Source organism: Staurois parvus, unplaced genomic scaffold (genome assembly GCF_062004578.1).
Source record: "Staurois parvus isolate SC_StPar_1 unplaced genomic scaffold, SC_StPar_1.0 ptg002229l, whole genome shotgun sequence".
NCBI lineage: Eukaryota > Metazoa > Chordata > Amphibia > Anura > Ranidae > Staurois > Staurois parvus.
This window is the reverse complement of record NW_028320025.1, coordinates 22,992-155,916: the sequence shown is the minus strand read 5'-3', so window position 1 is coordinate 155,916 and position 132,925 is coordinate 22,992. Positions and strand designations below refer to the sequence as shown.

Genomic DNA, 132,925 nt, shown 5'->3' with positions numbered 1-132,925 from the left:
TAGGAAGGTCTGGGAGGTGTTTTAATGGATGGTGCTCCAGGGCCTCAGCAGATACCCATAGACTGGTGTCGGTGCTAGAATTCTTACAGGCGGGGGCCGATAAGGGGCTAGCAATCAGCACACTTAGGGGCCAGATATCGGCTTTAAGTGTGTTTCTGGAATCCCCGCTAGCAAAGGAGGCATTGGTCATTAGGTTCTTTAGGGCTCTGACAAGACAGAGACTGGCTGGTAGTAGACCTTTTCCAAAATGGGACTTGGCAAAAGTACTTAAGATGTTAATGGAGCCACCGTTTGAGCCCCTAGGTTCCTGCTCCCTTAGGGCCCTCATGTTTAAAACGGTATTTTTGGTGGCAATCACCAGTGAGAAGGGTGCCATATTTTACAAATTTTTTTGGATAGGGTGGTATTCAGGACTGATCCATCCTTTGTTCCCAAAGTGGCTTTAGATTTTCATAGAGGACAAGATATTGTTTTACCTTCGTTTTACTCTAATCCCTCGGGTGAAAGAGAAGAAAAATTTCACTCGTTAGATGTAAGAAGGGCTGTACTCCTTTACCTAAATAGGACTAAGGAATTTTGCAGTACAGATTCATTTTTTATTTCTTTTGCGGGGGCCAGGAAAGGGCAAAAAGCCTCCAGGCGCACAGTAGCTAGATGGCTGAGCTAGCAATAGAGCAGGCATATCGAGCCAAGGGTCTAGAGGTCCCAGAGGGAATCAGGGCTCATTCTACGCAGGCCATGGCAGCCACACAAGCGGAACAGGCAGGGGCCTCCCCAGGACAGATCTGTAGGGCCACAACTTGGTCCAGTTATGGGACGTTTGTTAGGCATTACAGACTTGACCTGGTCTCGGTGCAAGAGCAGGCCTTCAAAATGTAAGGTGCTACAAGCAGTGGGCCCGCCCTAGGGGTGAATACTTGCTTATCCTCTCAAGGTGCTATCCTGAAACACGAAAGGGGAAAATCAAAGTTACACTTACGGTAACGCCTTTTCCAGTAGTCTTTCAGGACAGCACCGGTTACCCATCCTCTGTTGTATTATTATGAGAGATGTCTTATGGTATTTTTTGGTGTCTCATATTATGTCTCCCCAGGTGACCAGAGGTACTATTCCAAGAACTGAGATCGGAGGGGAGTGACAGTATTTTTATTTAGGGTGGAGGGGTTTCCTCAGGTGGGGAGGAACCGAGGTCTCTCAAGGTGCTGTCCTGAAAGACTACTGGAAAAGGCGTTACCGTAAGTGTAACTTTGGTTTTTCTACAGCTGGCCATAATTGGATCAAATATCGACAGGTTTAGTAAGGACCAGCCGAGATCTGACCCATCTATGGGCAGGCTGGTTGTACTGAAGTTGATCCGTCAATCACATTCAGTACAACCATCCTCTGGGACTTTTTGCATTCGATCACTGCTGGAGGTCTATAGCAGCTAACAGTGATCAGTGTTCTGCTGGCAGGGAAGGCTTCCTGTTGGCAGAACACAGTTGTGCGGCAGGAGTGATTCCCCCATCCATTCTGAGTGTGTTGATGGGGGGGATTGAGCAATTGTCTTTCTTTCCACCCGTAGTGGAAGGAAAGAATATTGTATAGTCTGTAGCTTACTTAAAGCTCCCCACACAGTACAGTCTGATCTTACAATCTTCTTTACCTCCATTGCCTAATTGGATACAAACTGACTGGATACATTGGGTAGGTCCTCATATGATTTAAAGTTGTACAAACAGCATAATATCAGATGGTAACATGGTGACCCTATAGACTATAAAATGTAACCATTAAAGTGTTACTAAACCCACAACAGTACAATCAGTCTGTAGATGCAGTAAAGCATGCTTGTTATACACACTGTGGAACCTAAGGGGTTAATCCTCTGCATTGTGTAAAAAGGCCGATTGATCCTTTCTGCTCCGTTCCTCCCCTTTTTCAAGTAACCACCTCTTATCTTCTGATAAGACAGACTGAACCATAGGCATTTTGCACATGCTCAGTTTAGTGTGTATTGCTAGAGATGTTTTTTTTTTCCTTGGGAGGGTACATGTGATCAACACAGCGCCAATCAGCACTGTCCAGACAGATTAGGGATTCTGCATCCTCCTAGAGCAGAAAGAAAACTCCTCCTACAGGCATTAACCAGTGCTCGGCTGGACACTGATAGAAGTCAAAAGACTGCTATATACTGCTGATGAAAAAAGGTATTTAGCAGTTTATATTTACTAAAAAAAAAAAAAAAAAAAAATCACATTTCCATGTTGTGTGTACAGTGGGAGACCAGATATAGTGAATGCAGGGTCCGGGGAGAATGGATATAGTGAATGCAGGGTCCGGGGAGACCAGATATAGTGAATGCAGGGTCCGGGGAGACCAGATATAGTGAATGCCGGGTCTGGGGAGAGCGGATATAGTGAATGCCGGGTCTGGGGAGAATGGATATAGTGAATGCAGGGTCCGGGGAGACCAGATATAGTGAATGCAGGGTCCGGGGAGAATGGATATAGTGAATGCAGGGTCCGGGGAGAATGGATATAGTGAATGCAGGGTCCGGGGAGAATGGATATAGTGAATGCAGGGTCCGGGGAGACCAGATATAGTGAATGCAGGGTCCGGGGAGAATGGATATAGTGAATGCAGGGTCCGGGGAGACCAGATATAGTGAATGCAGGGTCCGGGGAGACCAGATATAGTGAATGCAGGGTCCGGGGAGACCAGATATAGTGAATGCCGGGTCTGGGGAGAGCGGATATAGTGAATGCAGGGTCCGGGGAGAGTGGATATAGTGAATGCAGGGTCCGGGGAGAGTGGATATAATGAATGCAGGGTCCGGGGTTTAGTAACACTACATTTAGTTTGGTATCTGTATAAATAGATGACATTAAAGATGCTCATACATGGGAGAATCTGATCTTAATGCAATGAGTGATCAGAGCATCAAACAAATTATTTTCATCTGGCGTGCTATTCAGTTCTGGAAGATCTCCCTGTGACGATCATGGAGTCAGACCCCTGCCCTTCTCACCAAACTTGTGACCAAAGGACTAGCCAATCTAAACCACGATGTCACGTGTGTAACAATGCCATGTCCAGCTGCACCTTGCATAATGATTTTTCAGCTCACTGGACCACAAATCGATGTACCAGCAGCCTCAGTGCGATTGTTACTCGGTCAGGTTAATTACGCAATTGACCCTTCACACTGCCACCACCTCCTTTTTTTGCAGAGAAAGAGGAAACTCGTCAATATCAGCAATAACACTAGGATGATTGAAATAATCGTCTGTATACCACTGTCACCGCAGACAGGTTATACAGAGGGTTAAACACACATAGTAGCGCTCTTCAGCAGCAGGAATTCGTAAGTTGCATTAAAGACCTTTAGAAACAGTTCAACACTTTCAGAAAGTAAGATTTATTACTAAAATGTCAAAAGGGTGCAATAAAAATATTTACAGAAAAAAAAGATGTAACCAATATATAAATATACAGAGAACAATAGCACAGCAAATAGATAACAGGAAGGAATTTAGAGGGTTAAAGTACTTGCCAGTCCGCCTTGGTTTAAGCAGCTTCAAGTGTCACAAGTCAAAAGGATTTCTTGTCTCTACTGCTAGTTTCGATGTTAAACGCAGGAGACTCTGCTTTCTCTCAAACACACAACTCCAAGCATAACAGCCTTTTTCTAGCAAATCCCAGCAGGGTGTCTCTTTGGAGTAGTAACCAATGGTCTCCTTTTGGGAAGTGTAGGTGGAGACTTAAGTTACAACCAGAATCTCTCATAGCTGCTATTAAGATTCATAACTTTTCCTAGGTACATGTAATATTCCACCCGCGGGTAGATTAATATGCAGACGCATCTGCGGAATGGTTAGATATGAAACATGTCACATGCACTTGAATGGTTTAGGAGATGTAATATTCTGCTTTTCTATATATTCCAGCCAAGGAGTGTGACATATCAAACTGTTTGTCTTAATGTGACCAATCTGAAGGTATGCCTGGTTTTTATGTAATTCTCTCATATTTCAAGATATGAGACATAGGAGGAAAATGGATTTTGAATGTGGTATCTAGTTTATTACTCCTCTGGAATGTCTTTGAACTCAGGGAAAGGCTTTGGTTATACTTTTACGATATGCCAGATTGCACAGTTTCTTAGACAGCCAGGCACCCAGCTCCCTGGGGGTTTTATAGCTCGGAGCTCCCTGCTGTGCTTTGGCTGCCTATGACCTCTGCCAACACACCGACCACATGTCACTGTGGATGAACAGAGAGGGAGGAGGGAATGATGGGACAACATGGAGAATTCTTAACAATGGAGGGCTGAGTCTGGCTCTGTGTGCACGATTGCTACACTCCCCATTACTGAACATTTGTTACCTAGCGCCATGACTTCCTATGAGTACAGAGCTCTGATCAGCAGAGATAAATAGAATATCAGATAACAATCCTCCCGTCCAATCACTAGCAATGCTGATTTCGGCCTCACACTGTCTGCTGATCCCATTCATGCTCCATACACAAGGAGATGATAGCACAATACGAGTCATGTCAGTGGTATTCTGTGCTCATCCTGTGTATGGAGATATCACCGTCTCTACACATGGAGGACAATATTGTGGGGGTCTACTCCATTATAACATTTGTCTTATAAAATTCTATTTTCTGGAGATTTATAAAGTGATCGAATATAAATGATTCCAATAAAGAGAAATGAGTTCCATCCATGTAGAGAATAGTTCCATTCATTCCTTAGGGGGGGGGGGGGATTCATTTTCTTCTGGTAACATTCTTCTCTTCTTCTACAGATTGGTTGGTAATCACCTGACAGACAGTTCCTGCCCCCACCTGGCAACTGGAATAAGAAATAACTCGACACTGAGGACACTGAACCTGTCTGGGAACAATCTGGAGGGTCCTCATTTCAGGGATCTGATGGCGGCTCTGACAACAAGCCGGATAGAGGAATTACAGTGAGTATAACAGGACTGACTGAGACAATCATATTCTGGGAGAGTTTCCATTGAAATCTTCCTGAGACCTCTATGCCTGGCCTGAACAGAGCAGAGACAATCACTGCAGACATTTTTCCATCAGATAACTGAACTCACCAAACACTGCAATCATGAATATTTTTCTTGTATGCAGGACGTTCCGGCAAACTATACAATGTGGAAGAATTCGGTATATATAGTGATATAGAGTAAAATTTCCTTCCTCATTTCAGTGCCTGTCTTGAAGGATAGCAGGAAATTACAATGAAACAGAAAAAAATGACATCATACAGATACAGGGGAGGATACAGAAAAAATGAGTGCATTTAAAACAGTGACCATAGACAATAGACAATGCATGAAAAAAACTGAGCTGCATGGTCGAGTTGCCAGAAAGAAGTCTTTACTGCACCAATGCCACAAAAAAGCCCGGTTACAATATGCCTGACAACACCTTGACGCCTCACCAGGGTTTTTTGTAGCATTGGTGCAGTTAAGGCTTCTTTCTGGCAACTTGACCATGCAGCTCTTTTTTGTACAAGTATTTTCCCATTGTGCTTCTTACAAAAAAAAACACTCCATCTTTTTACACAGCAGCCTGTATGACTCAAGTTTATATGGGGTTTTTTTTTTGTTTTCCAAATAATTATTCTGGCAGTTGTGGCTGCTGTTACTTGCTCTACCTGACCTTGGCCTGGCATTCCCTGAATTTTCCACTCCTTAATAAGTGATTGAACAGTACTGACTGGCATATTCAAGACCTTCCACATCTCTTTATATGCTTTTCCGTCTTTATAAAGATCCATTACCTTATTACGCAGGTCCTTTGACAGTTCTTTCTGATCCCCATGGCTCAGTATTAAGCCCGCTCAGTGCTTCCATGTGAGAGCTAACAAACTCATTATACTATTTATACACAGATACTGATTGTAATTTAAAAAGCCACAGATGTGGGAAATGAACGTTTATTTGCCATTGTAACCTGTGTGTCCCCTTGTGTGTCTGTACCAAGGCCGAACATTCCAGGGGAGGGAAACTTTTGCTCAGATCTATTCGGGTGATTTCTGTTATCATTAGGATTAAAAATGAGCCGAACAACTCTGTGATAATAGATGGCTCCTCCATGTCTTTGTGGACCTTGCTTTGTGCACTGGTGTACAGACATGTTGGAACAGGAAGAGGCCATCCCCAAACTATTCCCACAAATTTGGGAGCATGAAATTGTCCAATATGTTCCTTAAGAGTTCCCTTCACTGGAACTAGGGGGCCAAGCCCAACCCCTTAAAAACAATCCTACACCATAATCCCCCCTCCACCAAACTTTACACTTGGCACAGTGTAGTCAGGCAAGTACTGTTCTTCTGGAAACCGCCAAACCCAGACACGACCATTGGATTGCCAGACAGAGAAGCGTGATTGGTCATTCCAAAGAACATGTCTCCACTGCTCTAGAGTCCAGTGGCAGCGTGCTTTACACCACGGCATCTGACGCTTTGCATTGCACTTGGTGATGTAAGGCTTGGATGCAGTTGCTAGGCCATGGAAACCCATTCTATGAAGCTCTCTACGCACCAAGGCCACATTTTCGGGTTTATTTATATATTTTTAATTACATTTTTTCATTTGAGCAGAAAATCGCACAAAACCGCGTGAAAGCGCGCAAAAACGCACCAGTCACACGTTTCTATTCTCTTCTATGGGAGTAAAAACGCACCAAAAGACATGCACATCTTCCCAATCTGAGCTACAAAGTAGCTCCAAAGCTTTTTTGATCTTCAGCCGTTCTGCCTCAGGCGACTTGGAGTGGAGATGTGAACCATCTCCATAGAGGAATATTGATTTTTTTTTCATCCTGAGCATTTTTGAGTTTCAAATTTCGCGCTGCAAAACGTTTAAGTGTGAACGGGGCCTTACAGACTGGTAAGCTGCAATATGTCACAGTTCTGCTCTTGGATATAGATATAATTTAACTCCTTCCCTGCTGCGGGGACCCCAAAACAACCTACAAAAGCTGACGACCTGTAGAATATAAACATGGTAGTTACACATTTTTGTTACATTATATTACGTTAACTGATTTTCAAAGCTATATTTTCAGTAAAAAAAAAATACATTCAAATTACTTTTACTGCATCTTAACAAAGTGTGCCCATCAGAGTGCCATTTACCATGAAATGTGCCCATCGGCGGGCCTCTGAGATTCTTTTTTGAAGTAGAAACACACCCTACCTTGAGGGCAGACAAGGAGTGGGAGCCGGAAGAGGTAGCGAGCTGCAAGAGGCGGAGAACCTTGCTGAGGGTGGAGAGGCGCCCGCATGACGTCACATCGTACCCTGCGGGCAAAAAAAGCAGGAGAGATGCCGAGCCACAGGGGGCACACATGACATCATTGGTTGCTGGTATGTCTACGGTCCCAGCAACCAATGACTGCTGAGCGGCGGGGATATGACACTTTAGTCTGGTGGGCTGACGGTCCGGACAGGAGCATCACTTGGTCGGTGTCCGGACCGCAGTCCGCCATTTAATGATGGCTGCTTTATATCCTCTCTTCTAGGATCTGGAACATTTCTTTGTCAGATGAAGCTGAAAGGGAACTGAAAAAGCTGGAATCCCTCCGACCAGAACTGAAGGTTTATACATGACGAATCCAGCGGAAGAACCTCTGCTACAGCTGTGAATTGGACATTGCTCGGGATGACAAGGAGAATAAGATTTCGATACAAATAACCTGACCCAAGAGGGGAATGAAACATCAACTAATACACCCAGGAAAGGATGGGGGAGGGCTTTGTAACTGTTTTGTTCCCAATACTACTGAACATGAAGGGGTGACACTCCAGTCAGCCATGAACATTTTCCCCATAAAGTGACTTGGGAGACACGGAGACACGAATAAATCTGTGAAAAGTGTGGCGACATTTGTATTCGGAGTCAATACTTTGTAGGACCCCCTTTGGCTGCAATTCCAGCTGCAAGTCTTTTTGGGGATGTCTCTTTGCACATCTAGAGAGGGACATTTCTGCCCATTCTTCTTTGCAGAATCCCTCAAGCTCTGTCAGGTTGGATGGAGAGCATCTGGGAACAACAATTTTCAGGTCTGGCCACAGATTGTCCATTAGATTTAGGTCTGGACTGTGACTGGGCCATTCTAACACATGAAGATGCTTTGATCTGAACCATTCCATTGTAGCTCTGGCCGAATGTTTCGGGTCGTTGTCCTGCTGGAAGGTAAACCTCCGCCCCCGTCTCAAGTCTTTTGCAGACTCCTAATATTGCTCTGTATTTGGCTCTATCCACCTCCCCATGAACTCTGACCAACTTCCATGTCCCTGCTGAAGAAAAGCATCCCCACAACATGATGCTGCCACCACCATGTGGTGTGTTCAGGGTGATGTATATTGTTAGTTTTGCTTTTAGGCCAAAAAGTAGAATTTTGGTCTCCTCTGACCAGAGCCCCTTCTTCCACATATTTGCTGTGTCCCCCCACATGGCTTCTCACAAACTGCAAACGGGACTTCTTATGGCTTTCTTCCAACAATGACTTTCTTCTTGCCACTCTTCCATAAAGGCCAGATTTGTGGAGTGCACGACTAATAGTTGTCCTGTGGACCGATTCTCCCACCTGAGCTGTGGATATCTGCAGCTCCTCCAGAGTTCCCATGGGCCTCTTGGCTGCTTCTCTGATGAATGCTCTCCTTGGCTGGCCAGTCAGTTTAGGTGGACGGCCATGTCTTGGTAGGTTTGCAGTTGTGCCGTACTCTTTCCATTTTCGGGTGATAGCTTGAACAGTGCTCCATGAGATGGTCAAAGCTTGAGATATCTTTTTATAACCTAACCCTGCTTTACACTTCACTACCACTTTATCCCTGACCTGTCTGGTGCGTTCCTTGGCCTTCATGATGCTCTTTGTTCTCTAATGTTCTCTAACAAACCTCTGAGGGCTTCACAAGACATACTGAGATCACATGACACAGAGGAACTCTATTTACTAACTAGGTGGCTTCTGAAGGCGATTGGTTCCACTAGATTTTAGTTAGGGCTATCAGAGTAAAGGGGGCTGAATACAAATGCATGCCATACTTTTCAGATATTTATTTGTAAAACATTTTGTAAATCATTTATCACTTTCCTGCCACTTCACAATTATGTGCTACTTTGTGTCGGTCTATCACAGAAAATCCCAATAAAACACATCGACGGTTTTGGTTGGAACATGACATGTGGAACATTTCAAGGGGTATGAATACTTTTTCAAGGCACTGTATATTCACAGCACTGTAGTAAACAAGACATTTGAGACTTTGATTAGTCTGCCAGAGTGGGAAAAATGAGAAACATTTCTAATCATATATTTAGATGTAATAGTTCTGATTTACTTGTCATAAGAGAAGCAGAAACATCTTCAGATCGGAATGTTGTCTTCATTTGAATATAATACATAAATAAAGCAAATATTTGTACAAGCGCCTTACTTTTTCTTTCATTTCATCTTATTTAAAGTATCCAAGGAAGAGAAAGCTGATTTAGGGCCGAATCATAGCAGTGCAGGAAATGCAAATTTGTGTGTGTGTTTTCCACACCGCAGAGGAATACGCTGCCTTTGCTGGACACATGCAGATGACAATAAATGTTAATGCATCTAGAAAATGTGTACATTTTGCAGCCTACAAAATCGCATAGTACTGCAGTATTATACAATTTGGTGCAGCACATTTTTTAATGTAGCACCCTCCTTGTCAGCTAGGGGGAGCTCTAGCTCCAATTGTTAGTGAGTAGGGCTGAGTAGCAGCCTGGGTGATAGTCAGAGGGAGGTCAACTTTTGCTCAGGGCTGAGAGGCTCTGAAGACCAGCTTTTTGAAACTTCCCCCTGCACTATAACTTTGGAGGAAGATCTAGAAGCAGTGGGTGGAGGTGAGGAGTGGCTGGTCTGTAGTCTTAGAGGATCTTGGCCAATCCCCGACAGGAGGCATGGCAAGGGGTCAGGACATCCTTTAAGAGTAACTGAGCCTGCTCAGCAGCAGGGGAGTTCGGCTGGAAGATGGAGACGTGAGATTGGAGAGGAGGAGCCTGGGAGGGGGCTCAGATGGGGAAGGGCTATCCTACAGGCAGAGGAGCTTGGAGGAAGCAAAGCTTGGGACTTCACCAGCCCCCAGAAAGAGGACCACCTATGCAACAGGAAAGGAGCGGCCCAACTAGAAGGCCTGGTAGCAGCCAGTAACCCACCAGCGGCACAGGAGAAGGACTGAGTGAGTAAACTTGCACCCTTGGGCCAGTGAGGGGAAAGCTGCACTCTGCTGGGAAACTAGATTAGCTTTTCACCTGGGACTGTTTCACACTGCAGTGGCATCGCAGGCACTGGAACCTGCCCAGGGATTCACCCAGTACAGCTGGATGAGGAGAGGATTCATCTGGGGTCTGGGGTGGTACAACAGGATATGCTGGCTACAGGACATGCTGGCTAGCACTCCAGAAGAAAATGTTGTTGTAAAGGTTTGTACATAAATTATAAATAAATAAGTGATGTAGCGCTGCTAAATAATAGCTACAAAAATAATAGAGTGACATAACTGAATATAACGTCCATAATGAGTCCATAGATGTAAAATCAATTTGTAATAAAGATTCTTCCATAATTCATGTGCTGATATCCCCAAACACCATCCAGTAGAATAGTGCCCATAACATACAGTGCCACCTCAGTGCTCACAGAACTCTCACCTCAGAGCACATGGAAATGCGCTTTATAATATCCAATAGGAAAACGGATTCTTCACTTTTTCAATCCACAGCCATGTGATAGAAATCAAACACCTTTCAGCTTTCCATAGACTGTCAAACCAGAGCCAAGGATCGGTCCCTTTACGGGTGATGGAGGTCACACATTCCTATCCTTTAAAGGGAACAAAGGAGGCTCCCATGGTGCAGGATGTACGAATATAAAATGTATTAAGAAGCACTAATACACTCACATGTAGGAAATGAATGAAATGCCATCAAATCATCAGATGCCGGCTTCACTTGTTGTCAGCTGAACTCACTATTCATGTCTGCCCAGAGCCAAGTGTCTACACAGAAATGATTTTGGGATTGAAGATCGACTTATTCCTTAAATTGGTGTGTAAATACCGACACTCGTCCTGCTTCTCATTAGATCCTGTTTTATCTGGGGCGAATTTCAATCCTCATTCTAAAACGTTCAGTTGGTCCTCAGTGACCTCCACATCACTCAGGTTACACATGCCAACTTCAACCTCTCTTTTCCTCTTCCCCCCTCTACACCCCCTCCTTCTCTTTCTCCATTTCTCATATAGGGGCCTGTTGCTGACATCTGGGGATCTGATCTCCAACCCCCTCTTCCTCTCCCTGGTTGGAAAAATGGGGCTCCCCTCCCCCTGAAGTAAGGACCCCCTCCACGGTGTACCCCCATACTCTCTGCTCTGAAAATCCCCCGCATTAGGGTGGGGGTAGGGTCTGGATGGTGACTGCCTCCATCCATTTAGAGGTTCAAATCTATTGTGCAGCGGTACCCTATAGAAAGGGGTTCGTTCACCTTTATGACTCCCCTCATTCTGTCTGCTGAGGGTTTCCTTTTGTTATTATAGTTTTGTGAACCTCTACTTTTCTGTGGTGAAGGAGGGCGGGTACTATCATTAGGACAATCTCTCTCCTAACTGGACGTCCTTGAACCCACATTATCTTTAGCTCCATCTTCTGGCCATTTATAGACTGCATTCTGTTTCTAGTCTTGTGTGTCTCTATAATACTTCATCTTTTTGTTTTGCGTTTCCTCCTCCACTTTATTACTCTCCTCCTGCAATGATTTCATTCTCTCTGTAAAGTCGGTGTTGTTCTCAAACGGTATTATTTTTTCTTTTAAAGTGTGATTTTTTTTCTTCTAAATCTCCCGAGTTTCTTTTTCCTCCTCAGGATAATCAGTTCTAAAAGTTTTCTCTCTACATGATTGAAGAATGAAAACCGTTCCTCCTCCGATTCTTTCCCTACTAAACCGTCATTAGGGGCCCCTCCCACCTCACCCTCCTGGGTGTCATCCCCTCTGTAACAGATTTCTCCAAAGCAGCAACATCCCCCCGAGCTCTGATCTGTTTATCTGGAGCATTTTTAGGGGTCTGAAGTATTTTGTTAAATCTGTGTATTCAGCTGAGTGTGAAAAAATATCATCAACATTCATTTTTTTGTGTTGAACAAAATCAAAAACATCCATGGCTGCTGAGTGCAAACAAACAAACCACACAAAATATATAGAAAACTTGTGCCAAAGAAATAAACAATAAATGATAATAAATGCTGCTGTTCAGAAATTGACTAAACATCAAAATATACTCATAGAAGTGATACGGCGCAAATCATACAAATAATACAAATGTGAAAAATTATATATTAAAGTCCAACAAAAGTCCCAAATTTAAGTCCAATGTGCCAAAAATTTGTGAAAAAAATTAAATAGAACTGTAACTCAAACTTCATACATTTTCCAGCATGCTCACATCTTCAGTGAAAAAAAAATCCCATTTGATCCAAACTCAGCAAATACTGTGAATTCTGGAGCTAATAAAGCTTTAAGAGACAACAAGACACACCTGCAGGTGGGTGTGGTATCCTCAGAAGTTGTAATACTCTTTCAGCGATTTCTCACCAACTCTCCTTCCCAGATATTTCCACATATTGCCAATCACTTCAAAAACAAGATTGACACAATTCGCAAGGACATCGCCGCAATTCACACTCCCTCTCAAGCCATCCCCTTCTCACACAGCTGCCCCCACATCCCCCCTCTCCCTCGACATAACCCGCAGGGACTTTGTCGCTGCTCAAACTCCCTTCAACCCCGTTCACCCTCACTCAGCTACCCCCTCATCACCCCTCTCCCACGGCCCCACCACTGCTCTGACCTCCACTTCCACCCCACCCTTCATTCCTCATACTGAAGCCCCCTCAACACTCCGCACCTTTGACCTTACTACCATCGAGGAAGTCTCCAAGGTCCTCTCTGATGCCCGCCTCACCACCTGCCCCCTTGACCCTATCCCCTCACAACTCCTACAACCTCCTTCCCCCTCCATCCTACGCTCCTTCACCCACATCTTTAATCTCTCCCTCTCCTCCGGCACTTTCCCCTCCCCTCTGAAGCACGCACACATCACCCCCACACTTAAAAAGCCCTCCCTGGACCCCAATGACCCAAACAACCTCAGACCCATCTTCCTGCTCCCATTTACATCCAAACTCTTCGAGCGCCTAGTCTACACCCGCCTAAGCTCTCACCTCAACGACAACAACCTCCTCGATCCCCTAAAGTCCGGCTTCCGTCCCCTACACTCCACCGAAACTGCCTTACTCAAACTCTCCAACGACCTGCTAACCGCCAAAGCTAATGGCCACTATTCAGTGCTCCTACTCCTTGACCTCTCTGCGGCCTTCGACACAGTCGACCACCCCCCCCCCTCCTCAAACAACTACACTCCCTCGGCCTCAGAGATTCTGCTCTCTCCTGGCTCTCATCCTACCTGTCACAACGCTCTTTCAGCGTTACCTGTAATGCTACCACCTCCCCCTCACTCCCCCTCTCTGTTGGGGTCCCTCAAGGCTCCGTCCTCGGGCCCCTTCTCTTCTCCATCTACACCTCCTCCCTTGGCCAACTCACACACTCTCACGGCTTCAACTACCACCTATATGCCGACGACACACAAATCTATCTCTCAACCCCCCACCTCACCCCCTCAGTCTCCGCCCGAATCACACACCTACTGAATGACATATCAGACTGGATGTCGCTCCACTTCCTTAAACTGAACCTCTCCAAAACCGAGTTTCTTGTCTTCCCCCCAGCCCGGACCCCACCCCCTATTGACTTCTCCATCATGTCCAACAACACCACCATCAAACTCGCCCCGCAGGCCAGAGTACTTGGAGGTGGAAGGATAGGTTGGAGTCCAGAATGACACCAAGTCCAATCTTTAACTAACTCGTGCAGACTCCACCTCCGCAACATCGCCAAAATACGCACGTTCCTAACCCCAGAAACCACTAAACAGCTCATCCACTCCCTCATCATATCACGACTCTGCCAATCCCTCCACTGGCTTCCGATTGCGCAACGGATCAAATTCAAAATCCTAACACTGACCTACAAAGCTGTCCACCATACTGCCCCGAACTACATCACTGACCTAATATCCAAATACCGCCCAGCACACACACTCCGCTCCTCACAAGACCTCCTTCGTTCTAGTTCCCTGGTCTCCTCCCATGCCTGCCTCCAGGACTTCTCCAGGGTGTCACCCATCCTCTGGAACTCCCTGCCCCAACCCATCAGATTATCACCTACTCTCCTCTCCTTTAGGCGCATCCTGAAAACCCACCTCTTCAGGGAAGCCTACCTCACCCCCTGCTAACTTGTCGACCTCCTCCGCTCTTCCTACCACTCCATCCCCCACAGCTATCTCCTCCTGTGCCACCATCCCCTCCCTCCTAGATTGTAAGCTTGAAAGAGCAGGGCCCTCAAACCCCTCGTGTATCACATTGTATTGTTATTGTTCTGTCACATGTTCTGTCCCCCTTTGTAATGTACAGCGCTGAGCGAACTATTGGCGCTTTATAAATACTGTATAATAATAATATAGCAATAGAAAACATAAAAGAAAAGATGCCAATGGTATTTTATTATATAACCAGAAAAATATATAGAAAGTGCCAAAAAACACCTTTCCTTGCATCACCCCTTCTGAAGAAATATTATTATATGAAAAGCATTAAGGAGGAGCCCCACTACCAAGAGACACCAAGCCACCGGATCACGGAGGTCCGGCGGCCATTACAACTTTGGGACTGGTCAGTAACATTGCCAGCACAGGCTATTTTCATTTGCGCTTATGCAATCACTATATATGTATGTACTTTTTTGATTCAATTTTAACCACTTAATAAATCAAGATCATACTACACTATGAGACCCCCCCCTTCTTTTGGCTCCACTATGAGCACTTAACCCCCAGGATCTAGATTCCATCCAATCTGGAGGATGGAATACACTGTGTGACCAGACCTATTCATCAGACCCCGGAGAGGGACCTCTGATTGACAGCACCCTTAATTACCTACACGATCAGAGGTGGACTACCTCCAGACTAGACCAGGTTCCAGTGGATGGGAGTCCTCTAAGCCGGATCACATCAGTATATGCGCATTACATTAGCACTTCTGGTGAGTTTGCAATCTCGCTATATTATCGCACACCACCGGATTGTGTATATCTTTATGGCTAATTATCCACTCCCAGATTAATTACTTTCTGGAACCTCATTTATATGAAAAGACTATTGCATACCATTTATCCATCAATTTTTTTATAATTTCAAGATTGTTGCGGTTTCACATGATATCATTTCTGTGATCTTCCTATATTCATGTGCTGCACTACAGTTATATATATTTTTAGTGTTAAATGTATTCGCAGATTTAGAACCGCTATCACATTGAAGCCGAACTCCTCCAGCTCACACTTTATAGTCATTTACAGCAAACAATGTTCGGGATGATAAAGGTTTGGCATGAATAAATAAAAGCTGATCATAGTAATCACCGCTGCCAGTGGTAAATGGTTTGTCTCATCCATGTAAACTGATACAATCTTCTGGAGAGCTTGTGCTTCAGAAAAGACTTGCTGGCTGGTTCACCAGATGAAAATAGACAAGGAAACTTATTCCAGCCATCACATCTAAGATTTGGCAGCTGCAATACAGTAAATGTTTGCTTTAAACTTTTCTCAGCAGAGTAAAGACATCCACCGCCTGAGGACACCAGCAGAACACTGAGGCATGCTGGGAGTAGGCGGGATTATCCCGGCCTGGCCCCCAGTTTTTTAGAATGCCATTGTTTTCCTCTAGGTCAGCGGTTCTCAACCTGGGGGTCGCGACCCCTTTGGGGGTCGAACGACCATTTCCCAGGGGTCGCCTAAGACCATCGGAAAACACATATTTCCGATGGTCTTAGGAACCGAGACACCGCTCCTCCGTCTCAGGCGATGTGTGGGCGGGATGATACGCTGCTCCTGTCACCTGGCCACACCTCCGGGATCGCTCAGCAGCTCCGCCTCCTCGCCGCTGATTGGCCACCGGAACTGTAGCTCAGGAGAGGCACACAGGCGGCCAATCACCGGCGAGGAGGTGGAGCTTGGAGAGGAGGAGCCGAGCGGCAGCGCGCGTACATCAAAGAAGATCGAGGGAGCTGCCGGAGCGAGTGAAGAGGAGAGCGGCCAGAGAAGGAAGACAGCTGACAGGTAAGTGAGAGAGCGAGCCCAGGCTGGAGCAGGGGTCAGCAAAGTAAGTATCATTGGTGTCAGTGGGAGGAATAGTGCCCCATCATTTGTGTCACTAATACCAACGATGGGGCACTATTCCTCCCCCCACTGACACCAACGATGGGGCACTATTCCTCCCCCCACTGACACCAACGATGGGGCACTATTCCTCCCCCCACTGACACCAACGATGGGGCACTATTCCTCCCCCCACTGACACCAACGATGGGGCACTATTCCACCCCCCACTGACACCAACGATGGGGCACTATTCCTCCCCCCACTGACACCAACGATGGGGCACTATTTCTCCCCCCACTGACACCAACGATGGGGCACTATTTCCCCCCCCCCTGACCCCAATGATGGGGCACTATTCTCCCCTCCACCACACTGACATCAATGATGGGGCACTATTCCTCCCACTGACACCAATGATGGGGCACTATTCCTCCCCCCACTGACACCAACGATGGGACACTATTTCCCCCCCCCCCCTGACCCCAATGATGGGGCACTATTTTCCCCTCCACCACACTGACATCAATGATGGGGCACTATTCCTCCCACTGACACCAATGATGTGGCACTATTCCTCCCACTGACACCAGTGATGGGGCACTACTCCCACTGACACCAGTGATGGGGCACTATTCCTCCCACTGACACCAATGATGGGGCACTACTCCCCCCACTGACACCAATGATGGGGCACTACTCCCCCCACTGACACCAATGATGTTGCACTATTCCTCCCACTGACACCAGTGATGGAGCACTACTCCTCCCACTGACACCAGTGATGGGGCACTACTCCCCCCACTGACACCAGTGATGGAGCACTACTCCCCCCACTGACACCAATGATGGGGCACTATTCCTCCCACTGACACCAATGATGGGGCACTATTCCTCCCACTGACACCAATGATGGGGCACTATTCCTCCCACTGACTCCAACGATGGGGCACTATTCCTCCCACTGACACCAACGATGGGGCACTATTCCTCCCACTGACACCAACGATGGGGCACTAGTCCTCCCACTGATACCAACAATGGGGCACTATTCCTCCCACTGACACCAACGATGGGGCACTAGTCCTCCCACTGATACCAACGATGGGGCACTATTCCTCCCACTGACACCAACGATGGGGCACTATTCCTCCCACTGATACCAACGATGGGGCACTATTCCTCCCACTGACACCAACGATGGGGCACTATTCCTCCCACTGACTCCAACGATGGGGCACTATTCCTCCCACTGACACCAACGATGGGGCACTATTCCTCCCACTGATACCAACGATGGGGCACTATTCCTCCCACTGACACCAGTGATGGGGCACTATTCCTCCCACTGACACCAGTGATGGGGCACTATTCCTCCCACTGACACCAGTGATGGGGCACTATTCCTCCCACTGATACCAACGATGGGGCACTATTCCTCCCACTGACACCAGTGATGGGGCACTATTCCTCCCACTGACACCAGTGATGGGGCACTATTCCTCCCACTGACACCAATGATGGGGCACTATTCCTCCCACTGATACCAACGATGGGGCACTATTCCTCCCACTGACACCAACAATGGGGCACTACTCCTCCCACTGCAAAATTACAGTTATGAAGTAGCAACGAAAATAATTTTATGGTTGGGGGTCACCACAACATGAGGAACTGTATTAAGGGGTCGCGGCATTAGAAAGGTTGAGAACCACTGCTCTAGGTGGTAATATATTCCCAAAAGTGATGGGCTACATGATGGAGTTGAACCGAAGGTTGACTGGAACATGGGTCATGCGTGTGTTCGACGAACATATGAATGGTACGGGTGCTCGACGGGCTATTCGCACGCTGTGCCCCGCAATGGACTGCACCCTGACAGTGCACTGTGATTGGTGAACGCAATGCTCCTGACTATAGGTCAGGTGCAATACTTTGGCCAATCACAGCATAGGATGATGTCACAAGGGGGTGGGGTTCACTACTTGTGACATCATGACAGTATTTAAGAACGGTCATCGGGGGGCGCAGCTGTCAGAAGGCAGGAGCCAGCATCGCGATTTTTCCTTTTTCAGGTAGCGGCGGGTATCATGACTGACGATGGATTTATTTCGGGGGACATTTTTTAAGTCTTTATTTTTAATAAAGGATTTGTCAGAGATTTGTCAGGGTCTGGTATGGATTTGGGGGGGGGGGGGGGGGGGGGAGACCCCCACGCTATTTTTTTTTTAAATTTTGGCATGGGAGTTCCCCTCAAAATTCACACCAGACCTGAAGGGCTTGGTATGGATGGGAGGGGGGACCCCAGGCTGTTTGTTTTTTTTTTTTTATGTAATTGTTGGGCAAGGCGGACAATTGTTTTGACATCTGGCTGTCGGCAGGGAACCCCACTGACAGCAGAAACATGAATGAATGTCTCACGACTAAAATACCAAATGACGTCATCATGGAACTCCGGCCAGATTGTAGTAACGGCCGATATCTCACCTCATACTCAGATGCTGGAAGATATCGCTCACTATATTGTTCGTATTCGGAGTTTGCGGTCGAAAAATTCTGTAGGTTTGGATGTTCGACCGCGAACCGAACGCGGGGTGTTCGGCCCATCGCTATTACCGAACTTACCTGGACCGCTGTGTCCCTCAATGGAGGAGAAAGAGAGACGTGTGAATGTGATTGGTGGGATCGGGACATCACAGAGCAGATCCTACAGGAGAATCGACCAATGAGGAGGAATATTTCCTGTTGTATAGTCTGATATCTCCCATCAGCCTCCATAGTGCAGTTACTAAAGTCCTACAAGAAGGTGACAGGATGGTGTCAGGTCCATCACACACAGTACAACCTTACCGTACAATCTCTGTACAATCAACTTCTACAATCTACCTAAACGATGTAATATGAGGACCCACCTAAACTATCCAATCAGATTCTATACAATCATACAGAACCAGGGGCGGATTGACAACTCAAGGGGCCACCGGGCAATAGGGGATCATGTGGCCCCTGTGTCCTTGCCCACACTCAAAGCCCACCCAAAAAAGTCTATAAAAAAGATACCAGGGGCATTTCATGGGGCCCCCTACTGACCCCAGGCCCTCGGGCAGTGCCCGAGTGCTCGAATGGTCAGTCCACCCCTGGACAGAACCTTACTCTGCAGACTTGTTGAAAGATCTAACAGAGATTGTACAATCAGATTGTAATATGTGTGGTGTTTATAAGATATCCTGGAGGATGCTGGGAAATGGTGTGAGAACATTCTGCTGAGATCTGATGACTGTTTATATCGTCTCTTCTAGGATTGGGAACAACTCCTTGTCAGAGCAAGCAAGCAGAGAACTAGAAACGCCAGGAACACTCCGACCCAGAACTGAAGATATATACATGAGGTGACCCCGGAGGGAGGAGACTCGACTACAGCTGTGAATGGAGCCGGGACATCGCTCTGGATGAGATAGAGAGAAGAGCAATCCTGACCCCAGAGGAGAACGGATCATCACAGATGAACGAATACACCAGGACAGGACGGGGAGGGATTCGGTTTTGTAATGAAGAAGGAGATAAAAACTCCACTAAAAATATGAACATTTCATAGAATCCATATTGTGGGCAGCAAAGTGGCTGAGGGGTTAGCACTTCCATCTATCAGCACTAGGGATGTGGGTTCAAATCCCAACCATGGCATGTGTGTGTTTCCTCCGGGTACTCCGGTTTCCTCCCACACTCCAAAGACATGCTGGGAGGTGAATTGGCCCCGGGATGTGTATGTATGAATGTGAGTTAGGGACCTCAGATTGTATGCCCCTCGAGGGTCAGGGACTGATGGGAATGTACAATATACACTATATTGCCAAAAGTATTGGCCCAATCATGTGATCAGGGGCGGACTGACAACTCATGGGGCCCTCGGGCAATAGGGGATCATGGGACCCGTGTCCTTGCCCACACTCAAAAAAGCCTATAAAAAAAAAAAAGGTACCAGGGGCATTTCATGGGGCCCCCTACTGACCCCGGGCCCTCAGGCAGTGCCGGAGAGCTCAAATGGTCAGTCCGCCCCTGCATGTGATTCAGGTGTTCCAATCCCCTCCATGGTCACAGGTGTATACAATCAAGCCCCTAGGCTGTGGTAGCCCCAGATGTTAACCCCTTCCTGCCCAGCGCCATTAGTACAGTATCAGGGATTTTTATTAGCACTGATCACTGTATTGGTGTCACCGGGGATGTCAGTGACACCAAGTCAGTTCCCCCCCCCAGTGTCAGAATGCCTGTCGCAGTTCCGCTATAAGTCGTTGATCTCCGCCATTACTAGGAAAGAAAAAAATTCCGGTGTATATACCGCCATTTGTAAACGCTATAATTTTCACATAAAACAATTAATTTACACGTATTGGGATTGTTTTTCAGCAAAGACACGGAGCAGAATACATTTTGGCCTAAATTTGATTTTTAACATTTTTTTTGGACGTTTAATAGCAAAAAGTCAAAAATACTTTTTTTTTTCTCAAAATTGTCGGTTTCTTGTTTATAGCGCAAAAAATAAAAACCGCACAGGCGGTCAGATACCACCGAAGCTCAAATCATGGAGAAATGAAGGACGTAAATGTCATTTTGGTGCGGCGTTGCATGACCGCGCAATTGTCAGTTAAAGTAACACAGCACCGTAACACAAAAGATGTCCTGGGCAGGAAGGGGAGGGGGATCCTCTGGAGGGGGAGGAGTTAAGGTCACATTGGTTGCTGTGATACGGCGAATGTTTGGCGTTTATGGTAGATGTGTGTAAAGTGGGCCCGGCTCAGGCGGGATCTATAGTTCAGGGATCAGCAGCACACTTCTATTACATGACATTACAGCAAACATGGATTCCCCCCCCCCCCCCCGCCGGGGGTCTTCTCCAACACACAATAACCAACAATGCTACCCCACCTGGCTACACTGCAGCAGCTCCGCCTCATGTAGATGTAACACCCGGAGATCTCAGAGAGGACTTCACACCCCACAGCGGCCATTCTCCTCCCTCAGCCTGGAAAAGGCGGGAACACAGAGCAGGTCTGAGGGAAAGCTGGAAGGGACAGGACAGCCAATCACAGAAGAGGAGCTGAGAGGCGGGAACACCTGAGGAAACTGCTGGTAACTGTGAGGTGACAGGACAGTCAATCACAGGTGAGGAGCTGAGAGGCGGGCACACATGAGAAAACAGCAGGAACTGTGAGGTGACAGGACAGCCAATCACAGGAAAGGAGCTGAGAGGCGGGCACACATGAGAGAGCTGATGGGAACTGTGAGGTGACAGGACAGCCAATCACAGAGGAGGAGCTGAGAGGCGGGCACATATGAGCATATGAGGGAACTGCTGTGAGGTGAGTGGCAGGACTGTTCAACCAATCATATGAGAGGAGAGGCGGGAACTGCTGTGAACTGTGAGGGGAGTTGCAGGACTGCTCAATCAATCACAGAAGAGGAGCTGATAGGTGAGAACACTTGAGGGAACTGCTGGGAACCGTGAGGGGAGGGACATGATGGCTCAGCCAATCACAGGACAGAAGTTGAGAATAGGGCACACATGCACTGAACTACTGGGAATTGAGTTGAGTGACAGCACTGTTCAGCCAGTCACAGGAGAGGAGAGGCGGGAACTGCTGGAAACCGTGAGGAGAGGGACAAGGACTGCTCCGCTAATCACAGGACATGAGCTGAGAAGAGGGAACACATGTTGGGAACTGTGAGGTGAGCGACAGTACTGCTCAGCCAAGCAGAGGAGAGGAACTGAGAGGTACATGAGAGAACTACTGTGAGGAGAGTGACACGACGACTGAGCCAATCACAGAAGAGGAGCTGAGAAGAAGGAACACTTGAGGGAATTGCTGTGAACTGTGAGGGGAGTTGCAGGACTGTTCAACCAATGACAGGAGAGGAGCTGAGATGCGGGAACACTTAAAGGAACAGCTGTGAGGTGAGTGACAGGCTTCCCTCAGCCAATTACCACAGAGCAGTTGGGAGGGGAAACAATTGAGGTTATAACTATAAGAGGGTGATGGAGAGTATCTGGGAACACAGCTGTGAGGGGACAAGCTCAGCCAATCACAGGAGAGTATCTGGGAGGTGGGAACACAGCTGTGAGGGCACAAGCTCTCAGCCAATTACAGGAGAATAGGTGTGAGGCAGGGCAGCTCCAAAGGGAGTGACAGGTCTCCTCAGCCAATCATAGGAGAGAATCTGGGAGGCGGGAACACCTGAGGTAACTGCTGTGAGGTGAGTGACAAGCTCTCCCAGCCAATTACCGGAGAGTAGATGGGAGTTGTGATGGCTGTGAGGTGAGTTACAGGTTTCCTCAGCCAATCGCAGGAGAGGAACTAGGAGACTGGAACACCTGTGAGGTAAATGACACACTCCTTTCAGCCAATCAGAGGAGAGTATTTGGGAGGTGGGAACACCTGAGGTAACAGGTGACAATCTCTCTCAGCCAATCACAGGAGAGTATTTGGGAGGCGGGAACACCTGAGGTAACAGGTGACAATCTCAGCCAATCACAGGAGAGTATTTGGGAGGCGGGAACACCTGAGGTAACAGGTGACAATCTCAGCTAATCACAGGAGAGTATTTGGGAGGAGGGAACACCTGAGGTAACAGGTGACAAGCTCTCTCAGCTAATTACTGGAGGCGGGCAGCTCTGAAGGAAATGGTGAGTCTCCACTCAGCCAATCACAGGAGAAGAAATGGAAGGTGCAAAACGCCTGTGAGATGATTGACAAACTGTCTCAGCCAATAACAAGAGAGGAGCTGGGAGGCAGGACAGCTGTGATGGGAGTGACAGGTCTCCTCAGCCAATCAAAGGGGAGAAGCTGGAAGACTTAAGTAACAGCTGTGAGTTACATAGTTAGTCTGGCTGAAAAAAAACAAAAGTCCATCCAGTTCAACCAAAAAAAAAAGTTATAATCCCACACCCTCAGCTGATCCAGAGGAAGGCAAAAAACCCAGCAAAGCACGATCCAATGTGGTCCTGTAGATTACAGAGAATGGAGATAACATTTCTTTTCCTCCAGACGTAAAGAGCGCCCCCTTGTCCTCTGTGATGACCTCAGGGGGAATAACTACACCGAGTTCACTATATGAACCACTGATGTATTTATACATGGAGATCATATCCCCCCTTATGTATTATACATGGAGATCATATCCCCCTTATGTATTATACATGGTGATCATATCCCCCCTTATGTATTATACATGGAGATCATATCCCCCCTTATGTATTATACATGGAGATCATATCCCCCCTTATGTATTATACATGGAGATCATATCCCCCCTTATGTATTATACATGGAGATCATATCCCCCCTTATGTATTATACATGGAGATCATATCCCCCCCTTATGTATTATACATGGAGATCATATCCCCCCTTATGTATTATACATGGAGATCATATCCCCCTTATGTATTATACATGGAGATCATATCCCCTCTTATGTAATATACATGGAGATCATATCCCTCCTTATGTAATATACATGGAGATCATATCCCTCCTTATGTAATATACATGGTGATCATATCCCCCCTTATGTATTATACATGGAGATCATATCCCCCTTATGTATTATACATGGAGATCATATCCCCCTTATGTATTATACATGGTGATCATATCCCCCCTTATGTATTATACATGGAGATCATATCCCCCCTTATGTATTATACATGGTGATCATATCCCTCCTTATGTATTATACATGGAGATCATATCCCCCCCTTATGTATTATACATGGAGATCATATCCCCCCTTATGTATTATACATGGTGATCATATCCCTCCTTATGTATTATACATGGAGATCATATCCCCCCTTATGTATTATACATGGAGATCATATCCCCCCTTATGTATTATACATGGTGATCATATCCCTCCTTATGTATTATACATGGTGATCATATCCCCCCTTATGTATTATACATGGAGATCATATCCCCCCTTATGTATTATACATGGAGATCATATCCCCCCTTATGTATTATACATGGTGATCATATCCCTCCTTATGTATTATACATGGAGATCATATCCCCCCCTTATGTATTATACATGGAGATCATATCCCCCTTATGTATTATACATGGAGATCATATCCCCCCCTTATGTATTATACATGGAGATCATATCCCCTCTTATGTATTATACATGGAGATCATATCCCCTCTTATGTATTATACATGGAGATCATATCCCCCCTTATGTATTATACATGGTGATCATATCCCCCCTTATGTATTATACATGGAGATCATATCCCCCCTTATGTATTATACATGGAGATCATATCCCCCCTTAATCTCCTCTTCTCAGTAGAGAATACATTCAGTTCCTCTAATCTTTCCTCATAGCTGAGCTCCTCCATACCTCTTATCAGTTTGGTTGCCCTTCTCTGTACTTTCTCCAGTTCCCCAATGTTCTTTTTGTGAATTGGAGCCCAAAACTGAACTGCACATTCCAGATGAGGTCTTACTAATGATTTTTCCGGGGGGGGGGGGGGATGATATCTCTCTCTGGAGTCTATACCGCTCCTAATACAAGAGAGGATTTTGCTCACTTTAGAACCCGCAGCTTGGCATTGCTACCATTATTAAGCTTGTGATCTTCCAGAATCCCCAGATCCTTCTCCACCATTGACTCCCCCCAGTTGTACCCCCCCTAGTATGTATGATGCATGCATATTCTTAGTCCCCAAGTGCAGAACCTTATATTTATCAACATTAAACCTCATTGGCCACATAGTCCCCCAATTACACAGAGCATTGAGGTTGGCTTGTAAGTTGGAGACATCCTGTAAGGACTTTATTCCACGGCACAGCTTGGTGTCATCTACAAAGACTGAAATCCCCAACCACATATAATTTATAAATATATTAAAAAGTATGGGTCCCAACACTGAACCCTGGGGTACACCACTAATATCACTGAACCTTGGGGTACCCCACTAATTACACTGAACCCTGAGGTACCCCACTAATAACACTGAACCCTGGGGTACCCCACTAATATCACTGAACCTTGGGGTACACCACTAATAACATTGAACCTTGGGGTACCCCACTAATAACACTGAACCTAGGGTACCCCACTAATATCACTGAACCTTGGGGTACCCCACTAATAACACTGAACCTTGGGGTACCCCACTAATATCACTGAACCTTGGGGTACCCCACTAATAACACTGAACCTTGGGGTACACCACTGATGACCCCAGACCATTCAGAGTATGAATCATTAACCACTACTCTCTGAATACCATCTTTTAGTCCATTTACATACAGATTTTTCCAACCTGTAGACTTTACCTTACACATTAGCCGTGCGTGGGGGAGCTGTGTCAAACACTTTTGCAAAATTCAAGTATACCACGTGCACCGCCACCCCTCTGTCCAAGTATACCACGTCCACCGCCACCCCTCTGTCCAAGTATACCACGTCCACAGCCACCCCTCTGTCCAAGTATACCACATCCACAGCCACCCCTCTGTCCAAGTATACCACGTCCACCGCCACCCCTCTGTCCAAGTATGCCACGTCCACCGCCACCCCTCTGTCCAAGTATACCACATCCACCGCCACCCCTCTGTCCAAGTATAACACGTCCACCGCCACCCCTCTGTCCAGGTATACCACGTCCACCGCCACCCCTCTGTCCAGGTATGCCACGTCCATCGCCACCCCTCTGTCCAGGTATACCACGCCCACCACTACATCTCTGTCCAAGTAAAGCACGTCCACCGCCACCCATCTGTCCAAGTAAACCACGTCCACCACCACCCCTTTGTCCAAGTATACCACGTCCACCGTCACACCTCTGTCCAAGTATACCACGTCCACCACCACCCCTCTGTCCAAGTAAACCAAGTCCACCGTCACACCTCTGTCCAAGTATGCCACATCAACCACCACCCCTCTGTCCAAGTATACCACGTCCACTGCCACCCCTCTGTCCCAGTATACCACGTCCACAGCCACCCCTCTGTCCAAGTATACATTATCCACCGCCACCCCTCTGTCCAAGTATACCACGTCCACCGCCACCCCTCTGTCCAAGTATACCACATCCACCGCCACCCCTCTGTCCAAGTATACCACGTCCACCGCCACCCCTCTGTCCAGGTATACCACGTCCACCGCCACCCCTCTGTCCAGGTATACCACGTCCACCACCACCCCTCTGTCCAGGTATGCCACGTCCATCGCCACCCCTCTGTCCAGGTATACCACGCCCACCACTACCTCTCTGTCCAAGTAAAGCACGTCCACGTCCACCCATCTGTCCAAGTAAATCACGTCCACCACCACCCCTCTGTCCAAGTAAACCACGTCCACCGTCACACCTCTGTCCAAGTATACCACGTCCACCACCACCCCTCTGTCCAAGTAAACCAAGTCCACCGTCACACCTCTGTCCAAGCATGCCACATCAACCACCACCCCTCTGTCCAAGTATACCACGTCCACTGCCACCCCTCTGTCCAAGTATACTACGTCCACCGCCACTCCTCTGTCTAAGGTTTTGCTCACCTCCTCACAAAAAGAAATCGGATTTGTTTGACAACTTCTGTCTTTCATGAATCCATGCTGTCTGTTGCTTAAAATGTTTTTTTCCAGGAAGAATATTTCAACTGGTAATTGCGCGGTCGTGCAATGCTGCACCCAAACAAAATTTATGTCCTTTTTTTCACACAAATAGAGCTTTCTTTTGGTGGTGTTTGATCGCCTCTGTGGTTTTTAATTTTTGCACTATAAACAAAAAAAACCCACAAATTTTGAAAAAAACAATATTTTTCACTTTTGGTTATAAGAAAATATCCAATAAACTCAAAGTTAGTCATAAATTTAGGCTAAAATGTATTCTGCTCCATATCTTTGGTAACAATAAATCTCAATACGGGTATATTAACTGGTTTGTGTGAAAGGTATAGCATCTACACACTGTGGTATATATATTGGAATTTACACAGCTTTTACTTTCTGACTGCCTATCACATTTCTTGAGGTGCTAAAATGCCACTCAGTACAACCCCCCCCCCCCCCAAATGACCCCTTCTTTGGAAAGTAGACACCCCAAGGATTTTGCAGAGAGGCATGTTGCATCCATGGAACATTTTATTTTTTGCCACAAGTTTTTTGAATATGACAATGTTTTTTTTCTTACACATAGTTGTCACTTTAATGATATATTGCTCATGCATGCCAGGGGTAGATGTGGAATTACACCCCGAAACACATTCTCCTACTTCTCCCGAGTATGGGGGCACCACATGTGAGAGACTTATTGGCAGCCTAGCTACATACAAGCCCACCAAATCCAATGGCCCCCTCCAGGCTTTCAAAGGGCATATTTCCTCATATCACTTCCCCACTACCTATCAGAGATTCGGAGGCTCTAAAATGCCAGGATAGTACAACCCCCCCAAATGACCTCTTTTTGAAAAGTAGACACCCCAAGGAATTTGATAAGAGGCATGTTGAGTATTTTACAGATAACATTTTTGTCACAGGGTTTTGAAAACAGAAAATAAAAAATAAATTTTTTGTTTTCTTTCTTCATTTTCCAAAAACGTGGCAACAAAAGAGATCTGCAATATACTCACCATGCCTCTTTGTAAATACCTTGGGGTGTCCATTTTCAAAAAAAGGGGTCCTTTGGAAGGGGGAGGGGTTGCTTCTACTATCTGGGCATTTCAGGGCCAACATTAGAAACTTATGCCACACATCACACAATCTTGAAGACCAAGCCTTTTCTGACACTTTTTGTTCACATGAAAAAAACTGTTTTTTTGCTAGAAAATTACTTTGAACCCCCAAACATTATATATTTTTTAAAGCAGAGGCCCTAGAGAATAAAATGGTGGGTGTTGAAATTTTTTACGTCGCACAGTATTTGCGCAACGATTTTTCAAACGCAAATCTTTTGGGAATAATACACTTTTTAGAATTTTAATGCACAAAAACACAATAGATTGCCCAATTGTTTGATACAATATAAAAGATGATGTGACGCTGAGTAAATAGATACCCAACATGACGTGCTTTAAAATTGCGCATGCCCGAGCAATCGCAACAAAGTACATACATTTTTATTATTGATAGGCGACTCTTTAAAAGCCTTTACAGGTCACCAATTTATATTTACACAGGAGGTCTGGTGGTGGAGGAGTGCTGTGGATGTTCTGAAGTCCGTTACCAGCGTATAGAGGTATCAAGATCACACAGACGGCCAACTTACTGCAGGACATCGCTGCAACACCCAATGCGCTATTTGACCTACCATTCAAGATGGTCATGGTAAATGATGTGGTGAGTGGGGTAAATTATGGTGGTAAATGATGTGGTGAGTGGGGTAAATTATGGTGGTAAATGATGTGGTGAGTGGGGTAAATTATGGTGGTAAATGATGTGGTGAGTGGGGTAAATTATGGTGGTAAATTATGTGGTGAGTGGGGCTCTGGAGGGGGAGCTCTTATTGGAGCACTTCGCACAGAGGATTGCTATGGATAAGAAGATTAACTATTGTATCACCGGGTATTCACATTGGATGGGGATTTTTTTCCACATTGGAATTTTTATATGTTTGCACATTGATTGGTACTTTAATATACATACATATTGCCTTTTACATACAAGTTCACTGCAGATATATTTTGTTGGTATTGTATATTTACTATTATTTATTTTATAGCACAATTGTTGTTTGAGCACGCTGAGTATATATATTGGTTCCCTATTTATGATTTACTGTAGTCACTGGGCAGGAAGGATATATTTGTCAGCACATAGGGCATTGTAGTATGTGCACATTTGTGGGGACCCTATATGTAGTAGGGTATTTAGTTTATTTATTATTTACTGTACTTATGGCACTGGGCAGGAAGGGGTTAACATCTGGGGCGATCAAAGGGTTAACTGTGTGCTGTTTGTGTTTTACTATGGGGCTGTGTATGTGCTTTCTATTGTAAGCACTCTGTATGGCTGTGCTATGCAGAGCCATACAAAGCAGTGTGGTGGAGCCGACAGGGGAGAGATCTGTATTGTATACTTACAGTTCTCTCCCCCTGTCATTATTACTCTGCGATCACTGGGTGTTGGCGAGTAATCACTGCCTGGGACCTGGTGATTGACAGCCGAGGCCACGCACCCCCTACCTGGAAATGCAAAATAACGCATATATACACATAATTTTGCGCACCCCTGCCGCCCTGTAGCAGTATTTTTGCTATAGGGCAGCGGGAAAGCGGTTAATTTTAGTCGATTTTAGTCGTCTACCATTGTTTTAGTTTCAGTTATATTTTAGTCATCTGCAAAAGTTTTAGTTTTAGTCATATTTTAGTCATCTGCCTCAGTGTGTGGATTATAAGAATCACCTCTTTTTATCAACTCTCCTCTCTCCGCTCCCCTCCCTCTCTCTCCTCTCATTGACAATAGAGGTAAATATCACACTAAGACTCCCCTAGGGGCAGGATCCCGATGTAAGGATGCCCTATAAAACACACTATCTTGTCTGTAAAAATTAAGACCGCACTGGACTGACTGGATCAGTCATTGGTTGTAGGTGGGTAGTTGTGTGGGTGGGTAGGGTGATGTCTCTCCAGTCGGTTGTGCCCAATGGTGGATACTGGTGGTGAACCCTTTTAGGGTTTGGGCTCCTGCCTTTCTGGTATGGCCTTAAGGTCGTTTCCACACATAGAGTTGGAATAATAGGAAAGAAGGAGCGCCCGATGTCCAGCAGAATGCACTTTTGCTGGTAGATTAAGAGGCATTTATTGAGATTATCAACAAGTACATCAAACCAATGCGTTTCAGGAGAAAAGACTCTTCCTTCTTCAGGGTTGTTGCTACACACTATTAAATGGAAAAGATGACCCCACCGGTTATACATTTTCCAGGTTTTGGAAGAAAATTGACAGAGTGACGGCTGTTATCGCTGCCCCTGGAACGACAGCTGCCACTCTCCATTTTCTTCCAAAACGCTGGACAGGCATTGCATAGGGCAGCCTTATGCTGGGGTGTGTGGTGTCCTGTCAGTGCACCACAGGACACCAGCAGACACCTCAGCAAAAAGGCAGAGAAGGCATCTCTATGGAGGACGCTTAGACACGTGCCTACTCTGCCTAAATCCGACCCTGCACATAGGTTTAGGAAGTCCTGTCAATAGCAGTAAATACTATTCACTGCTATTGTGTCAGGAATGGCGCACAGATGTGCACCGTCTCGGGGCTCCGGTCGGCTCCGTTCGCGGCCGGCCAGCGGGTGCACGGTTGCGTGCTTGGCAGCATTTTGGTGCAGTGCGGGCTATTTAAACTTCGATGAGACTCTGCCACATGGTCTCTATTCTGTGCTCCAGTATACTCTGCTATTTGTTTTGCATTGCTGATCCTGACCTGTCACTTGACCTCGCTAGAATGCTGCCTGCCTTGACCTCTAACTGACCACCAACTATTCTTCTGCCTGCCAATTTTGCCTGACCTTGCCCGCTTGTTGCTGGACTGGACCGCCTAACTTTGCCTACTCTGATCCTGCCTCCTACCAGCTACCATGCAAGTATCCTGCACCTCTGCCAGTGTGCCTTCCTCCAGCCGCTCCTGCATTTCCAGACGCACATCCGTCCCCAGATTCCTACCAGGCACTCGTGATCCGGTGCTCCCTGTCGCCTTACCAGGGCCCCGAGTCAGAGCCGCATGGGAGGCCCTCCTCAACATTTCAGGTTCCACCATCAGGTACGTGACAGTACCAAATGGCCATGTCGGAACCTGAAAGAGGGGGCCCCGAGTCAGAGCCGCATGGGAGGCCCTCCTCAACATTTCAGGTTCCACCATCAGGTACGTGACAGTACCAAATGGCCATGTCGGAACCTGAAAGAGGGGGCACCCCGCTGGAGGAAATCTGCCAAGATATCACTGCACTGGCCCAAGCTATCAAAAGTCTTCAGGAAGGTTATACGCAGCTCGGAAGTCTCTTCCAGGCTCTGCCAGCACCCACGAACCCGAATACTGCATCCTCCGCCAGTACTACCTCAGCTCCTTCTACTTCCCAGGCCACTGCTCCAGCCACTTCCACTATTATGATGCCGAACCGAGAGTGCCCAGACCGGAGAGATTCTGCGGGGATCGGACTAGGTTTTGTGCGTTCCGCAACGCATGTCAGCTATTTTTTGCTTTACAACCCCGCACATTTTCATTAGAGGCCACCAAGGTGGGATTCGTCATCTCTTTGCTACAAGGAGAACCCAGACCTGGGCTCATCTCCTGGAAAAAGAAGATGCCCAATTCCACTCTTAAGGTTTTTTTTTGATACCATTGCACAACTCTATTATGACCCTCAACATTCAGCCTCGGCAGAGGTGGCCCTTTACACACTCCAGAAAGGCCGCAGGGCTGTTGAGGAATATGTGACTGAATTCAGACGCTGGAGTGCTGACACAGACTGGACCGATGCAGCCCTGTGTTATCAATTTTGCATGGGACTCTCGGAACCCCTAAACGATGAATTAGCCAGAGTGGGGGTACCCAGTTCATTAGAAGGACTGATCGATCTCTCCCTCCCGTGGCTTTCAGCTGCTTCATTGAAAGCCATACAGGAGATCGCTGCTTGTCACCACAACCACCGCCACCCCTCCCACACACACCTAGCCCCAGCGCTGCTCGCCGCCTCCATCGCTGCACAGCACAGTTTTATTTCTGCTCCCCCCCCCTTCCACCACCGCTGTGTGCCCGCCGCTGTGTTTTTCTCACTATCCAACCCAAATTTCGAGGGCCTGTAGCCAGGGACGGTTGTCAACTCTTCTCTGGGGGGGTTCAGACCCCCTTATCTACGCCCCTGGTGTCAATGGCTCATGGAAAGACATCTCCAGAGCTGCGGTTTGGTCCAATAATCATACATTTCTCAAACACTACCGCGTGGAGCGTCTTTCTAGCCAGGATTTGGCGGTGGTCCCTCCGTAAGGTAGTAGTATTACTTGTTTATCCTCTCCATGTTAGCTGTCCTGGAAGACTCTTTGGGAAAACCACAGTTATTCTTACTATTAACCGTCTTTCCAGGAGTCTTCCAGGACAGCGTCCTTTTTTCCCACGCGGCTTTGAGTATTTCATTTTTGATGGAATTTATGTTTGCATGTTTTATCTCCCCTTGTGCACACTGGTGGCGGTCTTCTTTGTCTAACAACTAAGGACAAGGGGGAGGGAGGGGCTTTTTAAACCATCTCTGTATTGTGTTTCCTGTAGAGGGCGGAGCCAGTATCTCTCCATATTAGCCATCCTGGAAAGACTATTAACGGTAGCCCTAACTATGGTTTTTGCTATTTGGCACTGCGCTACTTTAACTGGTAATGGCGCGGTCATGCAACACTGTACACAAACAAAATTTATATCATTTTCTTCACACTAATAGAGCTTTCTTTTGGTGGTGTTTGATCACCACTGTTTTTTTTTATTTTTTTTGCGGTATAAACAAACAAACAAAAAAAAGACCACAAATGTACAAAAAAAAAAAACTTTTTACTTTCTGCTACAAAACATCCAAATAAAAAAAATAACAAAAACCAAATTTCTTCAGCATTTTGCAAAATGTATCCTGCTACATGTCTTTGATAGAAAAAAAAATCCCAATAAGTGTATATTGATTGGTTTGAGTGAAAGTTATAGCATCTACAAACTATGGTGTATATATACTGGAATTATTTATTTATTTTAATACTACTCATGGCGGCGATTTACAACTTATAATGGGACTGCGATAGTGCAGTGGGCAAGCTGACACTAACTGTAGCTGGGGAGGAACTGGCTAACTGCCACTGACATCACCAGTGACAGTGCAGTGTCAATATATAGTATTATCACTGTTCACTGTAATAATGTCACTGGTGATGTCATTGGCAGTTAGCTACTTCCTCCCCCAGTGTCAGTTAGGGGTTTATTTACTAAAGCTGGAGAGTCCAAAATCAGACTCCCTTCTGCATAGAAACCAATCAGCTTCTAACCTCAGCTTGTTCAATGAAGCTTTGGCAATGAAACCTGGAAGCTTATTGGTTTCTATGCAGAAGGGAGTCTGATTTTGGACTCTCCAGCTTTAGTAAATAAACTCCTTAGTGTCAGATTGCCCACCACAATATCACAGTCCTATTATAAGCTGTATAATGGGAAGGGGTTAACATCTAGGGTGATCAAGGGGTTAAATGTGTGCCTAACAATGTGTAATGTGTGCTGCTTTTACTAACTGATCTCTAAGTTTCTCATCCCTGCTTTGTAGGGATGAGAAACCACAGAGCTTGTTCCCTGTGTATAGAGCTCTGGGCTGTGATTGGACACAGCCGATCAGCATGTCTGGGCCATGAATAATTGGCTGTGACTTGCTGACAGGCTTCCGCTGTGTACAATCACAAAGTAGGAAGAAAGTAGGCAGTGATGTACGGGTACATTGTTGGCGGATGGGCGGGCCCCAAGTGGTTAATGCAGGGAATACATAAAGGGAACAAATGTTTTGGCTTTAGAACCACTTTAATTATTGTAAAATTCACATTATAAATATATGTATCCTAGAAAAAAAAATGTCCAAGCACCAGTAGCTTTACTACGATCAAAACACAACAGAGAGTAGCTATATTAAGATTGTCCACTTATTTCCCATCAAAGGGTTTGTTCTGACTCCTGATTGGCTAATGCTGGTACTAACCAAACAGAATTCATTATAGCAAAGACCAAACCTCTTCCAGAAAAACAAGGGACCATAACGATAGGTGACACTCTGCTCCTCACTGCTGATAATCAGCAATAACAATAAGCCATCTTTTGTTTGACTCACTGGGGGGGGGATTTACTAAAACTGATGAACACAAAATCTGGTGCAGCTGTACATGGTAACCAATCTGCTTCTAACGTCAGCTTGTTCAATTAAGCATTGACAATAAGCTGTACCAGATTCTGTGGGCACCAGTTTTAGTAAATCTCTACCAGGGAGTGCAGTGCTGGTGGTGGGGGGGGTTGTGGGTATCTGGGACAGGTTCCATGACCTAGCAATGTCAGTGTATGGAGGTGAGACCTTATGAGCCATACAATGTATATACCACAGATCCATGTTGTCTCTTCATCATTTGCCCGTTATTAACTGTAAGATGAATGGGATTAAGTTAGAAACAATCAGTCAAACAGCTGTCATGTTATGGGGAAAATGTTCATGCTTGAATGACGTGTACCTTTAACCCCTTCAATCTCTTAAGTACTGAAGACTTAACAATATTAAAAGTCCTCCCTATCTAGTCCTGTCCTGGTGTATTAGTACATCTACACTATATTGCCAAAAGTATTTGACTTGCCCTCCCAATCATGTGATTCAGGTGATCCAATCCCCTCCATGGCCAAAGGTGTATAAAATCAAGCCCCCAGGCATGCAGACTGCTTCTACAAACATTGGTGAAAGAATGGGTCGTTCTCAGGAGCTCAGTGACTCCAAGCGTGGTCCCGTGATAGGTGGCCACCTGTGCAATAAGTCCATCCGTGACATTTCCTGGCTACTAAATATTCCACGCTCAACTGTTAGTGGGATTATAACAAAGTGGAAGCAACTGGGAACAACAGCAACACAGCCATCAAGTGGTAGGCCACGTCACATGATAGAGCGGGGTCAGCACATGCTGAAGCGCACAGTGCGCAGAAGTCGCCAACTGTCTGCAGAGTCAATAGCTAAAGACCTCCAAACTTGGTGTGGCCTTCAGATGAGCACAACAACAGTGCGTAGAGAGCTTCATGGAATGGATTTCCATGGCTGAGCAGCTGCATCCAAGCCTTACATCACCAAGTGCAATGCAAAGTGTCAGCTGCTGTGGTGTAAAGCATGCCGCCACTGGACTCTAGAGCAGTGGAGACAATTTCTCTGGAGTGACAAATCACGCTTCTCTGTCTGGCAAGCCAATGGACATGTCTGGGTTTGGCAGTTGCCAGGAGAACGGTACTTGCCCGACTGCATTGTGCCAAGTGTAAAGTTTGGTGGAAGGGGGATTATGGTGTGGAGTTGTTTTTCAGGGGCTGGGCTTGGCCCCCTAGTTCCAGTGAAGGGAACTCTTAAGGCAACATTTTGGACAATTTCATATTCCCAACTTTGTGGTAAGAGTTTGGGGATGGCCCCTTCCTGTTCCAACATCACTACACACCAGTGCACAAAGCAAGGTCCATAAAGACATGGAGGAGCCAGTTTGGGGTGGAGGAACTTGACTGTCCTGACCTCAACCCCATAGAACACCTTTGGGATGAATTAGAGCGGAGACTGCAAGCCAGGCCTCCTCCCCCGACATCAGTGCCTGACCTGACAAATGTGCTTCTGGAAAATCTTTGTATTTTAATAAAGGTGTTTTATTTACAATACTACACTATGAGGAGTATCTTTTTCATATGTATGGAGTGGAGTTGGAGGAGATAGTAAGCTGACGGTGGAAGAGCAGTTACATCTATATACCTACCTGGTCAAAAGGGAAAAGCGCAGCTAGACCTGGGATACAGGTCAGACATTAAGGTGAGCACAATAGTGTGTCGGGGGTGTGTGGACACTGAAGAGGGACACTATTGCACTTCGGTTGGATTTGAATATCACATGAAGCACGGCAGTATTAAAGGCACAATTCACTATAAAAACTGTTTAATAGCTTATGGTGAAATTCAAACACAATGTACAGCAAGTTCACCACGTGGATGTATGAGTGATTTATGATGAATTTGAAACTTACCGTATTTTTCGCTCCATAAGACGCACCTGACCATAAGACGCACCTAGGTTTTAGAGGAGAAAAACAAGAAAAAAAATATTCTGAACCAATGGACTGCAGACACAGTACAGGGGATGACCATAAACTGCGGACACAGTACAGGGGATGACCAGAGACTGCGGACACAGTACAGGGAATGACCAGAGGCTGCGGAGACAGTACAGGGATGACCAGAGGCTGCGGACACAGTACAGGGATGACCAGAGACTGCAGACACAGTACAGGGGATGACCAGAGACTGCGGACACAGTACAGGGGATGGCCAGAGACTGCGGACACAGTACAGGAGATGGCCAGAGACTGCGGACACAGTACAAGGGATGGCCAGAGACTGCGGACACAGTGCAGGAGATGACCAGAGACTGCGGACACAGTACAGGAGATGACCAGAGACTGCGGACACAGTACAGGAGATGACCAGAGACTGCGGACACAGTACAGGGGATGACCAGAGAATGCAGACACAGTACAGGGAATGACCAGAGACTGCGGACACAGTACAGGGAATGACTAGAGACTGCGGACACAGTACAGAAGATGACCAGAGACTGCAGACACAGTACAGGGAATGACCAGAGACTGCGGACATAGTACAGAAGACCAGAGACTGCAACAGTGCAGGGGATGACCAGAGACTGCAGACAGCAAAGGAGATTATCAGAGACTGCAGACCTTTGGGGAGGGAGGGGGAACGGGTACCTGAATTTGACAGGTACCCGCTCCCACTTCCGCGGAGTTGTCCTTCCTCCTTCTTCCCGCGGCAACTTCTGTGACAGCCGGGTGCCCACTTCGCATGCGCGAGAAGCGCCACTCTTTGTGAATGGCCCGGAGCCTTCTGGGACCTGCCATGTATCCCAGAAGACACCGGACCATTCACAAAGCGCGGCGCTTCTCGCGCATGCGCAGTGGGCACCCGGCTGTCACAGAAGCCGCCTTGGGAAGACTGCAGCGCTGGAGTGAGGAACAGGTAAGGCCCTGCAGGAGAGAAGAGCTGAGCGGCCGGCCCGGTATTCTGAAATGGTGGCGGCAGAAATACCGGACCGGCCGCTTTACATTCGCTCCATAAGACGCCCTGACATTTTCCCCCCTTTTTTGGGGGGAAAAAAGTGCGTCTTATGGAGCGAAAAATACGGTAATATGTTCTAATTTTTTTGATGGACATATGTTTAATTTTGGATCATTTCAACGCACGTTTGGGCACATGCGTTTGTCACTTATGACACAAGGATTTGCATGTTTTTGTATGTATATTTGGTATTTATTGGAGTATATCTGTTTATTTCACACAATGATATATGTTTATGGTGTACATCTACTTATAACACTGGTATATTAGAGCATTATTTGTGCGCTGCATAGACACTTTTTCATAATGTATGTTTCATTCTCCTCTTGTGTCGGGTTTCCCTTTTCTGAATCTTATGCTCCTCGTCATCCCATGCAATGTCCTGACTCCATTCACAGCTGTAGCAGAGATCCTTCCTCTAGGGTCATCATGTGACAACCTTCAGTTCTGGTCGGAGGGATTCCAGCCTTTCCAGGTTTCTTTTAGCTTCATTTGACAGCTGATTGTTGCTCATCCTAGAAGAGAGGATAGAAATGGTCATCATATCAATCTTATTTCTTTAATTTGCTGAGGTGTAATAATGAGAGAAATGTATGACGATTATTATGTTTTTTATATTAATTTTATTCACAGGCTTAATTACTGCACTCCAGATCATAAAGAACCTCCCGCCAAAAGTCTGTAGAACTATTTATACATATACTACATTAGCCAATCAGGTTCTGGCTTTCCTAATGCTATAGCAGGTCAGACGGTGTATAGGAGGCCCTGAACATGTAGAAAATGACTGATTATATGAATCCCTGGGACTACAACTGTATTTCTCCATCTATATTCGTTTATATCAGAGGATTGTTCTTCATAATACACCAAAACCCACACAGACTGATGGGCAGAGACACAAAATGACATGATGATGAACACTGATTGGTGGGCATAAATTGGGAGGATGAACACACATACATGGACAGACAGGCAGCTGGGGATATTTTGGGTAAAATAAAATTGCATGGCTAAATCACCGATCCCGGTTTTCATCAGAGATATGAACATAAGACCAAGTATAGGTAGGTTCAGTTTAACCTCCAACAAAAAGAAAAACAATAGAAGCACAAAGCCTAGAGCTATGAATGTTTTTATTGAAAAGTGCAATATATGAAATAATAATCCACTCACATGCTCCAAATAGATAACATGCCTGCAACAGCCTGAGAAAGGATTCCCGCATGCCCCGGTCAGAGCTGTAACCAGCGAATCTCCTGCTGCTAAACTCTCCCAGACTGCTCGTGCATTCCACATCACATGACAGAGCGGGATCAGCGCATGCTGAAATGCACAGTGCGCAGAAGTCGCCAACTGTCTGCAGAGTCAATAGCTAAAGACCTCCAAACTTGGTGTGGCCTTCAGATGAGCCCAACAACAGTGCGTAGAGAGCTTCATGGAATGGGTTTCCATGGCCGAACAGCTGCATCCAAGCCTTCCATCACCAAGTTCAATGCAAACTGTCGGATGCCGTGGTGTAAAGCACGCCGCTACTGGACTCTAGAGCAGAGGAGACGTGTTCTCTAAAGTGACCAATCACACTTCTCTGTCTGCCAATCCGATGGACTTGTCTGGGTTTGGCGGTGGCCAGGAGAACGGTACTTGCCCGTCTGCATTGTTCCAAGTGTAAAGTTTGGTGGAGGGGGGATTATGGGGTGGAATTGTTTTTCAAGGGTTGGGCTTGGCCCCTTATTTCCAGTGAAGGGAACTCTTAAGGCAACATTTTGGACAATTTCATGCTCCCAACTTTGTGGGAAGAGTTTGGGGATGGCCCCTTCCTGTTCCAACATGACTGCCCACCAGTGCACAAAGCAAGGTCCACAAAGGCAGGGAGGAGACATTTATTATCACAGAGTTGTTTGGCTCCTTTTTAAATCCTAATGATAACAGAAATCACCCAAATAGTCCTGAGCAAAAGTTTCCCTCCCCTGGAATGTTCGGCCTTAGTACAGACACACAAGGGGACACACAGGTTACAATGGCAAATAAACGTTCATTTCCCACATCTGTGGCTTTTTCAATTACAATCAGCGTCTGTGTATAAATAGTATAATGAGTTTGTTAGCTCTCACATGGATGCACTGAGCAGGCTTAATACTGAGCCATGAGGATCAGAAAGAACTATCAAAAGACCTGCATAACAAGGTAATGGATCTTTATAAAGATGGAAAAACATATAAAAAGATATGCAAAGTCTTGAATATGCCAGTCAGTACTGTTCAATCACTTATTAAGGAGTGGAAAATTAAGGTGTTGTCAGGCGTATTGTAACCGGGCTTTTTTGTGGCATTGGTGCAGTAAAGACTTCTTTCTGGCAACTCGACCATGCAGCTCAGTTTTGTTCATGTATTGTCTATGGTCACGGTTTTTAATGCACTCATTTTTTTTGTATCCTCCCCTATATCTGTATGATGTCATTTTTTTCTCTTTCATTGTAATTTCCTGCTATCCTTTCTGCAAGACAGGCACTGAAATGAGGCAGAAATTTTACTCTATATCACTATATATACCGAATTCTTCCACATTGTATAGTTTGCCGGAACATCCTGCATACAAGAAAAATATTCATGATTGCCAAGTGTTTGGTGAGTTCAATTATCTGATGGAAAAATGTCTGCAGTGATTGTCTCTGCTCTGTTCAGGCCAGGCATAGAGGTCTCAGGAAGATTTCAATGGAAACTCCCAGAATATGATTGTCTCAGTCAGTCCTGTTATACTCACTGTAATCTCTCTATCCAGCTTGTTGTCAGAGCCGCCATCAGATCCCCGAAATGAGGACCCTCCAGATTGTTCCCAGACAGGTCCAGTGTCCTCAGTGTTGGGTTATTTCTTATTCCAGATGCCAGGTGGGGGCAGGAACTGTCTGTCAGGTGAGTATCGGACAATCTGTAGAAGAGAAGAATGTTACCAGAAGGAAATTAATCCCCCCTCCCCCAGGAATGAATGGAACTATTCTCTACATGGATGGAACTCATTTCTCTTTATTGGAATCATTTATATTCCATCACTTTATAAATCTCCAGGAAATAGAATTTTATAAGACAAATGTTATAATGGAGTAGACCCCCCAATATTGTCCTCCATGTGTAGAGACACAGGATGAGCACAGAATACCACTGACATGACTCGTATTGTGCTATCATCTCCTTGTGTATGGAGCATGAATGGGATCAGCAGACAGTGTGAGGCCGGAATCAGCATTGCTAGTGATTGGACGGGAGGATTGTATCTGATATTCTATTTATCTCTGCTGATCAGAGCTCTGTACTCATAGGACGTCATGGCGCTAGGTAACAAATGTTCAGTAATGGGGAGATCTTCTGGAACTGAATAGCACGCCAGATGAAGAGAATTTGTTTGATGTTCTGATCACTCATTGCATTAAGATCAGATTCTCCCATGTATGAGCATCTTTAATGTCATCTATTTATACAGATACCAAAATAAATGTAGAGTGTTACTGAACCCCGGACCCCGCATTCACCATATCCGCTCTCCCCAGACCCTGCATTCACTATATCCGCTCTCCCAGGACCTCGCATTCACTATATCCAGTCTCCACGGATCCCGCATTCACTATATCTGCTCTCCCCGGACCCCGCATTCACTGTATCCATTCTCTACGGACCCTGCATTCACTATATCCGCTCTCCCCAGACCCTGCATTCACTATATCCGCTCTCCCCAGACCCTGCATTCACTATATCCGCTCTCCCCAGACCCTGCATTCACTATATCCGCTCTCCCCGGACCCTGCATTCTCTATATCCGCTCTCCCCGGACCCTGCATTCACTATATCCGCTCTCCCCGGACCCTGCATTCACTATATCTGCTCTCCCTGGACCTCCCATTCACTATATCTGCCCTCCCTGGACCCTGCATTTACTATATCTGGTCTCCCTGGACCCTGCATTCAATATATCCGCTATCCCCGGACCTTGCATTCACTATATCCGCTCTCCCCAGACCCTGCATTCAATATATCCGCTCTCCCTAGACCCTGCATTCAATATATCCGGTCTTCCACAGTACACACAACATGGAAATGCAATTATTTTAGTAAATATAAACTGCTAAATACCTTTTCTCATCAGCAGTATATAGCAGTCTTTTGATTTCTATTAGTGTCCAGCAAAGCACTGGTTAAAGCTTATAGGAGGCGTTTTCTTTCTGCTCTAGGAGGATGCAGAACCTTTGATCTCTGTCTGGAAAGGGCTGATTGGCCCTGTGCTGATCATATTCACCCTCCCAAGGAAAAAAAAAATAAACCCCTTTAGCAATACACACTAAACTGAGCATGTGCAAAATGCCTACGGATCAGTCTGTCTTATCAGAAGATAAGAGGTGGTCTCTTGAAAAAAAGGAGGAACAGAGCAGAAAGGATCAATCGGCCTTTTTACACAATGCAGAGGATTAACCCCTTAGGTTCCACAGTGAGTATCACAAGCACGCTTTACTGCATCTACAGACTGATTGTACTGTTGTGGGTTTAGTAACACTTTAATGGTTACACTTTATAGTCTATAGGGTCACCATGTTACCATCTGATATTTTGCTGTTTGTACAACTTTATATCATATGAGGACCTACCCAATGTATCCAGTCAGTTTGTATCCAATTAGGCAATGGAGGTAAAGAAGATTGTAAGATCAGACTGTACTGTTTGTGGGGAGCTTTAAGTAAGCTACAGACTATACAATATTCTTTCCTTCCACTACGGGTGGAAAGAAAGTCAATTGCTCAATCCCCCCATCAACACAGTCAGAATGGATGGGGGAATCCCTCCTGCCGTACAACTGTGTTCTGCCAACAGGAAGCCTTCCCTGCCAGCAGAACACTGATCACTGTTAGCTGCTATAGACCTCCAGCAGTGATCGAATGCAAAAAGTCCCAGAGGACGGTTGTACTGAATGTGATTGACGGATCAACTTCAGTACAACCAGCCTGCCCATAGATGGGTCAGATCTCGGCTGGTCCTTACTAAACCTGTCAATATTTGATCCACTTATGGCCAGATGTAGAAAAAGTCTAATTTATTGCTGATAACAGAGTTAGAGAAGATCCGAAGATTTAGACAATTGAATGTTAATCTGTCCCAGAATATGATTGTCTCAGTCAGTCCTGTTATACTCACTGTAATTCCTCTATCCGGCTTGTTGTCAGAGCCGCCATCAGATCCTCGAAATGAGGACCCTCCAGATTGTTCCCAGACAGGTCCAATGTCCTCAGTGTCGGGTTATTTCTTATTCCAGATGCCAGGTGGGGGCAGGAACTGTCTGTCAGGTGATTACCATCCAATCTGTAGAAGAAGAGAAGAATGTTACCAGAAGGAAATGAATCCCCCCCCCCCCCAGGAATGAATGGAACTGTTGTGGGCCTTTTGAATTATGTCTCAAAAACATGACTTTATCAAGACATAACATTATATAACAGCAGCTCAGCATAGCCGGATGCTAAGAGTTAATTTGTCTTGGTTGAACCCTCGAAGGACTCTAGTTAAGAAATGGACAGAATTGGGGAAGTGAGATTTTTCCAAGACAATAAGACTGTTTGGACTGTCAACAAGTACTATTTGTATATTGGAGTCGGGAAGAATGCATACACAAAAAGTCAAACAGACAGCCAGATGAGACGGGAAATTCACTGGTCAAACGTTTATTCAAAATCCTGTGGAGTGGAATGAACTAACAGACCTCTCAAACTATCACAATATACTATTGTCCACCAAGGTTGACAGTATTAATAGTTGTTTACTGTGACTCCAATACAAGAGCCAGGCAAACAGAGAGTTTTTTCCTAACCATAGAAAATGTTGGTTCTAAAACAAAAAGGTTAAATTCAGGACATAAGGCTAAGAATTGAATATATCCATCCACAGAGGTATACCAAAAACATATTATAAATGAGATGTTATAAAGGATAGGTTTCACACACCACCAAATATTCAGCAATGGGAATTATATATCACTAACTTGAGTATTGAGATGAAAAGTAAGATATATTGTAAACTAGCATTAGTTGTATGTCTTATCAGGAAACAAATGCGTTCACACAAGTTGTATCTCAGGGAAATGAATAACTGAATATACACATATATTCCATGGTCCCTATTTAGAATATTATAGGTATGATCACTTATATATCTGGAAAAAGGACGTATATTTAATCCCTGAAATTACCTTAAATTCCACCCGAGGTATGAGTCATCACAAATACTCAAATTGTTCTATGATACATGACTGCCATCTGGCGGGCAGGTGAGAAATAGCTTATGTACATACATTTCTCAACTAGCCAATCAAGAAGCCTGGTGGGAAGGTATCTTAGAACAATGGATTAGTTGATATAAAAGCCCATGCACCTTTAAGAAAAAAAAACTCATCAAAAGAAGAAACCTGACTGAAGAAAGACCTCATTAGAAGAAAATCGGAAGACATCTGAAGAGACCTCTCTATAACCCCTCTCCCATACTTTCAAACTTCCAAAACTTTACTAAATTGCTAAATCTCTGTACTCCTAACTTCCTACATTCTCCCATACTAAATATCTATCACTTTCCCCTGTGGTCATCATTCTGAAGGCGTTCCATTGCCAGCTAAATCCACGGGAGAGTTTGATAGTCTGAATTCCGGGTGTGGTGAGACTGTTCATTTAATTTTGCATTGCCTATTTTCTCTGTTGTGTAGAGTCATAGAATTACCATATTGTATCACAACTATATTGGGTAGTTATATATATGTAGAGAGATCCTGTTTTACTGTTAAAATTGTTTGGTGTCATATTATAAATTTTTCATATTTCATAATTTATTAAATATTAATAATCAGAGTATAATTTATCAGAGAATATATTCTTCCATTGCTATGGCCACGTAATGAGAGAAAATAACCTTTGAGATACTCGAAATTATTAGTTATTAATAAATTTAATTTTTAATCATATCATCTAGAAATTTGTTATATTAATTAAATTATTTACAAACATTATTATTGTGTATTACATTACATTGGTAGGGTATATCCTTGTGTGAATCAATATTCATTTATCACCAGTCTTTTGCGTTTTGTGTTAATATATATATAATTTTTGTACATAAATACATTTTTATATTTATCTATTATAAGGCAAATTTTGTGTGTATGGTACGAAATCATACTGGCTAAAAGAATTCAAGGTATAATAATAAGTGGTGATCAAATTATCAAGGTGTCCAAATTATTGGTTTACTAAATATTTGCCGTATTTTAACGGCTGGAGGCACTGTAATATTTCATCTAAGGGGAAGGGACACGCCCTTTATAGGTACAATAAATCCTTACATAAACCACCACAGGATAAATTTGGAGGCACTGCTGAGATCCATAGAAATCGTACCATAATACAAAACGCACTGGTGATTGTATATTTGTACACTTGGTCAAACATATATTTTGTATCAAAATGGCATCCAGTAATCACGGATCCACCTCTTCCAAGCATAACGAAGAAAATATGGCGGCCCAAGGTATTGAGGAGGAAACTCCGAAGCCAGCTCGGAAAGCTGATGCTTGGCAGAAGTATGTTGAATGTGGAGTAATAGATTATCTCCGCAAGAGATTAGGTTTGGGGGATAGCAATAATGAATTCGTGGATGAAGAGAAAAGGCAGGCTATGAGCACCTTTGAGGACCTGTTCAACCAAAAGGGCCAGGTTGTTGAGTTTTTAATAGCATTTGCTAGAGCAGAAAGTGATAAAAGCCGTGACAAACTTCTCCTAGAAGCTTGGCCCATGTTATGGTTCATGACCGCTGGAGCCGCCCAGCGAACCATAACTTTAAGGGAAGAGTTGTCAGAAGCCCGCTTCTTGTTAGAAAGCAAAAATCAGGACATTGAGTCTTTAAAAGGGAAGCTTGGTCATGCCGGTATTCGTTTAGACGAATCCGAGAAATATCATAATAGATTGGTCAGAGACTTTCAAAGTGCTCAGGACCTGTATGAAAGAAATTTTCAGGAATTAAAACAACTTCAAAAGAAGTATCAGGATTTAAAAGAGGAGGTGGAGTACTTCAGATCAGAAAGGTTATCTCCTGTCGAAATTAAAATTCACCCAGGGGATAAGCATGACCAGTCCGAACTTACCTTGATAAAATCTGAGCAGAAAACTCTGGAGGAGCAGATTATGAGGTTGACGGCCCAAATAAATTCTGGGGTCCAAAACCGGACCAACCCAGTCGAGCAGGAGGCTGATGAGCGGAGTTACCTGCATCACAGCGAAGTACCTGATAGTGAGGCAGGGTCAGAATATAGGTCGCCTCCTAGGCTTCTAAGATACACTCCAGAGCGCTCAGAAGAAAAGTATGAGGTTTCATATAGGCCGGAAGGGAAATCCCAGGGGTCATTCAGGAGATATGACACCCCAAAGGTCATTAAGTTCCTGAAGGACACTGTTCTTATGTTTACTAAGAAAGGGTCCCTTGAGATCACCAAACATATGAACAGACGTTAGAAATTCTGGGCATTAGAGATGACCACACCAAAATAGAATTGCTGCCATGGGTATTTGAAGAGAAATACCGGCAATTCTTTGATACCTTGAGGGCCTATTCCAATCAGTCCTGGAGAGAGGTTAAACATAAGTGCCACATGGAATTTGGGCCTTATAAAACTGTAACCTCTGCCAAGGCTGCGGCCTACAATTTAAAGTGTGGTCCTCACCAAAGCCCTGCAGAATTTCTGGCTGTCCTCAGAAATGCCTATTTCCTGGCTGAAAAGGATCCCAATCCTAACCAGCCAGAATTCAAGATCCTGTTTTATGAAGCATTACCTGCTTACATAAAATTGGGACTTGCAAAGGATTACAGAAAGGGATGCTCTCTTGATTGGTTGGTGAGAGAGAGTGACTATTTGTTCTCAATCCAACAGTCCAGTGAGGGCGGGATAAAAAGAGAACCCAAAAATAGCCCCAAGATAGTAGCAGCCACTACCGTTTCCCCTCCAAATCCAAATTTGCAGGCTGAGAAGAAATCATATGCGGAAGTAGTCCGTGGGGGTAAAACCAATGGTTCCCCTAGATTTGTACCTCAAACCCAGCAAGTGAAGGAGGTCCATAACTTTGCACCCCAAAACCAGTGGGTGAGAAAGGATAGACAAAAGCCAGGGAACTACGGTAGTGGAAGTGAGAAGAATAAAAAGTATGGTAAGGGCCAGTACAGGGATGAGAATCAAAGGGGGCAATGATATCCTCGGAGGTTCTATTATCCTCGCCAAAACCAACATGGGAATTTTTATGGGAACCCCAATTTCAATAGGAACCATAATTACAATAAGAATCCCAATTTTAACAAGAACTCTGACTTCCAAAGATTTCCTCCACGCCAAGAACACCCTCAAGCTCAAAGGGGGGATACAGTACCCCAGGCTCCCCTTAATGACAGGGAGACCCCAAAACCTCAGAGAGAACAATGGCGTCGGGACCAGAGCAGTAGTTCTGACTCTGAATCTCATTACCAGTCCCGTCCAAAATACAAGCGTAAGTATAGGAAAAGGGAGAATCAACAGAATTACTCCTCTGAGCGTATTGGACAAATAGAGGCACAGGTCAGCAAAATGGCTGAACAAATGGACAGGCTTGTCACTAAATTTTCTTCCAATCCTTTTTTAGGAACAGCCCCTGTGACCAACCAAGGGTCACAGAATTAACAGGCAACCAAGCCTTAAACCAACTGGGGAGTACACTGAGTCAAATGACAGGAGATGTGTGTCCCGTCCCTGACACGCCTACTAATGGAGAATCTAGTTCTCAGGCAAAGGGGGACCAGTTGTTGTGTATTAACGATTCTCCTGTTTTTCAGTGTCCATCTCTTGCCCCTAATATAGTCGCGGCATCGGAAGTCGTCGGGATTGACAAGCCAGACGGAGCACCAACTTCTAGTTGTGCTTCTGTCTTGAGACAGTCCAAGAATCCCACCAGGGAGGATAAGGGTGATGTGTCCACCACATGCGGTGAGATAAGAGCCAGTCATATGTCATTGAAGGGCCCACAGATCTTTAACCACACCAATTTCATGTGTGAGCTGACTGAATCTGATAGGAGATATTATGCCACAGTACAGGTGCAGGATGCCAGTGATCTCTCTATTGTCGGCCTAATAGACACTGGATCCCAAGCAACCATCATGTCACAGGAACATTTTGATAAAGTGGCGAATGTCATGCCCACCAAGCCGAGACTTAAAAGTTTTGACAGCTCATTGATTGGTGTAGGTGGAGACCCTTTACAAGTCATGGGTACCGCCTGGCTTAAACTGAAAATGGGTAATAAGGAACTGAGACACCCCATCATCATTGCCAGCATCTCCCAGCACCACATGATAATTGGGATGGACTTCCTAAAAAGTCTGAACACAATAGTTGACTGTGTGAACCAAGTACTGTGGTCACAGGTAAATACCCCGATTAAATATGGGAAACTTAAAACTCCCCATTCTCGACAACACTGCCACCTGGTGGAAGAAAGGCCTGGATCATTAGAAATCCATTTCAGGAACAGTCAACTTCCTGATGTAACGGTTATCAAACCTGATGACCATAACCCTATCAGAAGAGATGAGGATCACATTTTTAGAATTCCCCAAGATGAAATAAAAGATATTTCCCTCCAAGATGACATCCTTACGATATCTTTTCATCAGGAGGATAAACCAAGAAAAGGGGGAGATCACACCCAATTCTTGACAGGTATTGAAAGGGTTAATAGCGACTTATTCATCCCCATCCGGATAAATGGTCTTAATAGGTCAAAATATGCCAAACTAGATTTGAGACAGGAACACAGCTTTGTAAGCCATGGGCTGATAAAACACCTGACCGAAATGGAAATGATCCGTTTTTCCACACCTCAGCGTCATTGGATTTCAGACTCCATTGATGACTCTGATGATTACAATTCAATGGCTAGGTGTCTCTTAAACGTCACTGTAGGAAACAAAACAGCCACCCATGTGTTCCTAGTCTTGGATAATCCCCAAACTAAAATTTATTTTGGCAACGATGTGTTACATCGATTTGCAATGCAAGTCGACCTAATTAATGACTGTTTATGGAGTCGACTAAAGGGGGACCCCGAAAAATACCAAAATCTGGACTTAGCTTTAAAATCCCAGCAACAGATGCCTTACGCTGTTGAAGTCCAGGTAGCCCAGAAGATTACAATTCCTAAGGGCATAAATAATTTCATACTCCCCATCCAAGTTAAAAAGGGACATAGACTGAAGGGGTCAGATGCATTAGTATGCCTCTCCCATAAAATGCAGGGGGAGGGACTGAACATTACACACACGCCCCTAGTCAACACACATCAATCCCCGATGTACATTTACATACATAATCTGTCCAATCAGGACATCGTCTTACCCAAAGAGACCCTTATTGGTCTAGCGGTAGAGACTGAATATTACACCTTTGGGGTCACTAACCAGGTGATTGGACTCATCCCCGATGAATATTTGTCGGAGGAACAATTAATTGAACAAACATTCCATTCAGTACCCGAGGGTATTTTCACCATAGAGTCCATTTATCCATTCGATTCTAAAGATGGCACCTGTCGAATCGAAGAGACATCAATTGTCTTTGATCACCCAATCAAAGAACAAGAGTACCCCAAAGAACCTGGATGGCAGGAGAACACACACACACATCACATACCCAATGACCTTACCACAAAACTTGAAGAGGCATATGAGATAGGTCAGCTGGAAAGCTTTCCTGGATTCAAGGAGTTAATGGAAGAGATGGTGGCCCTTGCCGATGCGTGTTCCAGTGATCTCGACCGACAATTGCTCCGAGAGCTTCTCCTTGAATTCCAAGAGATCTTTGCCAAGGATTCTTACGATTGTGGGACTACTGACCTACACATCGCTAGGATCCAAACAGATCCAGATGCCCCACCAGTATTCGTAAGACAGTATAGGTTACCATTAGCTTCCTATGAATCTCTAGCTGAGATTATCAGGAAGTTACATGAAAGGGGTATAATTAGGCCCATCCACAGCTCCTATGACCACCCGATCCTGGGTATTTTAAAACCCAATGGACAATGGCGGTTGTGCGCTGACCTCCGTCAGCTGAACAAACGTGTGTACATGTCAGGATGGCCGGTCCCATACATAGACCAGTGTCTAGCCCAGCTCCAAGGATCCCAAGTTTTTACAGCCTTGGATTGTGCACAAGGGTATTGGACCATTAAGGTGAGTGAGGAAGACCAATACAAACTGGCTTTCAGTTTTGGGAATCGACAATATTGTTGGGTGCGAATGCCTTTTGGATTCATAAATTCCGGACATGAATGTGCTGTGTTCATGCACAAGGCCATGCCAGATGCCTTCGAAAGGGGGACGTTGGCATATGTGGACGATATCCTGATGAAAAGTACGGATATGGCCAAACACATTACAGAACTTCGGCATGTTTTGGGCCAATTGAAAGCAGCAGGAGTTAAACTGTCCTTACAAAAAGCCCAGTGGTGTCGCACGAAGGTAAACTTCCTAGGCCATGAAGTTACTGCTGAAGGGTTGAACCCACAAAAGAAGAAGGTTGAGGCGGTTCTGAACTGTAAAGTCCCTACTAACCTTAAAGAATTGAGATCATTCCTAGGTATGGTAAACTACTCGCGTAAATTTATTGATAATTACGCCGAGATAAGCAAGCCACTGCTTCACCTACTGAAGAAGGATGTCGAATGGTCGTGGGGTAAGAAACAGGAGGACGCCATGAAGGAGTTAAAGGAACGTCTTACACAAGCCCCGTGTCTCGGATATCCCGAAGGGGGTAAAAATTTCTATCTAGAGACAGGGTTTACGCAGGTAAGTATGAGTTCCGTTCTTTACCAGAAACGTGATGATGTCAGTAAGGTGATTGCCTATGCCATTGTTGCAGGGGCCTGCCATCTATCGCCTCGAGAACCACTGGGGTAACTCGAGCCTGCAGGGGAATGGAGTGGTGGGCAGCAAACGAGCTGTCCATAAACAACCGCCGGCCCCAGAATCTACCAACGCCTGGGCCGTCACCGAGCCCTCCGCCCAAGAGAGGACAACGGTGATCAGTGGTTTATCTTTGCGGAACGCCGGGGACGAGGAGACTCCACCCAACAGGATCCTGACAGGATCTCAAGTGCGAGCGTTTCCCGGATGGACCGGACAGGACTGCCGAAAGTGCCCACCAAGGCCACAGTACAGGCAGTGACCCTCCCAACGCCGAGCGGCCCGCTCTCCCTCGGAAAGGCAAGCAAACCCCAGCTGCATGGGCTCACCACTAGACAAACCATCCCCAGGAGGCGTGGGAGGAGAGGGAGGAACGGGTGGGACAGAAAACGCAGGTGCCAGCCGATTGGAAGGCCTCTGCAGCCGTTCCTTGAGTGAAGGCCTCTCCCTGAGCCTGGTGTCGATCAGGATTAGGAAGGAAATGAGTGCTTCCAGCTCCAAAGGCAGTTCCTTGGCTGCAATCCCGTCCTTCAATGTATCAGAAAGACCATGAGAAAACGCAGCCACCAGAGCCTCATTGTTCCAACCCACCTCTGCCGCCAGGGTACGAAACTCTATGGCGTACTCGGCAACGGTCCGTGAACCCTGATGCATGGACATGAGCAGCTTGGCAGTCGAGGCGGAGCGAGCCGGTACGTCGAATACCCTACGGAAGGCGTTGACAAAACCGAAAAACTCATGAATCACCGGGTCATTCCTCTCCCATAAGGGGTTTGCCCAGGCCAAGGCGTTGTCTGAGAGCAGCGATATTAGCAAACCCACCTTTGACCTCTCAGTCGGAAAAGCGTGGGGTATTAATTCGAAATAAATACCCACCTGGTTGAGGAACCCACGACACTGACTCGGCTCACCCCCAAAGCGCTGTGGAAGAGGGGCTGAACCAGTCATACCTCTGGGCGCCACGGGTACCGCAGCAGCCGCGGCGGTAGGCGCAACAAGCGGAGCAGCAGCGGGAGCGACCACCGGAGTGACAACCGGCCTAATAGCACCAGGAGTAAGGTGCGCGGTGCGTGCAAGCAGAGTCTGCAACGCCTGAGCGAACTGATCCAACAGGAGATCCTGTTGATCAAGTCTGGGGACTAACATTGGAAGCGAAGGCGTACCTGCCCCGTCAGGATTCATGGCACTTGTGTAATGTCAGGGCAGGAGCTGTGGAACGGACAGGCAGGCCTAGTGGCAGGGTAACGCACTGACTGACGACAACCACCACCCACAGACCGAAGTCCCTCAGGGCATGGAGTCTAAGTCCCAGGCTGCCCTTCACCAGGGCCCCTGATGGTGGGGATGGACTTGACGCAGCCAGGAACCAGGTCGCGGCCCCCGAGACACCCCAGCTACGGTAATGGCCTCCGCCAATGGCGTGTAGCTGGTAGGAAAGACAATAGCGTAGTAGGGCAGGCAGGGTCGACAACAACGGGACAAAACAGTATAGAACAGTGGACAAGAATCACAGGTCACGGACCGGGTTCAGCAACGGAAGGTCAGATCAAAGGAAAACACAGAATGGTCTAGTCACAAGCCGAGTCAGATACCAGGAGAGTCACGAGAGTAAGAACAGAGCTGTAGCAACACCAAGACACAAGACACAACTGCAAAGGGCATGTGCGGACCACAGGCTTATATGTAATCAGCCACACCCCTCTGGGGGATGGACCTCAGAGGCCTGAAGGCATAAAAGACTCCCACTATGCTCAGCAGAAACCCAAGATGGAGGCCAGCACATGAAGCAGCACAACCTCTGGGAAAAGGTAGGACCTTGACAGATTCCCTCAAGACCAGGAACACCCTCAAGCTCAAAGGGTGGCTACAGTACCCCAGGCTCCCCTTAATTACAGGGAGGACCAGAAACCTCAGGGAGCAAGACCATGGCGTCAGGACCGGAGCAGCAGTTTTGACTCAGAGTCTCCTAACCAGTCCCGTCCGAAACGCAACCGCAAGTACAGGAATAGGGAGAATCACCAGAATGCCTCCTCTAAGCGCATTGAACAAATAGAGGTGCAGGTCAACAAAATGGCTGAACAAATGGACAGGCTTGTCAATAACCCTTCTTCCAATCCATCTTTTTTAGGGGCAGCTCCTGTGACCAAGCAAGGGTCACAGAATTTATAAGAATTTATAAGCAACCAAGCCTTAAACCAAAAGGGGAGAACACTGAATGAGACGACAGAAGACGTGTGTCCCTTCCTTGACACGCCCAATAATGGAGAATCTAGTTCTCGGGCCGAGGGGGACCAGTTGTTGGTTATTAATTCCTCTCCTGTTTTTCAGTGTCCATCTATTTCCCCTAATATAGTCGCGTCGTCGGAAGTCAAACCAGACGGAACGCCAACTTCTAGTTGGGCTTCCGTCTTGAAACTGTCCAAGAGCCCCGCCAGGAAGAATAAGGGTGATGTGTCTGCAACGTGCGGTGAGATGAAAGCCAAATCACGTCATTGAAGGGCCCACAGATCTTCAACCACGCTAAGTTCATGTGTGAGCTGATTGAATCTGATGGAAGATAATATGCCACAGTGCAGGTGCAGGATGCCAGTGATCTTTCTATTGTAGGCCTAATAGACACTGGATCCCAGACTACCATTATGTCACAGGAACATCTTAACAAAGAGGCAAATGTCATGCCCAATAAGCCAAAACTTAAAAGCTTTGACAGCTCACTGATTGGTGTAAGTGGAGATCCTTTACAGGTCATGGGTACTGCCTGGCTTAAACGTAAACTGGGTAATAAGGATACCCCATTATTATTGCCAATATCTCCCAGCACCACATGATAATCGGGATGGACTTCGTTAAAAGGCTCAACACAATAGTTGACTGTGTGAACCACGTACTGTGGTCACAAGTAAATACCCCTATCAAATATGAGAAACTTAAAACTCCCCATTCCTGGCAACACTGCCACCTGGTGGAAGAGAGGCCTGGTTCCTTGGAAATCCATTTCAACTTCCTGATGTCACAGTTATCCAACCTGATGACCATAACCCTACCAGAAGAGATGAAGATCACATTTTAAAATTCCCCAAAATAAAATAAAAGATATTTCCCTCCAAGATGATATACTTACCATATCTTTTCATCAGGAGGATAAACCAAGGAAAGGGGGGAATCACACCCAATTCTTGACAGGTATTGAGAGGGTTAACAGTGATTTATTTATCCCTATCCGGATAAATGGTCTTAATAGGTCAAAATAAGCCAAAAAAGATTTGAGACAGGAACATAGCTTTGTAAGCTATGGGCTGATAAAACACCTGACCAAAATGGAAATGATCCGTTTCTCCACACCTCAGCGTCATTGGATTTCAGACTCCATTGATGATTCTGAAGACTATAATTCAATGGCTAGGTGTCTCTTAAATGTCACTATAGGTAATAAGACAGCCACCCATGTGTTCCTAGTCTTGGATAATCCCCAAACTAAAATTTATTTTGGCAACGATATGTTACATCGCTTTGCAATTCAAGTCGACCTAATTAATGACTGCTTATGGAGTCGACTAAAGGGGGACCCCGAGAGATACCAAAATCTGGACTTAGCCTTAAAATCTCGGCAACAGATGCCTTATGCTGTTGAAGTCCAGGTAGCCCAAAGAATTACAATTCCCAATGGCATAAATAATTTCATACTCCCCATCCAAGTTAAAAAGGGACATAAACTGAAGGGGTCAGATGCATTGGTATGCCTCTCCCATAAAATGCAGGGGGAAGGACTGAACATTACACATACACCCCTAGTCAACACACATCAGTCCCCGATGTACATTTACGTGCATAATCTCTCCAATCAGGACATCGTCTTACCCAAGGAGACCCTCATTGGTCTAGCGGTAGAGACAGAGTATCACACTTTTGGAGTCACTAACCAGGGGATTGGACTCATCCCCGATGAATATTTATGGGAGGATATCTTCACCATAGAGTCCATTTATCCCTTCGATTCTAAAGATGGTACCTGTAGAATTGAAGAGACATTGATTGTCTTTGATCAACCAATCAAAGAACAAGAGTACCCCAAGGGACCTGGATGGCAAGAGAATACACATTACACACCCAATGACCTCACCACAAAACTTGAAGAGGCCTATGAGATGGACAGCTGGAAAGCGAGTTAGTCGAAGAGATGGTAGCCTCAGCCGATGCGTGTTCCAATGATCTCGACCGACAACTGCTCCAAGAGCTTCTCCTTGAATTCCAAGAGATGTTTGCCAAGGATTCTTACGATTGTGGGACTACTGACCTACACATCGCTAGGATCCAAACAGACCCAGATGCCCCACCAGTATTCGTAAGACAGTATAGGTTGCTGGTAGCTTCCTATGAATCTCAAGCTGAGATTATCAGAAAGTTACGTGAAAGGGGTATAATTAAGCCCATCCACAGCTCCTATAACTTCCTATCCTGGGTATTTTAAAACCCAACAGACAATGGCGTTTGTGCACTAACCTCCATCAGCTAAACAAGCGTGTTTACATGTCAGGATGGCCTGTCCCATACATAGACCAATGTCTAGCCCAACTTCAAGAATCCCAAGTTTTTACAGCCTTGGATTGTGCACAGGGATATTGGACCATTAAGGTGAGTGAGGAAGACCAATACAAACTGGCTTTAAGTTTTGGCAACCAACAGTACTGTTGGGTGCGTATGCCTTTCGGATTTTTTAAATTCCGGACATGAGTTTCCTGTGTTTATGCACAAGGCCATGCCAGATGCCCTCGAGCGGGGGACGTTGGCATATGTGGATGATATCCTAATCAAAAGTACTGATATGGCCAAGCACATGACAGAACTTCGACACGTTTTGGGCCAATTAAAAGCAGCAGGGATTAAACTATCCCTGCAAAAAGCCCAATGGTGTCACACACGGGTAAATTTCCTAGGCCTCGAAGTTACCGCTGAAGGTTTGAACCCACAAAAGAAGAAGGTTGAGGCGGTTCTGAACTGAATAGTCCCTACCAACCGTAAAGAATTAAGATAATTTCTAGGTATGGTAAATTACTCGTGTAAATTCATCAATAATTACGCTGAGATAACCAAGCCGTTGCTTCACCTACTAAAGAAAGATGTCGAATGGTTGTGGGGTAAGAAACAGGAAGACGCCATGAAGGAACGTCTCACACAGGCCCTATGTCTCGTGTATCCAGAGGGAGGTAAAAACTTCTATTTAGAGACAGGGTTCACGCAGGTAAGTATGAGTTCCGTTCTTTACCAAAAACAAGATAATGTTAGTAAGGTAATTGCCTATGCTAGTAAAACATTGTCCCCGGTAGAAATAAAATTCAGTGACTGCGAAAAAGCTCTATTATCCACTGTGTGGGCATTACAGAATTTGCGCAGCTATATTCAAGGAGAGAGAATCATTATTGAAACGGTACATCAGCCTTTACAGTATTTAAAGAGTGAACGTATCAGAGGAGGAAAATGTGTCTAATAGCCGCATCACTGCTTGGACTTTGTCTTTGCAAGGGTGGCCTCTTGAAATTCGATATAAACAGAACAAGAAAAGTCCAGTAGCCCAGGGCCTAGCTGAGCTCCATGATTGTTCTGCCACTAGTCCTTCTACAGAAACCCTGGACACTGACTTTTTAGAAGAACAACTGTTATCTCCCTATAAGGTTTATGATGAAGAATAATGTAAAGAGCTGCCGTGTGTTTATGTAGATGGTTGTGCTTTCCATCACAAGGATGGGGAACAGCTCCAACTAGTGGCAGGTATTGGAATCGTTTGGACCCAAGGCGTCAACGCGATTTCTGTGGAATACAAACTTGGACCAAAAAGCAGTCAGGTTGCTGAGCTCACTGCAATCCTAAGCTTAGTTGAGATGGCTATAGAGTTCAACATAAAAGAATGTGCCATCATAACTGATTCCAATTATGTCAGGAATAGTTTTGTGGAATATTTCCCTAGGTGGAAACGAAATAACATGACCAAAAGCAATAATAAGTCCGTAAAACATGGTAAGCTCTTTTGTCATATCGATGAGCTAGTGAGGTCCAATGAATTAACCCTTTATTTCAAAAAGACCAAAGGCCACTCCAAGGTCCTAGGTGCAGAAAAAGAAGGGAACAATTTGGCTGATTCTCTAGCCAAGGAAGGGGCCATCACCGGTGAATTACTAGACATATCTTCAATCTGCACTGTACCTAAAAGATGATCTATCACCAGGCAACAGGCTAAAACAGCTGGTGATCCTAATATGTTACAGTGGAGTCACGATTCTCCTAGTGAGGATTTAATTACTGCCCAAAAAAGAAGACCCAATAATTGGCTTATTTTATAGACATATAGAAGATCCCAACCAGAATCCCCTTAATCAGGAAATATGTGCTGGGAAAGAGGATTTACGTATTTTAATGAAATCCAAATCCCAATTCGCGTTGTACCAGGGATTGTTGATACAAACCTTTAAGGTTGGTATCCAACAACGATTCGTCCCACTTAAATTTAGAGGTCTAATGTTACAGCATGCCCATGATGCTCCTACTTCTGGGCATCGCGGAGAGAAAATGACATATGAGATCCTATGGGATCATGCTTATTGGCCTCATATGTTACGTGATGTAAAGGCGTACTGCCAAGGCTGCCTATTATGTCCCCAGTTTCAACCTACTAAACCAACCCATAGAGCACCTCTCCAAAAAAGGGGGCTATGTATGGTCAGATCTTCAGATGGATTTTATTGGGCCCGTAACAAAATCTTCACCAGGAAATCGATATACGTTAACAGTTACATGTTTATTTACCAAGTATGTTGAATGTATTCCAGCACGAAATAATAGCTCCGAGACATGTGCCGCATTGTTAATCATGTCTTTTCACGTTTTGGTCTCCCACAGAGGATAGAATCTGACAGAGGTTCACACTTCACTAGCGAAGTGATGGCCAAACTGTGGAAAATTTTGGGTGTTAAAAGGAAACTGCATATCGCCTATCGGCCAGCCTCTAGCGGTGGAGTAGAACGATACAATCAGACCATCGTTAACATCCTTAAGAAATTTGTTAAGGCAAGGACTGGGATAGAAAACTTCCACTGGTCCTGATGGCTTTAAGGGCTACTCCGAATACTGTCACAAAAATGTCATCCTTTGAACTGATGACAGGTAGACGGATGGTACTGCCCCAACACTTATTGTATCGCACTACAGATCAAAATTTGATCAATGCCACCACCACACACCAATACATAGGGGATCTACATAAACATTTGCAATATGCTTTCGCCTTTGCCCAGCGAAATGTGGAAAAAGCCGCAACTAGTGCTAAGACATACTATGATCTCAAAACCTCCAAGAAGGAATATGAGATTGGTGACAAGGTCTATCTATACAACTTTGCAAGAGACTAGATCAAGGAACGGAAATTCCTTCCGTCTTGGAAAAGTCCGTTTTCCATTGTTGACAAGATTTCCCCGGTGGTGTATAAAATTACATATTCCCCGGAATGGTGAAATCAGTGAGAGATGGGTGCACATCAATCAATTACGTGCTTGCCATCCAAAGTCACAATTGCAGTTGTTAGAAGACTAACCCACCAGTTCCCACCTGGAGATGTTGAAATCATTATGGAATTTTCTCCAAAATTTACATTCACCTTTTGCCTTACAGGGTCACGTCATATAATATTCTGTATATCCGGTACTTAAACTGTTCGTTTTCCATAATTTAATAATGAAGGCCCAGACGATGACCAGACCGGTGATCGGAGGTGTCAATGACCAGACCCTAGAAGGAAGATCAGGTGACTACCTGATGTCCTGAGGGAAAGACCAGACCACCAGCAATCGATCCGGAGACGACAACCTGATGTCCCAGACCACTAAGGACCAGTCCAGAGGAAGAAACCCGCCTACGAGACCGTCTCAAAGACCCGTTGTTCGGAGGATCCTATGAACCCTGATGTGGGTGTGTCCGCCAGGCCGGCCTCATCTCCAGACCAGGATTGTCGTCAGGAATATTCGTCCAAGAAGCGCCCGAATTCAATTCACAGATAAACCCAGCATTGCTGCTGCCATTTCATCATCAAAATACCACTTAATTCCAAAAGTACCATCAGGAAAATTACCATTTTACCCAATCACACCATCTGAATGACCATTAAGAAAGTTAACTTGTCAGTGGAGAACTTTGATGTTTCCAGAGAAGATCAACGGTCATTTTAAGAAAACGTCACACCCACAATTTGCGATACATACACCTCTCTATACGTGTTCATATCTCAAAAAGGGGGGATATGTGATGACTTTTGGACTGTTTATTAAGAAAAATTATATTATCCAAAATTGGGAATCCTAGCTGACTGTCAGGTGTTAACAGCCTAGGTTGATTTCCAGTGACCCTCGAGGAAGTTACAAAAAAATAATGAGTGGAAAAAATTGGTCTAAGATCCAATGAGACTAAAATACCACTATTTGAATGTGTGCAGGTGAGCAAACACAAAGTACCAAAGTGACAATGGTGAGACAAAATCCTTATTGTCTGATTTCTCCAAAAAACCTTGGAAAGTGTATGATTACCAAACAAGACCTCTAAACTGTCACAATAGGCTATTATATCCTGAGGTCAAAATCCAGTCCATTCTGTTTACCCTAATTCTCACTAGAAATTCTCTCTGTCACATATCCTTGAACCGTGCATTAAACATAGGGTGAAAGTTGGGTCATTTAAAATATAAAGCTTGGTATAAACCAACGGAAACATTATCAGAAAGCGTATTACCAACACTTTTCCATCAAGGGAAAATCTATTCAATAAGGTTGGGTATTGCATCCCACTCAACTGAAGTTTGAAGTGATAACATATGAGATGGTTTGTGAATTGGGTAATTGCTATATTTCCAGAGGAAATCAGCCTTTCCAATACAGCTCATATATCAGAAAAATGAGAAACCAAATGTATTCACATCTTTCTTTGGTCCTTTTCCAAGAGTTAGAAGGGAAATCATCTATACTTGAATGAGACATATATTTGATCCATAAAGACATACTGCTTATATAAAAGAGTGAGTCATCATTAAGACCACCAATTCATTTGTAATACCTGACTGTCCCCAGTGGACAGGTTAGGAACATTTCTAAGTACGCAAACAGCTCAACCGTCCAATCAACAAACCTGTTGGGAGGTCCCTCGGAACAAAGGACTTGTATGATATAAAATGCCAAACACTTCAAATTGAGAACAATCTTCTAAAGACTACTTCTAAAAACTTCAAAACTTAAAACTTCTGAACTTCTAAACTACTTCTTATCTACCCTGTTGCTACTATATACTGCACTATCATCACTTGCTACCTGCGGCCGTTTTGCTGAGAATTTCAAAATCAAGATTCTGGGAGTGGTGAGACTGTGCTAAAATACTGTAATTTCTTTGATATTTCAAACTTTCTAAGATCTATAACATTTTATTGTGTGGTTAGGAATGTATTAAGGTTATCTATATGATTATAACCATAACTGTTTGAATATTGGTATTGAGGCTATATACTGCATACTAACTGATTTGTAGTGTTTTTGTGGTGCTAATTATCAGATATACTTTCCTTTTTCCCTATGGCCACGGGAAATGAGAAATAATATCTGAAGCACTATAGGTTGCAACTAACCTCCCAAAATTTTGTTTTTCCTTATTTGATAATCATATCTTGTATGATACCGTAGATATTAGCGTACTATAACTTTGATTGTGTGTACAAATATATATTAATCACCAGTATTTTGCGTTTGTATTAATATATATATAAATATTTGTACATAAATAAATTTATTTATCAAAAGGGCAAATTTTGTGTATATGGTACGAAATCATATTGGTAAAAGAACTCAAGGTATATTATTAAGTGGTGATCAAATTATTAAGGTGTGCAAATTATTGGTTTCTTAAATATTTGCCGTATTTTAACAGCTGGAGGCACTGCAATATTTTGTTTAAGGGAGAGGACACCGCCCTAAGTATCCAGAATAAATTATTACATAAACCACCACACCCCAGACCCTGCATTCACTATATCCTCTCTACCCGGACCCTGCATTCACTATATCCGCTCTGCCCGGACCCCGCATTCACTATATCCACTCTCCCCGGACCCCGCATTTACTATATCCACTCTCCCCGGACCCTGCATTCACTATATCCTCTGTCCCCGGACCCCGCATTCACTATATCCACTCTCCCCGGACCCCGCATTTACTATATCCGCTCTCCCCGGACCCCGCATTCACTATATCTGCTCTCCCCGAACCCTGCATTCAATATATCTGATACCGGCATTCACTATATACGCTCTCCACAAACCCCGCATAAATAAATTATTACATAAACCACCACACCCCGGACCCTGCATTCACTATATCCGCTCTCCCCAGACTCCGCATTCACTATATCCGCTCTCCCCGGACCCCGCATTCACTATATCCGCTCTCCCTGGACCCCGCATTCACTATATGCACTCTCCACAGACCCCACATTCACTATATCCGCTCTCCCCAGACCCCGCATTCACTATATGCGCTCTCCCCAGAACTGGCATTCACTATATGCGCTCTTCCCAGAACTGGCATTCAGTATATGCGCTCTCCTCGGACTCCGCATTCACTATATCCGCTCTCCACGGACTTCGCATTCACTATATCTGCTCTCCCCAGACCCGGCATTCACTATTTCCGGTCTCCCTGGACCCTGCTTTCTCTATATCCGCTCTCCCTGGACCCTGCATTCACTATATCCACTCTCCCACAGTAACCACAACATGGAAATGCAATTATTTTAGTAAATATAAACTGCTAAATACCTTTTCTCATCAGTAGTATAGAGCAGTCTTTTTTATCAGTATCCAGCAGATCACTGGTTAAAGCTTGTAGGAGAAGTTTTCTTTCTGCTCTAGGTGGATGCAGAACCCTTGATCTCTGTGTGGACAGCGCTTATTGGCCATGTGCTGATCACATGCACCCTCCCAAGGAAAAAAGAAAAAAAACCTCTCTAGCAAGACACACTAAACTGAGCATGTGCAAAATTCCTACGGTTCAGTCTGTCTTTATCAGATAAGAGGTGGCCACTTGAAAAAAAAGGTGGAACAGAGTAGAAAGGATCAATCTGCCTCTTTACACAATGCAGAGGCTTAACCTTAACAACTTAACAACTTTAAATCATATGAGGACCTACCCAATGTATCCAGTCAGTTTGTATCCAATTAGGCAATGGAGGTAAAGAGGATTGTAAGATCAGACTGTACTGTGTGTGGGGAGCTTTAAGTAAGCTACAGACTATACAATATTCTTTCCTTCCACTACGGGTAGAAAGAAAGACAATTGCTCAATCCCCCCATCAACACAGTCAGAATGGATGGTGGAATCACTCCTGCCGCACAACTGTGTTCTGCCAACAGAACACTGATCACTGTTAGCTGCTATAGACCTCCAGCAGTGATCGAATGAAAAAATTCCCAGAGGATGGTTGTACTGAATGTGATTGACGGATCAACTTCAGTACAACCAGCCTGCCCATACATGGGTCAGATCTCGGCTGGTCCTTACTAAACCTGTCCATATTTGATCCACTTATGGCCAGATGTAGAAAAAGTCTAATTTATTGCTGATAACAGAGTTAGAGAAGATCCGAAGATTTAGACAACTGAATGTTAATCTGTCCCAGAATATGATTGTCTCAGTCAGTCCTGTTATACTCACCGTAATTCCTCTATCCGGCTTGTTGTCAGAGCCGCCATCAGATCCCTGAAATGAGGACCCTCCAGATTGTTCCTAGACAGGCCCAGTGCCCTCAGTGTCCGGTTATTTCTTATTCCAATTGCCAGGTGGGGGCAGGAACTGTCTGTCAGGTGATTACCATCCAATCTGTAGAAGAAGAGAAGAATGTTACCAGAAGGAAATGAATCCCCCCCCCCTCCAGGAATGAATGGAACTATTCTCTACATGGATGGAACTCATTTCTCTTTATTGGAATCATTTATATTCCATCACTTTATAAATCTCCAGGAAATAGAATTTTATAAGACAAATGTTATAATGGAGTAGACCCCCCAATATTGTCCTCCATGTGTAGAGACGGTGATATCTCCATACACAGGATGAGCACAGAATACCACTGACATGACTCGTATTGTGCTATCATCTCCTTGTGTATGGAGCATGAATGGGATCAGCAGACAGTGTGAGGCCAGAATCAGCATTGCTAGTGATTGGGTGGGAGGATTGTATCTGATATTCTATTTATCTCTGCTGATCAGAGCTCTGTACTCATAGGAAGTCATGGCGCTAGGTAACAAATGTTCAGTAATGGGGAGATCTTCCGGAACTGAATAGCACGCCAGATAAAAAGAATTTGTTTGATGCTCTGATCACTCATTGCATTAAGATCAGATTCTCCCATGTATGAGCATCTCTAACCGCTTGCCGACCCGCCGCAGTGTTTTTACTGCAGCAGGGCGGCACCTGTGGGCACAGCGCCGTCTTTTAACGTCACTCGCGCTCCCTGTGTTTTCGCGGGTGGGGGGGAGGCGCATGCGTGCCCCTGCCGACCCGCTGGTGTCACCATTTGATCCCCGAGGGATCAATCATTCGGTTTCAGCCAGTGATGTCTGGCTGAAATCGGATGATCAGTCCCAGTCCTATCCTGTCCTTTGTTGACAGTTATACAGGACAGGATATGATGTCATTCTTTTCTGCCTGGGCACATTCTGTCCCAGAGAGAGAAGAAGACATACAAATCGTGAGTAAAACAGCACATACCCACAGTTAGAACACACCTAGGTCACATTTAACCCCTAAATCACCCCCCAGTTAATCCCTTCACTGCCCTGTCACCAGTGTCATTGATTACAGTGAACAGATTTTTACTCATCACTGTATTAGTGTCACTGGCGACTTCCGATAGTGTTGGTGCCCCTCCCAGATAGAGCCAGTTTACCCACTAGTACACCAGTAATCCCATTTAACCCCTTGATCGTGCCCCCCCGTTAACCCCTTCACTGCCCTGTCACCAGTGTCATTGATTACAGTGAACAGATTTTTACTCATCACTGTATTAGTGTTGCTGGCGACTTCCAATAGTGTTAGCATCAGTTAGCGCTCCTCCCAGATAGCGTCAGATTGCCCACTAGTACAAGAGTAATCACATTTAACCCCTTGATTGCCAGGAACACGCTCACTTGTACACTAAACCTCCATTGCTAGTATAGTGTCTGATTGGATAAATATCTTTGATCAGATCAGCGCTATACCAGCATTCACATTAGTATAGTGTCCCAAAAAACGCAGCGTTAGCGGGATCAGCTCCGACACCTGCCAACACCTGCGTTTAGCCCCTACGCTTACCCCCCCTTCTCCCCCAGCAAGTGCAGTGTCAGTAGATAACTGTCACTTGATACATTATACACAAAACCGCAGTGTTCACAGAATCAGGCCTGATCTGTTAGCACTTGTCGGTAAATTTTTTGTAGCGGTTCAAGCAGTCCCTGACAGCCAGGCGCTCTTTTTCCTGTGAGTTGCACTAGGTACCTGTAAAGCTAGTGGCCAAAATGTCCAAGCAAAGGTACACTAGTGAAGAGGTCTACAGGATTCTGAGCATGTCAGGTGAGAGCGAAGGGGAAGACTCACTGACAGAATCCAGCTCAGAATGCGAACCTGTAGACAGCAGAGGCACCCTGACAGGTAGCTCAGACGACAGAGAAGAGGTTCCTGCTAAGATCAGGCATACCCGACCCCAATTTCAGGTTGCTGAGGTGGTACAAACACATGATGACTCTCATATGCAGCAGACTGCCAGTACTAGTGCCACACTACCTTTTGGTGAACTGGCGAGCACCAGCGGCCTAGTCCATCCTGGTCTTATACATACCAGCACTGCAGTATCACTTAGTGACATGGCGAGTCCCACAAGTGCAGTACAAGCTAGTGCGGTAGCGAGCACAAGTAGTGTCCCGCGGCCACCAAGAATTCGCACACAGGCCCGTAGAGCCCCTAGTATCCTTCCGGATATGCTTGCAAATCCTGATTGGCAGCCCACAAATTCTGAAGCACACTTACTTCCCCCATTCACTGCCCAACCCGGAATTAAGGTGGAAACAGCAAATTTAAATATTCCCCTTGATTTTTTCAAGCTGTTTTTGACAGATGATCTTTATGCATTGATTGTGGATCAAAGCAATTTATATGCACAACAGTTTATCGCCGCCAACCCAAGTTCAAACCTTGCCAGACCATTCGCATGGAAACCCATTATGGTTTCCGAATATAAAGTTTTTTTGGGCCTAACCCTCAACATGGGCATTAATAAAAAAAATGAATTGCGGTTGTATTGGTCCAAAGACCCAATTTATCATATGTCCGTGTTCTCTGCTGCCGTAGCCAGGAAAAGATATGAGATGATATTGCGTTTTATGCACTTCAACGACAACACACTCAGTCGTCCTCGGGATGACCCTGAATTTGACCAGCTCCACAAAATTTGGCCCCTCGTAAATCACTTTAACCAAAAATTTGCAGATATCTATACTCCCCAGAAAAGCATCTGCATCGATGAGTCCCTCATTCAATTTGCTGTCCGCCTTGTATTCAAACAGTATATCCCCAGCAAGCGTGCCAGATATGGGGCCAAGATGTATAAGACCTGTGAGAGGGCAACAGGATATACATGTAAGTTTTGGATTTATGAGGGAAAAGATAGTCACATGGAGCCCCCCGGATGCCCAGACTACATAGGGAGCAGTGGCAAGATAGTTTGGGACTTGGTGTCATCCTTTTTCCATATGGGGTACCACTTATACGTGGACAATTTTTATTCAAGCGTGCCACTGTTTAAACATTTGTACAATCTTGGAATTTGCACATGTGGCACTGTGCGAACTAATCGCCGGGGCTTCCCCCAACGGCTTGTAAATACCCGTCTTAGAAAGGGGGAAAAAGCCTGCTTGAGAAACGAAGAATTGCTCGCAGTGAAGTGGAAGGACAAAACTGGATGTTTACCTTCTGTCTTCCATTCACGTAGATACAACCATCCAAATTTCCACGGCAGCTGGTGTTGTTGAGAAGCCCCTCTGTGTCCATGATTATAACCTTAACATGGGAGGGGTGGACTACAATGACCAGATGATGAAGCCGTATTTAGTTTCCCGAAAATCCAGACGCTGGTACAAAAAAGTGTCTGTTTATTTATTCCAGTTGGCTATATACAATGCTTTTGTTCATTACAAAGCAACTGGACAAAAATTCCAGGAAGATATCATCAAGGCCCTTTTGTATCCAAGAGGTGCTATGCCCCAAACTCCCAACCCAGATGCAGTTAGCCAGCTGCATGAGAGGCATTTTCCCGATGCCATTCCTAGTACCCCAACCCAAAGGAACCCCCAAAAAAGATGTGTCTGTAGCAAACGTGGAATTAGGCGTGACAACCGCTTTTGTTGTCCCTCCTGTCCTGACCAACCTGGCCTCTGCGTCAAGGGCTGCTTCCGCCTCTACCATACACTAGTGGATTATTACTATAGGGTACAGCACGGCACAGTTCAGGGCACATTTACACAGGGTCTCGAAAGATGGTAGGCAGTCAGGAAATTGGCATTTGGAGAGATCCTACCATCTGTTTTTAAAATGTTTAAAGTTTGAAAAAAAAGGAAGTTAAAAAAAAAAAAAAAAATTAAAAGTACAAATCCCAAAATAAGTTAAAAATTTTAAAAACCAAAAATAGTTATAGTTTTTTTTGTGGTTGTCATTTTTGTTATTGTTCTACTTTTACTGTTTTATTGTTACTGTTTTATTGTTAACCATTTCTGTTTTCAGGAATGCTTTCAGCTGCAGCACTGACCTGTTTATTCTGACAGCAACAGGAACTTGCTCTCAGAATATACATAAATCAGTGTGGGCAGCGCTGTCGGATGAGATTTTTCATCCGCAGTTTAAAAAAAAGCATATATGACGAAGCATGGGGGCCTGGGGTGGCCAGTGGGTGGATGGCCCCTATGCTTCGGCATATATATTTTATATTTGTTTTCACATTTCATGTGTGCCCACCATTAGAAGTGGGTGGATGCAGGGAGGTATTCTAATGGTGGGCATAGCACACACTTTTTCTGGCAGAGATTTCTTCTCTTTTTTTTTTATTCAGTCCACAGGCTGTATAAAGAAAAAAAGAACATAGCATATACACCCAACAAGGACCAGAGACGTACTGGTACATCACTGGACTTTGAATGGTTATACCAGGGTGATGCCTGCAGCTGCAGGTATAGTTTTTTTCAGCCAGAGATCGGCTTTCATGTAAAAGCATTCCTAGTGGCTAATTAGCTGCAGGATTGCTTTTACAAGCAACAGGAGAAAATGCCCCCCCTCCCCTGCTGCCTTCCACGGCCTTCTTGGGCAGTCCCGTGCCATCGGGGAAACCTGAGAATGCAGCCGGTGTTTCTGCCAGCTGACCATAGAGCTGATTGGAGACCAGAATGGTGCCAATCATCTCTAAGAAATCAGAAGCTATGAGCATTTCATCACTTCAGTTGCGCAGGATATAAACAGCGCCATTTGTAAATTGGGAACGCATCTGATCACACCGATCTTGTTTTGATTAGATAATGTAAGGGCAGAAGAGATATCCAGAGTATGATAGACCCCCAGATTTCTCAAAAAAGAATATATAACAATGCCCATTGAAGTTATAGGGGATATTTGAATTCCCTGAGATAGCATTAAAAGTGATAAAAAAAAAAAATTAAAATGGACAGTGTAAAAATAATTAAATAAATCAGAAAAAAAGTACCCTCACCCACCTGCACGCACCTGTGGTCGTGAGCGTTGACCCTGTGCCAGTATGGAAACAGCGATTGCACTATGCATGTGAGGTATCGCCACAAACGTCAGGTCAAGGGCAGTAATTATAGCTCTAGACCTCCTCTGTAAATCTAAAATGGTAGCTTTTAAAGCGTTGCCTATAGATATTAAAAATGTATGCAGTTTGTCGCCATTGCACAGGGCATGCGCAATTTTAAAGCATGTCATGTTTGGTATCTATTTACTCAGCATAGCATCATCTTTTATATCATACCAAATAATTGGCCAATATAATGTGTTTTTATGCATTAAAATGAAAAAAAGTGTATATTTTTCAAAAAAATTGCGTTTGAAAAATCGCTGTGTAAGTACTATGTGAGATATAAAATTGCAGCACCCACCATTTTATTTACTAGGGTGTCTGCTCTAAAAAATATATAATGTCTGGGGGTTCACTTTAATTTTCTAGCAAAAATACTGATTTTTTTAATGTGAACAAAAAATGTCAGAAAAGGCTTGGTCTTCAGGTGGTTAGACGAGTGCGTGATGTGTGGCTTAAACTTCTAATGCTGGGCATAAAATGCCCCCACCCCCCAAAATGACCCCTTTTTGGAAAGTAGACACCCCACACTATTTGCTGAGAGGCATGTTGAATCAATAGAAGAATTTATTTTTTTACCACACGTTTTTGGAAAATGACAAAGAAAAAAAAAAATTACAAATAATTTATTGCTCACACATGCCATATGTATATGTGGAATTACTCCCCAAAATACATACTGCTACTTCTCCCAAGTATGGGGGTACCACATGTAAGAGACATTTTGGCAGTCTACCAAGTACAGGACCCCAAAATCCAATAAGCACCTTCAGGCTTTTAAAGGGCTTTATTTCCTCATTTCACTTCCTGACTACCTATCACAGTTTCAGAGGCCCTGGAATGCCAGAATAGCACCAAACCCCCCCAAATGACCAGTTTTTGGAAAGTAGACACACCAAGGATATTGATAAGAAGCATGATGAGTATTTTTCAGATCTCATTTGTTGCCACAAGTTTTTGGAAAATGAAGAAAGAAAACAAAAACATATTTTTTCTTTTCTTTTTTTAGATTTCAAAACCTTGTGAGAAAAAAATGAGATCTGCAAAATACTTACCATGCCTCTTGTTAAATTCCTTGGAGTGTCTACTTTCCAAAAAGGGGTCATTTGGGGGGGTATGGTGCTTTCCTGGCATGTCAGGGCCTTCGAAACTGTGATAGGTAGTGAGGAAGTGAAATGAGGAAGTTACGCACCTTCAGGCTTTCAAAGTGGTCATTGGATTTCAGGCTCCTGTATGTGGCTAGGCTTCCAAAAAGTCTCACACATGTGGTATCCCCATACTTGGGAGAATTAGCAGAATATATTTTGGGGTGTAATTCCACATATACCTATGGCTTGTGCCAGAAATAAATAATTTAAATAACAACTTTGTGTAAAAAAAAAAATGTTTTTATCATTTTCCAGAAACTTGTGGAAAAAAAATAAATCTTCCATGGACACAATATGCCTCTCAGCAGATAGCTTAGGGTGTCTACTTTCCGAAAAGGGGTCATTTGGGGGTGTTTGTTCTATCCGGGAATTTTAGCACCTCAAGAAATGTGATGGGCAGTCAGAAAGTAAAAGCTGTGTAAATTTCAAATTATCTATACCATAGTTTGTAGACGCTATAACTTTCACACAAAGCAATCAATATACACTTACTGGGATTTTTTTTTACCAAAAACATGTAGCAGAATAAATTTTGGCCGAAATTTATGACAAAATTTGAGTTATTTGGATATTTTGTATGACAGAAATGAGAAATAATTGTTTTTTTTTCTTCTAAATTTTGGGGGTTTTTTTGTTTATAGTGCAAAAAATAAAAAGCGCACAGGTGATCAAATACCACCAAAAGAAAGCTTTATTTGTGTGAAGAAAAGGACATAAATTTCATTTATGTACAGCATTGCATGACCGCACAATTGTCAGTTAAACTAGTGCAGTGCTGTTTAGCAAAAAATGGCATAAATTACAATATCTATCCCATAGTTTGTAGACGCTATAACTTCACACAAAGCAATCAATATACACTTATTGGGATTTTATTTGCCAAAAACATGGAGCAGAATACATTTTGGCCTAAATTTATGACTAACTTTGAGTTTATGATATATTTTTTATAGCCGAAAGTAGAAAATATTGTTTATTTTCAAAATTTCGTTTGGGTGCAGCATTGCATGACCGCGCAGTTATCAGTTGAAATAGTAAAGCGCCAAACAGCAAAAAAAAGGCCTGGTCAGGAAGGGGGGTAAATCCTCAGGAGGGCAAGTGGTTAATGTCATCTATTTATACAGATACCAAAATAAATGTAGAGTGTTACTAAACCCGGATCCTGCATTCACTATATCCGCTCTCCCCTGCCCCCTGCATTCACTATATCCGCTCTCCCCAGACACCACATTCATTATATCCACTCTCCCCGGACTCTGCATTCACTAAATCCACTCTCCACGGACCTTGCATTCACTATATCCGGTCTCCCCGAACACCGCATTCACTATATTAGCTCTCCCCGGACCCCGTATTCACTATATCCGCTCTCCCCGGACCCTGCATTCACTATATCCGCTCTCCCCGGACCCTGCATTCACTGTATCCGCTCTCCCCGGACCCCGCATTCACTATATCTGCTCTCCCCGGACCCTGCATTCACTATATCCTGTCTCCCCGACCCTGCATTCACTATATCCGCTCTCCCCGGACCCTGCATTCACTATATCCGCTCTCCCCAGACTCTGCATTCACTATATCCGCTCTCCCAGGAACCTGCATTCACTATATCCGGTCTCCCCGAACACCGCATTCACTATATTAGCTCTCCCCGGACCCCGCATTCACTATATCCGCTCTCCCCGAACACCGCATTCACTATATTAGCTCTCCCCGGACCCTGCATTCACTATATCCGCTCTCCCCAGACCCTGCATTCACTATATCCGCTCTCCCCAGACCCTGCATTCACTACATACGCTTTCCTCGAACCTTGAATTCACTATATCTGCTCTCCCCAGACTCTGCATTCACTATATCTGATCTCCCTGGACCCTGCATTCACTGTATCTGGTCTCCCCAGTCCCTGCAGTCACTATATCTGATCTCCCTAGACCCTGCAATCAATATATCGGTTCTCCCGGGACCTCGTATTCACTATATCTGCTCTCCCCGGACCCTGCATTCACTATATCTGATCTCCCCGGACACTGCATTCACTGTATCTGCTCTCCCTGGACCCTGCATTCACTATATCCGCTCTCCCTGGACCCTGCATTCACTATATCCGCTCTCCCTGGACCCGGCATTCACTATATCTGATCTCCTCGGACCCTGCATTCACTGTATCTGGTCTCCCCGGACCCTGCAATCACTATATCAGTTCTCCCGGGACCTCGTATTCACTATTTCCGCTCTCCCCAGACCCTGCATTCACTATATCTGATCTCCCCGGACCCCGCATTCACTACATCCGCTCTCCCCGGACCCTACATCGCTCTCCCTGGACCCTGCCTCCACTATATCCGGTCTCCCTGGACCCAGCATTTACTATATCCACTCTCCCTGCACCCTGCTATTCACTATATCTGATCTCCCTGGACCCTGCATTTACCATACTGTATCTGGTCTTCACGGACCCCGCATTCACTATATCTGCTCTCCCTGGACCTTGCATTCACTATATCCGGTCTCCTTGGACACTGCTTTCACTATATCCTCTCTCCCCGCACCCTGCATTAACTATATCTGGTCTCCCTAGACCCTACATTCACTATATCTTGTCTCCCCGGACCCCGCAATCACTATATCAGCTCTCCCGGACCTCGCATTCACTATATCCGCTCTCCACGGACCCTGCATTCACTATATCTGGTCTTCCACAGTACACATAACATGGAAATGCAATTATTTTAGTAAATATAAACTTATAAATACCTTTTCTCATCAGCAGTATATAGAAATCTTTTGACTTCTATCAGTGTCCAGCAGAGCAGTGGTTAAAGCTTATAGGAGGAGTTTTCTGTTCTAGGAGGATGCAGAACCCCTGATCTCTGTGTAGACAGCGCTGATTGGTGCTGTGTTGATCACATGTACCCTCCCACGGAGAAAAAAAAAACCTCTATCAATACGCACTAAACTGAGCATGTGCAAAATGCCTACGGTTTAGCCAGTCTTATCAGAAGATAAGAGGTGGTTGCTTGAAAAATAGGAGGAACAGAGCAGAAAGGATCAATCGGCCTTTTTGCACAATGCAGAGGATTAACCCCTTAGGTTCCACAGTGAGTATCACAAGCATGCTTTACTGCATCTACAGACTGATTGTACTGTTGTGGGTTTAGTAACACTTTAATGGTTACATTTTATAGTCTATAGGGTCACCATGTTACCATCTGATATTATGCTGTTTGTACAACTTTATATCATATGAGGACCTACCCAATGTATCCAATGCCAACAGGAAGCCTTCCCTGCCAGCAGAACACTGATCACTGTTAGCTGCTATAGACCTCCAGCAGTGATCGAATGCAAAAAGTCCCAGAGGATGGTTGTACTGAATGTGATTGACGGATCAACTTCAATACAACCAACCTGCCCATAGATGGGTCAGATCTCGGCTGGTCCTTACTAAACCTGTCCATATTTGATCCACTTATGGCCAGATGTAGAAAAAGTCTAATTTATTGCTGATAACAGAGTTAGAGAAGATCCGAAGATTTAGACAATTGAATGTTAATCTGTCCCAGAATATGATTGTCTCAGTCAGTCCTGTTATACTCACTGTAATTCCTCTATCCGGCTTGTTGTCAGAGCCGCCATCAGATCCCTGAAATGAGGACCCTCCAGATTGCTCCCAGACAGGTCCAGTGTCCTCAGTGTCGGGTGATTTCTTATTCCAGATGCCAGGTGGGGGCAGGAACTGTCTGTCAGGTGATTACCATCCAATCTGTAGAAGAGAAGAATGTTAGCAGAAGGAAATGAATTCCCCCCCCCCAGGAATGAATGGAACTATTCTCTACATGGATGGAACTCAATTCTCTTTATTGGAATCATTTATATTCCATCACTTTATAAATCTCCAGGAAATAGAATTTTATAAGACAAATGTTATAATGGAGTAGACCCCCCAATATTGTCCTCCATGTGTAGAGACGGTGATATCTCCATACACAGGATGAGCACAGAATACCACTGACATGACTCGTATTGTGCTATCATCTCCTTGTGTATGGAGCATGAATGGGATCAGCAGACAGTGTGAGGCCGGAATCAGCATTGCTAGTGATTGGACGGGAGGATTGTATCTGATATTCTATTTATCTCTGCTGATCAGAGCTCTGTACTCATAGGACGTCATGGCGCTAGGTAACAAATGTTCAGTAATGGGGAGATCTTCTGGAACTGAATAGCACGCCAGATGAAAAGAATTTGTTTGATGCTCTGATCACTCATTGCATTAAGATCAGATTCTCCCATGTATGAGCATCTTTAATGTCATCTATTTATACAGATACCAAAATAAATGTAGAGTGTTACTAAACTCGGGACCCTGCATTCACTATATCCGCTCTCCCCAGACCCTGCATTCACTATATCCGCTCTCCCCGGACCCTGCATTTACTATATCCGCTCTCCCCGGACCCTGCATTCACTATATCCGCTCTCTCCGGACCCCGCATTCACTATATCCGGTCTACCCAGACCCGGCATTCACTATATTCGCTCTCCCCGGACCCCGCATTCACCATATCCGCTCTCCCCGGACCCCGCATTCACTATAGCCGCTCTCCCCGGACCCTGCATTCATTATATCCGCTCTCCCCAGACCCTGCATTCACTATATAAACCCGGGCCCCTGCATTCACTATATAAACCCTGGCCCCTGCATTCACTATATCCGCTCTCCCCGGACCCTGCATTCATTATATCCGCTCTCCCCAGACCTTGCATTCACTATATCCGCTCTCCACGGATCCTGCATTCACTATATCTACTCTTCTTGGACCATGCATTCACTATTCCCGCTCTCCCCGAACCCCTCATTCACTATATCCGCTCTTCCAGGATCCCACATTCACTATATTCGGTCTCCCCAGACCCTGCATTCCCTATATCCACATTCCCCGGACCTTAATTTTACTATATCCGCTCTCCCGGACCCTGCATTCACTATATCCGGTCTCCCCAGAACCTGCATTCACTATATCCGGTCTCCTCGGACCCCCCATTCACTATATCCGCTCTCCCCGGACCCTGCATTCACTTTATCTGCTCTCCCCGGACCCTGCATTCACTATATCCGCTCTCCCCGGACCCCGCATTCACCATATCTGGTCTCCCAGACCCTGCATTCACAATATCCGCTCTCCCCGGACCCCGCATTCACCATATCCGTTCTCCCCGGACCCTGCATTCACTATATCCGCTCTCCCCGGACTTCGCATTCACTATATCCGCTCTCGCCGGACCCTGCATTCACCTTATCTGGTCTCCCACAGTACACACAACATGGAAATGCAAATATTTTAGTAAATATAAACTGATAAATACCTTTTCTCATCAGCAGTATAGAGCAGTCTTTTGATTTCTATCAGTGTCCAGCAGAACACTGGTTATAGCTTGTAGGAAGAGTTATCTTTCTGCTCTAGGAGGATGCAGAACCTCTGATTTCTGTCTGGATAGCGCTGATAAGCCCTGTGCTGATCACATGCACCTTCCCAAGGAAAAAAAAACCCTCTAGCAATAGACACTAAACTGAGTATGTGCAAAATGCCTGCAGTTCAGTCTGTCTTATCAAAAGGTAAGAGGTGGTCACTTGAAAAAGGGGAGGAATAGAGCAGAAAGGATCAATCTGCCTTTTTACACAGTGCAGAGGATTAACCCCTTAGGTTCCACAGTGAGTATCACAAGCACGCTTTACTGCATCTACAGACTGATTGTACTGTTGTGGGTTTAGTAACACTTTAATGTTTACATTTTATAGTCTATAGGGTCACCATGTTACCATCTGATATTATGCTGTTTGTACAACTTTATATCATATGAGGACCTACCCAATGTATCCAGTCAGTTTGTATCCAATTAGGCAATGGAGGTAAAGAAGATTGTGAGATCAGACTGTACTGTGTGTGGGGAGCTTTAAGTAAGCTACAGACTATACAATATTCTTTCCTTCCACTACGGGTGGAAAGAAAGACAATTGCTCAATCCCCCCATCAACACAGTCAGAATGGATGGGGGAATCACTCCTGCCGCACAACTGTGTTCTGCCAACAGGAAGCCTTCCCTGCCAGCAGAACACTGATCACTGTTAGCTGCTATAGACCTCCAGCAGTGATCGAATGCAAAAAGTCCCAGAGGACGGTTGTACTGAATGTGATTGACGGATCATCTTCAGTACAACCAGCCTGCCCATAGATGGGTCAGATCTCGGCTGGTCCTTACTAAACCTGTCCATATTTGATCCACTTATGGCCAGATGTAGAAAAAGTCTAATTTATTGCTGATAACAGAGTTAGAGAAGATCCGAAGATTTAGACAATTGAATGTTAATCTGTCCCAGAATATGATTGTCTCAGTCAGTCCTGTTATACTCACTGTAATTCCTCTATCCGGCTTGTTGTCAGAGCCGCCATCAGATCCCCGAAATTAGGACCCTCCAGATTGTTCTTAGACAGGCCCAGTGTCCTCAGTGTCAGGTTATTTCTTATTCCAGATGCCAGGTGGGGGCAGGAACTGTCTGTCAGGTTAGTAACATACAATCTGTAGAAAAAGAGAAGAATGTTACCAGAAGGAAATTAATCCCCCCCCCCCCCCAGGAATGAATGGAACTATTCTCTACATGGATGGAACTCATTTCTCTTTATTGGAATCATTTATATTCCATCACTTTATAAATCTCCAGGAAATAGAATTTTATAAGACAAATGTTATAATGGAGTAGACCCCCCAATATTGTCCTCCATGTGTAGAGACGGTGATATCTCCATACACAGGATGAGCACAGAATACCACTGACATGACTCGTATTGTGCTATCATCTCCTTGTGTATGGAGCATGAATGGGATCAGCAGACAGTGTGAGGCCGGAATCAGCATTGCTAGTGATTGGACGGGAGGATTGTATCTGATATTCTATTTATCTCTGCTGATCAGAGCTCTGTACTCATAGGACGTCATGGCGCTAGGTAACAAATGTCCAGTAATGGGGAGATCTTCCGGAACTGAATAGCAGTTGGCCACGCCAGAAGAAAAATATTTGTATGATGCTCTGATCACTTGCATTAGGATCAGATTCCCATGTACTGTATATGAATATCTATAATGTCATCTATATATAAGGAATGCAGGATATCTGGCAAGCGCTGAGTATTAGGAGCTGCTAGCACAAAATGGGACAAAGGTAAAAAAAATCCCACAAGAACTAGTGGAAGTGGAAGTGCAGAGCTAAATATTAAATTCCGTCATAAAGTGTTATGGTGAAAAATGTGAACACCTGATGTTATTAGACCATGTGACAAAATCTGAATGTATTGCACATGTAACCAAATATTAAACAAAATAAAAAATAAATAAAATGTCCATGGTACTACAAGTGTCAGCAATACCAATGTGATAAATATAATAGTGCTCATCATCCAGTGAAGGAATCTGTGGTACTACAAGGTTCAGCAATACCAGGTGAGATATTGAAAAGGTGCTCATACTGTAATGTGGGAATCCACCACCTCTTATGGATATGCACTCACCAGAACACTACTGGTATAGGCGCATTTGTGCTGATTCCATAGAAGATCTTCGAGAGCCATGACTATTGCACCAGAGATAGGCTTGTCCACTTCCCCATTACCACCATTACCGTTCCGCTCCAATCCCCTTCCCCTTAACCAATTATACTTACAAAAGACATAACACCAATTTTGGAGTAAATGGCCAACAACTCAAGTTAAAATACACCAACCATTCCTTATAACAGAAACCCAAAGAATTGTTGTTGGTCTTCGAAGGCACCCCCAAACAATCCGAAATGCACCTGCGGACAACCATACACACTAGGCCTCCAGCCGCAACCAACCAGCTCGGAGACACCCATACCGTCCGCAGTGCAGCACCACCACCTTCCAGTTAAACCTTGGTTAACTGGGAATGTCCCCAGGCATCCCATACCACTGATGGGTCCCACACCATTGTTGTTTACCTTCCAAGATAAGAACCGCCTCCAAAGACCAACAACCACCCATGAACCAACATAACCCCCCCTCTTCCTGGAGGGACCCAATACTCACCCAAAGAGGGAGGGCGGGAGGGAAGCTCACACTCCTGCCGTCCAGCTCAACTGACGCCCCCTCACAGAACCCCCCACCCTAAGGTGCAGCAAACCCCACCTACACCAACCTCTACCAATCAGATACCCCCCACTATCAATAACAAACCCCCTGGAGCTAACCTTAACCCTTTCTGCTCCTCCTTCCCCCACTCTGGGCCTAGTCATGTATGCCCTGCGCTATTTCTTCTTTATTTTCGCTACGGGCATTTCTTATATGCAGACCGGACTTCTCCAGAAAATAGACTTTAGAAAATCGATAAGGGAATCCTCCTAGGGGGAAATGCTCACCACAGGAGCCCAAGGTTCAGCATATAGTGTAGTATTTATTAAAAGCTTAAAATACAATTCACGTGGATAAACAATTCATTTGTGTGTAAAACACATACCAAGATGGCCGTCGCTCCAGCCGCTGTGGCGTAACATCAGCACGTAAGGCGCCACCAGAACTGTCCTGTTATACTCACTGTAATTCTTCTATCCGGCTTGTTTTCAGAGCCGCCATCAGGTCCTCGAAATGAGGACCCCACAGATTGTACCCAGACAGGTTCAGTGTCCTCAGTGTCGGGTTATTTCTTATTCCAGATGCCAGGAGGGGGCAGGAACTGTCTGTCAGGTGATTATTATCCAATCTGTAGAAGAAGAGAAGAATGTTACCAGAAGAAAATGAATCCCTCCCCCCCCCCAGGAATGAATGGAACTATTCTCTACATGGATGGAACTCATTTCTCTTTATTGGAATCATTTATATTCCATCACTTTATAAATCTCCAGGAAATAGAATTTTATAAGACAAATGTTATAATGGAGTAGACCCCCCAATATTGTCCTCCATGTGTAGAGACGGTGATATCTCCATACACAGGATGAGCACAGAATACCACTGACATGACTCGTATTGTGCTATCATCTCCTTGTGTATGGAGCATGAATGGGATCAGCAGACAGTGTGAGGCCGGAATCAGCCATGCTAGTGATTGGACGGGAGGATTTTATCTGATGTTCTATTTATCTCTGCTGATCAGGTAACAAATGTTCAGTAATTGCGAGATCTTCCAGCACTGATTAGCAGTTGGCCACGCCAGAAGAAAAAAATTTGTATGAGATTCTGATCACTTGCATTAGGATCAGATTCCCATGTACTGTATATGAATATCTATAATGTAATTTATAAACAGTGAGGAACAGAAGTATTTGAACACCCTGCGATTTTGCAAGTTCTCCCACTTAGGAATCATGGAGGGGTCTGAAATTCACATTGTAGGTGCATTCCCACTCTGAGAGACAGAATTAAAAAAAAAAAAATTCAGGAAATCACATTGTATGATTTGTAAAGAATGTATTTGTCTTGCACTGCTGAACAGAAGTATTTGAACCCCTGAGAAGATCAGTGTTAATATTTGGTACAGAAGCCTTTGTTTGCAATTACAGGGGTCAGACGTTTCCTGTAGTTCCTGACCAGGTTTGCACTGCAACAGGGATTTTGGCCGACTCCTCCACACAGGTCTCCTCTAGATCTGTCAGATTTCGGGGCTGTCGCTGAGCAACATGGAGTTTCAGCTCCCTCCAAAGATGTTCTGTTGGATTTAGGTCTGGAGACTGGCTAGACCACTCCAGAACCTTGATATGCTTCTTATGGAGGCACTCCTTGGTTCTCCTGGCTGTGTGCTTCGGGTAGTTGTCATATTGGAAGACCCAGCCACGACCCATCTTCAATGCTGACTGAGGGAAGGAGGTTGTTGCTCAAAATCTCACAATAAATGGCCCCATTCATCCTCTCCTTAATACAGTGCAGTTGTCCTGTCCCCTTCGCAGAAAAGCACCCCCAAAGCATGATGTTTCCACCCACATGCTTCACAGTAGGGATGGTGTTCTTGGGATGCAACTCATCCTTCTTTTTCCTCCAAACACGACGAGTGAAGTTTAGACCAAAAAGTTCTACTTTGGTCTCATCTGACCACATGACTTTCTCCCATGCCTCCTCTGGATCATCCAGATGGTCGTTGGCAAACTTCAGACGGGCCTGGACATGTGATGACTTGAGCAGGGGAACCTTCCGTGCAATGCATGATTTGAAACCATGATGGCGTAGTGTTCTACCGACAGTGACCTTTGAAACTGTGGTCCCAGCTCTCTTCATGTCATTGACCAGCTCCTCCCTTGTAGTTTTGGGCTGATTCCTCACCTTTCTTATCATCAGTGATACCCCAAGAGGTGAGATCTTGCATGGAGCCCCAGTCCGAGAAAGACTGACAGTCGTCTTTAAGCAGAAAAGGAAAATATGCCTTTAAGAGTCAGTAGATAGGTGAGCCAATCACAGCCATCCTCACACTGTACAGAGCCTTGACCAATCCCAGCCAGTTTCACATTTGTGCCTGTGTAAAACTCCCTGTTAGAATTTTCTAGAGTCACTTGCTCACCAGACAGAAGAGGAAACAAAGTTCCAGTCAGAGAAGCTCTATGGAAGCAGAGAAGGCCAAATAGGTATTTAATGCACTTGTGTGTTCCTCTGTTGTTTAACAGTGCAGGTAGATCTGAGTGTAAAATCTGTTATATGTGTTTACTTGTAGTTCCACCGAAAATAGCCAGCGAATCAAGTCATTGTAGAGTAAACAAAATAAATCGAACTTAACCAGTGTAATACGAAAGAAATAAGCCACTGTAAGATAAACGAAACAAGCCATTGTAAGCAGTGTTATATGAAGAAGATTGAAGTTATTAAAGAAGTTAACTAAAGTATTCGGTGTGCTCTTTAAACCTACTGCATCCATAGAGCGGCATTGGAGGAATTACAGAGTAAAGTCAGTCTAATCAAACAAAAGAAACAGCAATTGCATAATTTTTCTAATGCCACAGCGCACAAGGCACTACATAGTGCTGCGCCTGCCACAGTGGAACTATCACCCTTAGAGGTCAAGCAACAGCGCTCCTCAACTTGCACAGTAAAGAGTACACTAGTGAAACACAGCGCCAGCATATACCGCCACGTGGAGACACCTCAGCGGAACAACAGTACAGGCCATAGCACGTGCACATTAGTCAGACTGCAGCCGACTCTTAAAGTGGCATACCAGCAAAGGCAAGACAGTCAGAGAAAGAGCGCCAGACCTCCTGCACCCCTAGAGAGAGAAAGAGATGCATGGGGGGGGCCAGAGTCCAGAGCGCCTGCACTGCTATCCATCAAGAGACCACGTGTTTCATCCACAGAGTTCACAATACCAGTCGCAAGTCACCACAGAGCATCGCAAAATTACCGCAGAGCATCGCAAGTCACCGCAGAGCATCGCAAGCTACGCATCAAGAAAAAAAAAGTCTCCTTTAAGACTGACGTTTGTTTCTGCAACCTTCAGATCACGGTATCCTGCTTTTCAATTAAGGTCAGAGCTTTCCTTTATTACTCACTTTTTTGTGCTCAAGAGAATACAGACTTTTAAAAAAAAAAAAGAGAGAAGAAAGAAAGGAGAGAGAGACAGTTATAGTATATGACTCTGAAGTATTTAAAGTGAAATTAATTTATTGCCTGCGTTTGATGCTATTACATGTAAAGTGAAAGTCATTTATTCTTGCATTTGGTAGCATTGCATTTTAAAGTGACAGGTCCTTATTATTCATATTAATTGTTATAGCATTCAGAAATGGCTGAGCCTAGCATTGCCACCCCACTGTTAGCGGATGCAATGATAGATATAGTAGAAGGTGAAGAGCAAGAGAACCCGTCTGAATCTGAAAGGTGCAATGTAACAGTAGTCTCACCCCAAACAAATATAGCTCAAACAGGTGAACTAAGACGTTCATCACGGGACAGAAAACCGACCCAAAAGGTGCTAGAAAATTTGGAACAAGAGGCAGCACTGAAAGAAAAAAAAGTTTGCCCGAATGTATGAAAGGTGGAAAGTATACATTATAGGCATTCGCAGTAAGCTAAAACAAGAAAGCATAAAGGAGAATTTGAGTGAAATGATAGAGACGGTAGAAGATTCTGAGTCAGAGCTTATGACAGCATATGTCAACTTGCGGTCGTCCTTGACACCCTCCCAGGATACTGTAAGAAACATGGATACATGTACCACAGTCACTAGGGATTTAGTGAAGCTTATGAGAGAACTATCATCTGCAGCAAATTATGATGAAGTCAAGGCACGAAAGGGAATGAATGAGCTCTTCATGAAAGACTATGCTAGGTCCTTAGGAGGAACCACAATCTCAAGTGTGACTTCCATCACTAGCAGAAGTGCCAGCCACATAACAGAGTTCTCCAGTACGTCAGCCAAAAGAAAGGAATTAGCTGAACAACTCACTGCCAAAAGAGCAGAAGTTGAGATGGAATCTGCCATTGAGGCTCAGCGTCTACGGATGGAGGCTCAGCGCCATAAAATGGAAGCCGAAATGGAGACTCAGCGCCATACAATGGAAGCCGAAATGGAGGCTCAGCGCCATAAAATGGAAGCTGAAATGGAGGCTCAGCGCCATAAAATGGAAGCCGAAATGGAGGCTCAGTGCCATAAAATGGAAGCCGAAATGGAGGCTCAGTGCCATAAAATGGAAGCCGAAATTAAAAGTCTGGAAAGGCAGAAGGAAGTTAAGATTATAAAAGCCAGATTCAGAGTGTACGAAGAGGATTTGAATCAGGGTAGTCATGGACCCAAATCAGTACTAAGTGGAGAAGCTGACTCCTACGTTCTTCCTTACGCCCAGGAAAATGGAAGGAAATCTCCAGCATGTAGTAAAGAGATAAGTCATAGTTCTTCCATCCCTGCTCAGAGAGAAAAGGAGAGACTCACCTGATTCAGAGCAAAGTGGAAAAAGAGAACCAGATAATTCAACTCCCATATGTCATGGCAGTTGTCACGAGGATGTTGCAACTGTTGACCCGGAGAAACCTCAGAGAAGATTTCTCACTAGACTTCCTGTTCCGGAACCTACTGTATTTTCCGGCGACACACTGAAGTTTATAGAGTGGAAGGCAAGTTTTGAAATGATCATTGAACATCATTGCTCCCGTCCAGTGGAAAAGTTATTCTATCTCCAGCGGTATACTGGCAGAGAAGCAAAAAAGGTTCTTGAAGGTAACTTCTATAGGAAAGATGAAGAAGCCTACAAGCAAGCTTGGGAAAATAAATGCAAGATATGGTCATCCCTTCTTAGTGCAAAGAGCTTTCAGAGAGAAGTTGATAAACTGGCCTAAAATAGGTCCTAAAGAACACTTCAAGCTCCAAGAGTATGACGACTTCCTGCAAGCATGCAGCAACGCTATCCCACATGTTCAAGGACTAGAAGTATTGAACGTCTATCTAGAAAACCACAGGATGCTAGCCAAGCTACCAGAACCAGTGGCTTCTGGATGGAATCGCTATGTGACTAAACAGTTAGATCACAGCAAAAACTTCCCAAGTTTCAAAGAGTTCTCTGAATTTGTCAATAAGGAAGCACGAATAGCGTGTAATCCAGTAACAGCATCTTATGTCTTAAAACCCTTAGAAGAAAGGCCTGCAAGAGAGATAAGACATGCAAGAGCAACTAGCTTTGCAACCAACACAGCTACTAAAGGTCCAGATGCCCATGAGAGCAAGTTCAACGTCATTACTGGGATTAGTAAAGAGTTTGTACCGACAAGTCTTCAGACTACCTTCAAGTGTATGTTCTGTGAAGAGAATCACTCCATACATAAGTGCCAACGACTGAAGGAAAGGTCTCCAGACGAAAGGAAGAAGTTTTGCTTGATAATCAGCTGTGTTTTGGATGTTTAAGAAAAGGCCATATTACTAAAGAATGCAAGAAAAGGGCCACTTGCAGCATTTGTAAAGGACGTCATCCTACACCACTACATGAAGAGCGTCCAAAGAAAGAGAAATCCTTAATGCCCAAGGACACCGAGGAAGAAAATAAAGCTACAGTATTCTCTTGCAGAGTGAAAGAAATCAATGGCACGTCAATGGTTGTACCAGTGTGTATTTCAAATCCTAAAAGGAAGAACAAGAAGGTATATGCCTATGCGCTACTGGATGCCCAGAGTGATGTCACCTTCATTGATCAAGAAATCTGCAAGAAATTACAAGTGGCCACAGAACCAGTGAAACTCAAATTCACCACAATGACGGGAAGAGACACATTGGTGAACAGTCAAAGAGTCAAAGGACTGAGAGTTAGAGGACTCCACTCAAACTGCATATTAGATCTACCTCCAGCTTATACAAAAGACGACATACCTCTGGATCGAGATCGCATACCTACCTGTGAAACAGCCAACAATGGGAACACCTATCTGTCATATCTCATGAAATGTCCTCGCTGAAGGAATTTGGTGTTGGACTGTTGATAGGCTACGACTGTCCCGAGGTGTTGGTGCCACGAAAGATAATCGCAGGAGGAAAGGGTGAACCCTACGCAGTCCAAACTGATCTAGGATGGGGTGTTGTTGGAGGAAAACGACAGATTGCAGATTCAGGACAGGTGACAGGATTGTGTCATAGAATATCTGTCCAAGAGTTACCAACTGTAAGTCCAGCGAAAGTGCTCAAAATCCTAGAATCCGACTTTGCAGACATAAGTTCTAATGAAAAGAGCGTATCCCAAGAGGACATAAAGCTCTAGAAGATAATATTCAGCAAAATCAACAAGGTTATCTTGAAATGCCCCTACCTTTTAGAGAATGACCTCATCTGCCAAATAACAGATCTTGCCCTGGCAAGATTGAAAAGCTTAAAGAAAAGGATGGGAAGAGATCCCAAACTCAAAGACGATTATTTGAAATTCATGAAAGAAATCCTCAAAGAAGAGCACGCAGAGAAAGTTGATGGTCAGCCTAAAAATGGAGAAGTGCGGTACATCCCACATCAAGGTGTCTATCACACAAAGAAACCAGATAAGATCAGAGTAGTTTTTAATGCAATGATGTTGCATTAAACGATCATCTACTAAAGGGACCAGATCTTACAAACATTTTACCTGGAGTACTCTGTAGATTCAGAAAGTATCCCATAGCAGTCATGTGCGACGTTGAAAAGATGTTCCAACAATTTCATGTGAAGGAAGAAGATAGAGACTTCCTGAGGTTCCAATGGTGGGAAGACGGAGATACAGATACAGAGCCAGCGGAATACAGAATGAAAGTACACTTGTTTGGAGCAGCATCATCCCCAGGTTGTGCCAATTATGGTATGAAGTATCTGGCCAATCAGAATGAAAAGGATTTTCCATTAGCAGCAACAATTTTGAAGGAAACCTTTTAAGTAGATGATGGTCTTATAAGCCTAGAATCCTCAGAATCTGCAGTTCAATTGGTGAGAGAGAGCCAAGAGTTATGCGCAAAGGGAAACCTGCGTCTTCACAAATTCATCTCAAACGACAGAGAGGTACTAGAATCCATCAGTGACTCCGAACGTTCATCAATGAAGAATGTGGATCTTAACTATAATCCTCTTCCAGTTCAGAATGTACTCGGATTGGGATGGAATGTACAAAACGACAATTTTTTCTTTGAAATATCTATGGAAGAGAAAGTTCCAACTAGACGTATCATTCTTTCCGCAGTAGCCTCAATATATGATCCGTTGGGATTCTTGGCACAAGTAATCCTCAGAGCAAAAGAAATACTGCAAGAATTATGCAGACAGAAGTTGGGATGGGACGAAACTATACCTGAAGGCTTGAGGCCAAGGTGGGAGAGTTGGATAAGAGACTCGCAAAATTTGAAAGAAATTCGGATACCCAGATGTTTTGTACCTCCTGATTTCGGAAAGTACAAGAAAATAGAACTTCATCACTTTTCAGATGCCAGTAGTCATGGTTATGGTCAGTGCTCCTACATCAGAGCAACTATGCCCTGGTTATGGGAAAGGCCAGAGTCGCACCCAACAATATTCAGACAATACCAAGACTCGAACTAACGACAGCCGTCGTTTCAGCATCAGTAAGTCAGTTTCTGAAAGAAGAATTGGAATTGAAAATAGATGAAGTGCATTTTTGGACAGACTCACAAGTTGTTCTAGGTTACATAAACAATGAAGCTCGAAGATTCCACATCTGTGTCGCTAACAGAGTTAAAAAACATTTGAAAAACAACGAATCCAGAACATTGGCACTATGTTGACACAAAGCACAACCCGGCAGATCATGCTTCAAGAGGCCTAAATGTAACAGAATTGAAGAATTCAAACTGGTTCACCGGTCCAGAGTTCCTTTGGGAAAGGGAAATCATACCCGGTGAAGGTTATACAGAACTGTCTATGGGTGATCCAGAAGTAAAGATAGTTCAAACATTGAGCACTGCTGCCAAGTGTTAAGATGACATACTTGAACGACTAGCCAGATGTTCAAAGTGGAATACAGTCATAAACATAGTAGCTCGAATTCAACGCTTAGCAAAAGGAATCAAAAAGAAAGAATCGTTGAATGTAGAGGAAAGAGTGAAAGCTGAAGAAACGGTTGTAAGACTCATTCATCAAAGATTCTACAGTGAAGAATTGAAGAGACTTTCCTGGCCCCTCTGATACAGCCTCCCCTCTGATGATGTGCCTGTAGCACGAAAGGCCTAAGGAGGAGCTGTGCAGAGCGTGACGTCATTTCCTACCGCCGGAGCCACGAGGAGGCCCGGTGGCCATCTTTGTTGGGGTCAGTAATGCTGTCTTTCACTTCCTAATATATGTTGTGATGTGCATACTGCCCTATTGCTGTTTTTGACAAATAAATCATCTAAGAACATACTACACTATCTCTGGCACCTGTTTCTTGGGGCTCCTTTGTGGAGCTATTACTCCCACAGAGAGGGTGCCTATACCAGCCAGAAGAGGGGTCAATACTATCAGTGTGGCTTACCTGACTAGCCTTAAGGGGACCTCTGGATCTGACTTGGAGTCTTTGATGACCCACCGTGAGAAGGACGCCCACCACTTGGTCTTCGATGGATCTGATATCTGGGATGATTATTCCTACACACGCATAATCCATGCGTTTCTGGTGAGTGCGCATTGCTATTATTTCGAAGCAGTATATACTTCGGAAGTGTATTCATCTTATCCAGACAACACCATGGATATCGCATAGACTTTTTGCCTATATTTTTTTAGCGCTGCACTGTTTCTTGTTACATTTATATACATATATTTTGAAGGTATTGTGGTTACCTGAAGTGTTCTAGCTGCTGTATATATTTGAGAGCGCTCACTACAAATTGTTTTATTATACATATACACTACATTGCCAAAAGTATTGGGACACCCCTCCAAATTATTGGATTCACCTCCATGGCCACAGGTGTATAAAATCAAGAACCTAGGAATGCAGACTGCTTCTAACAAACATTGGTGAAAGAATGGGTCGCTCTCAGGAGCTCAGTGACTCCAAGCGTGGTACCGTGATCAGTTGCCACCTGTGCAATAAGTCGATCCGTGACATTTCCTGGCTACTAAATATTCCACGCTCAACTGTTAGTGGGATTATAACAAAGTGGAGGCAGCTGGGAACAACAGCAACTCAGCCACCAAGTGGTAGGCCACGTCACATGACAGGGCGGGGTCAGTGCATGCTGAAGCGCACAGTGCGCATGCTGAAGCGCACAATGCGCAGAAGTCACCAACTGTCTGCAGAGTCAATAGCTAAACTCCTCCAAACTTAGTGTGGCTTTCAGATTAGCACAACAGTGTGTAGAGAGCTTCATAGAATGGGTTTCCATGGCCGAGCAGCTCCATCCAAGCCTTACATCACAAAGTGCAATGCAAAGCGCCGCCACTGGACTCTAGAGCAGTGGGGGATGTGTTCTCTGGAGTACCCAATCATGCTTCTCTGTCTGGCAATCCGATGGACGTGTCTGTGTTTGGCAGTTGCCAGGAGAATGTTACTTGCCTGACTGCATTGTGCCAAGTGTAAAGTTTGGTGGAGGGGGATTATGGTGTGGGGTTGTGTTTCAAGGGTTGAGCTTGGCCCCTTAGTTCCAGTGAACCCTTAAGGTGTCAGCATACCAAGACATTTTGGACAATTTCATGCTCCAAACTTTGTGGGAAGAGTTTAGGGATGGCCACTTCCTGTTCCAACATGACTTTGCACCAGTGAACAAAGCAAGGTCTATAAAGACATGGAGGAGCCAGTTTAGGGTGGAGGAAATTGGCTGGCCTGCACAGAGTCCTGACCTCAACCCCATAGAACACCTTTGGGATGAATTAGGGCAGAGACTGCAAGCCAGGTCTCCTCCCCCGACATCAGTGCCTGACCTGACAAAGGTGCTTCTGGAAGAATGGTCCAACCGTCCCATAGACACACTGCTAGACCTTGTGGACGGCCTTCCCAGAAGAGTTGAAGCTGTTATAGCTGCAAAGGACGGGCCAACTCATTATTTAACCCTACAGACTAAGACTGGGAGGCCATTAAATGTCATTTGTGTGGAAAGGCCAGCGGCTCAATACGTGTGTGTTGTTAAATCTCATATCCCTGTATATTGTGTTTACGCTACAAACCAATTTTCCTTTCCCAGGCTCTGTTGTCCTATCTGAGGGTATGGGACAAGGAAAGGAGGGAGATACCCATTCACTGGCTGTTAATACTTGTAAGCAATGCATACAATGTCACTTCCAGTTTCTGCTGATCTGCACTCCATTAGGTTCAATCAAGGGCAGGTGAGGCATCAGGGGTCTGATAGACCTCTGATGTCTCATCAAGAAGAACCTGTCACAAAGAGTATCACACAGAAGACAAAAGTGATAAAAAGTTTTAGTGCAAAAAAGGAAGAAACAAATAGCACCCAAGCACTTAGAAACCCCTAATATTTTGACCCCTCACTGCCCCCATGTACACACAGGTGTAAGCACAACTATTAGGGAGCCTACATAGAAAAACAGATTACATTATGTGTTACATATCACCACACACACCAGAAATAGAGCAATGATTCTATGGCCACTATTCACATTTGACTCTAAAGTGAGGACCTGTCAGGGCTTTTAAAGTGTCTCCTATGGAAAGTATAGTGTACCAAAGTTCATTTTCATTTTGTGGGTGTACACAGTTCTAAAGCTTGACATGTTGGGTATCTATTGATGTAACATAACCTCATCTTCAAGTATTTTTTACTGATAATTTGTACCTGATAAACCATTGCGCAAATATTGTATGACATAAAACAACTATTTTATTCTCCATGGTATCTACTTTCAGAAAATATATAATTTTGGGGGGTTAACTAATCTTCAGGCCAAAAATTATTTTTAAGATGTTTGTAAAAAAATGCAAAGATGGCAATGAAAGTGTTAAAATTATATCTGCATTCACTCTATAAATATGACTGAAACCAGCATTTCAATGAACCCATCTTCGCTGATTATTCAGAGATCTTATCAATAAATGGATTGGGAATTTCCTGCTGGGGTCACATACTGTATAACATTGAAGATTCATGGAACTCTTTAAGGTCAGAGCAGAGACCCCACAGACACGACCAATGGTGTCATTGCTACTTGTCTAACACAGACATCTAATAGATCAGATTCTGCTGCCTCTACTCATCTGTACATTTGATGCAACAATCTAATACATTCACATAGATACCTATAGAGTCCACATATAACAGACGACAAGAAGCACCAACAATTTGTACCTTCTCCAGAGCTGCTCCCATCCTCTGAAACTCCCTTCCTCAATGCTGACTACCTTCTACTCTGTCCACGTTTAGATGATCCCTGAAAACTCATCTTTTCAGAGAGGCCTATCCTGCCCCCACCTAACAATTATACATGTATTTTGTCCATCAGCCCATAAACCACAGTTATTATCTCTTGTATCTCTCGATCCTCCTCCTTAGATTGTAAGCTCTAACAAGCCAGGCCCTCTGATCCCTCCTGTATTAAATTGTATTGTAATTGTGCTGTCTGCCTTTATGTTGTGAAGCCCGGCATAAACTGTAGGCACTATATAAATCCAATATAATAATATCTCTGGGGAAATGTCTGAACATTTTATTATTCATAGTTAATATTTACCTCAAACGCTTGATGTTGTGCAGAGCCGGTACAAGTTTTCTCAATCCTTCACTCTGAATATTACATGAATTTAGATTTACTTCTTCTGTCTCTCTGCAGGATTGAAGGATAAAGGAGAGCACAGAGCAGTCCAGAGGGCTGAGGGGGACATCAGAAAAGTCAATGTTGTTTGATCCAATACATTTTGACACCAGATCCTTATTCCTGCTCTCATGGAGATAGTAGAATACATTAAGAAGATCTCTGTTGCCTCTTATGGATGTGTCAGGTCTTTGTTCTGTCATTTTCTTCTGGATCCAGGTGATGACATGTCTGGCAGCCTGAGTAGACAACACTCCCACATGAGACTTTAACATGGATCTAGTAGAAGAGTCTGAGAAACCGCAGAGGAAACGGAGGAATATTTCGGCACGGCCATCTTTGTAAGATTCAGCCTCATCAAGTGTTTCCTGTAATCTGTCAGAATTATAGTCAATGAAATGGACTAAAGCAGCAAAAAACTCCTGAAGAGTGAGATGTAAGAAGGTGTAATCCACATCAGGAGGCTGACCAGATTCCATCAGGAAAGATGAAAAGAGATGTTTATCATTTCTCACACTGAATGACTCCAGATCACGCTCATCAAATACAACCATGTGATTCAGGACGCCATGTTCTGCCATCCGCCCCATAGATGTCAGCAGTTCCCGGGCAGTGTGACTGCCATCTGTATTCTGGCTGTGATTGGCCAGAATGTTGGAGACAAAAGTCACAAAGAGTTGTGTCACTGTTTTGGGTAATGATGTCATCAGCTGATCAGTGATTGTTGGTTGGGCTCTGAAGCACATTGATAACACTGTACAGATGATCCAGCAGTATGCTGGGATATAACAGAAAGTGTACAGCGTGTCATTCTCCTGCACATAATGAAAAGCCTTCTCTGACCATTCCTCATTTCCAAAGAAATTATTGAAGAAGATCCGTCTGTCTTCATGGAGAAATCCCATGATCTCCGCTATTCTCTGGAAAACATCGGTATCAACCGATGCCAGTCTGGTTGGGCGGCTGGTCATCAGTACAGAGCAACCCTTAAGAAGACTCTGCCTCACCAAACTGACCACAATCTTATCAAAATGTGTTCTCTGTTTTGGATTGGACAGTTTACTTGATCTGAAATCCATTTGGTGAATACTTTCATCCAAGCCATCAAATATAAACAGAAGTCTCTCTGGATCTTGTAAAATGTTTCCAATCTGACCCTCCAGATGTGGATATTGTTGAAGAATCATCTCCTCTAAGCTAACATTTCCCAGTCTATTAAGGTCCCGGAATCTGAAGAAGAAGACAAAGGCAAATCTTTGGTAGTGTTTTCCGGTCACCCAGTCATAGACAAACTTCTGCATCAGTGTGGTCTTCCCTATTCCTGGTACTCCGCTCACCATTACTGCATGTGGTACACATTGTGACTGGAGGTTCCATCGGAACAGTTTGTTGGGGGAAATATGTTCCAGTCCAGTTTGTGTATTCTTCAGGCATTCCTCATGTTTTACCCCGGTCTGTATTAGCTCATTCTGGGGACGCTGCCGGAAATGATCAGTGGAGACTACAATCAGCTTCACATAACGCTCATTGATGAGGAATCTTTGTGGTTCCAGGGTAGTTCCTGGGGGTCTATGCTCCACTAGAGTCTCAGTCTTCTCCATCAGATGATGTTTGTGCTTTTCCTGAATATCTGGGAATATAATAGAAATATTTTTTGATTCAGGTTAAAACAGTAGTTGAGAAAGTATAAGCAGTACTCCCAGTGGAAAGGGTGCTGTCAGGGGCTTCCTCTACCACCCTTCAAAGTTCAATGTGTCCCCTTGGTCTCCTCCCCACATATTCCCAATAAGTACCCTATGCTGCCTCTTCTATACTTTGTGGCTAGTGTTAGCATCTCCGGCTCCAGGATGTCTCAGGTGAGATCACACCTGACTAGAGATACTTTACTATGCAGACATTAATCAGAATAGGACCTCCAGCTAATTACAGCTCTTTTTGCAGCTCTGAGATGTCATGTTTGAATACCATAAGCTTCAAAAGGAGATGATGCTGGAAGCTGAAACGTTGTGTCACTAAAAGCCACGTTATTCAGGAACTCCCACCTTTCACCATGCCAACCAACCACAGTACTGCACTTTGTATGGTAGAAGTACAAAAAAGCACACACCCCCATCCTCTACAGTAACCTCAATATAATTTAAATTAATCAAATCAATAAAATGAAATGTGAATATACTGTAATGATATACAATGATCCAGATATATAAAATACATCTTTGACCAAGAATTTCTATGAATATAAAATAATAAAAGCAAGAATGTTGGCCACTTTCCAACTACCTAATGTATATGTGTGCCAGCGAGGTGGGTGGGCCGTATCATCCATGCGTCACACATATGCATCTATGGTGCACCTCTGTTCTGTGCAGCAAGCACTACCAGAGTGACTGAGCAGTCACTATTTATAAATGGGAGGTGGTGGGGGTTCCTAATCATGTGACTGCTATAACAGCCAATCACAGCGATCACATTACCAGGAACTCAGCTTCTGCTTCCTGTCATTCAGAGCCCAATAAAGAGGTGTTGGTGAAAGGTTAAAGAGAATCAGTGGTCATAGGAAAATGTTGTCTTCTAATTTTTCATTTTAAGTGTATGTTACCCAAACATTTCATATTCCCGATATTTGTCTGTTGTACCATAGGCAGTACTTGGGATAAAGTCTCCTGTTCTCTTTGTATTGCTTCCTTTGTGAGAAATACCTGGTGTTCCTGCCAGTCTCTCTGCTTTTCTGCTTCAAACCTATTTCTTCCTCCCCAGCATTGTCAGTCATAAATACTTATAATTAAAAATTATTTTTTCCTAAGGATGCGCGTGTGACATACATGTGACATGAATGTACAGATTTGAGTACATAAGATTTGACCTGTAGCAATATAAAATAAAAACAGGACTATCCTGCTCAACTTGCCAGCCTACCCCAGTCTAATAATGGCTATTGTCAGCAAGGAGCATAGATAGGTATAACTTATCAAAGAGGGGGATAAGAAAGACAGTTCAAACTGCCAGACAGTTAGCCAACTATTAAAAACCAAATTGACCTGTCTAAGAACATGCGTTTAAAACCAGGGGTTTACAGGGTTATGTTGATTTTGGAGGTTCAGTGGGTGTATTGGACACCCTGGCTGCCGTTGTGCTACATGATGGGTGTCAGGTGCTCGCCCATGACCTTAATGAGGGGTGCGCTCCCTCAGGTTCACCTGCCCTTGTTTCTATCCATTTAAATGCATGTGCCTTCATTGTGAGGACTCTCAAGATTTATAGAGTTAGGACCACAGATACTCAGGGTGCCGTGATGTGGCTCTGTGGCTTACGTATGCATTTGCAAATGTGTGCTAACTAAACCCGTTTTTAAACGCATGTTCTTAGACAGGTCAATTTGGTTTTTGATAGTTGGCTAACTGGCTGGCAGTTTGAACTGGCTTTCTTATCCCCCTCTTTGATAAGTTATACCTATCTATGCTCTTTGCTGACAATAGCCATTATTAGACTGGGGTAGGCTGGCAAGTTGAGCAGGATAGTCCTATTTTTATTTTATATGTGATGCCTTCCATGTTCACTGTTTAAAAAGCCAGTTATAGACCTGGGTAGGTGACCAGTTTTTTCTTTGTACCTGTAGCAATATGTAATCGTAAATGTAGATTTAGCACTCCATGTTATAATAATATAAGATGTGTTCAGAATTAAGGCAGAGGCATGTGCTCACTCAATTCACATCTGAAAAGCCTAGCTTCCTCTGGAAGTGGCACCTGGGGGCTAATAAGATTTTGTCACCTTCTGGGGAAACTTGTTGAAAGGAAATGGCTGTAGACAGGTTGTCTCCCTGACATTGGGAGCTCTAAAAAAAATATATACATCAAAGGAAATGTTTAATCTCTCATAAAAGCTAAAATATTAGTTGCAGAGAGATGAAAATACTTCCCTCTTATGGGGCACTCTGTGGGTCACACCGACATATAAAAACCATATTTGTGGATTAGGTAGAAGGCCAGGAAAATGCAGGAAATGGTTATGTGGCACTGGATTGCGACAGTCGAACAGTGATTGGTACTGTCGCGATCGGGCTGATGCGCTGGTGTTGGAAATCCAATCCCCGACTTGGTGATCCAAGCCAGTCTTGGTCCAATTGACTTTGGGCAGGTCAGCACCCAGAACATCCTGTGGGTGGGTACAGGAACACCCCCCCAGGGTCAATTGGCTGAGGACTAATGTCCCGCCTACGTCCATATCCCCATAAATTGAGTACCCGGACATTGGGACATTGTAATTCGTATGGAGCTGGTTGATCGACTAACGGATTATGGACTTTTTCTGACTTGCTCCAGTCGCAGGGTAAATCTTGGCAAAAGTTTTATTTCTGTCCTTTATTCCCTTTTATTTTATAGTGAATAGTCACTTGTGTGTCTTCTTGTATTTTTTGTATTTCTGTAACTTTTTATATTTTGTACATATTTTATGCATTGCACACTTTCGGGATATTAAATCTTAAAATTAATTAGTGACTTCTGTGTATTTAAGCACGGGCTCATATCTTCAGAGACATTAGATTGGAAAGATTAGATTGTATTGTATGTTAGTGCCTTTAAACGCTCGGTCAAGCTCATTGCCAATCTGTATGCAATTGCACTGCGTGTGGGCAGATTGCATGCAGATTGTAAAGGTAACAGATCTGCCAGACGAGAGATCTGTGTGTGTGGGGTGTCTCAACAGACCATTCTGTGGATAAACTGTTGGCTGGTGACAGTCTACCTTTTGTGGTGTGTCTGGTGTGGCGGTGTGTGGACAGTGGAAGAGTGATTAACACCGGGGTTCTAGCTGTAGGATAGTGGGAGGGACTCTAGAAGGGTGTGTGATTGCTAGGCTGCTCCTCAACTCTAATCAGTGCACCAGATTGTATATAATGTGTGAAATCTTTCTTCAACGACACTCTACCCAATTCTAATATCTACACCTCAAACAATTGATTAAATAAATAAATCAAGTGAATTCATAAATCAATAAATAAACCATCATTTCATAAAAAGTCCCAAAAATGTTTCTGAAATCTCCAAATGTACAAATCACTTTCTTTTCCACCTTCAAATCACATCTTGTTATGCTGTATATGATACTCCAACGTGTTGTATTTCAATGTTCTTGTACCTCAAAATAATATAAACTAAAAATAGTGTATTACCTTTTACAAACAAACGCTTGTGCAAAAATAAATGTGTCATGCACACTGCATAGCATGTGTATAAAAAAGTGCAAAGAGAAAAAAAAAAAAAAAAAATATATATATATATATATATACTGTATATATATACAAAATAAATATACACAAATATGAACACACGTGAACAAAAGTGAACACTCCAAACACAATGACCGTGTTCACAGCTTAATGTGGTAGTAAACTCATTCACTGCAAAAATAAATAAAACCCAATAGTGAACTCCAAAGTGTGCAACTCAAGGGAAAACACTCCAACTGGTGCAGCAATGGGTAATTACCCTATGAAGGTAATGTCAAGCTTTTCCCACACAGTAGATGCTGGCACCTCCAGGCTCCTTTATATTCCTGTTAGCGTGTTCCCATATTCCTCATAAGGCAAATCAGATATTTAGAGGCTATAAAGTGTTCAAATATAACATTTTATTCATCAACTTACTTCTAAAACTCCAACAAACTGCTTCTAGGATCTGAAATATTCCAATCAGGTCTTATCCTGGCAGAAACAGCATGTTCCTTAAACAAAGATGGCCGCGATCGCACTTCCAGTAAAAAGTAAGTGCGTCAGACGTGCGTCGGAAGTGCGATCACAGCCATCTTTGTTTAAGGAACATGCTATGCAGTGTGCATGACACATTTATTTTTGCACAAGCGTTTGTTTGTAAAAGGTAATACACTATTTTTAGTTTATATTTTTTGGAGGTACAAGAACATTGAAATACAACACGTTGGAGTATCATATACAGCATAACACGATGTGATTTGAAGGTGGAAAAGAAAGTGATTTGTACATTTGGAGATTTCAGAGACATTTGTGGGACTTTTTATGAATTTATGGTTTATTTATTGATTTATGAATTTATTCACTTGATTTATTTATTTAATCAATTGTTTGAGGTGTAGATATTAGAATTGGGTAGAGTGTCGTTGAAGAAAGATTTCACACATTATATCACTTTCAAGGGTGAAAGTTTTTTCTTTTCTTCTGGGTCAGGAATGTTATAGTTTTAGTTGGGAGTGTGCACAGCTATTGGTTTCAGATTGTATATAAGATTTGTATTTGCCAGTGTGTGGTCAGCCAGCTGGATTGGAGTGGAGGCTCCCTCCGGTGGTGGCCAAAAGGTAGCGCAGGCTTTGAAAGGATATCACGGTTGATCTTATATACAGTTTTATATATTAAAAGTTAAGTCCTCTTTATTCCCTCTTACCAGGGGCGGACTGACCATTTGGAAACTTGGGCATTGCCCAAGGGCCCGGGGTCAGTAGGGGGCCCCATTAGATGCCCCTGGTACCTTTTTTCATAGGCTTTTTTGAGTTTGGGCAAGGACACAGGCCCCATGATCCCCTATTGCCCGGGGGCCCCATGAGTTGTCAGTCCACCCCTGCCTCTTACCCCAAGTCACAGCCGCACGTGCCTCGGTTAGCTAGTCGCTGTAAGCGTGGCATGTGGGTGACCCGTGACAGAGCATCTTTCAATGTATGAATTTTTTTTAACCTAAATTTGTGTTCTTACTTGTTCTGTGTCTGCTGTCCTGTTGAATGATAGGGAGAGATTTACTAAAACTGGAGCACTCAGAATCTGGTGCAGCTGTGCATGGGAGCCAATCAGCTTCTAACTTCAGCTTGATCGGTTAAAGGATAAGTTCACCTTTTGGACAAAAATAACAAATGCACAATTTTTTGCAGGTAAAAAAATGTGCATTTATTATTAATGTCCAAAGGAGCCTGGAAAGCATTACACCGGCGATCAGTAGATCTCTGATATCATGCAGGTCTCCTGCAGACCTGTCAAAATATGTGCTTGGCCATACGGGATGGTACTGGGTGTACGGGATGGTACGGGGTATAAGGGATTTACTGGATGTATGAGGTGTACAGGATGTATGGGATGTACGGGGTGTACGGGATTTATGTGGTGTACTGCATGTACAGGATGTACAGGGTGTACTGGATGTACGGGGTGGAATGGGATGTACGGGGATATAGGAGATGTACAGGATGTAGGGGATGTACTGTGTGTAGTGATGTATGGGGTGTAGGGATGTACGGAGTGTACTGGATGTAGGGGATGTATGGGATGTAAGGGATGTACGGGGTGTACCAAATGTAGGGAATGTACAGGGTGTACTGGATGTATGGGGTGCACTAGATGTACGGGGTGGTATGGGATGTACGGGGATATAGGAGATGTACAGGATGTAGGGGATGTATGATGTGTAGGGATGTATGGGTTGTACTGGATGTACGGGGTGTATGGGATGTACAGGCATGTACAGGGTGTATGGGCTGTACAGGCATGTATGGGGCATATGGAATGTATGGGATGTAGGGGATGTATGGGGTGTACAGGATTTAGGGGATGTATGGGGTGTACAGGATTTAAGGGATGTATGGGATGTACTGGATTTAGGGGATGTATGGGGTGTACGGAATGAATTGTGGAGCGTCGTGGTAGTTCACTGAACACTACAAGCCCATGGCCGCTAAGGCTGTTGGGACTTGCAGTTCATTCATTCTTTCATTCCGAGAATCCAGCAGAATCTGATCTCGTGTTTTATAAGATATAATGTATAATGTGTTTTGGTTTTTTTACCTATCAGCTTCGTAGTCAGTGAGTGTCCGAGTTCATCCAGCAGAATCTGATCCACCAGACGATCACCTATACAGAGGAATAGAAGATGACAGGTCTGAGTCATGTATGATTGAAGCTGACCTTTCACAAACTACACATTAGATTTATGTCCAAACAAAAGAAAATACATTAAAGGTGAACTCGGGGATAAGGAAATATTGTGTGAAAATATTCATCCTGTGTATTGTTCCTTGAATCTTGGTATGCTTTGTGTTCTTCCAGATCTGTGCAGTAATCAGCGTGAGACTTTAGTCTGTGCAGGAGTTTTCTGTAATAAAGACCGCTCACTGCTGCTTCCTCTCCTCTGAGCCGGCCATACATGGGTTGAACTTCGAAAGAATTTTCTCTTCAAAACATTTTCTAAGAGTTTATATTCTAATTTCGTACCATAGTGGGCCACAGAAATGCCCGATTTTTGTGCCACCATCAGATTTGAGTTCTCGGGCATGTTGGAAATTTTTTGAAAAATGAACGAATTTCTAATCAATGATAGGAGAATCAAAAAATTAATTAAGCCGGCCATACACAGGTTGATTTACAAAATAATTTTCTAAGAATTTTCATACGAAATTCGCACCATTTGTGGGGCCACAGAAACAGCAGATTTTCTTGCGACCATTTGAGTGGCCGAATAAAATTTGAGTGATCCGGCATGTTGGAAATGTTTTTGAAAAACAAACAAATTTCTCATTAATGATGGGAGAATCGTGTGAGAAATATAATCGAAAAAGAAATGAGCATGAGCTGTGATCTTGAAAGAAAAGAAAATGAGGTGAAATTGAAGGCTTGATTGGTCAAATTTTGAAATCAATGGTGGCACCATCGGATTACAAAATGCATGAAATTTCTGATTTTCTAAAAAAAATTTGTTCGGAATTTGACCCGTGTATGGCCTGCATAGCACCAATTGTCACAGTGAAATATTTTAGTAGTGTTGTGTTATACTATTTGATTCATTATTATTTCTTTGTGACCATCACTTGTTTATTATTGCTCTATGTCTTTAACCGCTCCAATACCGGGCACTTTTACCCCCTTCCTGCCCAGGCCATTTTTCAGGTTTCAGCGCTCTCACACTTTGAATGACAATTGCGCGGTCATACAACATTGTACCCAAACTAAAATTTTATCATTGTCATCACACAACTAGAACTTTCTTTTGGTGGTATTTAATCACCGCTGGGGTTTTTATTTTTTGCTAAATTAACAAAAAAAGACAGAAAATTTTGAAAATAAAAAAACATTTTTCTTTGTTTCTGTTATAAAAGTTTGCACATAAATAATTATTCTTCATAAATTTAGGCCGAGATGTATTCTGCTCCATGTCTTTGGTGAAAATAACCCAAATTAGGATGTATTTTTTAGTTTGTAGGAAAGTTATAGAGTTCACAAATTATGGGATATATCTGAATATTGATCAATACTGAAGTACTGACGGCCAATCTAATTTTTTCAGGTCCAAGAATGTCAGGACAGGACAGATATCCCCCAAATGACCCCTTTTTGCAAAGAAGACAGTCCGGCCTATTTCATAACAGGCATGCTGAGTTTTTTTAAGTTGTAATTTTTTTGTCGTAATTTTTCGTAAAATTAAAAAAATTATTTTCACATTTTTTTTTTTTTTTTACATACTATCACCAGTGCAGTACTTTGTCATCATATAACTGGCATGGCGGTGATCAGGGACACTGACTGGTGACAGTATGAAAAAAAATTATAATTTTTTTTATTAGTTTTCATTTTTTATTATATTTTTTTCTCTTTTTTTAAGATTTTTTTTTTCATATTTCACTATGACCAAAGTAGTATAATGTTACCATAGTAACATTGTACTACTTTGGGGAAGTTATCAGTATTTTTCTTTTTTTACACAATTTGCTTTCATTCAAGCATTTACCTGAATGAAATCGATTCATTCAGGGTTTTTTTTTTGTGCTTAGCTGTGATTTGGCCACGGCCAATCACATGACACAGCTGGGCTGTGATTAGCCCAGCTTGAGCATGTGATTGCTGTGTCCATTCACAGCTAGACAGACACACTAGTATACAATGGATGGCATGAAAGGAAACCATCCATTGTATACAACTGTCATGTGACCTGCTGTGATTGGTCACAGCAGGTCACATGGTACTGGAAACGGGGTCGGTACACAGATCGCGCCACAGAGCGGCCCTGCGCATGACTGAAAGGACGCCATATGGCGTCCACCCGGAGGGACGAGTTCCTCGCCCGGCCGCCTTTGTGCTATTGGCTGGGCGGGAACTGGTTAAGCTGCCTCCTCCTGTCTAAGCGGAGCTCTTTCTCTCACCGTACTTGTGTATACTCCTCCCTCCTGCCTCTCTCTGGTAATCATTCCACTGTATCCTGTCTTCCTGAATGCATCTTCCATAAGACTTACGACGTTAACGTTTTTCTACCTATGGTTATTCTCCATTAAACGGAACATTCAAATGGGTTTCCTCATCTGATTTCCTCAACGTGTAAGTTTATTCATTGGGTTCAACTGTCTGAACCGATGCAAGAGATATATTCAACACCATGTGGTATAGCTGTATACATCGCTGGAGTTAAAGTTTATCATCCTGTAGTTGAGTCAGAACAAGTAGTGAGGAGACCAAACAAGCTTTTCAGAAGATAGAGGTTTAGGAGTAATGTGTGCACATAGTTTACGTTCCACAAAAAAAATATTGGTAGAAAGTCTGTCTATCATGGCCGTGGATGGGGGGTACCACCAGTCCTCCTGTACGGGGTCCAAGCCAGCTGGGGGGCCCAAGCAGCTGGGTGAATTGGATGTGGGCAGAGAGGGTGATCGGCATGGCAGGGGGGCAATTACTGGAACCAATTGCCTGTATGGCTCTCAGGGCTGGGACAAGGGGTGGGCAAGAGGGGCGGCTGCCCTGGGCACAGTGGTTCTCTGTAGGGATGGGGGCACCTTCCATCAGTTACAAGCCTGACAGGAGTAGTGGCAGTGATTTTAACAAGTGTGTTACAGCTGGGCATAGGATCCTTTAAGCTTACACATCATAAACCGGGGGGAGGGGGCGCATTTTGGCCTGCCCTCTTCTTCTCTACCTTCTGCTGGCTTTCAGCTGCTGCACAGAGATCCATACAGGGGATTGGTTCTAGTAATTGCCTTCTGCTGCACCCAATGATCACCTTCTCTGTGCACCATACATTTCCCCCTGCTGGCCAGGCCCCCCCCGTGTGCCCCACCCCCGCAGTGCTGCCGGCTTCCCTCCTCTTCTTCCCACCGTCAGCTGCAAACACACAATAGGATCCTTCAGGATCAGGGAGGATTTGATTTAAATCACTAGTGAAAAGGCTAGTACATAAAATATTATGTAATAATAATCGAGCCTTTTCACTAGTGACAGCGAGGTTTTCTGTATGGAAATGGAAAGGAGAGAAACTCTGTCAGAGAGAAAAAGAGGAGAACAATGATAGTGTAGTTTGCAACAATGGAGTTACACTTGGCATAATTGGTGTCAGTTATTATTTTGGGGTAATTGGTATCAATCATTATTTTATCACAATGTTGACTGATAACACAAAGTCCTGTTACCTCTCTGTGTGATCTCATCCAGAACGGCCAATAAATTCGGATGAGGACGATCTTTCTTTAACATATAGAGACATTCCCAGAGTCCAATCACAGCTTCTCTTCCCCGATCCTGAATGTCTTGTAACAAGGTGTGAGAGAAGGAAGAGCGATCTTTTTCCATTGATAGGTATTTCTGCAAAAAGACATCTTATGATTGTTCCATTTCCACATTTAGAAATGTAATTTCAATATATTGTGTTTTATTACTTAAAACATAAAACAATAATTCTGGTTGCTCTGACCGCTCTGTTCAGAAAAGTAAATCCTGTCATAGTGAAGTTATACTGCCTGAACTCTGCCTGACTTTTGTGTGCTTTTCAGAATGGCTCCTCCTTCTAACACCAGTTGATGTAATAGGATCAGGGCTTTTTGTCAGTGAGAACGCGGGGGAACGCAGTTCCAGTACCTCTAACACTTAAAGTGTTACTAAACCCAGGATCCCGCATTCACTATATCCGCTCTCCCCGGACCCTGCATTCACTATATCCGCTCTCCCCGGACCCCGCATTCACTATATCCGCTCTCCCCGGACCCCGCATTCACTATATCCGCTCTCCCTGGACCCCGCATTCACTATATCCGCTCTCCCCGCACCCCGCATTCACTATATCCGCTCTCCCCGGACCCCGCATTCACTATATCCGCTCTCCCCGGACCCCGCATTCACTAAATCCGCTCTCCCCGCACCCCGCATTCACTATATCCGCTCTCCCCGGACCCTGCATTAACTATATCCGGTCTCCCGGACCCTGCATTCACTATATCTAGTCTCGCTGGACCCTGAATTCACTATATCTGGTCTCCCCGGACCCTGCATTCACTATATCTGGTCTCGCCGGACCCTGCATTGACTATATCTGGTCTCGCCGGACCCTGCATTCACTATATCTGGTCACCACGGACCCGCATTGACTATATCCGCTCTCCCTGGACCCTGCATTTACTATATCTGGTCGCCTAGAACCCTGCATTCACTATATCCGGTCTCCCTGGACCCTGCATTCACTATATCCTCTTTCCCTGGACCCCGCATTCACTATATCCGCTCTCCCCGGACCCTGCATTCACTATATTCACTCTCCCCGGACCCTGCATTCACTATATCTGGTTTCCCCTGACCCTGCATTCACTATATTTGCTCTCCCCGGACCCTGCATTCACTATATCTGGTCTCCCCGGACCCTGCATTCACTATATCCACTCCCCCCGGACCCTGCATTCACTATATCTGGTCTCCCGCAGTACACACAACATGGAAATGCAATTATTTTAGTAAATGTAAACTGCTAAATACCTTTTCTCATCAGCAGTATATAGCAGTCTTTTGATTTCTATTAGTGTCCAGCAGAGTACTGGTTAACCACCTCCTGTCCGGCCGTTGTATATAAACAGCCGGACAGTGGCACTGCTTGGTCGGGTGGCCGTTTATAAACGGCCTCCCCGCACCCTGGTTGTGCGTGCTCTCTGGGAGCGCGCAGCACCGTGATCTGGTGCCCGCTGTGTCCTCCGGACACAGTGGAACACCAATCGTCGAACGGGACCTCTGTACGAGGTCCCGATCATGTGATCACTGATTGGCCAATCGGTGATCACATGCAGAGTAGTAAGCAAGATGTCACTTCTGACATCATTGCTTACTACGTGTGAAATCTGTGAATGATCACAGAGATCACATGGTACAGGGCTATTCACAACAGCCTTGTACCATGTGACAAGCTGTGACCAATAACAGCTCACTCAGTAGTTCTCAATGGCTGCAAGAATGCAGACAGAGAGAAAGAGAAATGATTGCTTTTACATCCTATATGAGTATAAAAGCAATAAGTGTAAAAAAAATCTTCATCACCCCCCACAAGTAGTACAGTGTCACCATGGTGACACTGTACTGCTAGGGTGACAGTATGTAAAAAAAAAAAAAAGTAAAATAAATGTTTAAAAATTATAAGTTTTGATTATAAACTAATTTAGGTTATTTTTTTTACTAATAATATAGAAGAATAAATTTTGGCCAAGATTTATGATGAAATACTGTTTATTTGCAAAATTTTATAAGAAAAACACTTTTTTTTCAAAATTTTTGGAATTTTTAATTTACATAGCAAAAAAATAAAAATCCCAGTGGTGATTAAATACCACCAAAATAAAGCTTTATCCGTCTCAAAAAAATGCTAAAAAATTCAGATGGGTACAGTGTTGCATGACCGCGCAATTGTCATTCAAAGTGTGATAGCGCTGAAAGCTGAAAATTGGCCTGGACAGGAAGGGGGTAAAAGTGTCTGGATGGGAAGTGGTTAAAGCTTGTAGGAGAAGTTTTATTTCTGCTCTAGGAGGATGCAGTCCTCTGTCTGACCAGTGCTGATTGGCCCTGTTCTGAGCACTCTCCCAAGGAAAAAAAAAATTCTCTAGCAATACACACCAAACTGAGCATGTGCAAAATACCTACGGTTCAGTCTGTCTTAGGTCAGGAGATAAGTGGTAGTAACTTGAAAAAGGGGAGGAACAGAGAAGACAGGATCAAACTGACTTTTTACACAATGCAGAGGATTAACCCCTTAGGTTCCACAGTGAGTATAACAAGCACGCTTTACTGCATCTACAGACTGATTGTACTGTTGTGGGTTTAGTAACACTTTAATGTATGTAATGGCAGGGGAGGCTGGAGGGTCTATTGATGTTGGCTGCTGGGGATCTATTGTCACTGGAGGGGATATATTTTTGCATGGTGGTCTCTTGTTGCTGTGGAGGGATCTATTGTTGCTGGAGAGGAATCTATTGTTGCTGGAGAGGAATCTATTGTTGATGGAGAGGAATCTATTGTTGATGGAGAGAGATCTCATGTTTCTGGGAGGTCAGTTGTTGCCGGAAGAGATCTACAGTACTGAGAGGTCTATTGATGCTTGATGCTGGGAGCCTATTCTTGCTGGGGTGTAATTTTGTTGTGATGGTCCATTGTTGCTGGGGGGGCTAATGTTGCTGGCTGCAGAGTATTTTACTGTTTTTCTTGTTATCATTAACAAATTCCATACAAAATAATACTTGGCTCTGTATTCTCTAAAAGGAGCGGTACTTGGAGGGTGGGTAAGTGGTGGAACCAAGGGACGGTGCTCAGAGGTGGGCAGAGGGTGGAACCAAGGGACGGTGCTCAGAGGTGGGTAGGGGGTGGAACCAAGGGACGGTGCTCAGAGGTGGGTAGGGGGTGGAACCAAGGGACGGTGCTCAGAGGTGTGTAGGGGGTGGAACCAAGGGACGGTGCTCAGAGGTGTGTAGGGGGTGGAACTAAGGGACGGTGCTCAGAGGTGGGTAGGGGGTGGAAACAATGGACGGTGCTCAGAGGTGGGTAGGGGGAGGAAACAAGGGTTCCTGCACCTATTCTTTGAGAAAAAAAGCCCTGAATAGGATGCTACCAGAGCATCAGGCAAGATAGAGATGGTAGACAGGATTTGTACCATTGTTAGCACCCAGTACAGACACTCCCATTGTCAGCCTGATCTGAACTATCAGAAGGTGATGACTTCAATGGTTTTCAGTGAATGGTATGGGGAGGGCTTTCATATTTTTCTGGTGTAGAATACAAAGCACATAGCTGATTTTCTTCTAATGGATCCCGAGGTTGTTCATTTGTTCTTACTGCAGGTCTATTTCACATAATTGCTGCTCTGCTCTCTGCAGCGCTCCCCAGTCAGCAGGGAGTGTGAGTGTTGTGATTGGACAGTTCTAACTCTGATTCAGCATAAGGCATGCCTGATCTGTGCAGAGAGACCACTGCTTCTACACGGGTCACAGGGGTCCTTCTCCGCTGTCTAATGGCCAAAGAAAGGTTGTTGTTGGAGCTGGAAGTGCTTTATAAAAAAAATGAACTGTAAGCATATATTATTTTATTGATTTACAGCATTTAATAGAAAGGTTCAACTCCCGGAGATCGCTTAGAGCAGAACTTTCACAAATCAGAGAACTGAGAACATGGAGGTCAGTGTGATTATCTCACTTCTTACTCACTTTTACATGGAGTTGATTATAAGGCATGTGATCAGCAGGTCAAGCAAAGACATAATGATCACTCGACTGCCTTATATATATATATATATATATATATATATATATACAGTATATATCTCTTTCTTGCATATTTTAAATTACATTTTTGATTCTTTTTTTAATTTTTTAAAAGCTTTTTATTCTAGATGCTACAAAACTTCCATTCAATGTTGCCAGACCAGTCATGCTCATAGCTTTCAAAAGAAAACTTTTTTTTTTTTTAAATAATTTTGAGACAATTTTTGGAAAAATTTCACAACAAATACAAGTTGGCCGATATTTGCTGCTCGTCCCCAATAAACATGCAGAGAGCGATAGGAAGAGGTATCACCCACATGGAAAAAAAATATATTTGAAATATAAATTTAAAAATATTCTTCCCAAATATATTGATATATATTTTAAATACTACAATTTTGGCTGTATTTAGTATGTATTTCAAAATATATTTCAATACATATATGTATACTGCATGTTGAAATGCGTTTTTTATATATTACAAACTATATGAAAATTTTTTTTAAAAATATATATTTTTTAAATATTCTTTAGATTTTTTTTAATATATTAAAAAGTCATTTCAACATATATTTCTAAATGCATTCCAAAAATGTAGATTAAATGTATTTTTAAAGAAATACAGTATATTTAAAAATGTATTTTAAAAATTGTAGTATTTCAAATATATGTCAAAATATTTGGGAAGAATATTTTTAAACTATATTTCATATATATTTTTCTTCCATGTGGGCATGTCTAACATGTATATGAAGATATGGATGTGAGGCTTTTGTGATGTGAAAAGAAACAACATAACTCCGCGGGTAACGTACTCATACAGCCATCTTTGCTATTTAAAAAAAATAAATAATAATTATATTCTGGTGGCAACAGTTGTGTAAATGGCTTTAAAAGTTGTATGTGGGATGTAATGAAGTGCTGATTTGATCACATTTATCTTGTGGATTTATTGTAAAGTTCAGTTATTTATGATCAGTATGGAGTGATTTGGTGTACAATTATAAAGGATTGGGTGTTTTATATGGAGTTCCCCTGTACCACACATACTGTATTTTACTGTAGGAAATGTAGAAATATCTTACATCCATGTTTAAAACTTCCCAAGATTGTAGTTCTACCAGGATGGAATGAGGGTCCATGTTCTCCAGGATGCAGGTCAGATCATCTCTGTAATACTCGTATATCCTCCTCAGTGATGGATCGTCATACGCAGACAGCTGACGGCGGAAGTTTCTGATGTCATCTAGAAAAGCAGAGAGAATCACATTTTCTGGCCTTCCTAAAACCAGCTTTATAAATGCTGTGAATTTGCTTCCACCGCAAACTTTTACTTCTATGCTGGATCAATGCTCTGCAATTGGAGGGATGTAACAAAAGGTAGGCCCGGAGCAAAACAAATAAAAACCTAGAAAAGCTACAATTTCTGGGGAAATTGTGTGAAGTGTTCTTGCCTCCACCAGTGGTCTACAACTGGAGTGGGCGGAGTAACTGGGTGGAGTGGCTTGAGTAACTGTGAAAAGGTTGGACTGGGCAGAGTAACTTTATGGAGTGGGCAGAGTAACTGTGTGGAGTGTTTGGAGTGAGTAAAGATAGTAAACATTACACTAACCAATTGATTGATGAAATTTAAAAAGTGCACATGGCAAGCTTGATAGAGTGAGAAATGCATACCTACATTTTGATGCTTAGTATGTCTCTGAAATATTACAAATGAAGGCACAGTCGCAGTTTAGAAATTGCCCTTCAAATTTGAGGTGGCTAGAGTGCAGTTTCAATTAATGTCAATGGGCGGCGTGAGTTGCAAACAAATGGTCATATTGTGAAAATTATCAGGACTATGGCTTAGCCGTGGACATTTTTAGTGGCAGCAGGGATAGCTGAACGTTTTGATATAAGATTTGTGTAGGTGGGCTTGAAAATGAGGGAGTGATGGCAGTTTAGAAATCATGTCCTGATTTTTCAGCTCACACTCTAGCTTTTGTCAGCTCCTACTCTAGTTTTGAACATTCCGCCATTCATTCCTATGGGACCAATTTCACCACAAAAACGCCGATATTTCGTGAACCGTTCGGCGAAGCGTTCCACAAAGTAATAGCACACCAATCGGGAACAATCTGCACGTTTCGGTATATTACTGTCTATGTAGTGTAAAAACTGTGGGAGGAGTCAGGGTGGTAAATTTGGCTATAATAATAAGAATATATATGTGAGATAACAGGAAGTGGTCGCCATGCAAGAACACTTAATAAGCGCCGGGAGGACATGACTAGGGGGAATAGAGGGGCAACAGAGGGTTAAATGATGGGTAGGAAGTTTTTGGGGATTAAGGCTTACCTTATTGGATGAGGGATGTTGGGGAGGGTCTCCAAGGGAGGAAAAGGAGCGTCTGACCTCAGGAAGTCCAGTGGGGGAAGTTTGGAAGAAGAAGAAGCTTCCCACCCCCCCTCCCCTTCGTGCTTTGGTTTGGATTGTCACGGCAGCCTTGGCAGTGGTTGGTCTTTGGAGGAGGAAAGAATTCTGGATGGAGACAGATTCGGGACCCATCAATGGTATGGGGACCTCGGTACATTCCAAGGGGTTAACTCAGAATAGGTAAAATGGTGGTTACTGCTGATAAGTAGGGTTATCTCCGAGCCGGTGTGTTGTGGCTGGGAATAAGTAGGATTGTCCCCGAGTTGAAATAATTTATTGGTTAATAAAAGGCTGTTATGGCCATTTTGACTCCATAAACTTGGTTTGTGTATTTTGTATATCTGGGTCGGTGGAGGGTAGGGCCTAGCAGGCTGGGTTAGGTTGGAAGGAGTATATTCTACCCTTGTCATGACATTTCTATAAGGAGCACAGGAGATGGGGATCACTATAAGGACCATTACATGAATTGCCCTGTGATTGGGGATTTATATTTGTACATCCCAAGCCAACCAACTATGAATCCTTACTGATCTACGGTTTTGCTTACCATGATTATGAAAAAAATAATTGTGTGAGACTAAGGCAAGAAACATCTGGAAATTGCAGGAATGGAAACAATGTTGTATATAAAACGTTTAATTTGTGTATATTTGATCAAAATTGTCTTTATGAAACGATCGTTTGTTCTGTTTTTGTTTTTCAGGGTGAGCATAGGTGGCGGTTAAAGGGACAGTGTGAAGGGATTGGATAGGAGAACTATGTTGGTGTAGGGAGAGTTATTGTAGGGGTAGTTTGAAGTCTGAGAATGAAGGTGGATTCGGGATTTTCTGTATATGTTAAATTTTACTTAACCGCTTCCCGTCTGCCCTATAGCAGAAGTACTGCTACAGGGCGGCACAGGTGCGCATTATCACGTATATATATATGAATTTGCATTTCCAGGTGGGGGCGAGTGCGAACGCCGTGCGCAACCTACCCGTGCCACCATTTGCGGCCTTGGCTGTCAATCACCAGGTCCTGCCCGGTGATTGCCGAGTATCTCCGACAGGGGAGGGAGGAGAACTGTTTGTACACAAAATAGTTCTCTCCCCTGTCAGCTCCTGCACACTGCTTTGCATGGCTCTGCATAGCACAGCCATACAAACAGTGTGCTTACAGTAAAGCACAAACACAGCACAGTAATTAAAACAGCACACAGTTAACCCTTTGATCGCCCCAGATGTTAACCTCTTCCTACCCAGTGCCATTTGTACAGTGTCAGTGCTTTTTATTAGCGCTGATCACTGTATTGGGTGTCACTGGGGATGTCAGTAACACCAAGTAAGTTCCCCCCAGTGTCAGAATGCCTGCTGCAGTCCTGCTATAAGTTGGAATTTGCAGGCTGGCTGACAAGTTAGAGCTGGGAATTTTTTTAGGAGGGGTGGGCTCCCTCAGGTCCACCTGACCTTTAGATGAGTTGTAGATATGGACATTTTTAGTGGGGTTCCCTGAGACCGAACATTATTTCATGGGTTCCTCTGTGTTTAAAAGGTTGAGAAAGGCTGATATATATAAAAGGCAAACCGTGACTGATCTCTTGATTACCGGGAATGATGACTCTTCTCTGGCGTCGCCAACTCTCCGCCATCTTTTTTTCTTGCTCTTAGTTTGTTTTACAGCCGTATTCCAGTCATGCCACGGAACACCTAGACACAGACATACATTGTGACTAATGGCTACTAGGTTCTCCAGATCCCCCAGAAGAAGTAAGATGTCTGAGACTTCATTTCCTGATACAGATTAAAATTTTTATGGAACTTTTTTTTTTAATAGATATATATCCAAAACTAAAAAACGGAGAAAAACAGCTTTTACCGAACTCCAGGCAGATATAATAGACAGAAAATAATAGAGCTCTGTAGTTATTAACACTCGTCCGTCATTAAATGAACATCTTAAATGCAAGCAATGTTGTAAGTAACAATTGAAACAAAACATGAAACTTTAGACTCTTCAAATGCAAAAAAAAAAAAATTGCACATCTCTGTACTAATGGACTCCTGCTGTGCTATGATAGCAATAAAGATAGATAAAAACAAATTTAAAAATTTAACCACTTTCTCTCCCTTCCTGACCAGGCCATTTTTTTTTACGATGCTGCGTTACTTTAACTGACAATTGCGTGGTCATGCAACACTGCACCCGAATGAAATTTAAGTCCTTTTTTGCCCTTAAAAAAAAATGTTTTTTACTTTTTGCTATAAAACATGTCCAGTAAAATAATTTAAAAGATGAAATTATACACGGAGATCATATCCCCCCCCCCCTTATGTATTATACATGGAGATCATATCCCCCTTATGTATTATACATGATGATCATATCCCCCCTTATGTATTATACATGGAGATCATATCCCTCCTTATGTATTATACATGGAGATCATATCCCCCCTTATGTATTATACATGGAGATAATATCCCCCCCTTATGTATTATACATGGAGATCATATCCCCCTTATGTATTATACATGGAGATCATATCCCCCTTATGTATTATACATGATGATCATACCCCCCCTTATGTATTATACATGATGATCATATCCCCCCTTATGTATTATACATGGAGATCATACCCCCCCTTATGTATTATACATGGTGATCATATCCCCCCCTTATGTATTATACATGGAGATCATATCCCCCCCTTATGTATTATACATGGAGATCATATCCCCCCCTTATGTATTATACATGGAGATCATATCCCCCCCTTATGTATTATACATGGAGATCATATCCCCCCTTATGTATTATACATGGAGATCATATCCCCCCTTATGTATTATACATGATGATCATATCCTCCCTTATGTATTATACATGGAGATCATATCCCCCCTTATGTATTATACATGGTGATCATATCCCCCCTTATGTATTATACATGGAGATCATATCCCCCTTATGTATTATACATGGAGATCATATCCCCCCTTATGTATTATACATGGAGATCATATCCCCCATTTTGTATTATACATGGAGATCATATCCCCCCTTATGTATTATACATGGAGATCATATCCCCCATTTTGTATTATACATGGAGATCATATCCCCCCTTATGTAGTATACACAGTGATCATATCCCCCCTTATTTATTATACATGGAGATCCTATCTCCCCTTATGTATTATACATGGAGATCATATCCCCCCTTATGTATTATACATGGAGATCATATCCCCCCCTTATGTATTATACTGTACATGGAGATCATATCCCCCCCTTATGTATTATACATGGAGATCATATCCCCCTTACGTATTATACATGGAGATCATATCCCCCCTTATGTATTATACATGGAGATCATATCCCCCCTTATGTATTATACATGGAGATCATATTCCCCCTTATGTATTATACATGTGATCATATCCCCCTTATGTATTATACATGGAGATCATATCCCCCTTATGTATTATACATGGAGATCATATCCCCCTTATGTATTATACATGTGGTCATATCCCCCAACTTATGTATTATACATGGAGATCATATCCCCCCTTATGTATTTTACATGGAGATCATATCCCCCCTCATGTATTTATACCTGGAGATCATATCCCCCCTCATGTATTTATATCTGGAGATCATATCCCCCCTTATGTATTATACATGGTGATCATATCCCCCTTATATATTATACATGGAGATCATATCCCCCCTTATGTATTATATATGGTGACCATATCCCCCCTTAATCTCCTCTTCTCAAGAGAGAACAAATTCAGTTCCTCTAATCTTTCCTCATAGCTGAGCTCCTCCATGCCTCTTATCAGTTTGGTTGCCCTTCTCGGTACTTTCTCCAGTTCCCCAAAGTTCTTTTTGTAAATTGGAGCCAAAAACTGAACTTCATATTCCAGATGAGGTCTTACTAATGATTTGTACGGGGGGTGATATCTCTCTCTCTCTGGAGCATTCAGGGGTGGACTGACCATTTGGAAACTCGGGCACTGCCCGAGGGCCCAGGGTCAATAGGGGGCCCCATGAGATGCCCCTGATACCTTTTTCATAGGCTTTTTTGAGTTTGGGCAAGGACACAGGGGCCCCATGATCCCCTATTGCCCAGGGGCCCCATGAGTTGTCAGTCTGCCCCTGCTCTGGAGTCTATACCTCTTTTAATACAAGAGAGGATTTTGTTCACTTTAGAACCTGCAGCTTGGCATTGCATGCCATTATTAAGCTTGTGATCTACCAGAACTCCCAGATCCTTCTCCACCATTGACCCCCCCCAGATCCTTCTCCACTATTGACCCCCCAGTTGTACCCAGTTGTATGATGCATGCATATTCTTAGCCCCCAAGTGCAGAACCTTACATTTATCAACATTAAACCTCATTTGCCACATAGTTTCCCAATTACACAGAGCATTGAGGTCGGCTCTAAGTTGGAGACATCCTGTAAGGACGTTTTTCCACGGCACAGCTTGGTGTCATCTGCAAAGACTGAAATGGGATTTATAATCTCAGACCCTATATTGTTTATAAATCTTACTGCATAATAATGCTAGATATGCGCTGTAGGTGATAGGAAATGAGAAACATCAGTAGAGATCAGTAAATAAATAGTTAAATAAAAAGAGTTGGGCAGTGATACATAGATTGGCAGATGGAACAGGTGATGATTGGGGGGGTGGAATGGGGTCTAGTTGTATAAGGAGAGAGGTTTGTAGCAGTGAACAGAAAGGGATCAGCAGTCTGGGGAAGAGGAAAGAAACAAAGTTGCAATCAAATATAAACAGAAGGAAAATTGAAAGTTTCAAACTTGTCAGAAGAACAGGACGCAGGTAACATCCACAACACTGAGCTGCTGTGTGATAGAATGACAGGAGGGTAACAATGGAATTTAGCAGCTGGAGATGGGCTTGTCATCTGCCCGGGCCCCCCTTATCAGCGGCCCTGCATACACCAGTCAGCTCCTCTACTCCCTCTCCACTTTCTAGTCAGTAGCCAAAATCTTAATTGATTTTTCAATATTCCTGGCACTGACAGAATCCTGGGAATTGACCTCCATATTTTGGACCTTCACAATAGTCTGTAACGTCAAGGAGCTTACAATCTAAGGCCACAAATTCTGACATATACAAGGCCCAATTAACCTAACAGCATGTCTTTGGAATGCTGGTACAAACACACCCGCAGAGAGAGCGCATGCAAACCCCAGACAGGTGCTGCCATGACTGGGATTAGAACCCATGACCCAAGTGCTGCTGTCAGGGAAAAGAGAAATTGCCTGGGTGCACATCTATGCGCCAATGCTGGGTGCCCGCCGGCCAAGCCCGTGCACATATACCTGTGTGCGCGCTGCCTAACTGGCGCCAGGCGGGCTATTTAAACCTCTGCTGCACTAGAGTCCTTGCCTTCTGGTCTAACACATTGTGTTTCTTCACTGCCATTGTATCCTGATCCTGTTGCCAACCTGACCTGTCTTGACTATGCTTGAACTCCTTCTCCTTTAACTATCCACTTGCCTGCTCCCTGTACCTGATCCACCCAATTGATCCTGACCTGGCTTGCCTGACTCTGCTACTTCTCCAGCCTGTGACTATCACTTGCTACCAGCTGTCTGCAGTTGCCAAGTTCTTGCTAATACCTTCCAGCCGCTGCTCCCGCTCACCTGCATCCACAACTGACCTTCATTCTGGTCGTCTGGGCTATCCACCCGTCAGCTGTCACCGCAGACCTGCCAGGCACTCATGCCACTCCTGGCTTTTTGCCTTCTGTTTGCTCTATCAGAGGCACCGAGCAGGAGTTGTAAGAGGATGCCGTCATCTGCATGTCATGCTCCTACACCAGGTACATGACAGTACCAGAAAGCCATGTTGGAGCTTGAGAGAGGGGCCTCTCCTCTACATGAAATCTGCCATCGCATTGTGGAACTGACACAATCCGTCAAGGATCTGCAAGAGGGATATAGCCGACTTGAAAATCGCTTTCAGACCCTACCTATGCCTGCACCCTCTGCTAGTGCTGCTGCGGTACCTGCTTCAGCTGCTGCTTCAGGAACCGTGATGACTCCTGCTGTGATGATGCTACCCCCAGAGCCAAGGGTCCCCACACCCGAGAGATTTTCTAGTGATCGCAGTAAATTCCAGGTGTTCTGTAACGCATGTGAACTATATTTTGCATTACAACCTCGTACTTTTTTGCTAGAAGCAACCAAGGTGGGGTTTGTGATATCTCTAATCCAGGGTGAACCACAGGCATGGGCTCACCATCTGCTGGAGAAGGAAGATGCCAAGTTAGCTTCCTTAAATCTCTTCGACTCCATGGCCCAGTTCTACGATGATCCCCAGCGATCCGCATCAGCAGAAGTAGCTCTTCATTCTCTTCTGCAGGGTCGCAGGGCAGTGGAGGACTACATAACTGAGTTTAGGCATTGGAGCGCCGATACCAATTGGAATGACGCTGCCCTACGTTATCAGTTCCGCTTGGGCCTCGCTGAACCTCTTAAAGATGAGCTAGCCCGTGTAGGGGTTCCAAACACACTGGAAGAACTCATCAATCTTGCTATTCAGATTGACCGTCGTCTTAGGGAGCGAAGACTAGAAAGGTCTGCTGGTCAAGTCCACCCAATGTGGATGCTACCCAGGGCACCACCACTGGTAAGCATGGTGCCAACCAATTCTACTGCACCCTCAGTCGAAGAACCCGAACCAATGCAACTGGGATTGCTGCGAACCTCACTTACACCTGAAGAACGCCAACGTCGCTGACAGAATAACCTTTGCCTCTACTGTGGAGAACCCAGCCACTACGTAAAAAATTGTCCCGCAAAGCTGCATAAGTCTTTGACCATCTTGCCCGGTAATCTACCATCTGCACCCATCAACCCTGTTTACATTGCTATCCCCATCTCATTTCAGCTTCTGGGAAGAACCCTTCCAGTCTCCACTATCATTGATTCCGGAGCCTGCAGCTGCTGTATCGATTCAAAATTTTGCCCTGCAACACCAGATACCCCTATGAGCCAAAACGCAGAGACTTACAGTATGCTTGACTGACAGATCCAGCATCAAATCTGGGGCAGTCACCCAGGAAACTACTCCTCTGCCAGCTGTGATACCTCCCTCTGGCCACAAGAATCTACTATGTTTGGATGCTATTGCTTCACCGCTATTTCCAGTCATCTTGGGGATCCCCTGGTTATGAGCACACAATCCTAGCATTGACTGGGTATCTGGAAAAGTGGACTTTCAATTGGCCTACTGTCACTAGCATTGCCTGCCCCAACTTCCCGCTTTATCTGTGCCCCTACTGTGTATGGAAATTGATACCGAAGTACTTCAAATAGTTACTGCAGCCTATCATAGCTTCCTGGACGTTTTTAGTAAACGTGGCGTTGTCACCCTTCTGCCACACAGACCTTATGACTGCCCAACTGAATTATTGCCCGGGGCGGAAATTCCCTTTGGTCGAATCTACCCATTGTCAGAATTAGATTACATTGATGACAGCCTGAACAAAGGGTTCATCCGCCCCAGCGGGAGCAGGTATCTTCTGTGTGGACTACTGTGAGTTGAACAGCATTACAGTTAAACACAGATATCCCCTGCCGTTAGTCCTGGAACTATTTCAGAGACTCAGGTCTGCAACTGTGTTTACCAAGCTAGACTTAAGAGGGGCATACAACCTTGTATGAATCCGGGAGGGAGATGAGTGTAAAACTGTCTTCTGTACCAGGTTTGGGCACTTTGAGCACCTAGTTATGCCCTTTGGGCTATGTAATGCACCTGCAACTTTTCAGAATTTTGTGAATGATATTTTCAAAGATTTCTTGGACATTTTTGTTATTGTCTATCTTGATGATATTCTGATCTTTTCCGCATCAATTGAACTTCACCGGGAACATGTGCAGAAGGTTCTTGGTCCCCTTAGATTACATGGACTATATGCAAAACCTGGAAAATGCGAGTTTGAACGCCAGAGCATCCATAGCATAGCATAATCAATAAGATTCATTATCTCTACCGAAGGTTTTAGGATGGATCCCAAGAAAGTCTCTGCCATCCTGGAATGGCCCGCACCATGAGACAGGAAAGGAATACAGCGCTTTGTGGGATTTGCAAATTTTTACAGGTGATTTATCAAGGGGTTCTCAGTCTCCTAGATTGTAAACTCGAAAGAGCAGGGCCTCAATCCCCTCATGTTTTGCATTGTATTGGTATTGTTTTGTCACATGTTCTGTCCCCCTCTGTAATGTACAGCGCTGAGCGAACTATTGGCGCTTTATAAATACTGTATAATAATAATAATAATTATCGTCCCCATCAACCAGCTGACCAAACAAGGAATTTGATTCTGTTGGACACCTGAAGCTCAAACGGCCTTTGATTCAGTAAAGGGACTATTCACTTCACCACCCATCCTAAGTTACCCAGATCCAGCACTACCCTTTGTGGTAGAAGTGGATGCCTCGGAAAATGCAGTTGGGGCAGTTCTATCACAGTGCCAGGGCCTGAAACTCCTATTACATCCAGTTGCATTCTTTTCCTGTAAATTATCCCCTGCGGAAATAAATTATGATGTAGGGGATCGAGAACTGCTTGCTATCAAATTGGCGTTGGAGGAGTGGAGGTACCTCTTGGAGGGAGGAGCACACCCCATCTTGATACAGATCACAAGAATTCGGAATACCTGAAAACTGCAAAATGTCTGAAACCTCGACAGGCCAGGTAGGCACTTTTTTTTCCCAGATTCATATTCCATGTCACCTATAGACCAGGCTCTAAGAATGCCAAACCCGATGCCTTGTCTCGAATGTTCGATGATCCTAAGAATCCTCCCATTCCTGACAATGTGCTTTCAGCAGGAAACTTCTGTCTTTTACACACAGACCTTTTAGCACAAGTTCAGCAGGCATCGTTGGGGGCTCTCTGTCCACCAAGGGTGGCCTTATCCGGTAGAGAGGGCTTACTGTGGTCCAGGGACAGAATCTTTGCACCAAAAAGTGTTCGATTAGCAGTTTTGGGACTGTGTCATGATCATCCCCTGGCAGGACATTTTGGGGTCTACAAAACTTCAGACCTGGTGCAACGCCTGTTCTGGTGGCCTGAGTGGGAGAAGGATTGCAAGGCATATGTGAATTCCTGCCCTACGTGTATATGTAACAAAAGCAATAAAATCAAGACCTGGGGGTTACTGAGGCCCCTAGCAGTCCCCGATCGACCTTGGAAAATGATTTCAATAGATTTAATTGTAGAACTACCACCATCAGAAGGATGTTCAGCCATTTTGTTGTGGTGGACCGATTTTCCAAAATGGCCCATTTTATTCCCATGACGGGGGTACCCTCTGCAACAGAAACTGCCTAAATCTTCATAAAGGAAGTGGTGAGACTTCATGGTGTTCCTGGGAATATTGTCTCTGATCGAGAAGAGCAATTCACTTCAAAATTCTGGAAGGCACTTTGTGGAAAACTAAAAGTGGAACTTTAATTTTCTCCCGCTTATCCTCAGACTAATGGGCAAATGGAAAGAACAATCAGACTTTGGAACAGTATATCCGCTGCTTCACGTCATTCTCCCAAGTCGACTGGGTGTCACTATTACCCCTGGCCGAGTTTGCAGACAACAACTCAAAGGACTCGGCCACGAAACAGTCTCTCTTCTTTTCAAATTATGGATTTCATCCTTTGTTTCTATCTAATGTGGTGCCTGAATCATCTATTCTGGCTGTGCAAAACACTTTTGAATTCCTTCAGCAGAACAACAAGGTGCTACAGGAGACAATCTCAGAAGCTCAACAGGACAACAAGAGGTTCTTTGATAGGAAAATGAAGGGGAACTTGATTCTGGAACCCGATGAGGAAGTATGGTTGTCCACAACAAATTTAAAATTGACATGTCCCACGAAGAAACTTGGTCCTAAGTTCGTGGGACCCTTCCCAGTGAAAAGGAAAATCAATAACGTATCATATGAACTTACATTGCCAGATTCACTAAAGATTCACCCTGTATTACATGTGTCACTGCTTAAACCTTCAGTCTCTAACCCTTTTCCTGACCGGAAGTTGGGGCCACTTGAATCAGTAATTGTCAATGGCGAAGAAGAATATGAGGTAGAGACAATTACTGATTGCAGAAAGAGGAGGAATCAGCTCCAATATTTAATTAAATGGAAAGGATATGGACCTGAAGATAATTTGTTGGTACCAGAGTCCAAAATCCATGCTAAAAACATAATCCTGGCTTTCAGACACAAGTATCCTGAGAAACTGGCCGAGCTGGGCATCCAGAGGCTGCCCATAGGGAGGGGGCACTGTCAGGGAAAAGAGAAATTGCCTGGGCGCACATCTATGCGCCAATGCCAGGTGCCCGCCGGCCGTGCCCGTGCCGTGCGCGCTGGTGTGCACGCTTGCCGCCGAACTGGCGCCAGGAAGGCTATTTAAACCTCTGCTGCACTAGAGTCCTTGCCTTCTGGTCTACCACGTTGTGTTTCCTTGCTGCCATTGTAAGCTGATCCTGTTGCCAACATGAACTGTAATGACTACGCTTGAACTCCGCCTGCATCAACCCAGCTTCTCCTTTGACTATCCGCTTGCCTGCTCCCTGTACCTGATCCTCCCAATTGATCCTGGACTGGCTTGTCTGACTCTGCTACTTCTCCAGCCTGTCACTATCACTTGCTACCAGCCGTCTGCAGTTGCCAAGTTCCTGCTAATACCTTCCAGCCGCTGCTCCCGCTCACCTGCATCCGCAACTGACCTGCATTCTGGTCATCTGGGCTATCCACCCATCAACTGTCACCACAGACCTGCCAGGCACTTGTGCCACTCCTGGATTTGTGCCTTCTATTTGTTCTATCAGGGGCACCGAGCAGGAGTAAGAGGACACCCTAATCTCCACGTTAGGCTCCCCCACCAGGTACGTGACAGCTGCAAGCCCTGAGTGCTAACAACCAAGCCACTGTAACAGAAAGAGTTTGAGATGGAATGTAGAATAGTAACGATTAAAGAGAATGAAGATATATACTTAGATTGGGAAATTAGAAGACATTCAAATTATTGAGATATAAGTTTGAAAAAGTTTGACATTAGAAAATAGGATGTATGACTTTGTAACATTCACTAGGAAATGCATTAGTTGGCCGATCATTTTTGGAGAAAAAAAAGGCAAGAAAATTAATAGAGGCGACAATGTCAAAAAAACAAAAAAGCCATTAACCACTTGCCATCTTGAGGATTCCCCCCCCCCCTCCTGACCAGGCCTCTATGTGCTACTCGGTGCTGTTTAGAGTTTCTTTCGGTGGTATTTGATCACCTGTGCGCTTTTTATTTTTCTCACTATAAACAGAAAAAGACCAAAAATTGTGAAGAAAAACTATATTGTTTACTTTCGACTATAAAAAAATATACAGAAAACTCAGTTAGTCATAAATTTAGGCCAAAATGTATTCTGCTACATATTTTTGGTTAAAACATTCCAATAAGTGAATATTGACTGCTTTGTGTGAAAGTTATAGCGTCTACAAAACTATGATATAGATAATGGAATTTACACAGCTTTTACTTTCTGACTGCTCATCACATTTCTTGAGGTGCTAAAATGCCAGGATAGTACAAACACCCCCAAATGACCTTTTTTGAAAAGTAGACACCCTAAGCTATCTGCTGAGTGGAATATTGAGTCCATGGAAGATTTTTTTTTTTTTTTTTCCACAAGTTTTTAAAAAATGACAAACTTTTTTTTTATACAAAGTTGTCATTTAAATGATATATTTCTCACACAAGCCATGGATATATGTGGAATCACACCCCAAAATACATTCTGCTACTTCTACAGAGTATGGGGATATCACATGTGAGAGACTTTTTGGGAGCCTAGCCACATACAGGAGCCTGAAATCCAATGACCACTTAGAAAGCCTGAAGGTGCGTAACTTCCTCATTTCACATTGCAGATCTCATTTTTTCTCACAAGGTTTTGAAATATAAAAAAAGAATTATGTTTTTGTTTTCTTTCTTCATTTTCCAAGAACTTGTGGCAACAAATGAGATATGCACCATGCTTCTTATAAAATTCTTTGGGGTGTCTACTTTCTAAAAATGGGCATTTGTGGGTGTTTGGTGCTATCCTGGCATTTCAGGGCCTCCAAAACTGTGATAGGTAGTCAGGAAGTGTAATGAGGATAAAGCCCTTTAAAAGCCTGAAGGTGAATATTGGATTTTGGGGTCCTGTACTTGGCTAGATTGCCAAAACGTCTCTCACATGTGGTGCCCCCATACTCAGGAGAAGTAGCAAAATGTATTTTGGAGAGTAATTCCACATGGCATGTGTGAGCAATAAATAATTTAAAACTTTTTTTTAGTAATTTTCCAAAAACTTGTGGTAAAAAAAATTATTTTATTGACTCAACATGCCTCTCAGCAAATAGTCTGGGGTGTCAACTTTCCAAAAAGGGGTAGTTTTGGGGGGTGGGGGCATTTTATGCCCAGCATTAGAAGTTTATGCCACACATCACTCACTCTGCTAACCACCTGAAGATCAAGCATTTTCTGACACTTTTTGTTCCCATGAAAAAAATCAGTATTTTTTTCCAGAAAATTACATTGAACCCCCAAACATTATATATAGTGAATAAAATGGTGGGTGCTGCAATTTTTTTATGTCACATAGTACGCACGCAACTATTTTTGAAATGCAATTTTTTGCAAAACATACACTTTTTTTACTTTTAATGCACAAAAACACAATATATTGGCCAATTATTTGGTAAATACATGTTTAACCGTTTCAATACCGTGCAATTTTACACCTTCCTGCCCAGGCCATTTTTCAGGTTTCAGCGCTCTCACACTTTGAATGACAATTGCGCGGTCATACAACATTGTACCCAAACTAAAATTTTATAATTTTCTTCACACAACTAGAGCTTTCTTTTGGTGGTATTTAATCACCGCTGGGGTTTTTATTTTTTGCTAAATTAACAAAAAAAGACCAAAAATTTTGAAAAAAAAACACATTTTTCTTTGTTTCTGTTATAAAAGTTTACAAATAAATAATTGTTCTTCATAAATTTAGGCCGAGATGTATTCTGCTACATGTCTTTGGTGAAAATAACCCAAATTAGGATGTATTTTTTAGTTTGTAGGAAAGTTATAGAGTTCACAAACTATGGTATAGATCTGAATATTGATCAATCCTGAAGTACTGACAGCCAATCTAATTTCTTGAGGTCCAAGAATGTCAGGACAGTACAGATATCCCCCAAATGTCAGGACAGGACAGATATCCCCCAAATGTCAGGACAGTACAGATATCCCCCAAATGTCAGGACAGTACAGATATCCCCCAAATGTCAGAACAGTACAGATATCCCCAAATGTCAGGACAGTACAGATATCCCCCAAATGTCAGGACAGTACAGATATCCTCCAAATGACTCCTTTTTGCAGAGTAGACAGTCCGACGTACTTCATAAGAGGCATGGCGAGTTTTTTGAAGTTGTATTTTTTTGTCATAATTTTTTGGAAAATTAAAAAATTAAAAAAATTATTTTCACTATTTTTTTTTTTTACATACTGTCACCAGTGCAGTACAGCGTCATCATATAACTGGCATGGCGGTGAACAGGGACACTGACTGGTGACAGTATGAAAAAAATATATATATATATTTTTATTTTTTTATTATATTTAATTTTTTATTACATTTTTTATTTTTTTTAAGATTTTTTTTCATATTTTACTATGACTAAAGTAGTACAATGTTACCATAGTAACATTGTACTACTTTGGGGAAGTGATCAGTATTTTTTTTTTTACACAATTTGCTTATAGCAAAGAATTACTTTGCTATAAGCAAGCATTTAGCTGAATGAAATCGATTCATTCAGCTTTTTTTTTTTTTTTTTTGTGCTTAGCTGTGATTTGGTCACAGCTAATCACATGACATGTGCATGTGATTAGCTGTGACCATTCACAGCAGGGCACTAGTATACAATGGATGGCATCATGAATGAAGCCATCCATTGTATACAACTGTCATGTGACCTGCTGTGATTGGTCACAGCAGGTCACATGGTACCAGCAACGGGAGCCGGTACTCGGATCTGTCATCGGCCGCGTCCGAGGTGCACGGGCGGTGACAGATCGCACTGCTGCGCTGCTCTGCATTAGCGCAAACGGCGCATGTGCGGTAGCACGCCAGATGGCGTGCACCCGGAATGCAGGGACACAATTGAAGCCGCCAAACGGCCATTGGCCGGGCGGCTAATGGTTAATATCCATAGGCAACAATTTAGAAGCCTTTACAAGCTACCATTTTAGATTTACAGAGGAGGTCTAGTGTTAGAATTACTGCCCTTGATCTGACGTTAGCTGCGATACCTCACATGCAGGTGCACGTGCGTGGGGGGGGGGCAAGGGTGCTTTTTCTTTTTTTAAGCTATTTTGATTTTTTTCATTATTTTTGCACTGTCCCTTTGCACTGTACTAATGACACTGGGCAGGAATGGGTTAATATGAGGGGAAATCAAAGGGTTAACTGTGTGATGGGAGTGTTTTACTAGGGGGCTGGGGGGGTGTGTGCTTCACTGTAAAGAACACTGATCGGGATGGCTGTGCTCAGTAGGGCGGGTAGGCCGGTCGCACACCCTCTACCTGTAAATGCAAAATCACGTGTGTATATATACGTGATTTTACACATAGGGCCCACCCAGCAGTAAATGTACTGTGGGCGGGCCCTAAGCGGTTAAACGTGCAGTAAAAAAATCATTACGAGTCAAGTTTCGTCATAAATTTAGGCCAAAATGTATTCTGCTCCATGTCTTTGCTAAAAAAAAAAAAAAAAAAATCCCAAAACGTGTAAATTAATTGGTTTACATGAAAGTTATAGAGCTTACAAATGGCGGTATAGATACTCGGAATTTTTTTTTTTACTAGTAATGGTGGCAATTGCGGGGCTGCCGCAGACATTCTGACACTGGGGGGGAACTGACTTGGTGTCACTGACATTCCCAATGACACCAATACAGAGATCAGTGCTGGAAAAAAAAAAAAGCACTGACACTGTACTAATGGCACTGGGCAGGAAGGGGTTAATATGAGGGCCAATCAAAGGGGAGTGTTTTACTAGGGGGCGGTGTCTGTGTTCTTCACTGTAAGCACAATGCTCTGGATGGCTGTGCTGTGCAGTGTGACCAACCTGAATGGGAGGAAGACTTTTAGTAAACCAAACAGTCTTCCTCCCCGTAGGAGATGTTCGGTGATCACCGGGAGCCGGCAGGTAACTACCGGCCGGGACCCGGTGATTGACAGCCGCAGCCGCTAAAGGTGGTGTGGGTAGGGCACGCGCCCCTTACCTGGAAATACAAAATCATGTATATATATGTGTGATTTTGCGCACCCCTGCCGCCCTGTAGCAGCTCCGGCCAATTGCTTACACCAGACTGGCAACTGGCAGCAATTGGGCGGAATAGCGGTGAAGTCATCCCTAGCTCCGCCCAATTGTTCACGTCTGACTCGCAAATGTCAGATTGCAGCGAGTGCTCTGGTTGGAGGGTGGCGGTTTTTTCAAATTTCGGCGAGTCGGGGTTGTTGTGACAATGCTGGACACCGTGATTCACAATGGATTACAACGCTGCAACCAGTTTCTTTTTGGCTTTATTACGTTTTTAAATAAAGGACTGTTTTTTTGTTTTTTCCAATAAAGGATTTTTTCAAAAGTCTGGTCTCTTTATTTTTTCACAATTTTAACCCTTTACTGAATGGGTAGAGGTACAAGTACCCCTTATTCAAAAAGGGGGGGCAGCATCATGGTGTCTCCTTATTTAAAGGGATACGCTAATGCTAATGAGCCCACCTGCCCGCAGACCCCCACAACCACCGGGCAAGGGTTGTGGGGAAGACGCCCTTGTCCCTATCGGCATGGGGACACAGTCTGGCAGCCTGTTAAGGCGCAGGGAGGGGGGAGCTGCTTGTACGCCCCCCCCAACACTTTCCTGGCTTCCCAAGCCTGTGCTTGGATCAAGGGCCTGGTAGGGCTTTTAGGGGGAACCCCACATACTTTTTATAAATTGCTTTTATTGTGGAGTCCCTCCTAACCTTCCTGCCAGACCTAAAGGGCAGACCTCTTCCCGTCTGGCCCATGCCACTGTATTGCTAGGGTGACAGTATGTTAAAATAATAATAATATAAAAAAAAAACAACAATGTAAGACATTTTGAAAAATTATAATGTTTGGTTATAAATTAATTTGGGTTATTTTTTTTTCACTAAAAAGATATATGTATACATTTTGGCCAAGATTTATGAAGATTATTTATTTGCAAAATTTTATAAGAAAAACTTTTTTTTTTAATTTTTAGACTTTCATTTATATAGCTAAAAAAATAAAATCCCAGTGGTGAATAAATACCACCAAAATAAAGTTTTATCTGTCTCAAAAAAAATGCTAAAACAAACAAATGGGTACAGTGTTGCATGACCGCACAATTGTCATTCAAAGCGTGATAGCGACAAAAGCTGAAAATTTGCCTGGGCAGGAAGGGGGGGGGGGAGTGTTCGGACTTGAAGTGGTTAAGGATTGGGGGGGGAAACCCCACTTTGTTCTTTTTTGTTTTCTTTTTTTTTTTTTAATAAAAATTAAATTTTTTTAAAAAAGTCAGTACTGCTGCAGCAGGTTTTATACAATGTACAGATGTGCAACTTTGCAGTTAGTTTTGGAGGACCCTCAAGCATGATATTTAAAGTTTTTTTTGTTTTCTACTTTAAGCAATGAAAAATGACTGCCCCTTTAAAAACAGTACTTTTTGAAAACTATTTTTTCACTGATCCATGTCCCTCAATGCAGAACCCGAGTCCCTATTCCCCTTTTATGACCAATAACTTGCATATAAGCCTTCAAGATGGGCGCTCTTCGAGTCCCCTAGACTTGCTTTAAGTTTGAAGTTCGCATTACGTTCGAAAGTTTGACCGCGAACTGCACAGGGGGGTGTTCAGTCCATCACCACTTACCGGGCTTAAGAAATCAGAGTTCTGCTTAGTCCTAACAGACCTAAATACAGAGAGAGAATCAAGGTTTGTATAACCTACAAATATCTCTTATTACATATCAGGATGACCCGTCCTGCCTAATGTACTACTACTTCTGTTATATAGGGATACATGTCATCTTACCTTACAGATCAGATGGTTTTTGAAGCCACATTCTAGCAGATCGAAGAAAAAACATGGAGACTTTTAGGTGAGGCCAAGTAACGGGGATGTGACTGATTAACTCCCTTTCAGTTTCAGTAGGAGTCGACTTCCTGTTTTTTAAGCCAGACAACAACGCAGATTATTCTGGAGATCAGATTCAGCAGTAGATTGTGAAAAGGTTTTACTATGGATCTGCTCTCTGCATGGGATCATTTGTGGAATCCAATCAGTACATTCGATGATGGCAACAGAGACTTCATTGATGTTTTTCGAATGCACTCCAAAATTGCATTTGCTTTTATAATTCAATTTGAATTGAATGAAATTTCCTAAATGAAAACCACATTCATTGTTAGAATTTCATTTGAAAAAAAAAAATTCTGACCTGCTTTTTCAATATTTTTTTCATCACTGCGGTTGAAAACGATGGTCAATTCAACCCCATTAACTACTACAAAATTTAGCAAATGTTCCGAATACAACATTTCTCTAAAAAAACACTGGTAATAATGTTTTTAGCATTTTAGTATCATTGTAGTATCATTTAGGAGCGTTGCCATTTTATTAGCATTTTTACAGTACATGTAGAAAAAAACAAAAGAAGAGAAAAATACAAACAAAAGTTATTAGTAGCATTTCGCATTTTTTTCTGCTGGAAAAGCGCTACAACAAACTGTACAAAAACAACATTTTTTTTCTGCTCCAAAAACTGAAGCTCTAAAAACACTAATAGCCTAAAGCAGTGTGCATGGACACATAGGAGAACACTATTTAGCTTCTAGGAGCAGAAAAAAGTGTGCTAGTGTTCATGGATCCTAATGCAGGCCAAACATGGTTCGAATTCTGAATGACCTAAAGGGTCTGTTAACCTCTTCCCATCCGACCCAAGCCAATAGAGGGCCGGACGAGAACGCTGCCAATGCGGGTGTACGTTTTGAAACGTCCCCCCGCATCCATTGCCTGTGCCATCGGTGCCCACTGTGTCCTCCATACAAGATGTCACTTCCTGACATCATTGCTTACAACTTGTGAAATCTGTGAATGATCACAGAGGTCACATGGTACAGGGCTATTCACAACAGCCTTGTACCATGCGACAAGCTGTGACCAATCACAGCTCACACAGTATTTCTCAATGGCTGCAAGAACGCAGCCAGAGAGAAGGAGAAATGATTGCTTTTACAGCCTTTATGGGTGTAAAAGCAATCACTGTACTGGTAGGGTGACAGTATGTTAAAAACAAATAATAATAAAATAAAAATGTAAAAAACAATTTAGAAAAATTATGTTTGGCTATAAACTAATTTGGGTTATTTTTTTATTTTTTTACTAAAAAGATAGATGAATACATTTTGGCCAAGATTTATGAAGAAAGATTATTTATTTGCAAAATTTTATAAGAAGAACACTTTTTTTTTCAAAATGTTTGGACTTTTTCATTTATATATCAAAAAAATAAAAATCCCAGTGGTGAATAAATACCGCCAAATAAAGGTTTATCTGTCTCAAAAAATGATAAAAATTTCATATAGGTACAGTGTCATTCAAAGTGTGATAGCACTGAAAGCTGAAAATTGGCCTGGACAGGAAGGGGGGAAAAGTATCTGGGCTTGAAGTGGTTAAAGATGGGAGGGGACCCCACTCTGTTCTTTTTGTTTTCTTTTTTAATAAAAATTAAATTTTTTTAAAAAAGTCAGTCCTGCTGCAGCAAGTTCTGTACATTGTACAGATGTGCAACTTTGCACTTAGTTTAGGAGGACCCTCAGGCTTGATATTGAAAGGATTTATTTTTTTTTCTACTTTAAGCAATGAAAAATGACTGCCCCTTTAAAAACAGTACTTTTTGAATCCATGTCCCTCAATGCAGAACCCGAGTCCCCATTCCCCTTTTATGACTAATAACTTGCATATAAGCCTTCAAGATGGGCGCTCTTCCAGTCCCTTAGACTTGCTTTAAGTTTGAAGTTCGAATTACGTTCGAAAGTTTGACCGTGAACTGCACAGGGGGGTGTTCAGTCCATCGCTATTTACCGGGCTTAAGAGATCAGAGTTCTGCTTAGTCCTAACAGACCTAAATACAGAGAGAATCAAGGTTTGTATAACCTACAAATATCTATTACATATCAGGATGACCCGTCCTGCCTAATGTACTACTACTTCTGTTATATAGGGTTACATGTCATCTTACCTTACAGATCAGACTGGTTTTTGAAGCCACATTCTAGCAGATCGAAGAAAAAACATGGAAACTTTTAGGTGAGGCCAAGTAACAGCAATGTGACTGATTAGCTCCCTTTCAGTTTCAGTAGGAGTCGACTTCCTGTTTTTTAAGCCAGACAGAGCAAAGAAGATTATTCTGGAGGTTGGATTCAGCAGTAGAGTGTGAAAAGGTTTTACTATGGATCTGCTCTCTGCATGGGATCATTTGTGGAATCCAATCAGTACATTCGATGATGGCAACACAGACTTCATTGATGTTTTTCGAATGCACTCCAAAATTGCATTTGCTTTTAAAGTTCAATTTGAATTGAATGAAATTTCCTAAATGAAAACCACATTCATTGTTAGAATTTCATTCGAAAAAAAAAAATTCTGACCTGCTTTTTCAATATTTTTTTCATCACTGCGGTTGAAAACGATGGTCAATTCAACCCCATTAACTAATACAGAATTTAGCAAATGTTCCCAATACATGTCTCTAAAATGCTACTGGTGTGTGGCCAGCGTTATGCCGCCACACGTGGGATCATCTTCCAGACATCTTACCAGATCTATAATGGAACTGGGGAACATTGGACGTGGTCACCACATTTTAGATGGCAAAACAATCATCTGATAAAATAAGAAATACAGGTCAAAGTTCCTTACAAAACACTGTTAGGCTCCATGCACACTAGCGGGTTTTTTTAAGCTCAAAAAACGCTGGATAAAAAACACTGGTAATAATGTTTTTAGCATTGTAGTATCATTGTAGTATCGTTTAGGAGCGTTGCCATTTTATTAGCATTTTTACAGTACATGTAGAAAAAACAAAAGAAGAGAAAAATAAAAACAAAAGTTATTGTAGCATTTCGCATTTTTTTCTGCTGGAAAAATGCTACAACAAAACTACAAAAACAACATTTTTTTTCTGCTCCAAAAACTGAAGCTCTAAAAACACTAATAGCCTAAAGCAGTGTGCATGGACACATAGGAGAACACTATTTAGCTTCTAGGAGCAGAAAAAAGTGTGCTAGTGTTCATGGATCCTAATGCTGGCCATACATGGTTCGAATTCTGAATGACTTTTCGTCTGAAAATCGAAAACGTTGTTCGCTCGGTAATCCGATGGTGCCATAAAAGATTTCGAAAATCGGCCGACCAAGTCAAAAAGTTCACCCCATATAACAGGCGAAACTTCTGTTCCTTCCAGGTCACGGCTCATGCGCATATTCTTTTCGGAAAAATGATCGTACGATTTGACCATCATTGAGTCGAAAATCGGTCATTTTTTTATGAATTTTCCAACATGCACGATCATCAAAAAGGGGAGGAACCACATAAATTGTCCGGTGCTATTGACACACTAACAGAGCGAAAATCAGCCGATTATTCTTAGGTCTGAAAAATTTGGACCTATCTATGGCCGGCCTTAGACTCTTCATCCCTCTAGCTTTGCTGCGCTGTATATCCAGTATGTATGCAGAAATGGAGTCCATGAGTAGGAGGGAGCACCAGGAGGCTTTAGTTAACCACTTGGTAACCTTGCCATAGCCGAATGATGTCATCATATGATGTCCTCCCAGATCGCGCCCTCCCACACTCCCCCAGTGGCATGCACCAGGCAATCTCCGTGATCACATGATGAGGTAAAAGGCCAATCACAACGGTCTTTTACCATGTGATCAGCTGTGTCCAATGACACAACAGATCACGGAGTAAATACGGTTGGCGGTTATCGGCAGCACTTTCCTAACGCTGTCACACAACAGATCGGCACTGGTTATGCAGTGCCACCCACCAATGCCACCCAGCAGTGGCACATATCAGTGCCATCAGTCAGTGTCGCCTATCAGTACCGACTATCAGTGACCATCATTGCTGCATATCAGTGCCTCCTCATCAATGCAGCCTATCAGTGCTGCCTGTGCCACCTCATCAGTGTCCCTCTGTGCCACCTCATCAGTGCCCATCTGTGAAGGAGAAAAATTACCTGTTTGCAAAAATTTATAACAGAAACAAAGAAACTTTTTTTTCTCAAAATTTTTTGCTCTTTTTTTGTTTATAGTGCAAAAAATAAAACACCCAGCAGCAATTAAATACCACCAAAACAAAGCTGTGTTTGTGTGAAAATAAATGATAACAATTTCATATGGGTACAGTGTTGCATGACTGCACAATTGTCATTCGCAGTGCAAGAGCGCTGAAAGTTGAAAATTGGCCTGGACAGGAAGGGGGTAAAAGTATTTGCACTTGAAGTGGTTAAGGATTGGAGGGGGGGGCCCCACTCTGTTTTTTTGTTTTCTTTATTAAATAAAAATGTAATTTTTAAAAAAAGTCAGTCCTGCTGCAGCAGGTTCTATACATTGTACAGATGTGCAACTTTGCAGTTAATTTAGGAGGACCCTCAGGCTTGATAATTAAAGGATTTATTTATTTTTCTACTTTAATCTATGAAAAATGACTGCCCCTTTAAAAACAGTACTTTTGAAAAAAAATTTTCACTGATCCATGTTCCTCAATGCAGAACCCGAGTCCCCATTCCCCTTTTATGACTAATAACTTGTATATAAGCCTTCAAGATGGGCGCTCTTCGAAGTCCCTTATACTTGCTTTAAGTTTGAAGTTCGCATTACGTTCGAATGTTTGACCGCAAACTGCACAGGGGGGTGTTCAGTCCATCACCACTTACCGGGCTTAAGAGATCAGAGTTCTGCTTAGTCCTAACAGACCTAAATACAGAGAGAGAATCAAGGTTTGTATAACCTACAAATATCTCTTATTACATATCAGGATGACCCGTCCTGCCTAATGTACTACTACTTCTGTTATATAGGGTTACATGTCATCTTACCTTACAGATCAGATGGTTTTTGAAGCCCCATTCTAGCAGATCGAAGAAAAAACATGAAGACTTTTAGGTGAGGCCAAGTCATGGGAATGGGACTGATTAACTCCCTTTCAGTTTCAGTAGGAGTCGACTTCCTGTCGTTTAAGCCAGACAGAGCAAAGCAGATTATTCTGGAGGTCGGATTCAGCAGCAGAAAAAAGTGTGCTAGTGTTCATGGATCCTAATGCAGGCCATACATGGTTCGAATTCCGAATGACTTTTCGTCCGAAAATTGAAAACGTTGTTCGCTCGGTAATCCGATGGTGCCATCAAAGATTTTGAAAATCAGCCGACCAAGTCAAAAAGTTCATCCCATATAACAGGCGAAACTTCTGTTCCTTCCAGGTCACGGCTCATGCGCATATTCTTTTCGGAAAAATGATTGTACAATTTGACCATCATTGAGTCGAAAATCGGTCGTTTTTTTACAAATATTCCAACATGCACGATCATCAAAAAGGGGAGGAACCACGAAAATTGGCCAGTGCTATTGACACACTAACAGAGCGAAAATCAGCCGATTATTCTTAGGTCTGAAAAAAAAATCGGTCGAATTTGGACCCATGTATGGCCGGCATTAGACTCTTCATCCCTCTAGCTTTGCTGCGCTGTATATCCAGTATATATGCAGAAATGGAGTCCATGAGTAGGAGGGAGCACCAGGAGGCTTTAGTTAACCACTTGGTAACCTTGCCATAGCCGAATGATGTCATCATATGATGTCCTCCCAGATCGCGCCCTCCCACACTCCCCCAGTGGCATGCACCAGGCAATCTCCGTGATCACATGATGAGGTAAAAGGCCAATCACAACGGCCTTTTACCACGTGATCAGCTGTGTCCAATGACACAACAGATCACGGAGTAAATACAGTTGGCGGTTATCGGCAGCACTTTCCTAACGCTGTCACACAACAGATCGGCACTGGTTATGCAGTGCCACCCACCAGTGCCCAGCAGTAACACCCATCAGTGCCACCTAGCAGTTGTGCTCAGCAGTGGCACATATCAGTGCCATCAGTCAGTGTAGCCTATCAGTGACCATCATTGCAGCCTATCAGTGGCACCTCATCAGTGTCACCTCATCAGTGTCCATCAGTGCCACCTCATCAGTGCCCATCTGTGAAGGAGAAAAATTACCTTGTTGCAAAAAGTTATAATAGAAACAAAGAAACTTTTGTTTCTCAAAATCTTTTCCTCTTTTTTTGTTTATAGTGCAAAAAATAAAACACCCAGCAGCAATTAAATACCACCAAAATAAAGCTGTGTTTGTGTGAAAATAAATGATAATTTCATATGGGTACAGTGTTGCATGACTGCACAATTGTCATTCGCAGTGCAACAGCGCTGAAAGTTGAAAATTGGCCTGGACAGGAAGGGGGTAAAAGTATCTGCACTTGAAGTGGTTAAGGATTGGGGGGGGCCCACTGTGTTTTTTGTTTTCTTTTCTTTTTTAATAAAAATGTAATTTTTAAAAAAAAGTCAGTCCTGCTGCAGCAGGTTCTGTACATTGTACAGATGTGCAACTTTGCAGTTAGTTTAGGAGGACCCTCAGGTTTGATATTTAAAGGATTTATTTTTTTTTCTACTTTAAGCAATGAAAAATGACTGCCCCTTTAAAAACAGTACTTTCTGAAAACTATTTTTTCACTGATCCATGTCCCTCAATGCAGAACCCGAGTCCCTATTCCCCTTTTATGACTAATAACTTGCATATAAGCCTTCAAGATGGGCGATCTTCGAGTCCCTTAGACTTGCTTTAAGTTTGAAGTTCGCATTACGTTCGAATGTTTGACCGCAAACTGCACAGGGGGGTGTTCAGTCCATCACCACTTACCGGGCTTAAGAGATTAGAGTTCTGCTTAGTCCTAACAGACCTAAATACAGAGAGAGAATCAAGGTTTGTATAACCTACAAATATCTCTTATTACATATCAGGATGACCCGTCCTGCCTAATGTACTACTACTTCTGTTATATAGGGATACATGTCATCTTACCTTACAGATCACATGGTTTTTGAAGCCACATTCTAGCAGATCGAAGAAAAATCATGGAGACTTTTAGGTGAGGCCAAGTAACGGGAATGTGACTGATTAACTCCCTTTCAGTTTCAGTAGGAGTCGACTTCCTGTTTTTTAAGCCAGACAGAACAAAGAAGATTATTCTGGAGGTCGGATTCAGCAGTAGATTGTGAAAAGGTTTTACTATGGATCTGCTCTCTGCATGGGATCATTTGTGGAATCCAATCAGTACATTCGATGATGGCAACACAGACTTCATTGATGTTTTTCGAATGCACTCCAAAATTGCATTTGCTTTTATAATTCAATTTGAATTGAATGAAATTTCCTAAATGAAAACCACATTCATTGTTAGAATTTCATTCGGAAAAAAAAAAATTCTGACCTGCTTTTTCAATATTTTTTTCATCACTACAGGTGAAAACGATGGTCAATTCAACCCCATTAACTAATACAAAATTTAGCAAATGTTCCGAATACATTTCTCTAAAATGCTACTGGTGTGTGGCCAGCGTTATGCCGCCACACGTGGGATCATCTTCCAGACATCTTACCAGATCTATAATGGAACTGGGAAAATTGGACGTGGTCACCACATTTTAGATGGCAAAACAATCATCTGATAAAATAAGAAATACAGGTCAAAGTTCCTTACAAAACACTATTAGGCTCCATGCACACTAGCGGGTTTTTTTTAAGCTCAAAAAACGCTGGTAATAATGTTTTTAGCATTTTAGTATCGTAGTATCGTTTAGGAGCGTTGACATTTTATTAGCATTTTTACAGTACATGTAGAAAAAAACAAAAAAGAAGAGAAAAATAGAAACAAAAGTTATTTGTAGCATTATGTATTTTTTTTCTGCTGGAAAAACGCTACAACAAACTGTACAAAAACAACATTTTTTTTCTGCTCCAAAAACTGAAGCTCTAAAAACACTAATAGCCTAAAGCAGTGTGCATGGACACATAGGAGAACACTATTTAGTTTCTAGGAGCAGAAAAAAATGCTAGTGTTCATGGATCCTAATGCAGGCCATACGTGGTTCGAATTCCAAATGATTTTTCGTCCGAAAATCGAAAACGTTGTTCGCTCGGTAATCCGATGGTGCCATCAAGGATTTTGAAAATCAGCCGACCAAGTCAAAAAGTACACCCCATATAACAGGCGAAACTTCTGTTCCTTCCACGTCACGGCTCATGCGCATATTCTTTTCGTAAAAACGAACGTACGATTTGACCATCATTGAGTTGAAAATCGGTCGGTTTTTACGAATTTTCCAACATGCATGATCACCGAAAAGGGGAGGAACCACGAAAATTGGCCGATGCTATTGACACACTAACAGAGCGAAAATCAGCCAATTATTCTTAGGTCCGAAAAAAAATTGGTCGAATTTCGACCCATGTATGGCCGGCCTTAGACTCTTCATCCCTCTAGCTTTGCTGCGCTGTATATTCAGTATGTATGCAGAAATGGAGTCCATGAGTAGGACGTCATCATATGATGTCCTCCCAGATCACGCCCTCCGACACACCCCCAGTGGCGTGCACCAGGCAATCTTCATGATCACATGTATGGCCGGCCTTAGACTCTGCTCATGGAGCCTAATGCAGGCCATACATGGTTCGAATTCCGAATCATTTTTCGTCCGAAAATCGAAAACATCGTTCGCTCGGTAATCTGATGGTTGCCATCAAGGATTTTGAAAATCGGCCGACCAAGTCATAAAGTTCACCCCATATAACAGGCAAAATTTCTGTTCCTTCCAGGTCACGGCTCATGCGCATATTCTTTTTGGAAAAATGATCGTACGATTTGACCATCATTGAGTTGAAAATCGGTTGTTTTTTACAAATTTTCCAACATGCCCGATCAGCGAAAAGGGGAGGAACCACGAAAATTGGCCGGTGCTATTAACCCACTAACGGAGCAAAAATCAGCCGATTATTCTTAGGTCCGAAAAAAATCTGTCGAATTTCGACCCATGTATGGCCGGCCTTAGACTCTTCAACCCTCCACCTGTCATATCCAGTATGTATGCAGAAATGGAGTCCATGAGTAGGATGGAGCACCAGGAGGCTTTAGTTAACCACTTGGTAACCTTGCTACAGTCGAATAATGTCATCATATGATGTCCTCCCAGATCGCGCCCTACCACACACCCCCAGGGGCGTGCACACGGCAATCTTCATGATCACATGATGATGTAAAAGGCCAATCACAGCGGCCCTTTACCACGTGATAAGCTGTGTCCAGTGACACAACAGATTACGGAG

The 132,925-nt window shown here is 43.7% G+C and overlaps 1 protein-coding gene and 1 long non-coding RNA gene across 4 annotated transcripts; one reads left to right on the top strand and one right to left on the bottom strand.

The window, feature by feature from the left end:
• The first annotated feature begins 4,802 nt into the window (after window positions 1–4,802).
• On the top strand, window positions 4,803–9,447 carry LOC149431508 (uncharacterized). The gene is made up of 2 exons (XR_016309253.1): window positions 4,803–4,961; window positions 7,537–9,447. It is a non-coding gene; the product is annotated as an uncharacterized LOC149431508 (long non-coding RNA).
• A 27,901-nt stretch (window positions 9,448–37,348) lies between these two features.
• LOC149431507 (NACHT, LRR and PYD domains-containing protein 3-like) lies at window positions 37,349–130,829 on the bottom strand. 3 transcript variants are annotated; one of them, XM_089665523.1, is made up of 13 exons: window positions 130,625–130,829; window positions 107,929–108,029; window positions 105,015–105,175; window positions 99,838–100,009; window positions 96,236–96,301; window positions 88,354–90,064; window positions 76,855–77,019; window positions 74,662–74,826; window positions 71,846–72,010; window positions 61,912–62,076; window positions 42,356–42,520; window positions 39,942–40,106; window positions 37,349–37,693 (listed from the first exon to the last, which is right to left on the bottom strand). In XM_089665523.1, exons 2-13 carry the CDS (start codon window positions 107,969–107,971, stop codon window positions 37,606–37,608), a joined length of 3,231 nt encoding a protein of 1,076 aa, XP_089521649.1. In that variant the 5' UTR covers window positions 107,972–108,029; window positions 130,625–130,829; the 3' UTR covers window positions 37,349–37,605. The 3 variants fall into 3 exon arrangements, with proteins under 3 accessions (XP_089521649.1, XP_089521648.1, XP_089521650.1); XM_089665522.1 differs by lacking the exon at window positions 130,625–130,829 and adding an exon at window positions 123,517–123,803; XM_089665524.1 differs by lacking the exons at window positions 37,349–37,693; window positions 39,942–40,106; window positions 42,356–42,520; ... (3 more) ...; window positions 76,855–77,019; window positions 130,625–130,829 and adding an exon at window positions 123,517–123,809 and having other exon boundaries at window positions 88,350–90,064.
• Window positions 130,830–132,925: the final 2,096 nt, after the last annotated feature.

Bases quoted from the DNA above. Each gene is read 5' to 3' on its own strand.
- LOC149431507 (XM_089665523.1), bottom strand. From the start codon at position 107,971: ATGGCGGAGAGTTGGCGACGCCAGAGAAGAGTCATCATTCCCG. The intron at 74,827-76,854 runs GTGAGTATAACA...CTTTTTCTACAG, and splicing joins AGCCGGATAGAAGAATTACA to ATTGTATGTTACTAACCTGA. The intron at 72,011-74,661 runs GTGAGTATAACA...TCTCTTCTACAG, and splicing joins AGCCGGATAGAGGAATTACA to ATTGGATGGTAATCACCTGA.